The 144,179-nt window shown below is 38.9% G+C and overlaps 5 protein-coding genes across 16 annotated transcripts; 3 read left to right on the top strand and 2 right to left on the bottom strand.

Annotated features, from left to right (window-relative positions):
* Positions 1–45,848: 45,848 nt before the first annotated feature.
* Positions 45,849–52,097, bottom strand: gdf6a (growth differentiation factor 6a). The gene is made up of 2 exons (XM_077598719.1): positions 51,624–52,097; positions 45,849–48,045 (listed from the first exon to the last, which is right to left on the bottom strand). Exons 1-2 carry the CDS (start codon positions 51,982–51,984, stop codon positions 47,087–47,089), a joined length of 1,320 nt encoding a protein of 439 aa, XP_077454845.1. The 5' UTR covers positions 51,985–52,097; the 3' UTR covers positions 45,849–47,086.
* A 3,216-nt stretch (positions 52,098–55,313) lies between these two features.
* Positions 55,314–69,988, top strand: sybu (syntabulin (syntaxin-interacting)). Of its 7 annotated transcripts, XM_077599584.1 has the most exons (9): positions 55,362–55,397; positions 55,940–56,031; positions 61,618–61,665; positions 61,781–61,967; positions 64,028–64,228; positions 65,137–65,233; positions 65,352–65,480; positions 66,992–67,150; positions 68,261–69,988. In XM_077599584.1, exons 3-9 carry the CDS (start codon positions 61,642–61,644, stop codon positions 69,414–69,416), a joined length of 1,953 nt encoding a protein of 650 aa, XP_077455710.1. In that variant the 5' UTR covers positions 55,362–55,397; positions 55,940–56,031; positions 61,618–61,641; the 3' UTR covers positions 69,417–69,988. The 7 variants fall into 7 exon arrangements, with proteins under 7 accessions (XP_077455711.1, XP_077455710.1, XP_077455714.1 ...); XM_077599585.1 differs by lacking the exon at positions 55,940–56,031 and having other exon boundaries at positions 55,314–55,397; XM_077599588.1 differs by lacking the exon at positions 55,362–55,397 and having other exon boundaries at positions 55,864–56,031; positions 64,082–64,228.
* A 2,028-nt stretch (positions 69,989–72,016) lies between these two features.
* ebag9 (estrogen receptor binding site associated antigen 9) lies at positions 72,017–78,152 on the bottom strand. The gene is made up of 7 exons (XM_077599592.1): positions 78,015–78,152; positions 77,509–77,603; positions 77,196–77,277; positions 75,695–75,847; positions 74,730–74,840; positions 73,807–73,898; positions 72,017–72,680 (listed from the first exon to the last, which is right to left on the bottom strand). Exons 2-7 carry the CDS (start codon positions 77,589–77,591, stop codon positions 72,563–72,565), a joined length of 639 nt encoding a protein of 212 aa, XP_077455718.1. The 5' UTR covers positions 77,592–77,603; positions 78,015–78,152; the 3' UTR covers positions 72,017–72,562.
* A 575-nt stretch (positions 78,153–78,727) lies between these two features.
* ttk (ttk protein kinase) lies at positions 78,728–90,672 on the top strand. Of its 2 annotated transcripts, none has more exons than XM_077599582.1 (23): positions 78,728–78,865; positions 80,617–80,704; positions 80,784–81,006; positions 81,136–81,242; positions 81,333–81,476; positions 82,022–82,136; positions 82,884–82,971; positions 83,054–83,162; positions 83,877–84,099; positions 84,238–84,344; positions 84,474–84,617; positions 85,140–85,261; positions 86,098–86,225; positions 86,356–86,485; positions 86,936–87,028; positions 87,139–87,296; positions 87,538–87,689; positions 87,774–87,898; positions 88,023–88,097; positions 88,181–88,357; positions 88,687–88,783; positions 90,316–90,401; positions 90,488–90,672. In XM_077599582.1, exons 2-23 carry the CDS (start codon positions 80,617–80,619, stop codon positions 90,551–90,553), a joined length of 2,757 nt encoding a protein of 918 aa, XP_077455708.1. In that variant the 5' UTR covers positions 78,728–78,865; the 3' UTR covers positions 90,554–90,672. The 2 variants fall into 2 exon arrangements, with proteins under 2 accessions (XP_077455708.1, XP_077455707.1); XM_077599581.1 differs by lacking the exon at positions 78,728–78,865 and adding an exon at positions 79,293–79,444.
* A 1,991-nt stretch (positions 90,673–92,663) lies between these two features.
* bckdhb (branched chain keto acid dehydrogenase E1 subunit beta) lies at positions 92,664–130,819 on the top strand. Of its 5 annotated transcripts, none has more exons than XR_013300125.1 (14): positions 92,664–93,057; positions 94,042–94,119; positions 96,161–96,229; positions 101,958–102,091; positions 104,164–104,319; positions 105,158–105,266; positions 105,934–106,031; positions 107,178–107,288; positions 110,537–110,623; positions 111,638–111,791; positions 117,150–117,351; positions 118,259–119,226; positions 123,405–123,487; positions 123,586–130,819. XR_013300125.1 is itself a non-coding variant. In XM_077599591.1 (11 exons), the coding sequence occupies exons 1-10, from the start codon at positions 92,862–92,864 to the stop codon at positions 111,776–111,778; spliced, it is 1,179 nt and encodes a 392-aa protein (XP_077455717.1). In that variant the 5' UTR covers positions 92,666–92,861; the 3' UTR covers positions 111,779–111,791; positions 115,356–115,656. The 5 variants fall into 5 exon arrangements, 1 of the variants encoding a protein (XP_077455717.1); XR_013300124.1 differs by having other exon boundaries at positions 120,114–123,487; XR_013300126.1 differs by lacking the exon at positions 123,405–123,487 and having other exon boundaries at positions 130,303–130,819.
* Positions 130,820–144,179: the final 13,360 nt, after the last annotated feature.

Genomic DNA, 144,179 nt, shown 5'->3' with positions numbered 1-144,179 from the left:
GGTTAGTAGCTACGATGGAAGAAAAAAAACCTCCATGACATTTTTAAATGAAAAAGAGCTAATGAAAATTGTCCTTCACATAATCTCAATACGATCCTATCATGTATACCACCAATTACCAACTGCCTATCATGTACTAGGTCCCTAGAGTCTTACCACCCTTACCTTACTCACCACTACTGGACCTAAACAAGGAAATAATGGGAGTTTAACGTAAATAAATTAAATGTGGGTTTCCGTGTCTGAGCCCAGCCAAGACAAATAAGGTGTTTGAGATGGCACAGGAACCAAGACTGGAGGGGCCAGCTGAGAGCAGACATAGAGGGTAGATATTTATATTTATCACAAACCTTTATTTAAAGTAATAATATGTACTTTGAGAGCTGAAGATTTACGATCATATTTTTTTGCGGGCGGTTTTGTACTCTATCCTGTAACAACTGTCTCTCTAAGTGGTACGACTTGTGCGCCTGACAAATAGGCTTTTTCTAACATGTAGTGTGCAGCTTGCAGGACGGTAATCTATTCCTTGTGTTTATCGGTCGGGCCGATCCATCACTGAAACATGTATATCTCGCCTTCCTCCTTGAAATAATAAAGGTCACTGTTTTTGTGACTTTGTCTTTGTGTTTCGTCTGCCATTGGTTTGCCCTCGGAACCTTCCCACACCAATTATTAAAGTCCTGCCCTTCTTGTGCAAGTAAATGCATTTGTGCTTGGCACTTGGGTTGCGGTGAGGTCTGTCTTTGGTTGAATTGAATTGAATCACTCGCTGAGTCTATGGACTCAACAACAAACAATGAAACACATAGATAATCAATATATAGTCATGATAAATAAAGAATCAATAAATAGTAATAGATAAATAAGACATGGTTGTCATGAATGGTGTGATTAATGCTAATTGTTTCAAGAGTTTATTTATTTTTTGTTTATATATAGTTGTATGATCAGGTTCAAAATATACAGATCAGCATCAACTGTGCAATATTTGTTGTCAGAATATTCAAGGACATTCATCATCAAGTCATCAATTCTTAAGGACTCTAGGATTCTGTAGGGTCGCTTTGTCTTTTCCTAACTTTGGCGCATGAAAACAGAAGGTCCGGACCTCGGCTCCAACCCTTATTCTCAGAACTGTGAGGCTGGTGATTCATGTTGCTTTACCAAATAATACTTTGATCTCTGTGATGACTGTGAACAACCTGTCTAGACGTAAATTGTAGTGGGGTAAAAATTTTAACCATTCAGCTTGCTGGACGATGATTATTTTTATTATTTTATTTGAATGAGACACACAAGAGAAAATTACAGCATTCACATTCTCTCAGGTGATAATCAAGGAATCACAGGTGTTCACACGCATCATGTAATACACTTCATCAGCCACAAACTCCACTCAGTGTGAAGTCCTTAATAAAAAAACAAACAAACTGCCTGATATCATGGACTGAATCTTTTATCTGCTTTCCATAGATAGATATTAAAACAGCGTAACAGAAATCTGATTACTAACGAACAGTTGTACTGAAATTGAGATCGCTGGTGGAAGATTTACTACATAAAAACATCAAAGTTCAAATGTTCACTTTTTTTTAGAGAAAAGCCGTCAGCCAGTGAGCTCATTCCTCAAATTCCAATAAGGAGAATGACTGAGTCTTGCAAGTGGCTCATTTAACATGACTGACATTATTTGCTACCATTAGCTGGTACCATGCAGTTGACCTATGACCTCTGAGCAACCTTAGGTTGCATGGTTTAATCTACATGGGAAAAAGCATGAAAAGACTGTCTGCCCAGACCTGCTTAGATCAATCAACATTCAGAAGAGAGGTAATAGTGGCTATATCTCCAGCTGTTTTGCAATTGTATCCATGGTAATTAAAAAGTATCACACAAGAGGTAGTGATCTTATCATGTATAGCATTGTGACTGGGATTTAGTCAGGATCATCACAGTTATCATAGTTACAATAGTCTGTGGGGTCTTAAATTCACTAATTTGAATTCCTTAAAATGTTTAAAATTCACCTAAACTCTCATAAATGTCTTAAAAACAACTTTCCAAAGGTCTTAAAAATCTATTGACGTCCCTTGTATTTGAGACATGCATAAACTTCAGTCTGGCTTTTAAATGTTTCGATTTATGAGGACGCTGTAACATAACTACAAAGTCGAACTACCTGTGCTACCCAGTCAGAACCTGTCAGACACCAGCGGCTATTGCTGTGCACATGCAGTTGTGTGTTTACAGCTCTGTTAGCATAGCATCAGAGAACTCAATTACAGTACCTGCATGGGTAAGTTATGATTTATGGCATTGTGATAAAAAGTTCAGTGCATAGTTGAATCCAGTGGAAGGAGATGAATCACACTGCACTTTGTGCAAGAACATTTAAAAATTTGGAACATTGCATATCAAGGCATTGGAATCCCATTGCAAATCGGAAAAGCGCAGTCATAAAATGCCAACAGCAAACATGATCAATCAGCCAACGTCGCTCCACATTAGCAGCCGAAATATCGAGGCTCAGCGTGGTCTGCTGCAAAGAGCTGTGAATATATTCATATACTTTGTAAGTAATTCCAGACCTCTAACTTTCCTTAATCGTTTTTACATTTTTGCCAGTATCTATGTGAAATTGGTTTTAAAATTGTATTCATTATGGTCTTTAAAAGTCTTGAATATCGTGTATTAAAACCTGCAGCGACCCAATTATTTAACAGCAATAAGGCAAAAAGAACTTGCAAATTGACTTTGGCAAAATTAAACACGACATTTATTTTACTGTCTACTAATACCCTAACTTTTTTTTACTGGGCATTAGCATATTGGCCTCACCTTTAACATTTGAGAAAAAACGTCGTTCAAACGTTACTTTGTTTGCTTTTATTTTTGTATGTCATCAAAAATGTTTTCCGTCCTTGTTTTAAAATGCACAGACATTTTAGATAACCATTAAATATTGCTGCAAAACACAAACATCTTGGAATGCCTAGTAGGTCACGCTGCCCGGCAATTAAAAATTTACCTATATGGCCACTATATTACACAGAACAATAGGCAATATCCAATTAAGACCTTTTTCATGGAGCAAGTAACACTACTCATTGGACGCTCACTAATATTGTCGTTTTTTTTAGACACAATCTGTTTCAAGTTTGAAATACTTATTTGATTATTTCTTTCTAAGATACCGTTATCTCATTTTGAAGGGAGTTTGGGTTAACGCCTATAAGCATAACCATAAAATATAATCTGCAATATATTGTAAACTGTAGGATATGGTCGATGTTTCAGACTTGTGTGCAACAGCTCCAGATGCTGCTATATTCTTCCATATGGAACCACTCCACTAAGCAAACTGCAAAGGGACTGAACACCATAGTGGGAAGGGGATGTCCCTCTGAGTAACAATAATGAAAAGAAGGCTAACCATACGTCAATTTTGCCACACTTACAACAGCCTCAATTCCTCAAACACACTCCACATTTATATGGAAACATACCTTTGTTGTGTTCTCTCTCCAGTCCTCGATTATGAAATTCATCACCAGTTCATACAAGTGCACAGATATATGATAGTAACTGGAATTTCAAGTGACTGTTATCACAGGGCTACTACGTCAAGGTAATTCTTGATTTCACATCAAATTCTCTCCGTGCGTGACGCCGACGCGCTATATATATATATATATATATATATATATATATATATATATATATATATATATATATATATATATTCTGTGCTCCTGGGTCATTTCCATCTGTGTCGAGTTTGCATGTTCTCCCCGGGCCTGCGTGGGTTTCCTCTGGGTACTCCGGTTTCCTCCCACATTCCAAAAACATGCATGGTAGGCTGATTGGACACTCTAAATCAGGGGTCACCAAACTACGGCCCGCGGGCCGGATACGGCCCGCCGGCACATTTGGACCGGCCCTCTGAACAATACCAGAGACGCTATCGGATTTTTTTTCCTATTTGGCCTTGAAGACTGGGACATTTTAATCTTGTGTTTGGTTCATTGCACCCCTGCTGAGCCCACAAATCATCCCAGTGAAGCGGGGCTTCGCATTGCTTCTTTGGTGACACGCGCGGGGAGAGTGTTTCCCTTTGATGCATGCGGGCACATCCACCGTTGCATGCACGAGCAGTGTTACCGAGACATCTGGACGATCGCAGGTGAGGGCGGAGCCCTGGGACCATCGCGGACTATTCAAGCATATTAAAACTGCAACCTGTTTGAGAACGGAATAATGGCGAAAAAGTTAGGTGAGAGAAAAATTGATTCAGAATGCAGGATATTTAACCTGGAGTGGACAAACGATTATTTTTTTGTTCAAAGCAAAGAAAAGGCTGTTTGTCTCATTTGTCAAGAGACGGTGGCGGTATTCAAAGAATACAATCTTTGCCGACACTATGAATCCCGTCACAAAGACAAGTACGATAGATTGCAAGGCCAAATACGAGCAGACAAACTCTCAAAGCGAAAAAGTGGACTACTATCTCAGCAGAACCAGGCATCCGTTCGGGCCAGCTTTTGGGTTGCTAAATTGATAGCAAGCAGTGGTAAGCCTTTCACTGACGGAGAGTTTGTTAAGAAATGTATGGATACTGTCGCGGAGGAGGTGTGTCCCGAGAAGAAAGATGCATTTAATGCCGTAAGTCTGTCGGTGAGTACAATGACCAGACGCGTTGAAGAAATCGGGAGTAATGTATATGCCCAGCTGCAGCAGAAGACGAAATAATTTGACTTTTTTTCATTAGCACTGGATGAAAGCACGGACGTGCAAGACACAGCGCAACTGCTCATTTTTATTCGTGGAGTTAGCGCAAACTTTGAGATTTGCGAGGATCTGGCAGCCCTCCAAAGTCTCAAAGGGACTACAACGGGAGAGGATATTTTTGACAAAGTGTGCCAAACCATGGAGAAGTTGGACCTGGACTGGTCAAAGGTAGCTAGCATCACGACTGACGGGGCTCCTAGCATGGTGGCCGAAACTCGCGGTCTAATAATGGGACGCATGAACCGGGAGTTGGAAAAAAGGGGTCTCACCGCCCCGCTACGAGTCCACTGCCAAATTCACCACCAAGCACTGTGCTGCAAAATGTTGACGTGGGATTCTGTAATGACGGTTGTGGTGTCGTGCATAAACTTCAGAGCAAAGGGAGAAGATTGTGCATGGCACAACAGAAAGTTAATGTTCCATGGCTTTTTCTGTTACAAACTGACACCGGCCCCCCATCAGAGAAGGGAAAAGTTATGTGGCCCTCACAAGAAAAAGTTTGGGGACCCCTGCTCTAAATTGACCATAGGTATGGGTGTGAGTATGCATGGTTCTCCATCTCCTTGTGCCCTGCGATCGCCTGGCCACCAATTCAGGGTGTCCCCCGCCCCTGGCCCGGAGAAAGCTCGGATTGGCTCCAGCACCCCTGCGACCCTAATGAGGATAAAGCGGTTCAGAAAATTACCAATGTGTGTACTCTCAGCCACCTCCACATTGGCATTGAGTGGTCCTGACAATTGTGCAATTGTTCTGCTGCATGTTGGTTATTTCTGTGGTTTAATAAATACATGCACAAATGTACTGAATTTTCTTTATCATGACTCATCTGCTTGCTTAGAAGCTGGAGTGTCTAAAATGTGGAACGATCCATAACCGTTAAATCATAAAACAGACATGTTCAAACTAAGTTTCTTCTTGTGTGAGTTTTGTGGATATATGTATTTGTATTTGTATTTATTCATAATGAAAATAGATTTTGGGATTACTTCTGACAAGATTATCATGATTGTGATATTCACACAACTCAGGATACGTGAGATTCCACATGGGTTCTGTTAAACGTCAAAATCATCCAGATTTGTCCCACTCCAATCTCCAATTGTTACTTAGCTTTATCTTTATGACAATCATACACATTTGCTATGCTCCCAGCTGTTCAAAGGACTGTATTATTATACTTTTTGTTTTCAGGGCTAGCCGATTGTCATCAACTCTGAAAAGAAAAGTTTTCCATCAAGACTTGGAAGTAAATTCCTGACCATCCTTTCATCCAGCTAAATTACAAAATATGATTTATAGCTCCTATATACAGCCTTGAGGTGCTTTAATAACACAGGAAGCATGTAAAAGTGGATGTCTGATTAAGGGTAGGTCCCTTATCCTCGTGAATGGAGAAAAAACATACAATGTGGTTGGGTGAAAGGTGTGGGGGTGTTCTGGGATAGATGTCTTGACGATCAGGCTTGAAAATTTTACAGTCTGCCAGACACAATCCAACCGCCGCCCGAGGCCTGCAATCATCCCCTGTTAGGAAAAGATATTACAGAATATATTTGGAATTGTCCTTCATTATATCTGTTGCATGAGTTAAAGAGGTGGTATTTATCTCCGGGAATGATGAAAAGAGACATAGACTAATGCACAGGGTCTGGAATTTTAATGAGACCACTCAAAAATAACTATAGCGATACAGCCATATATGATCGAACTGTTTAGAAAACGACTCTCTAGTGTTAACTCTTACATAATTACAAATTCTTCGTGTGATATGAACCAGAAAATTCTTTGGACTAATTGAACTTTTTAGGAATTTAGTGAAAGTGGGTGTTTTCACAAGCACAATGTTGGCCTGAGTCTACCAACTGTGTCAAACCAGAAGTATCAAATCAATGTAAGAAAGAAAGCAGCACATTTATTACAATTAATCAGGGCCAATAGATAGAAATCCATGGTTGCAGTTAATTGTTAATTGTGGTTGTGTTCATGAATTTAGTGTCTATTATAACAGGGTTGTCCTAATATTTTCTTCTGAAGACCAAAAACAAAAATCAAGGGATACGAGGGCCCTTTTGACTGTGCTCAATGTATCAAACACTTTGATATCGACCCGAAGCAAAAAATAATAATAAAATATTCCACCTACATATTAGCCTGTAAAGCGATTTAAAAAAAAATCTTATGCAGTCCTTATTTAACGCAATTCTTTTTTTTCTATCAGGATGAACGACATTGAACTACTGATTTTTGTGGGTACAAGTGGTTTTGTATTCAACCATAGTTTTACTTAAATTCTACTAACCCTTTTACTCTTCTTTAATGTGAATGTTGGAAAAGAAATATACAATAACAATATAATAAACATTTAAAATACAGGAGCACCAACACATTATGAAATTAAAATTGCTTCCTGCCTTGTTAATGATGATTTGATTTTTTTTACAAAATTAAAAAATAAAGTTTTTCTTCAGTTCGGTTTTAAGGACCAGACCCAATTCAAAGAGATCCAGTATCTAAGGGTCTTGTTCATGAGCGAGGAGGGAGTAGAGTGGGACATCAACAGGTGAATCCCCACAGTGATGCAGACTTTGTTTGGATCTGTCATATTAAAGAAGGAGCTGAGGGGGAAGAAATAGGTCTTGATTCACTAGTTGATCAACGTTCCTACCCTCTGCGAAGTTCTGAACTGTAGGTCATGACCGAAAGAACACAATCCGGTGTTTCCCCACTCCGAGTCGAGCCACAGCCCCTTCACTTTAAGAGGAGCCAGATGAGGTGGTTGGAGCATCTAATATGGATGCCTTTTGGACACCTCTTTGGTGAGGTGTTTTTGTCATGTCCCAATGGGAGGAAGACCCATGAGTGACAAGGGACACATTGGAGATACTATGTCTCCCGAAACACAGTGGGGTTCACCCAAAAGAGGCATACAAATGAACAGAGAGGTCTGGTTTTCCTTGCTGGAATGGCTGTTTATTTTTAGGTTCTGATCAGACCACATTCTATGACTATTTCATGCAGGAATTTTAGAAATTCCTAATGTTTCACATACTCTTTCCACAGACAGTGTGTCACCTATTTGGTGGCTAAATGTCCTTCATTCCCTCATTTTTCATGCCACTTGTCCTTATAAGGGTCGCAGAGGTGCTGGAGCCTATCCCAGCTAACTACAGGCAGTAGAAGGGCTACATCCTGAATTGGTCTCCAACCAATGGGATTAAGTGAGGGGGTGCCACGTCTACTCTATCAAAAGGGGGAAATGGAAATGAATTCTCGCAGGAAAAGAAAATAGATTATCTGAATATTTTTACTGTCAAGGGAAAATGTCTTTCATGAGACAGTCAAGTAATTTCCTCAGCAAATAACTCACAAGGGGTGATAGAACTCACACATCATTTTATTAGTGCAAAGTCTGGTGTCTTGTTGACAAATCCAAGATCTCGCCACCGCCTTGTGACTCCTGAATGAAAGCCTGAAGGCATATTGCCATGAATGGGTTTAAACTGGGGTCATGGAAGGCCAGGTGTGTCACAAGCAGACACCAAAACATACCTGGTGTGTTTGTATCAAATGCCATGGACATGAGAGCATGTCTGTAAAAGTGGTCTGTTATAAATATTCAATAGGCTGTTGGCACCACCTTTGAGGAAAAAATGCAATACAAGGCAGTGTATTCCTTTTTTACGTGTAAACACTCAAATGTCTAATTAATGCCCTAGTTCCCCTTGTGAAGCTGTTTGTTGAATGATTTCATTGTGAAATGCTTCAGTTGATGTTGACGTACTTCTCAAAAATGTAAATGCATTTTGGGGGAATTAAATGGGAAGAATAAGTGATCTAAACTCATCTCATTTTCTGAACCGCTTTATCCTCATTAGGGTCACGGGGGGTGCTGGAGCCAATCTCAGCTGTCTCCAGGCCAGAGGCGGAGGACACCATGAATCAGTGGGCAGACAATCACAGGGCACAAGGGGACGGACAACCATGCACACTCACACCCATACCTAAGGGCAATTTAGAGTGTCCAATCAGCCTACCATGCATGTTTTTGGAATGTGGGAGGAAACCGGAGTACCCGGAGGAAACCCACGCAACCTTGGGGAAAACATGCAAACTCCACACAGGTGGACCAACCTGGACTTGAAGCCAGGACCCCAGAGCTTGGAGGCTGATGCGCCTACCACTCGCTCCACCAGGCTGCCTGATCAAAACTGTGTGTTATATCAAAAAGAGTCACTTGATTGTTGAAATTGTGGCACACATGGTTTGGCTGAAACATGGATTTTCAAAACAAATTTTAGCTCTGTTGTTTGTGTGCCTTTTGTATGATAAATGCTGAAAAATGCAAACACTATACCTTTGAGTCAGTGATGTATGGGAGAGCAATCATGCATCTCCCATTCTGCTTATCCTCAAAATGGTTGTGGGGGTGCTGGAGCCTACCCCAGCTAACAATGGGCAGTAGGTAGCCCTAAATTGGTCACCCGCCAATAGCAGGGCTTAATGAGACAAACAACCATTCACTCACACTCATACCTTGAGCCAATTAGAGTGTTAAACTAGCCTCAAATGCATGTTTTGTGGTTGTGGGAGGAAACCGGACTACCTGGGGAAAACCCGTGCACACAAGGGGAGAACATGCAAACACTCAAGCTAACATAATAAACACTCAGTCTTTGTGCCCCCTTAAAATTGTAACAATATTAATAAATAAAGTATTAAAATTGACAATAAAAACAAGCTATGATGAAAACATTAAAACTATACAGATCCATTGCGTGACAAAGAATTGGATACATTTGTTAAGTACTGGAAGAGTGCCTGACTTCTGCACAGGCTGTGTTTAATTTCTCCTCAGTGAATGTGCAAAGTTTTCTGACATTATGATTGACTGACCATCAATTAAATAAAAAAAAACTCCAATGGGAATGGTATACAGTACTTTACTTTTCATTCTGCCCATTGATATAGTTTTTGTGAAGAATAATTTGATTATTCTCTTTTTTTAATGGCAGCAATATTCTTGTCTTTCCTCATCCTACACTTGACCTGATGGTCATGGTGATTGTCCCATCAGCTCAAGGAGCCACGCTGTCCCACATCTTATTTGTGGCCATGTTCTTAAGCAGGCCAGATCTTATCATCGTCAGCGGCATCATCAGTGCTCTCTCTTGCACTAGCTCTCACTCGCTCTGTGCGGTCTAAAATGTTGACCATCTGGGAGAGATTGTGAGCGAGGACGCGGTCCCAATCCAACTAATTCTGTCAGCAAGGAAGAGAGAAGAGAGAGAGAGAGAGAGAGAGAGAGAGAGAGAGAGAGAGAGAGAGAGAGAGAGAGAGAGAGAGAGAGAGAGAGAGAGAGAGAGAGAGAGAGAGAGAGAGAGAGAGAGAGAGAGAGAGAGAGAGAGAGAGAGAGAGAGAGAGAGAGAGAGAGAGAGAGAGAGAGAGAGAGAGAGAGAGAGAGACAGAGAGAGATGAGGCGCAAAGGGCAGAAAGACTCTGTCCTCACTCCTTCTACAAGTGTCTGCTTACTACTCACCTCCCCAGGTTCCACATTGCCTCATCCTATATGAGCTCAAAATGGGCTGGGACCCATGTGTCAGGGGTCACACTATTGGGATTAGGTTTGGCCTCAAAGTCTGGGAATCGTTCAGATATTTGGCTATATACGTCGAAGCTGTCAAGCTATCCTACATAAAATTGTGCATGTGTAGCCAATGTAGAAAACCACATATTTCTAGCTACTGTTTATATGGGCACTTAAAACACATGGCAACTTAAGTAGGTGTAAAACTGTGAAAGAAAAAAAATGTGGGGTAGACATGTTGAGAGCATCGTTGCTGTACAGAGGGGAAAATCCCCCCTGGAAGCTCACCATCCCCCTGTTGTCCTTCCGACACACACAACTCACAAATCATAGCGGCTTCTCACCTAAGTTCACATTCCTCAAAATTCAAATTCATGAAAAACATATGTCTTAAATGAATAGCATTATTCTTGATTGACTACAAAGCATATAATTAGCATGTTATGTAGTCAATATGTATTCATTATATGCTGTTGTCAACTGCTCTGGGAAAATGAGGTCCCACCACAGATTGTACTCAGGTGACAATTTGCTCTTGAGATCAGATTGGCAAATTTTCCTCCATCCTTGGTTTAACCCCTTGACACATAGTGTCCCCAATTTGTCACAAACTGTTTCCATTCTGAATGCATTGAAATGTAAAGCTCCAATGCATGTTCATGTATATTCATTAAAAGTAAATTAAATCAGCGACAAAGGGGTTAAGGTATGGACATATGATGATTTGAATATTTTGAGAGGCGTATGGAAAATTACCACTTAGTATGTGATTTTGAAATAAATGAGTTAATGAATATTTACTGTAATTGTGACATGCTGCTACAAAACTCTCTGAATTAATATGAGAATTGTTGCTTATATTGCTACTGCATGAACAATTCTCGATCATGCACTGGGGACTGCCTTGTGTCCTCATACACTGGCCCCACTCTAATTGATACCATGCCTCACTGGATTAACTGCCGCTCAACAAACAGACGTCGTCTTTTTTCTAGTAAGCATTTAACATGTAACTTTAGCATTGCAACAACTAGAAAAAAATCTCTTTCAATTAATTAAACATGTATCGTGTAGTACCACCCTATAGTACTATACTTTCATCTGGATTTATCTTCCATACCACGCATCCTCGAAAGTGTAGCGGGGGTTGCTGGAGGCCAACCCAGGTGACTTCGGGCGAAAAGCAAACTACACTCTAGACTGGTCACCAGTCACCCGTAGGGCACACAGGGAGACAAACGACCATCCGCACTTACAATCATACCGCTACCAGTGGGATTCGAGCCCGCGGCTGCCCGTAATGAAGTAGGTCGACTGAACTTCTACACCACGAGGCGGCAGTGTTACACTTAGCCGTGGTACATTTGATAAACTTTAATTAATACTTAACAGTAGTTTAAAGACGACAATGTTTTGCAGGCGCCGACTACGAAGTTGACTGCTGACGTGTTATGAATCATTAAAAAAACATGCTATGACTCCTTTCATTAATCTTAATCAAAATTACCAGTTTACCTATATCTTTATCTCATCAATAGACAAACCCAATATCCTAGAAAAGGAATATCTCAAAGAAAAATCCCCAAACAAGAACGCAATCAACTGTAATGATCTTTGAAACCCACAACCAGTCAATTGCGATCGACGCCTTGGACACTAGTAGTAGTTCAGTAAAATCTCAAATGATTCAAACAAAAATAGTTTCTTGTGTTATTGCTTCAGACATTGTAATTGTTTACAATGAAGTTGATGACGTATTAGTTTTTTTATTTTCTTAGACAGCATTATGTGGACGTATAAAGAAAATCTTGCAACCGCTTGAGTTATGGCCCGATGACATGTTAACGTTGACATCCTCAAGTGATTTGTGGGAAAGAATCCCTGACTGCGTTTTTAATTTCAAAAAGACCAGATGCCATTTATACCTTTACAATCCTATTCCACTCTGCCGTAATGTTTAACACAACATATATCTCAAAAGTACAATAAACTTAAACTCAGCACAAAGGCATACAATAATGGAAACTGTTTATTGGTGAACTTTTATTATCACTGAGTGTGTATTTAGTTCAGATAGGCAGGCATTCTTATCCCAACATAAAGCACCGAGAGCATGAAATGGTCAGTTTTTCAACCTCAACCAATATTTTTACTCAAGAAAATGAAACAGATGTTGGTTTTGAATAATCTGTAAGTTTGTGGGAAATGTCAATGTTCCTTTAAACAGCCAAAATCTTTTTTGTGGCCAAAAGTGCATTAGAAAAAACTACATGTACTCTGCAACACTTCAACCATTCGGAAACCCCTAGTGTCGTTGCAATGTTGTATTCAGTTATTCAGAGCGCCACTCACCTCAAGCACCCTTATACCGTTGCACATTCACATCAACAAAGACACAGCAGCACTTCCAAGCACTAGTTTAATGAACACAGTAGGGTGGAGCGTCATTAGGCGCCTAGATCTTGAGCACGCTTTTCAATCAACTTACACAGACGCCCATGTCTATGCAAACAGCAATGCAAACACATTGCAATATTTTACTAGTGATTTTATTTTATCTCATCTCATCTCATTTTCTGAACTGCTTTATCCTCACTAGGATCGTGGGGGGTGCTGGAGACTATCCCAGCTGACTTTGGGCTAGAGGCTGGGGGCACCCTGAATTGGTGGCCAGCCAATCGCAGGGCACGGTTTTATTTTATTAGTGATTTTATTCATCATGTCTAGATAGATATCAAGCACATAATTTACCGCAGCTCTAATTTTGTCCAAGTAACAATGAAATGCGCCCACTTCTTAAGCTCTGAAAGTATTGGACGGAAAACCAAAAACGCACCACCACTGTCAGATATTTAAAAAAAAAACACAAAATGCCTGAACTGGGAGAATACTGTTGAATATGCAGATGCCACCTTAGTTTACAAAATCTTACATCACAAAGCTCCTCCTCCACTTCAAGATTCTGTACAAAAAAATCCAACATTTCAACAAGGGCTGGCTCTAGAGGTGACTGTGTAGTTCCCTTCAAAAAGAGTGCATTCAGCCAAAGCCCCTTCTCTGTCTGTGCTGCACATACCTTGAACTCAATACCAATTAACATACGTGAACTCCCGTCTCTGAACCTCATCGCCGATTATCTTAAAGCCTGGTTGTTAGACGAACAACTTTGCGATCAAAACGCTGTCTTAAACTCTGTTACTTGTGTGTGTATGTGTATACTAGTATGTGTCATTGTTTATCTTTGACCTACACAAGGGACTAAAGATGGAAATTAGATCTCGGCTACAAACTTACATATGTTCATTAACATGAATATGAATATGTTCATTAATATGTGCTGTCCCTTATTAAATGAATCAAACTCAAAGTCAATTAAATATTTTGTATTAATGTTATACATATCAGATATCAACATCAAAAATCCAAAAATTTACAAGGAAAATTGTTGTATGTTGTAATTTTCACGTACTGTATGTGCATGACCGGCGACCAGTTGCTGGAGAGGTTACCATGTTGGCCACACAGTCCTGGGGTCGAGGGTTCTATCACAGGTGGGTCCTCACTGTGTGCACTTTGCAAGTGTTCCCGGGGCTGGCGTTGGTTTTCTCCGGGTACTCCGCTTTGCTCCCACATCCCAATGACTTTCATGGTAGGAAGGCTCAAAGCTCTAAATTGCCCCAGGTGTGGGTGTGTGTGAATGGTTGTCTGGCTGAGGCAGGACTTCTAAATGACACCTTTTGGTATTAATTACAGCAAAAGAATCCACCCATTACTCATAACACGTCACTCAGTTGTTGGCAGACAAACCAGCTAGTGATTCAGAATAAGGAAGTTAGATAAACTACTCTCGCAAATTACTCATACATGAAACGTGAATGGAAGAAAATATCAGCATTTCAAGGCTTAGCCATAGGAAAATTGTACTCCAACACTGAGCAAAAACATAATTTGTATTCATGCAAACAACTCAGAAACTGAAACAACATTTGTATTTAAAGTGTGACTTTGCTCCCCAGAATCTAAGTTCATAGGAGTAGAGTTGGGCAAACTACATCGAAATTTAGTGAGTTAAGATACAAGCTTTCTACTTTAATATTGCTTGACGGTCTTGTTTAGTCATTTCCATTTCTAATATACATTACATAAATACATTAAATAAAGATAAATGCTTAAAATGTGCAGACCGAGAAGAATTTAATGTAATTATAGTTTTCTCATGGTACTGCGTGTTTCTACATCACAAAAATATATACATTTCTCTGTATTTGTGATTTTGTATGTGAAAGTTTGTTTGTCAATATGTCCCTGCAATTGACTGGCAACCAGTGCCAGGATAGGCACCAGCACCCCGTGTGGATATAAGAACCGTCAGCAACCAAAAACAAAAAAGGAAACAGAAAAATTCATACACTTTTTAATGTTGTTTATTTGTCACATTTAGCAGCTGTCAATTATTATTACTATAGAACATTTGTAGAACATTGTTAATAGAGTAGTTAACACACCGCCTCTGCCTTTTAAGCACAGAGCACAGTGTTAGTCACCACTCACTACCCTGTTTATTTAATAACTCCAGTGACACTTAACCCTGCTAAGAAATCCAGCTTATGCTGTTTTTGTACCATCTGAGCAGTACCAAAACAAAATAAATCTAGCAAGATTCTGCTGGATTTGTTGTCTTTTCAAACCAGTCCAAGTCAGACCAGTGCCTAAACAAAATAAATCCAGCAAGGATCTGCTGGTTTTGTGGTCTTTTGGTACTAGTTTTACTGGTACAGAAATGAACCAATCCTGCATTTCTTAGCAGGCACAGACACCCGTTCTTGTCCCAGAATCCATCAGGTAAACTTCTGGAGCTCACTTCTCACTTTCTCTGACTCTAAACTTGAGATATTTTTAGCTGAGTAAAGATCTCTTGTGAGTTTTCATTTCTTTTTCTCTAAAACTTGGTCCCACCTCATCGCTGCCATACTACCTCCTATACCAGCCTTAATCTATAAAAACATGCAAACATGACACTAAGCCTATGATAAACACCAGGTCTGTATTTGGCGAGGAGAGGAAATCAACTCCAGTTCAGGATGTGACCACTACCTCTGCCCAGATCAATCATACTCTAGCAGTCCTGCAAGTGGGTGGCAACGATATCAGTACGAGGGGGTTGGGAGGTGCACTCACAGAGAAACAAAAGTTCAGATACCCAAGTACCTATGCATTGGAATGCCTCTATGAGCACATCACCCATGGAGCTAACGGATCTCTTAAACAGGCAAATTGAGAATGGGACTTCTTTACTGGACTCTCAAATCGCTGTGTTGGGTTTACACTTTCAATTCCACCTTCCTTATCTCGCAGATTGGCTCGATAAGAGAATTATGAAGCCAGACAGACATCTAAAGCTTCCTGGGGGGTAAATGATGTGATGAGAGACAGCCCAGAAGTGGACCACGTCGCCTCTGAAACATTTAACCAAACACGCACACTCACACACACACACACACACACACATCAATTCTCCTAAGCAAAGAACCCAGCCAGGGACCTCACATATTCCTTGTTCCCTCATCCCTTCTCCCATTAAGCAGAAATAGAAGTAGGAAACAAAGGAACGGGGAAGGAGAGAAGGGGGGATCCTTACAGATATCCACACTCATTTTACTTCCTTCCTGTGCATTCCAGGTTTTGTGACCTGACTTTCAAGGACAAAGAACTGAAACACACTTCCCTCCTCAAAATTCTGAGGTCGGCAAAGAAAGTTTATTTTTCAAGACGCAGGACGTAGAAGGCGATAAATTATCCAGCTGTCAATTTCTCACAAAGGCTACTCAGTGCTGTGAAGGTGCAGGCAAATCTTTTCCCTCCAAGATGTAACCTTAATGATAAAATTTAAAATTCCCATAAAATACATATAATATCCAGATGGCTGATCTCAAACCTAACCAATGGCCATTTGCAAAAAGAAAATATACCTTAAGTGCTACAAACACTTAATCTGTTTTATTATAGGATTATTTAAAGTAATTTATTAATTTGATATTATTCTACCTACACAGGTACCATTACTTTCAGCTATCTCTTTGTCCAACATTTTGCTCTGTGTGTTGATTAGTATGGCAACATTTTCATTACTTACAACTCTCACATACATTTCAGTTTAATTGGAAAGTCACAGTTGCAAGTGTACTTTCAGCCATTTATTGAAAATGACAAGCAGTCAAACACACACAGACTGACTGGGTTTGATCTTAATGTCATACCAGTCCATGCCCATTAATAGCATACAAAACACACTACAGTAGTCTAATATAGGCTTAAAGGCGCAAACAAAATATTTCACATTATATCTTGTTTTTGTGAAGTAAAGCTTCCAGACTGAAAATCGATGTTTTTTGACTGCTTTCTCTTGCCGCACTTGACTATCGCCTCATTTCACACATTGGCTAGCCCCAATTTTAATTTTTTATAATGACCACAAGCGAGTCCTTGAAAAGAGTCAAAATGAAGCAGAAAATGGAACAACTACCAAAACAAAAAGAATTAATCAAATAGGGGGCTTGCCAGGGGGGCACTTTTGTTAGAGAGGATAAATGATTCACCGTCGTACGCAATTCAGGTAGATGATAAGCCAAAAGTTCACCACCACTTAACTGATGTTGACAGCAAGGCAATTTTACTTATTTTTGTGCCATATATCTTCCAAGAGGATGTACATGAGGATTTATTATGGGCATGAATTTTGCCAACCAACACCACAGCTGCTTGTGGCAGGAAAGCAAACCCAGGGTTCCCACTGACTCTATCTAGATCATTGTAAATTCATTCATCCATCTTCTGCACTATCTAACTATGGGCAATTGGTCGTCAGCCATTTGCAGGGCACAAACAATCACCCACACACTCATTCCTATTATATTCCAAAATTGTTTTAATTGCCTAATATAAAGGGCAATAGTTGTATTGAGATGAAATACTATAAACTGACAAAGTTTTATTAATTATCATTATTATTATTTTTTTTATTCTCATCTCATTTTCTGAACCGCTTCATCCTCATTAGGGTCGCGGGGGGGCTGGAGCCAATACCAACTGTCTTCGGGCCAGAGGCGGGGGACACCCTGAATCGGTGACCAGCCGATCTATTTGTATTATTATTATTGGTGTTATTATTGTTATTTATTTATTTATTAAAACACCAGTGCCTCTAAACAGATCACAGGAAACATCATACATAAAACGGGTCCGTGGTGCAAAAACGTTTTGGGAACCCTGGTCTAAGAGACTATTCAAGACAGAGGAGGGATGGATGGATGTAGTTGTTGTGACCCCGCTTGTCCTTCTGTATTTTGATTAAGCATTTAAAGCAAAGCTCTGGTGGCATATATATATATATATATGTATATATATATATATATATATATATATATATATATATATATATATATATATATATATATATATATATATATATATATATATATATATATATATATATAAAATTTGTGCTAAGTCTTGGATTTGATCTATCAGCTCAACAAAACAGTTGTTGCTATTTTTATTGCCGATTTAATTTTATTTTTTTTCTTTTATTCACAGTATGAAAATAATTGAGTCCTCTGTTTCAAACACAACTGGTGCAACTCGTCCAGGGGTTCATTAGGTCAGGTATTATTGTGATATGCAAATCAAAGACACATTGGCTGATTCAGTAATTATTGAAAGAGATGTACGAATATAAATATACATTCAAATGCTGCTATGCATGCATGTAAGATTATGCATACAAACACAAAAATGCAGGCTATCATGCACCTTTCAACGGCCACAGACACATTAGTAATTCTGATTTGGAACCAAACATGAAAGAAAGTGTTGACTTGGGTTTTACAGTACAGTCTCCCCTCACTTTGAAAACCAGGGTCAAAATGAGTAACATAGAGGGAGGAATTTGAGAACATTTCTTGATTAGAGGCTGCTTTCACTTCTAACCTTTGACTGCAAACAGATTCATCGGTGGGCCGCGAGCATGCACAACTTGCGTGGAAGGAAACCCATGAAGCACTCAGCTGCTAAGCATATCTGACTTTGTAGGGATATTTTGTTCAAATGTTAGTAAGTTTGTAGTATGCTTGTGGTGCAGTGCTCATCCTTGACATTCAAAGTGGTTAAGTGGTTTGCTTAAATCAGTTCTATGTATGCTTTGTATCAGGAACTATAAGCAGACATTTTGGCAGTGGTGGACAGTCAGGGCCGGCATGGCCTTCTCTGCTGGCCTAAAAATATATATGAATCACAGACTGATGTTAATTATGTTTTGTCCATGAATCACATTTCAGCTATTTGTCGCCAGGGTCAGAAATCTGCATTGAGGCCTTCACAATCAGTTCTGCAGGCTCTGCTGCATAAAACAAGCATCGATAAAAATGTTGCTTTAACCAATCAGAATTCAATTTGGCGACACCAAGGCCTTCTCGCAGGCATAGGGATACGTCATTGCCTTCTCGCAGGAGTAGGGATACATCATCGCTTTCAACAACTATTTATTGGCTAGTGATAGAGTGGACTAGCCAGAGCTACCAAACAGTATCTGGAGCAAGCTGCACAAGCAAATATATTGTTGTGTTGATTTAATAGGGGTTTTGCCAACCCGCAATGGCTGAAGGAGGAGAAGAAATCGATTTGTTTGCAGATTTACTGTCAAAGCCATTTTGAAGATGGACTTTTCAAGAAAAAAAGCTGGACATCGTTAAGAAAGGTCGGAAAACTCTGAAGCCTGTCACAACCGGGAACGAACATTTTCAGCACTAAATCGAATAAAAACGTATGCCAGAAATACGACAGGACAGGCTCGACTTTCAGCATTAGCTTCGATGGCGATAGAAAAGAAGGAGGAAAGAAAGGACGATGGATATTGTGTACAGGTAAAATGGATTTTTGTTGAGTAAAATATGGCTATATTCCTAAATAATATTTCAATTGTATGAGGTTATTATTGATGCTTTTTTTAAATGTGTCGCAGCTGTAGCTGCAGTAGAGGTTTTATAGCTATAAAATAGTTTTGGAGGGTTGGATTGATTCAGACAGCTGAAGTCGGTAGGAAATTCACGGACCGCCGCTGCATTTTGGGGTACGGTGTACAGTTGATCTTTAGGAGACCCCACGTAGCCCAAATTGGGCATTTGTACACTACCTTCCACCCTCAGTTTGTCTCTGTGTGTGACTCCACAGTCTCTGTGGCCAGGTGAATGACAAAATATAATACAGATTATAATAAAATGAGTTAAAAATGAGTTCCAATGGTTCTGGAAGGTTATAAGAATTGTAATCACATCTCCCTTCTGTAACACACCTGAATCAAATAAACAGGATCCTTATCAGGCTTCCGGAGAGAGTGCTGAGGAGTTGCTCATTCGATTCAGATGAGTTTGAGGAGACAGAATGTATACGTGTCCTCTAGGATCGTAGTTGGTGACAAAAAAGATTGTCAAAAAAATTCATTCATCAAATTGTCACTTGCATAACGTGTCTCATTAAGGAGAAAACAGGGACGTCAATCTTGGCAAATTAAAAAAAAAACATGCACCACACATTGCGCTGACATTTAAAACCCAGTTCACTTTTTTGTTGTTGTTGTTTTTTTCCCAACGACGCACAGCTCTCCAGGTAAAACAGAATAATTTATCTTAATTTATTTGAACCAGAATTATTGTGTCAAACTGGTAAATGTAGTAGCCAACAAAAGAAAAGCAGGTAAATTCTACTCTATTTTTACAATATTTCATTTCTAGAATCGATGGAAAAATGCTGCTCCAACCTAGTTAACTTTGGAAAAAAAATATACCAAGCTACTTCTTCCTCCCATTCAGACAAGACAAGCCTTTGTGTCCCTTGACCTCACATCGCCTTCACCCCCTCCGAGCAGTTTTCTTATCAATTGTCCCTCAGCTCCGTCATCTATCTAGCTGAGAAAATCTGTCTATTCTGCCAGTTGTTTCCTAGACTGCCGGTGTATTTGTTAAGAGCCTGCACCAGCTCTCCCTTTTCCTGCTAGGATTGGTTGAAGGCTAATAAAACTGTCTTGGCCCGTCATAAGACACCCTGGGAGAGAGAAAGAGAGAGAGAGAGGGTGGGGTTGTTGGCGGGGTGGTGTTCAGAGAGCTAACAGGACAGAAAGGTCTCGGTCAGACCTGAGTGAGTCAAATGTGGGGAGGGTCGCATTCTTGGGGCTCCAAACCAGCAACTTGATAAATGAAATTTAAAAGAGACAGTAAAATACTACTATTGCTCAAAGTCATCCGTTAAAGTTAATTACAAAATATATGGGGGGGCTGATTGAATAGGTCCCCAGGGTGTGATCATGGAGAGAACCTGCAGGCGAGCACAAGACAGTCATTCGACGAGGGGCGGTAACTCAAACACATTCCTTGGCCTGAGACCTGGTCTATGTAAAGGACTTCAATGGTAGTGCATGATTCATCCCATGCCTCCACGAAAGCAATAAGCAAATAAATCTGCTCAGCTACCATATCTGAAGCGTGATGATTACTGGATTTATTGCCCTGGAAATATTCAGGAAAAACATCCTTGTTGAGGACATTTAGGTGGGTCCCAGTCAAGATACGTATCATTTCAACTGCCTTTCATAATCAAAGGAGTGAACATTTTAGCTAAGTTGTATTTAGACATTTTCTTTCACGCACCTGTTTTTAATATTGACCTATTGAATATTAACCCCTCAACACAAAGATTAGCACTTTCATACCATATTACCGTAATTACTCGAATATAACACGCAGATTTTTGCTATATAATTAATTCCAATAGTTGGGGGTGCGTGTTATAATCAAGAACTAAAATAAATTACAAATTTTCGATCGAAAAAAGCATTGTCAAACTCACTTTGACGCACGGATTTTACGTCATCTCGTACAGCTGACGCACGGATTTTACGTCATCTCCTAAAGCCGACGCATGGATTTTACGTCATCTCGTAAACCCGATCGAAAAGCGGAAAGCCGAGACCACAACTGCCCCCCTCTAGCCTCGTACTCGTCTCAGTTCACCCTCTCTCAGTTCAGTGTTATAATCAATAACTAAAATAAATTACAAATTTTCGATCGAAAAAAGCATTGTCAAACTCACTTTGACGCACGGATTTTACGTCATCTCGTACAGCCGACGCACGGATTTTACGTCATCTCGTAAAGCCAATCGGATGATGTGTTGTGGGAGGAAGAGGAAGTTGACGCATACCGGCTGTAGCCAATCCATTGTTTGCTTTCGTTTCCTGTATTTAAGTAGCGACGCGTCATCACACGTCGCCGGATCGTTCACTATCGTTGACTATCATTGACTGTTGTTAGCGGTTGCTAGCGGTCGCTAGCTGTCGTTATTCTGTTGCCTCTGTCCGTATGCGCGCCGCATGCGGCCACGTTTGTTTCCACGCCTTGGTTGATTCATTAAAGGACTCCGTATCACGCTGAATGCCTCGTCCTCTCCTGCTTCCTGTATTTGGGTCTACCTACATCCACGGTCGCGTCGCACAACGCGGCGCGACCGTAACAGATGCCCCCGATCGCGCTGCGATGACCCAGCGACGCGGCGCGATCATAACAAGAGGACAGACAAAGAGAGAGAGGAACTCTTCATTTGAAGGATTCTAATGAATAAATTTGTTTGAACAAAACAATCGTGAAACGAAGAAAAAAAGGTAAGATTTCTGATTTTCGTCAGCGGGAAATGTTAGGTGCGCACTATATTCGAGTACTGCGTTTTTCCAGATATTTTTGGCCCAAAATTACCTGCGTGTTATTTTCGAGTGTGTGTTATATTCGAGTAATTACGGTAATTAATTCATTCATTATCTGCACCCCCACCATTATTTATATAGTACAGTCATACCTCTACTTACGAATGCCTCTAGGTACGAAATTTTCAGGTTACGAAAGCTTTTTATATGCAAATGAGTGCCTTGAGATACGAAAAATATTCAAGTTACGAACTCCCCCAAAAAGTAAATTCATTTCTTTATACGTTATTTTATTTTGAAAATATTGTTGCAGAAGCATCGATTCTCCCTTTAGAACCTCGCTACCCTCTACGCCGTAGAATCTACAGGGTTCTCATTGGCTGTCTCAAAACAACCCTGCATGTTTCTTTGACTGCCGTTGTGTGCTTAAACTTATACTTAGAAGAAGCTGTGGCCGAGTGCCTTTGACGTACTCGCAGTCGACAACAACTCTTCATGTTTCAAGATTCTCTTATGTTTTTTTGTTGTGGGCTTGAAGTTTTGCTTGGAGGAAGGTGTGGCCGCCGAGTGCCTTTGAAAACCTCACAGTCGAGCCTCAACCCGAACCCCAGCCTGCGGTGGGCAAAATTGTGTCACGGGGGGCAGGCAATGGGGCTTGTGGTCAGTAAGGAGGACGTTGACGAGTTGGTCAAGAGGACCAAAACGAACTCTCAACGGAACAGGAGTTAATGCAACGCTCGGCATTACACGAGGAATTCAAAGAGAAGACAGCTGAGGAGGAAGCAGCCACCATTCCAACAGCACAAATCACAAAGAAAAAGTGTTCAGGAGTCATGTGATCGCCCACTTTAACGATGTGCATTTTGGAAACATTATTAAAAGTCGTCACAGGCAATTGCCTTTAGATCAATTTTTCTCAAACAACAAGGACCTGACACACGAATAGATTTTGCACGTCTATTCATTTTAATGGCTTATTAAATAATTTTATTATCATTTTCTCTCGTTATTGTGTCTTCACACTTTTCCTACAAAACTGGGACACTTTGATGAATTTTTAAGGGTTCATTTGATAGTTTTGTGGGATCGTGGAATGAATTAGAGTATTTACATATAAAGTACTGCTCTACTTACGAAAATTGAACATACAATAAAATTTCTGGAACCAATTAATTTCCTAAGTAGTGGTAAGACTGTATATATACATAAGAAATTGTTTTAATGAAATATTTCTTTTTTAATTTGTAGAAACTATATTTTTCGAATAACTATTTGCAATACATTAAATCCAATCATTATAAAGTAAATGACTCAAGTCAAGTATAATTGTAGAATGAAGAGGTTTTTTTTCATAAACGATTCCTGAATTAATGGAAAAAAATAGTCTGGACTTAATCATGTAAATATTCACTGAGGTGTGTTAAAACATGGCTCTGGTGGTCAGATGTAAAAAATATATGTCTCTTAGTATTGTATAATTCAACCATGTTTGTCCTTTATTATTACATTTTTTTATTGAGCAGGCATTTAGAGATTGTACTTGCGCATAACAGTGTTACCATAATTATCATCTTTGGACACTAAAAACTGTTCAATGAGGTTGATGTTTACATGGCTGTTTGTGGAAATAAGTATGTTTTAGAAAATGTGTTCATTACTACCTCTCAGTGTTGGCAGCGATGCATATAATCAGTCTGTTTCTTTATCATGTCTCTGGCTTACTATAACTCAGCGCCAACACAATCACACATTCCCAGACTCACACATGCAAACATTGACACTGATATCGGAAGAAAGTTTGTACTTTCAGCCAAAGGATTTAGGCTACTTCCAGGAGACGCCATGTGTTTTCTTGTATTGCTTGTGAGCTCATCATTTTTTTATACAAGTTAAAGGGACAGGAAGTGTAATCTCTGGTTATCAAGTTATTACGTAAAATAAAGTGCTTAGTACTGAGTATGTTCGTAAAAAAAATCACATTCTACATACAAGGAAGTTCTTTTGTTGAGAAACAAGGGACATGAAAAGGTCAAACCACCAGGAAACCGCTATAGTCTTGCATGATTTTATAGGGATCTTGGCCATGGCCTTCACTTTAATTAGGGTGTGGAGTGGTGAGGTATGTTTTTTACAGGAAACAAAGTATGGAAGCCCTGCTGTCTACCTCTGGGCTCCAACTGCCAAGTCAAAAAATCCAAAAATTAGAAGACTGTAGCCAAAGTATAGCAAGATAACAAAGCTCAGACTTATACTAACCAAAGCACAAAATCACATGCAAAGACTCACTACATGTCATATCAACATTTGGTCACAAAAAAATGAAAATATAATAATTTAGGTGTCACCTTTAATGAACATTTACTTTTTGTGACATTATTTACACTGGATTTGAAAGAAGTGTTTCCTCATCACACCGAACGGACCATCACATTGTTTTTAATATCATTGTACGTCACCATTCAATTTATTAAGTGTTGCTGACTCGACATTTATTGATGCCTGGCCATCTCACATGTATGGCCCTTCTCAAGATTTCCAATTTTCCCCTTTGGAGTTGTTTTTCCTTGTCCTTTTAGGGCTTCAAAACAGAGGATGTCGAAATTGTTTGTCAGCAGTGGGCCGTTGAAGCCCTTTGAGACTTTTTTGTGATTAAGGGCTATATAAATACATGCGGCTTTACTTTGCGCCTTGTTATTTATAAAAAAAATAAAAAATAAACACCTCTACTCTTCTTATTACTGTGACTTAAGCACAGAGGAACTTTTCAATGCTCCACTTGTTAAAAACTGATGATGACCTGTTTAAATAAGGTCAATTAATAATAAAGAAATTATAATATAACATCAGAAATATACTGTAGGTTTATACAGAATATAACTCTCTCTCATTTTCTGAACCGCTCTATCCTCACTAGGGTCGCGGTGAGTGCTGGAGCCTATCCCAGCAGACTTTGGGCCAGAGGCGGGGGACACCCTGAATCGGTGACCAGCCGATCGCAGGGAACAAGGAGACGGACAACCATGCACACACACCCATACCTAGAGGCAATTCTGAGTGTCCAATCAGCCAACCATGCATGTTTTTGGAATGTGGGGCGAAAACAGAGTACCCGGAGGAAACCCACACAGGCCCAGCGAGAACATGCAAACTCCACACAAACCCTGACATGACCTGGATTTGAACTCAGGACCCAGAGCTGTGAGGGCGATGCGGAAACCACTCGCCCCATCGGGTCATCAGAATATAACTATCACTTATAATTTAATGATAACATCATATGAAGTTGACTTGCAAAAGCATTAGATTAAGTTAAATTGCAATAAAGAATACATTTACTTAGTTTGGAGGGCTCTTATGTGACCCACTTCACAACCTCAACCCAGCTACTGCTCAGACAACACAAAGTGGGGCTTTGCTAGTGTGTTGCTAAGGAGTCCACGCTATTATTAGTGGGGTGAAAGAAGAAAAAGAAAGCCCAAACGGCTTGAGGAGAGCTCATAAAAGTATTTCTTGGTTGTTTAATTTCAAACTTGATCAATGGCCACGCACTCCAGGGACCCAAGTGTTTTTTATACAAGTACAAGCACTAAACCCATTATAGATGAACAACATACAATAAGCATTTGACTCTGTATGGCAAAACTATTTTCTATTCTTGTTTAATGTAAACGTTCAGTTGCGCTATGGGCCAGGTCTCCTTTGTTATATTTTGTGCTTGATAATGCGACACACATTTTCAATAGCATACAAGTCTAGTACTTTCACTCTGTTGCCACAAAGTTATGGTATTGTAACACCCACAGAATGTGGCTTGACATTTTCCTGGTGAAATAAGCAGAGAAATCCATGAAAAACTCCCATTAACCTGGTTTTTGGGATTTACATCAAGCAGAGACGAACTATTTTCACTGTGAGTAAAGTATTTAAAGTATGTAAATTTTTATATATATACATTATATTTAGATATCAATACATTACAGTCTTTTGATATGCTTATAGCTGTAACATTTAATAAATATACACTTTTTGACAATTGTAATTGTGTACTTGTATTTATGTATTGGCGCGAAAACATGTATTGTGATAGTAATAATGGGGGTGATCCTACTTCGCGTTTTTTTGTTTATGGGCCATGTCTGGTCTACATTAACCGCGATATTCGAGGGATTACTGTAATGCAAAGTATGTCAAAGTTGTAATGACTTGTTTTGAAGTGAAAGTCACCAAAACTTTAAGAAAGAAACCCAAAAATGTTGCTTTAACTCCTGAGTCAGTGTACGTACTCCTCACAGGGAGAAATATGAGTGCACAATTTACATTTAGAAGGATGGAAGAGTTTGTTTTTTGGCGAGTGTAACATGGTGACATGACAAGCTAGGCAGAAACGTCTCAGTGTATGTTTACACAATCTAAGGCAAAAGTTCAAAGGTGAAGGGGAAAGGGGATTTTAATGTTTCCGGGTTTATTTATTTAGCCTTGTATCTGGCTAAGGACTAATTCCCAACTCCCCCATGAGTCGCTACCCTCCCCTCGCCCCTCCCAAACTAACTTCTTGCCCTCCTGTAGGGTTTCCCACCTCAAATGACATTGCCCAGGGTATGATTGTTGAGGAGCACAATGTGGGCTGTGTACAAAAAAAGAGTGAACGGAGCTGTATATTCTAGTCACATGTTTTCTGGGACAACTTAAGTATACACAGTAGTATATAAGGATAATAAATCAGCCAACAACCTGCCACTAATTTCTGTTCGGCGGAGAGGGGGGTCTGTTATTGATTTCAAATAGCGTAGATCACCTTCTTTTGAAGCAGAGGTTGCAAGACTTAATGATTACTTGTTTCATTTTTAAGGCAGAATAAGAAGCGGCTGTGGGAGTTTTTGCATTACTTGGAGTATGTTGAAAAATGTAAGATCTCATTCTAAGCAGATGTTCAATACATGTTTGAAAGTACACAGAGACAGGTGATAAAATCTCTTTAGGATGGCAGACACAGCATGCCAAACTTTAATGGTTGTTCCTATGAGGCTAGTGAATCATAAATTGTTGGGCCATTTTATTTGGCCAACTTGCTGTTATTGGATAATGTTGGCATTCTGGCCAGAGCCTCATAAATTTGATGTCTGTAAATTCATGGATTTATCGACATAGATGAATGGGGGCAATGCCCCGTTCTGCTATCTCCTTCTGAACAGTTCTGCGAACAACTCAAGTGTGCAATTTTTAGACAAGCTTCAGATTCTGAAGGATGTCATGTTGTTTTATTAACGGGCAAATTTCAAAATGTCCCAGTCCAGTGGAATGTTGCATCCAGACTAAACAGAAAAGTCTCCAGCACAGATGCACTGAAGTTGAGTTTGAGTCCAAGGTCTGAAGCCAAAATGTCATGACAGTCTGTATATAATGACTATCAAGGGGCTTTCCTCTTTAGACAGGAACAAACCATTGCTTCATGCAAGGGAAATCCTACTGAGTTTGAAGAGGCCTAGTGAAGTTAAAACACTGGTACATTTTGTGTGGTTTGTGCAGGTGTGGCATCTGCTAAACTTTTATTCGGGTGCATGCCACAGGAAATTCTGATGAAGTTTGTCCAGACTATATTCCACCAAATTCACACCAGATTCCTTTTTTTGGTCTGTAATTGGAAAAAAAACAATCTTTCTAAATTGTTTTTTAATCATCTGATCAACCTGTTTTTCTAATCAAATATCTATTGGTAGTTTTGGTATTTTGAAACATTAACAAAAACCCTGACTAAATACATTATGTACCTGGCAAAGGCTTTGTACTTTAAAAACAAGAATAGTCATTTATTTTACATTCATTTTGTGTCTTTATGACTTAAAATGCTTTATTAATAGATTTGAGGGCTGATAAAAGCAGCAGTAAAAATGGCCTACATCCAATTTTTTCTTTTTCTCAATTTCACCCTTGAATTTTCCCACTAAACAAGAAGTGCCAGTTAGAGAACAGCCTGCTGACTGCGCAAAGTATAACCTTGGTGTGAAGAGGAAGAGGAACAGGCTTCTGACTATCAGCATGGCTGTAAATCACGAATGGTCAACCTTTCCACAAATTCATGATCATCCACCATTGGCTCCGCAAACTCGGTCCTTACGAATCATAACAGACATGCCAGGTGATTTATACTTTTTCTGTATTAGAAATGAAACTTTCCCATTTTAAAAAAAAAATAATCATTTGAGATTGTTTACTGAGATCTTTCACTGTGAGCTCATCCCAATTCCAAATGCATTGGACGTCTATCTCCACCAATGGCTCAGAAGCATAATCATTCAAGCTCATATTTCAATTGGATCGGACATCTATTGCGGTCAATGGCCTCCAATGAGTAATACATTTTCAAGCGTTTCAAATTTGAATGAATTTAAGTAGCACATTCATCAACTTCTAATGTTGTCATTTGGCCTCTGCTCTTGGCTGCAAAAAGGACATTGTCAATCATATAAAAGAGAATGAGAGGAGAAGACTGGAAGCACGTCACGTGCTATGAAAGAAGACCAAAGAGAGCACAGGTGTGTTTTGTTTCATATAACTGCAGCTTCAACATTTTGATGGTTATCAGCCTATACGAGGAGAACATTGATGGCCCAAGTCTACATCTTCCTAAATATTCCTCCTCCTGATCCCTGCATTCATTAAAGATTACTCTGTATCTATAAAGATCATGATCCGTAGAGATTCCAGTATAAAATCATCTGGCATCTTATCTATCAGTATCGCAAAAAGTAAAGACGTCAGAATTGATCCTTAACACAGTCCCACCTCTGTAAACAAGAAACACCTCTTGTAAACAAGAAACACCTCTGCTACACTCTGCACATCTCTGCCACACCCACTGCACATCCCACCACTGTCCTGTGGCACTGTTACAACTCCTACACTCTTCTGACATACTTTAATAGCCAGTTAATCACTCCAGACTCGTTAACGCTTCAAGATGGCTCTTCGGTGGATAGCCTGCCTTCTCCAGAGTGAAACAGCACCATGCAATACCTTCTAACATTTTACAAATAATACATTTTACAAATAATACCTCTGCAATACTCTCCCTAGATAAGAAACCATATATTACTTCTGATCTGCATTTTTCCATAACTTTACCGGATAGCGCATCAACTTTAATTCACCTTAGTTCCCATTGCCATGCACATATCATTAACCTAACTCATTGCCTGCCATTGACAAGGATAGACATCCAAATCATTTAAACCAGAAGGTCTTGCTGTGAATCCTCATGATGCTCATGCCATTGATGGCGTAAGACGTTTAATCCATTTTGACTGGCAGAGCTGCCAGTGATCTTTCATCTTTTGCTGTCAGAGGCAGCCTATTAATTTTTAAAAATGAAGGAAGGAGGTGGAAATTGGGGGTTACGAGCATACCAATTTTCCAACTTCTTGTCAATCCATTACTTTATATCTCTATCTTAAATCTCCCTAACCTGTAGCATACCTTCTTTATATCTGTCTTGGCATCTTGCAAAGATCTTATGCTCCTTTATTGACCAACCTGGCATGTCGTCATATGCATCTTCTTCGTTCTTTTCCACTGTCATATAACTCAGCTTTTTTTGACAGTTTTTTTAATTTTGCTTTCAATTTCATTGCTCAATGAGAATAAATGAATGTCCATAATGAGGGTAAGCATTAACAAATAGTCGATGTTTGTTGTTATCATTATTGGTGTTGACTCCAAAACAACAGTTGGCCCTTAAGTAGCAAGCCAACCATGTTGGCTATTTTTCATTCATTTTCCGTACCGCTTATCCTCACAAGGGTCGCAGGGGGTGCTGCTGCCTTTCTCATCCAATATAGTAGGCACGAGGTGGGGGGCACCTTGAATTGGTAGCTAACCATCGCCGGGCACAAGGAAACGGACAACCATTCACGCTCACACTCATACCTAGGGGCAATTTAGAGTGTTCAACAAGATATGAGAGGAAACTGGACTACCCAGAGAAAACCCACTCTATTTCAGGGAGAACATGCAAACTCCGCACAGGAAGGACCAAATGTGGATTTGAACCCTCGATCTCTGAACTGTGATTCCAACACGCAAAGCACTCATCCACCGGGCTGCCCCATATAACCCTGAGAATTATCATTTGTACTTTAATTAAGGCGGCCTGGGAGCCAAGTGTTCAGCACACCGGCCTAACATTTCTGGCGTCCAGGATTCGATCTCAGGTTGGTCCTCACGATGTGGAGTTTGCATTCTTGCGTGGGTTTTATCCGGGTACACCAGGTTCCTCCCAAATCCCAAAAATATGCATGGTAGGCTGGTTAAACACTCTAGATTGCCCTTAACATGAATGGTTGTTCATCTCTTTGTGCCCTGCGATTGGCTGGCTACCGATTCAGGATGTCCCCCACCTGGTGCCCGTAGTTAGCTGGTATAGTCTTCAGGACCCCCCGCAACCCTTGTGAGGACAAGCAGCCCAGAAATTGAATGAATATGAGTTACCGTTTACAACCACCCCATCACAAAACTGTACCTTTAGAAGTACTTTCAGATCTTAAATATTCAAATAGGGATAATGTTCATAACAAAAGACACCATAGAATTTCCCAGGAAGGCACTTTGATTTTAAAGAGGAAATGCGGTGGTAAATGTACCTGCTGCGTCCAGCTCCGCTCTGATCCAACGTGATGAGCAACATCTCGCTCACTTAATAGTTCACAGCAGCTCTACAGCATCTGTTTAATATCTTTCTAAGAGTGGGTGTGTGTTTCAAGGGCCAATATGCGCAGAATCAATGGAAGCGGATGCACTACTTTGCCCGAGATTAATGAGATTCAGGGCTTTAACCTTGCAATCTTGGATGTCTGAAGGATCTTGATTTCATGTTGTACTTTAAACTACCCAGAGTTAGTAAGAAGGAAAGTCATTTGTGAAAGTATCTGGATTCATCGGCCAACTGGTCGGAGTGGTGGAGTCTGTTCCATCAGCAGGCTTTTGCCAAGCCCCTCCACCCCAACCCCTTTCCTCTCCAACTTCAACCATCGTCTCTTTATCATCGGATCTCTAACGCATTTTCAAACATCAAAGGATGAGCGCCTGCAAGCGGCTTTTTAGATTTTGTGGAAATGTGACATTTCTGGAAACATTTAGCCTGTCATAGCTGCTGCTACTCTTTAAAGAACACCAAGAGGAATGGATTAATGTTACTTCTTTAAAAAACATTCTTCCGGTATGTCCTCTCTTCCTTCCAAACATGGTGGCTCCCTAAATCTCCTGTGATCACACACACAGATTACTCACTGTATAGTGCAGCATTAGGTCAGCTAATCAGTTAAAGATGTTAGGTAATGTGTATGTATTGACAAATTCCCACAATTTCTGTTTTAGAAGGATTTTCCCAAGATTTTTTTAAGACCCTTTAGCACATTCCATCTTGGATAGCATCTAACGACTCTAAAAGATTATTTTGACAGATTATCCTTTGGTTAAAGTGTGTTAAAAGAGCAATTACTTTCCCAGATCAGCTTGGAAAAGGATCAGGTTGGACAATGGTCAATTGTGAATGTTAAATTATTTCTAACTAAGACTGAGACAAAGATGAGTGGGGTCAACAATTAAGACATCTAAGATGCAGAGCCACTGTCACAATGAACAAAACTATAACCAATCAGGAGGCGACATTGGAGATATATATATATATATATATATATATATATATATATATATATATATATATATATATATATATATATATATATATATATATATATATATATATATATATATATAAAACAAAGACAAGATGAATAATATTTTTTAAAAAATCCTACACTATTAGAAACTGGCAACTTTGCAAATCTCAACTTCACATAAACACTTACAGGTCCAAACCCAAATGTTGTGGTTTATGTGCATCTTCCAAGTTTCACCACAATAAAAATGACAAGAAGAAGAGCTGACAAGAAGTTATTACCAAAATCAAGGCTTAACGTACATATAGCATAACTTTTTATTTTTGTTTCTGAACTGTCCATGGATGGATAGACGTACGGATAGATTGATGGATGGCCGCAGCTGTCAGGGATTCACTCCTTCACTTTTACTTTTTGTGCACTGGGTGTTAACTATAGGAGACAATGAAAAGCACGTAGGTCATTGTACAATGCATGATTGGGATTTGCCTCTTTGAGAATATTCATTATGCTTTTGGCAGTGCCATCATTCAAGAGTTATCTGTAAAGAACCCATACAATTCATAAAGACTAATGCTAGTCAATTAAATGTTAATAAAAATATTTTAGACCTCATAAAATAGCATTCATTCATTCATTTTCTGTACTGCCTATCCTCACAAGTGCCACAGGGGTGCTGGAGCCTATCCGAGATCAGGCAGGGGACACCCTGAGTTGGTGGCCAGCCAATTACAGCATAGAATAGCAGTCATTTTTTAAAAGAATGATGACTGAGCAGTTGGTTCAAATTAAGCAATGCAAACAGCAACAAGAAATAAATTGACACACATCCCTCGAGTGAGTCACTAACCAAATTGAATATTAGTAGTGACATATCATAAAAATATTTCTTGGAAAAAACTTTGATTTCAGTTCAAACTAAAACCATTCCAATATATTTATTGTGGCACATATTTCAACATTTTATAAACCGTTCTCCGCAAATTAACAGATGGTTTGAAAATTAGAAACGGATTTTCTCGAAGTGATTTATTTGAAAACAACCATCTGACTAACAGCTGAATAACACAAATTTTCCATTCCCAAGTCCACGATATTTCCAAACTATGATGAGTAAAATTGAATTGACAAGGGCTTTAATAATATTCTCATGTATACTATATCTACTTTTATTATAGTCACTAAGTAAATTCCACAATAAATACAACATGTGCGTGAAGAATGAGAAAGATGAGGGATAAATGTAGTGAGGCTTGAATTTAATGGAGTTTTATTGTGTTTATTTGGTTGCTTTGGCTCTTCACATGCCCACAAAGCTTGCTATTGTTTTCATGAAGACCTTTTTTAAGGACATTCGAATGCCTTTGTAACACATTGGCTCTGTTTATAATTGTTTAATATTCAGTTTAAGGGTAGGGTAAAGAGGGCACAATTCTGTCATTTTTAAACATTTGAAACTACCAATTCACATTTCTTAGTACACAGCGTTACACTCTTGTATATGTGGGAACATCATTGAATTGGGATATTCCAATGTGAACATCGTCAAAAAGACTTGTCCAACCACAGAGAATGTCACAATATACTCTAATATATCATTTCAGTTTTTTTTTATATCTACAAAGACAATAACAACTAAAAAACATTCAATTAATTAGCCATTCATGATCTGTTTCTCATATCCGTATGATTGATTATGGATGCTGTATAGTCTCAGCTGACTATGGGCCAGAGTTGTAAAGCATGCACGGGATACCACCCAACCACAGGGCACAAATTGACAAAAGAAAAAAGAAAACAACATTAAAAAAGAAAAGAAATTTACTTCTATTACAATTCATCAGCAATTTCCAATGTTCGCTTGGCCTACCAGTTTGGGGATGTGAACAGAAACCAAAGTACTACCCAATCTCCACGGATACGCCTCGGGCTGTCGTCAATGATAACAGCATTTACATCTTCATTTTTACTTCTGCCGAGCCATAAGTGACTATGCAAGGCTGATTGAGACGAGCAATTCTGTAATTCTAATAAAATTGTATAGTTGTCATAACACAAATTTGTTTAAGTCATAATGTCTACTTTGCATTCAACCCAATACAGAAGTGAACACAGCAAGCAGCCACATATGAAGAGAGTGAGTTATAGCACTCAGGGAAAAGTTCAGGGTTAATCCCGCTCTGCCGGGGTTGCCCATCTATGGTGCTGCTTCTTGGAGGCAGTTCTCTTGTAATTGAGTTCTCAGGTCATATAATAAAAAAATGGATGTTTTCTATTTGTTGTGTAATTCATAACATTTCCATAACAAGAGAAATCGGAAAGGGCGACCTGATGGCTCCAGTGGTTAGCACGTCAGCCCCATTGACAGTTGAGAGAAGTATGCTAAACTTCCACAGCTGGTGGAATTGTTCAGATGTGATACTGAAGATGAAGACTAATGGATTTGGTAGTGGTTACAATGAGATCAAGTGTTTGGTAAACAAGTCCCTGTTTGTTGTTTTGGCTATGCCTATCTGAAGAATGTTAATATTTTACATGAACAAATCCCTACTCAGTCTGATGTTCTTCATGTTAGTATTATAATAATGTATAAGGTAGGAATGCACTGATATGAAATTTCTTGGTCAAAACTGATAACCGAATATGAGGGGAAGAGAGATGGTTGAGTTTAGGATTGGGGTAGGGTAAGGTTTAGGGTATGGAAGTCGAGTACTGCAGGCCAGAGTTGGACCCTTCTCCCTTATGATTGTGGTCGCACCAATGCAACTACCAATTTCGTTAATGTTATCTCAGTGACAAAGGTGATTCAGATGTAAACTAAAACATCTCTCGTCACATTTCAGCCTTCAAGTTTGTTCTTGGTCTCTGATCTAATAAAATTCCCGCCAAGATCTGATAGTGTAGTAGTTCACTGCCTGACTTCGGTGCAGGCAAGTGTGAAATCAATTGCGCTGTGATTGGGAGTACAAATGGTTGTCTGCCTCTCTGTTTTCCCTACAGCTGACTGGCGACCAGTCAAGGGTGTAGTACACCTTTCTCCCAAAGTCAGCTGGGATAGGCTCTATGGATTCCAGTGGGACTAATTTGCGGGGTTTCCCCTCATCTTACTTTTTTCCATGAAATTTATATTCTGACAAATATGTTACTTTTTAATTGTTAAAGGGAGTCCATCACCCGAAAGGAAAGGTGTTAGGATAGGGAAAAAAGAGCACCTTAAGCCTTAGCCACAGGTCTGTTGGTGTTCTTTCTCCTCTATAGACAAGGCTAGTCCAGGAAAAACTGAAATGGGAGACAAAGAGAGACAGACAGAAAAAAAGGAATGTTGTTTACTCATTGCACTCATCCGTAAGGGGCTTCCATCTTAGCAGTCAGTCAGCCGAATGTTGGGTACAACATCCAGCAAACCGCCCTTTTCTTCTTTCCCAAACCTGCGACCCTTAACCGCCACCACTTTACCAACACAAAAAGATGGAGCATGGCACTTTCCTTTTCACCCTAGCATGCAATAACCCCCCTCACCCCCACCTCCACCCTACCCAAACCTCACGCTCCCCAGCCTCCCCCTTTTCCCACCTTTGTATCAGTAGAAAGGCATATGGTTACTGCCATCTGATTCTCCCCCAGCTGAAAGTGCCTTTCACTTTACTGCAGTTCACAAAGAGGTCAGACTACAGCAAACATAAAAATTGTGTGAGAGCACTGTTTTGTTTTGTTTTTTTGTTTAATTTTTAAAAGCTGATAGAAACAGAAGAATTGCAGTTGGGGTGGTGGACATATGATGAAGTTTCAGCTTTTTAAAAAGCATGCCTCAGCACTATAATGAAGAGAAGTACGTATTGGAAATAGGTTGCGCTGAATATTTAAAGTTGATTGACATAAACCAAAATAGTCAGGAATCCAGCAATTATTCTGTGAATATTTGATTTGGTTAAATGGACTCACAAGTGTTAAGCCATAGTGGAAGAAGATTCAATAATGAGTTGATTGTTACAATGAGAAAATCAATCAGTGTTGGACAAGTCAGAATGATAGGTGCAAGGTGTTGGATGTGTCACAGTGGTAGGTTTGTGTAACATGATTCAGAGCACAAACACAAGGGGTTTCTCTCGTTGGCTGACCCCAGTAAATGATTAATTTTTTTAAAAAAAAGTGTTACTCAGCTTCCCTTGTTTGTAAAAGACTTATACCTGACAAATAGAGTTCCAGCATTTCAGAATCAAATCAGTCATCAAATATATTACCTCATGCAGGTAGGCTGAAGGTTCTTTTTTTTTCCTTTTCCATACCGCTTTATCCTCATTAGGGTTGCTGGGTGTGCTGGAGCCTATACCAGCTGACTCCGGGCCAGAGGCGGGGGACACCCACCAGCCGATCACAGAGCACAAGGAGACAGACAACCATTGATACTCACACTCGTACCTAGAGCCAATTTAGAGTGTCCAATTGAGAGAACATGCAAACTCCACACAGGTGGACTGACCTGGATTTGTACCCAGGACCCCAAAGCCGAGAGACCAACGCGCTAACCACTCAACCACCGGGCAACCCTCATTATTGTTAAATTTCATTATTAATCATGGGCTTAAGGCCGCCTCGTGGTGTAGAGGTTCACTCGCCTGACTTCGATGCGGGCAGGCGTGGGCTCAATTCTCACTGGTGGGGGTATGATTAGGAGTGCGGATGGTGGTGTGTGTGTGCCCTACGACTGACTGGTGACCAGTCTAGGGTATAGTCTGCCGTTCGCCCGAAGACAGCTTGGTTAGGCTCCAGCAACCCCCGCAACCCTTTCGAGAATGGGCGGTATGGAAGAATGAATGAATCATTCACTGTGTATTTGATTTTCCAATGTTGGCAGAAAATTAATAAATAACCAATATTTGTCTTGCTATTTAATCCAATAAACTGATGGCAAATTGAACAAACCACACTTCCAAATTTTTACACATATAAAATGTCAATGCAAGAAAAAACATTTGTAAATGCTGAAAATTCTTACTGATGTTTACTTTGTGTTATGAGGTTACTCTTGTTTGAAAAAGTTAGATAAATCTTTCAGTTATGCGCACAATTTCATTAAATTAAATGTAGCATATCTGGTGTGTGTGAGGGGGACGGGGGTGTAAACACAGCAGAAGTGTTTGTGCAGCAAAGGACGAAAGACTCAGTGAACAGAGAACTGCCTTGAGCCATAAATCTATCCCTTATTTGTAAGACAAAATGAATATGGCCCTATCATAAACCATCTGAAATTGCTTCATCTGGCACCAATGTATAATGAGGCAATTACAAAGAAGGGGCCTCACAGTTCTGAGATGGAGGGTTAAATCCCAGTTTCAGACCTACCTATGTGGAGTTTGCGTGGGTTTTCTCCGGGTACTCCGGTTTCATCCCATATCCCCAAAATATGCATGGACACGCTAAGTTTCTACTAGGTATAAGTGTGTGCGTGAATGGTTGTCTGTCTCCTTGTGCCCGGTGTCCATAGTTAGCTGGGATGCGCTCCAGCACTCCCGAACCTGATCGAACCCTCGATCTCAGAATTTTGGGAAGTACACACTAACCACTCTCCACCTGGCCGCCGGTTGTCTACATGTGTCCACATGGTCAACAATCATCTCTTTATGTAATTTGCCTTTCGCCCAAAGTCACCATGGGAATAGGGTCCGGCTCACAATATTGATGAATTTGAAATCAGTAAAGCGAATGGATGGATCAGTATTGCATTAATTAAAGTAGTAATAAGTTGCAGAAAACGCGTATATATAAATGGTCGTTCATCTGCATTTTTTTGCTTTCAAAAAGCAGGCACTCGCATCTTATTCTTCTAGTGTGAAAACCTTTCTCTCAAAATTGCTTTGAAAAGTAGTTTTTTCATTCATCCATTCATCTTCCATACCGCCCATCCTCGAAAGAGTTGCGGGGGTTGCTGGAATCTAACCCAGCTGTTGTCGGGCGAAAGGCAGACTACACCCTAGACTGGTCGCCAGTCAGTCGTAGGGCACACAGAGAGACAAACCACCATCCACACTCCCAAGCATACCGCCACCAGCGAGAACTAAGCCCACGCCTGCCCGATCAATGCTTTTAGTAGAAGTGGTCTCAGTGGTGCAAATAACGATAGTACTATTCATAATTTAGATTTTTATACAGATTGTTTCTATATACCCAGACAACTTTCAGATACTGATAAAGTGATGTCTGATAAAAGATGGAAGTCATGACTTTGAATTGTTTTTGTACAGCTCAGTAGAGTGGAAAAAAGTTTAAATTAATGTACATACTTGTGGTTTTATCTATACAGTGGTACCTCGAGATACGAGCTTAATTCGTTCCGGGACTGACCTCGTATTTCGATTTTCTCGTAACTCAAACGAACATTTCCCATTGAAATGATCTAAAAACAAATTAATTAGTTCCAACCCTCTGAAAAAACACCAAAAACAGGATATTGGATTGGAAAAAATGTTTAATTTGTTCTAATTCACCATCTATTAACAAAGTATCAAATAACTAGTGGTTATAGGTTAATGTGTTTAATAGAACTAAAATTAGACGGATTTCGCGGAGGGTAGAGAGTGAGGGACAGAGGGGGGATTCTTTTTGTACGGCAACGCTCGTAAGATTACATAAAAACATTTAAATGAACTTGGATTACGATGCAGACACACTCAAAAATAAGTTTAATCTAACCTTACACTAAAATTAATTCTAATTTTGTTTTACATTTTTATACCTTTCTTCTCTGTTTGCCCCGCCTCCACCCTGAGTTTCAGATGCAACCTATCGATGATAGTTTGCGTTTGTATTCCCTTCAAAATATCCTGAAAATTATGCACACAAATTTCCTGACAATAGGGTAACGCACGACCACTCGCCAACGAGTAGTATATATAACTCTCGTATTAACGATCGCCTCGCCATTCGCAATGACTAACGGGAAAAAAAACACTGAAAAAATGCAACGCTCCGCCCAGTGCTCGCAGAGACATTACAAGAGGGAGTTGCGACCAGAGATACATTACACGAGGGAGTTGCGGGGAGAGAGACAGTGTCCATGATGTTCTTATAAATATTTGCCCGAAATTTTACTCGTATCTCAAATTTCTCGTATGTCGAGGTACCACTGTATTTAATCTATCCATGCTCACTTTTTATTTTCCAGACAATGCACGCAAATACTGCATCTCAATATTTAGATCTTTGCGAATCGATTTATAAACCAATGAAATCCTCAAACTTGTAAATCCTACCCAAAATGTTACTTTTTTAATTTGGTTGACAGTGTTTTTATCAATGTCCAGTCATTTGCATGGCTCAGACTCTAAATCTTCCACACCGTCTAATCAGCCATAATTAAGGTTAACTGTACGGCACAGCTGAAACACTAGAAAGGTAAGCCACAGCTTCTCGTGATTAATGTAGTGTGCTCGTGTTCTGGGCTCTGACCTTTTGAGATAGGCCAGGCACCATTTTTAAGTGAAAGCTCTGCTTTTGCTGAGTTGTTGAGTTGTCCATCAAGTCCATATGCAACCCTCCACCATTCACCTTCCACCGTATAGTCATCTGCCTTTCAAGATTGGATTCTTCTCTTGCTGCTTCATTAGCCCTGACCTGTTTGTGTTTTATAATTAAATAAAATGTTTGTTTTTTACAGCAACATTTCATTCTAAATCAGCCATGTGCTTAGCTATGCAATGCCATTCTATGATGGCTACTGTATTAGTTAAAATGAAAAGAAAATTGAAGTGAACTAGTAAATTAAAGAACTTTAAGATTTCTTCTTGCATGTTTCACTCACGCTTCACGACAATACATCACAAAGAAGGCTTTATTTGCCCTCCCATGAGCTGAGTGTCCAGACCTGAAAATCCCATTGTTGGTAAATGACCCTCTCTCACTGTCCACTCCACAAGTTGTGGATGTGAATTGGCACTGAGGTCATGTCCTTGGCTTGCTCCCAAACATCACTATTGTCACACTTGACAGATCAAATTTACCTTTGACTGAAGCTCATTCAGAACCTCACAAGAGTTCACAGCGACGCCCAATAACAACCAAATAAGATGGACTGTGAGAGAGGCTGAGATTTGCTGGAGAATCTGTAAGTGTACTTGTTAATCAGGGAGGACAAGAATAGGGTCACCATCTGTAACTTAGGCAAGGTTAGTAAATTGATGAAGCAAGGTGAAAGGGCACCCTCAAAATTCTTTTCGAAAATAAACATGCTTCTCTGGACAAGCCAAGCAGCTCTTGCAGGTAACTTTTGGCTCCTAAAAATAGAGCTTCCAAACAATTGCTGCCCTTATCTACAATATTCTATCAAAAACTCCATGAATGACTTTTAATCAAAAAAATATCTATGATGAATTGGAAGCGCTTGATCATTTTCCTGATGTTGTACGACTTGACAGGAGGAAGAATGTAAGACAAATTGGCAAAAAATGGGACTTAGCCAGTGAAATACAGCAAGTAAAATCTTGACATATGAGTGTCCCGACAAATGAGAAATTTGAGATACAAGGAAAATTTCGAGCAAATTTTTGCCTTGAGATACGAGACAAATTTGAGATACGAGCATACCAGATGTTCCCGATGCGGCCGTCAGGGTGGCCGGGTATACGAAAGGCTGCTTATGAGAACAACATCGCTGTGTCTTTCTCGCCACATCTCCCTCGCGCAGAGGTATCTACGAGCACCGGGTTCAGGTTGCATTTTTTACTGGAGATAGTGTGACCGAGTCAATAAACTGCAAAAAAGCCAGCGAAATCTAAATGGCAATCTAAAAAGCAAGCATATGAAAAAGACACCAGTGAAACCTTTCAAGTTCGAGTCGTGGCTAGTTCGATAATTTCAAAAAACGAACACTCGGTTCAGAGGCATGGAGAAGCCAGGAAGTTCCGACTCGTAAACCGCGGTGAAATACATTAACATATTTGCCCCGGTTATCGCACAAGAAGGTTTAAATTTAGTGTAACGTAAGATTAAAACTTGTTTTTAAGTGTGTATATAGTAATCTAAGTTCATTTAAATTAAATATTCATGTTATGTTACGAGTCCGTTGCTGTCTCTCCTCTTCTTTCTCTCTCTCTCTCTCTCTCTCTCTCTCTCTCTCTCTCTCTCTCTCTCTCTCTCTCTCTTTCTCTCTTTCTCTCTCCTTCTCTCTCTCTCTCTCTCTCTCTCTCTCTCTCTTTCTCTCTCTCTCCACGCACTCCGCAGTAAATGCTACCGTCTCTCTGTATTGAATAATGTCACATTTTAGTATTGAAGATCATAACCACTAGATAAGTATTTTTTACTTAGTAAGTGGTGAACTAGAACAAATAAAAATATGTTTTTCCATTGTAATATCCTGTTTTTGGTGTTTTTTTCAGTGGGTAAGAACAGATTAATTTGTATTTAGTTCAGTTCTATAGGAGAAATTGATTTGAGATACGAGTAAATTGACATACGAGCTCGGTCCCGGAACGCATTTAGCTCGTATCCCAAGGTATCACTGTACTTTTTTTTTAAATGCATACTTGTGTAAGCCATGACTGCTTATCGGACTACCTTTCTTTTAAGAGTATCCGCCTCCTTTTAAAATCAGTTTTTTTTTTCAGTGTTCTGTTCAAATAACTTTAGAAAAGGTGGTAACTTTGGATATCTTGTTGTTGTTAAATAGGTTCACGAGGATAAACAAAAGTGGGGGACAACGTGACCTTTGACATTCAAGCAAAAGCAAGTGTATTTAATGTTTAGGGCCACTCCAGCTTTTTTGTCAAAGCCAGTGGTCTCAATGAAAGGCAGCAGTTGGGGTCACTTTTGGCATCTGCTGCACTGCTGAATCCATCATTTGTCCATCTGTGTGTACTGTCACCCTTCTGTCCACTTATTCTACATATCTAGATACTAAATGCACCCACACAAAAGCACTACACATCTGCCCCATCCAGTGTTAACATTTTCATCCCTCCAAAACACAATTATTCCTGCAGTAACCATATGATGCTCACAAAAAGAAAACTGAAAATGAAATTTAAAAAAAAATCTTTGACAAACTACAAAGAAGAAGACATTTTAACTAATGTTCAGGCTCAGTAAATCAATGGGTATAACTAGAATATACCTACTAAATATTCCAATTTTTGACAAACATGGAGGAACAGCAGTTTAACTCCTCAATAAAAAGAACGCGGACAAAATGAGCATGCCTTTTAAACTCACCCTCTATTGTCTAAAATTGTTTGTTGACTAATTTGACATGGAGAATCGTTGACTGTCTTGGCCAATACGTTGAAATGAGGGATACCAACAGCCAATATGACACATCATCACCACGTCACAGGAAGTTTGGTGTATTAGAATTTCTGCTTGTCGTGCTGCAGTGTGACATGCCAATCATGTTCCGACTATACATTGATGAACATTGGCCATTATAGTGTAACTTTGGAGGCATAAAGCCAGCTTACCCAATTTCTCAGCATAGAAGGCCAGCCAGATTTACATTGTCTTGGGTTGTGTCAGAATATCTTACATTTAAAGGACAATGGAGGAGAAAAAATACATATATTAGTCGCAGGCCCAGCCAAAGTGTGACTTACAGACTAAAAAATACGGTACGTCATTTGAATGTCGTTATCTCATCTATAATTTACACGCTTTGACAATATTCATTTCTTCCATTCATTTTCTGTACCGCTTATCCTCACAAGGTTCGTTGGGGGTGCCGGAGCCTATCCCATCTGAATTCGTGGACATCCTGAATTGGTGGCCAGCCAATCAAAGGGCACAGGGAGACAAACAACCATTCATGCTCACACTCGTACCTAGGGGCAATTTAGAGTGTTCAACCAGCCTACCATGTAGTACCAGGAGAAGACCCAAGCAAGCCCAGGGAGAACATGCCATCTCCGCACAGGAAGGTCCAGACCTGGAATCGAACCCTTTATCTCAGAAATGTGAGACTGACGTGCTAACCACTCTGCTCTTGACAATATTATAAGATTAAAATCTTTATTTCAACATATTAGACGTTTCCGTCACAATCTGGTGACATAAAATAGTGCTGTCCTAAATATATTACGAATTAAAAAAATAATACATTCCATTCAAGCCGGGAGTATAAACAATTGCATTAATCACATTACAACTGGAGAGTATTCTAACAGCCAGAGGACAGTGGCGACTCATTAAAAATAAAATGATGAATTTATTGTTATGTTGCTTCAACTTTATTCTGCTAAGTGCTATTCTGATCAAGGTGCTGCACATGCATTTTTGTAAGTTTATCTATGTCTTTGTCTAGAGTCAGGCATGTTACGTGGTTACGTTATCTTTATTAATCGTATTTAATACTATTTAATGTTAGCCATGCTTTCCTGTGTGAACTTGTGTAATCTATGCGGAAAGTGCTTATAATCTTTGTTTTAAGTCAAAAAGTGGAAAAAGTCGAGCTCTGTGGGATTTGTTGACTGGCGAGGCGCTTCTAGACACGACCCCTTTGGGGCATTTATGTCTGTGTTGGCGTTGATCAACATTGACCTCAGAACACACTATCAAACATACTTAACCAACTTAACATTCCTTTGGCATATTCCCCACAGTTCGATTTTTACTTCTGTCTTGCTTGTTTTCATTTTGACTCAAGCTGTAAAGGCTGTATGGTTGGTAGATCATCACTACAGTCCGCCGCAACAACAAAGGGTGACTCACATAGAAATAAAGTTATTAAAAAAATATTCATTATTTTATCATTCGTTTTCTGTACCACTGATCCTTGCAATGGTCACGGTGGGTGCTAAAGCCTATCCCAGTCAAGTATGGGCAGCAGGCAGGGAACACCCTGAATTGGTGGACACAGCCAATCGCAGTAATAATATTTCAAATGGTATTTTTAAAGGCTGTATATAAGAAGTGTGTTATTAACGTTAACACATAGCGCAAACATGTCATTTGACTCTCATTTCGCTTTAAGGGTGTTAAATGTCAAATAAATAAATTACCAAAAATAGTCACTCGGTCTTAACAGATGTCCACTGTAGCGACCACTGTCTGAAAGGACTTTTTTTTTTTTTTTTAATTTGACTGTCAGTCTACTATATTTTGAGCATCATTTTAAAATTATTTCTAACCATAATATACAATGTGGCGAATTGAAGCATGGTAAATACTTTCCGGATGCAGTACAATAAATGGACAATCATGGTGAACTTTGTATTGGCCTTTGTCAAGAGGAAGGTGTCAAACCTGTATCAGCTAACTCTAACAACAGGATCTACATAACACTGGAGAAAATGAAATCCCACTGGAGCCCAGAGCCCCTCTAATGAGAAACATCATGACAGAAAATATGTCTGCACTGCATTTTATCAATGTAAAATCCCTAGCTGTAGCCAAGCCCGTTTCCCACATTTCTACCATTAAGATATGTTCTGTGATATTCAGTTAACATATTTCCCTTTGCCTTACTTGTCTCGGAATCTAGGTTATCAGTAAGATGTACCGTATGCCTGTCCTGATGAGAACATCGCTGATAAAAGGAAGGTTAAGAATGAGGAGCATTCACATTCTGAATGAGCCAAGATGAATTTTATACCTTGGACAGGCTCCCCGGCTTCCCACTCACATCATCACAATGCCGATCTTGACTTTTTTTTCGCTTCGGAGCTTACCATTGCCCTAAAGAGGAGCCATCACACACAGATGTGGGGTGTCAAGACTATTTGTGTTATACATTCTCCACATTTCTTATGAAAAGGGCCCGTTTCGTTGCCAATTTTGGTTTGCTTGGACTAATACACTTGAAGCAAGTTTCAAATAAACACAACTCTTTTTTCGCTCACTCTGCTTCGGCGCGTAGTGGGGGGACAATACGCCGGTTGTCATGAAGAAGTTTTATTGGAACATTTAACTTAAGGAGAGGGAGACTGAGCGGATAAACAAAGCATTCCTTTCCCTTTCATCACCATTTAACTGTTCCCTTCACATTCAGTCTCACCTTCTGGCCAGTGCACACCAAACCAGAAAACTTGTCAAATAAATATAAATCAAAAAGAAAAGGTTTATCCAAAACTCTAGGCTCAAGCGCTTCATTTGTCTTTGTTACTTTGTCTCATTTCTAACCTTGATGGTCCCTGCTATCTCCCAGAATGCTCACGGGGGAACACAGCAAGTTTCAAGTAGCACCATGGCTGTGGTGTTCCAGACTTATAGCCTGGAGGGCCATTTGGTTATTCTCAAGGGGATGGTTGTTGTGTCAGTCATTTGCTGCGCCTACTAAAGAGTGCACTTAGCATCCTCTGTTTCCCCCTCACAAGCATGTGAAGAGTGACATGATACTGTACAAGAGTCTGGACAGCATATAACATTTCAAAGCAATTTCCTAATTGTTTCCAGGCCAAGGTCGATAGCCTATATGGGAGCAATCCTTTTCTCTCCAACTTTTTTCATCCACAGATTGGAAAACATTAAAGTGTTAAGTAAACTTGACCTAGGCAGGGTAATTCATTGGGAAATAGCTGGGCTTTTCGTATATTCAGTGTTATATCAGTGACAGTCAGGTTACCTTCTTTGGACGGTCCCCATCTGTCTGATGCTATTTACGCAAAAAGGCTTTTGTGCAAAGCTGCGACTGGGCATTTGTGGCATTATTAGCTTTTGAATATTTCTAATTACAAAGATTAGATTAGCCCAAATACCTAAGAATACTCCAAGACACTTGGTATATTGTTAAATACTCCAATAGTTGTTACAAATTAGGTGGTTATAACTGGTTGTTTTTTTCATTCAGCATGAGCTTGAATGACATATTTTATCCATAATATTCAATTAGTGTTTCTTCTTGCTTATACTTGGACTTGATTACATCTTTCATTTTCTAAAACTAGATGACTTAGTGTATCATAAAACATGCATGTAGCACATTACCTTATAGATTATTAAACTTAAAATTAAAATAATTCAACAGTGGACTTTCCCAATTTGACTGTGTTACAGACGTCCAGCAATGTTTTATTGGATTTGATGCATAAAACAAAAGGAGGGTGGAATCAATCCAAATAAAAGACTTGTTGACTTGGTTTTGAATTTTATTTATAAAGTAATGGAGTGAAATAGTATCCATTAATATATGAATATAAATGATTTTATAGATACTGTAAAAGCTCTTTACACTGAATGCACCTCAAAACTCAGGTCCAATACGCAATGATGAGGTAGACACTTAACAATGGTATTTTCCACCCTCTGCAAAAAAAAATGGACTACGCCATAAATTACTCTTATCAATGTAAGAAATATATGATTATCATGAAACTCTGTACATCACAAATAATAAAATAATTATAGAATAGAAATTATACCGATTTGAGTGCATTTTGTATATTTACAAAGAAATGCAGTTCTCTCATTTCTTCATTGGGAGCACTTTGTAAAGTTATCGACTATACAAAATATTTACAGCTCAAAAAATAATGAACAGCAGTGCATTCAAAGCTAATGTGCATTTAAATATCGCTTCATTTGCGAGTTCTTGTTTGACATTTTCCTCATCAGAGCAGACAAACTGTCGGCATCTCCTTAGCGCAGTAAGCTGCGGAAGTGCATTTCGTAAAGATGCAGACTTTTGAGCAAAGAAAAGTTTGTCTCACGTGTGTGCTTTTAAAAACATCTTTCTTCAAAAACAGCGGGCCGACAAGTCCGTTTTTGTCCCATTCTGTCCGGAAAGCACACGGTGACCCTAACACAGCGCCTCCCGACTGCTCTGCTGTCAGGCAAAAATCTCTTGAAGGCATGGTCTCCTCATTTCTGACAATGTGTGTGCGTGTGTTGTTCTCTCCCCTCTCAATTCTTCTTGTTCTTTTTTTTTCTCTCCTTTTTGCAAAAGTTGCACGGGCCTTTAATGACTCCAGTCGGACAGAGGCAATTATGAGCCGGATGCACAGACCCAAAAGAGTCCGTCCTACAGACGAGATTGCACAACAAGAGCTTGCAAGTCCAAACGCTGACTGGCAAAAAGCCTCTATGCTCTACAGCCACAGCACGAACAGGTGCACAGTGGCACCCAATGGAATTCCATAACACAATGAACACATCTCTGGGGAACAAGGGTCTGTTCTATGACCTGTAACTTTTGCATGGTTGGGAAATAACACTTTAAGGCAGAGAGAGTGCATTTTGGAAAGCGGTGACTTGGAATAAATAGAAAATATCGCATCTAGCATCCCATGTGGATGGCACGAGTCGAGGTATCCCGTAAGGACTCTACCACCCATCAATCTCCTAGAAAAGCGTTATTGTTTTGCTGAATGGCCGCTACCTACACCCACACTGCTCCACCACCATGTCCTCGTACTGTTTGTACACTACATTGTTGCCGGCGTCTATGTAAAGGATACTGATTGGACTCAGTTTGGTGGGGACGCAGCAACTGGGAGGGGTGCCGGTGGGGTCCATGGAGTTCATGAGAGTCTGTATGATGGCATGGTTGGTGGGTTCCAGGTGAGATCGCAGTGGGAAATCGCACACCCCTTCGCAGTGGTATGCCTCGTAGTCCAGGGGCGCGATGATCCAGTCATCCCACCCCAGCTCTTTAAAATTCACATGCAAGGCCTTTTTGCTGCACCTGGACTTGGATTTCTTCCCATGTCTTTTCCCATGTCGGCTGCTCAGCGCTGTCCTCCTCCGCCTCCTGGGCCCCTCTCCCCTGACCCCCCTGTGGGGCATGCCTTCCTCCTGCTCCTCCTGTGAAGTTCTCCGCACCTCTATCTCCCTGATAGACCTTCGTGACTTGATCTTTTCTTTCATCTCGTTGAAGAGGTTCTCCCTTTTCTTGGAGCGGGTGTAGGCCACCAAAATAGCTTTTTCCTGCTGGGATCGCCCGCTCCTGTCCAGGCCCAGCGTTCTCAGGTCCAACTCAATATCAGAATTACCCAGGGTGACTCTGAGCTGGAAGCAGAGCAGCGTTCCTGGATATTCAAGATGATGATGCTGTGAATGCCGCTGATGTTGTTGATGAGATTTAAACATCTCCCGCACGTCTAGAACCTCCCATCTGGACTTGGTAGCATCCAAAGGGTCCAGCAGTCTGGAGTCGAGCAGCATATCAGAGCTGCAGGGGTAAAGTTGGATGCGGTAGAGGCCTGTCGTCTGGAAGTCTCCTAACGCTCTCCTAAATATCCTTAATTCCACCCCAACCAGCTCCTCTTTGTCTGAAAGGGTTGAGACATCAAACAGATACTTTTGTCTTCGCAGAGGAGGGTGCAAAAGATCATCTGCAAGGATAAAAGAAGAAAATAATTGCAGTCAGATTCACTTAGGGTGTACAGTGTTCAGATGGGGGAGGAGGGAGGCTCCCAGAGGCCTTGCACCCCCTACCCTGAAACCACACCAAAACAGACAACTATCATTTTACCCCTTTTCTGTTAAAAATCTCCCCTCTATTTTTAAATGAAAAATGTCCTTGACTCCTAACTATTACATATCGTAGACTGCTTTAACTGCATTTTATTATCAGCGTCCTTACTGAGACACAAATTCAGTCAGATATACTATTTACTCGCATAACATTCACACTCACAATATCAACAATAATTATTACAATAAAAATGATTTCTTGATCAACTTTGCAACTGTTTATTAAAAAATGTAAAAGTCGTCTTTACAAAATGTATGTATATCATTCCTAATTTTTGCATGAATCCTATTCACGCCACCTTCTTTCCGCACGTATGGGAAAAAAAAAGTTAAAGATAATTCTTGAATTGCAAAGTAAACATCCAGGAAATTTTCAGGAGGGTGTTATCCTGCTTAATGTCATTTGCTATTGATTTAACGATGCCTAACTCAAGGATATGTCGAATACATTCACACTATATTTTGTATGGAAGTATGTTTAATTACGGCCGTTTGTGCTTTTATGTGTTGACGGATGCAATTACTTGCATTGTTTTTTCACTTTAACACATCCACTGTATTTGGACAACTATTGGCAACTTATTCCATACAAGAACGATGTGTCAAATTGGTGCTGTGCGCCAGACATAACACGGCAAAGGCCTATAAACTCAACTGAACAATGCACAATTAATGCATTATACTCTGCAGAAGAGGGGGCGGGGCTGTTCAAATATTCCATCAATGCGAACTTGTGGGAAAAAATCACAACAGTTTGCAATAAAACAAATGGATGAACTTCGTTCGTGCGAATTTACAACTGCAGACATGCAATAAAAATTTTGCAATTTGAATATAAGTTTATAAACAGAAGCTGAACGCATGTTGTTTTCTTTTTAAAGTACCTTTTTCTAATTTTTAAGTCCCCAAAAATTTACTTTTTGAATAGGCATTCATCGCGGAGTAAATTGCAAATAGGGACAATAATGATTCCGTTTAAGTATTGCATTTTTCGGGCTGATTTGACGAGCATAATATCAAAATATAAAACATTGTGAACCAATCAGAGGGCTTCGTGCGCACACTCACGTCAATTGAACAAACTATTCTAAATAGATATTTTATTCTTCTTGTCAGTTTCCCTCGGTGCACCCTGCCGAGTGAAACCGTAAAAGGAAAGAAAAAAACAGATTAAAACCTTGTGCTCGTTTCTTTGACTTGCGCGTATGGTCTGCATTATGTTCCTTTTTTACCTTTTTTAAGACCTTAAACAAAATCGAATACATGTTCGCCAAATAATTAACAGCCCGAATTCCCATCTTTCTCATTAAAGCCCTTCCCCTATATATTTCACTCCATCTTGCCAACGACAACATCCCCCTTAAAATGCCCCTGACCGGACTGGGTGAACAGCCTGTTGAAATTACTGACATATTCGTGTTGACAGACAAGAATGTACCAGGTTTCCTTAATACCGTGATTCCGTTAGATTACTTACGACCTTATTTTTGGCTAACAACAATATATATATATATATATATATATATATATATATATATATATATATATATACATATATATATATATATATATATATATATATATATATATATATATATATATAACGGCAAATTTAAACTTGTCAATTAACTTTATTACAATATTAAGACGGTAAATTAACAATAGGCAAAAGAAAGCCTCACTTGGTAATTCATTTGTATTTCATATTGATTTAATGTTACTTGATATTTAACAAAATGCATCACATTAAGGGGTTTTAAGAGGTAAGTGAAAGGCGACGCCAGAAAGAAAGAAAAAAACATTGAGATCGCTTATTTGGGGAAGTATCATTGATCGTGGCCTTCATTACGGGAGAAGACGGTGTTTGATATGTTTTGACATGAACACTCAATTAGATCACTGAGTTCAAATTCAGAGGGTCTCAGTTCGGGGTCAGAGCAGTGACACACCACATCAAAATCACAGGATTAAAAAAGTGCGGCTTTTTCCCCCCATCGAATCAATTCACACCTCAAAAAACACACATAATACTGAGCTCGTAAACGTGTTGTCTTTGTTTTCTGCCTTCACATTGGAACTGGAATGAATGGTATATAGTATATCATTTTTCTTTATGAGTCAGCTATTGAAAGGCAATCGTTATGATGGGATTTTATTTTTGACTGAATGACTTTTGAATAATATTGATGAATGAAATTATTCCATTCACTGGAAATAACCTACGGGTTTTTGATTTAATAATAGTAATATTATTATTAATAATAATAATAATGATAATTACGATAATAATAATAATGATAATAAAATAATAATAATAATGATAATAATAATAATAATAATGATAATAATAATGAAAATAATAATACATAAATGATAATAATAAGGCACTTTTCAAGTCGAATGAATACTTGCTGCTGTACTTGAATTGCATTATTGCACGAGAGAGCCAAATCACAACGTCGAAGCACTTGCTTTCACACTACTAATGTCTCAAACACCTGCTCCTTATACACCCCATGCCAATTTCGGGATGTTGTGCACCGAAACCACAAGCGTTGGAGAAAAGGTAAAAGTTTCCCATATGTGGCTTTTTTTCTTTTCATTTTTTTTAAACCTGCACTGACATTGATTTACAGCCTTCCTTTCGCAAGCGTCTCAATTAGTGTTTTACTGTCGTGTTACCCAAAGGTTAACCCTTTATAGGGGACTTATTTAACTCATTCGCTGCTATGACGCCGTTAGACGTCCAATCAATTAAGATTGAGGTTGGCAACCGGTCAAATGGATTGAACGTCTCATGCAGTCAATGGGATTGAAAGATGAGCATTAACAGCTGATTCTCTCTATTTATTGAAGGCCAGTCGTTGTCGATGGCATGCAATAAGTGAAATACTAATGTGAAATTTTAAAAAAGACAGATATTGAGTTTTATTGGGGGGCATAATCAGAGAGTATATCTGCTTTTTTTCATTTTTACTTAATCAATTTATGAGAAAAAATAATCTGTTGTCCTATAAAGTCAAGCGTGTGCGTTTTATTTAGCATTGTTGTTTAATTCGTCTTTTTTTGTTCAATACTTAACGCAGGGGCGGTGAACACGTGGCTCTCGAGCCGCATGAGGCTCCCGGCTTCTTATCATATTTTGTATATTCTGTGGCTCTTTGCCTCGTTTCATGTTTCTCATATTTTTATTGTTTCTTAAAACACACTCAAATTCATAAAACATTTTTACAAAATTATATTTAAAAAAATTGAGTGCTTTGGTTAATAATAAGGTTGTTATTGTGTGTTTGTCTGTTTTGGCAGGTCACTGCGTGGTGTGGCTCTTTGACACTTATAGATTAAAATTGTTGCTCTTTGTGTCTAATTTGTTAGCCCAAAAGAAAGGTTGGCAAGACGGATGTGACTTGTGAGTTGGCCGCGGGTCCGAACCAACCTGTTCCTCTGTCCACGAAACTCGTGATGGTGTTGGCAGATTTGGAGGAGCGGAAAAAGCTGGAGTTAAGTCCGAGTTTCTCCGCTGCCGAGTAGGTCCTGTAAATGGAGAGCATGTACTCGTGCGGCACCACGTCGTCCTTCAGATCGTCTTTGCGCGGACTCATCGCGTGATGGGAGGAAGCGAAGATGTCTTTGAGAAGTTTGCTTGACCTTTGTCCGCCCTGATGAGGGAGCTTGGCTCCCCGGCTCCTCTTCGGGGCGGAGGGCGAGATGATAGCAGCAGACTGGAAGCATGGTATATTCCAAAGGAAAACAAGGAGCAAGCCCACGTAAAGCGTGACGAGTCGGCATGCAAACATGGCTGGAGGGTGAGTGAGGAATGGTCGTGGAGAGACTCGTGGGTTTCCTTCCCTCGCCTGAGCCGGAGATGGTCTGCGCGTCAGGGTGGGAGATTGCTTTTGCGCCCTCGAGAAGTGCGTTTTGCGCTCTGGACTGCGCACAAGAGCGGAGGCTGTTTGGCCGATAGGAACACGCCCACGCGGGCGCCCACTGCTTCCCAATTTCATGACACCCACTTGCGAACACCCAGCCAAATGCCATTAAAGCAGCGACCCGGGAATCCATGTGGGAAAGTTTTGGTTGCGCTTTCGCAGCACATGGATGGAGTGTTTTTACGAATACATCCTGAAGTGTGCGACAACAACAAAATAAATAAATCAAAACAATGAATAAGTACTCAGATGACCTTATACTAATTAAAAACGAATGTGCATAATAGTTCGAAGTTAACATAAATAAAGAATAATCTCTTTAACCCTTTATAAAGCTCATGACCATTTTTGCTCATTAAAAAAAATCTGAAAACATTTTGTGTATAAGTGTGATGAAACCCAAACTGTAATAATGCATATTTGGATGCTAAAGGTATATTACGTTATGTTAATACCAACTCTTGTATTATTACCATATATTTTCATGAATGAACACATTTATCAATGAATAAAATGTTAATAACAACAAAAGTAATACAAATTGAAATGAATAAAGTAAGAAATGCACTCTGGTTTGGGGACCCAATAACAAGAGTTGGGGTTTGTGTGTGTGTGTGTGTGTGTGTGTGTGTGTGTGCGCGTGTGTGTGTGTGCGTGTGTGTGTGTGTGTGTGTGTGTGTGTGTGTGTGTGTGTGTGTGTCTGTGTGTCTGTCTGTCTGTCTGTGTGTGTGTGTGTGTGTGTGTGTGTGTGTGTGTGTGTGTGTGTGTGTGTGTGTCTTTATGTCCCATTCAATTAAAATTAGAGGACTATCGATGCTCATGTTTCAGTGCCATTGACTGCGCAAGACCTCTAATCCATTCTGACTCGCACGATGCCAGCCTCCCCCAGGCAAAATTGATTGGACGTCTAGCGCCGTCTTTGGCAGCCACCAGTCAAATGAGTGTCCTATTATGGGTAAAGACGGAAATGTAGATAGTGTAGTATAATGCTTTTTATCAAGTCTGAGACTAAAGCCCCAAGGACACATCCGATCAAAATAGATAAGATTTTACGTCTTGATTGTTGAAAAAGTGATCATAAAATGGTGTCAAAATAACGAATACTGATAATGCAACCAGGGCACGATTTCTTTGCACAAATTTTACATTTAATTGATCGCATGACATCTGGATTATAGGAGAATGGCTCTAGCACTCTACTAATTAATAGAATTGAATATATTGCACAGTCCTTTGTAAACCAAAACACGAACGGGATAGAAAGAGGACCAGACATTTATAATGCGTTTACTGACCTCTAGTGTTCATCACCTAGGCCTACTATGTATGTCTAATTTTCACAAATGTAATGTAAAGCTTTTTAATCTAGTACAGTATTGGAATATTCTGGCCAAATCCCTTCAAAATTCCAAATCCTAATGTATAATCCTCACCTATGAAAAATCAGCTTTGAGTTGGTTCTATTTCTTCATGTTACTCCATCCAGTGTTGATGACAGCAAATCATATGGGATTTCACTTGCAGTGGTGAGATGCTTGAAAGCTGACTGGGAGGTGTTTGCAGACTTTGGTTCTGAAATATGCTGAAACCGCCTGTAAGGAAACTGGAGGCCTGTCTCCTGTCCATATGCTCCAGCAGTGGTTGGAAAGTGGCTCGTGCATTCCAAAGTTCAACGCTCACTGTCTCCATCAGGACCTCGAGATAAGTGGCCTATTTTAGAACTGCACAGATCTGTTCCCATCCTCTGCAGGCAATGAAGAGACTTGAACCGGACTTAAAGTTCCGGATTAGGGTGACCTTCACCTCCTGGCGTCTGGGAAAACCTGCAAAACTTGACTATGGCAACATTTGTTACATGGTGGAGTTACAAAACATCTTCGAGGGAAACCATTCAGTCCACATAGGTTTCACATCTGCGCGATCTCTCAACTGTTTTTTTTTCTTTTTTCCCCAGACTGGCAGATGGGCATAGGGGTCTTGCAAACAAGCGTACAATTTCAACAGTAAGAAATGCCACTTGTTTGTTATGTTATTATATGTTATGTTATTTGATTTGGTGATTCTTAATTCCCATATACTTTGATTTGCTTTGTACTTTGTGCTTTTGCTTTGTTGTTCTGTCTAATCACCCTCTTGCTACAGCCTCAATGAAATTTCCCGAATACGGGATGAATAAAGTTATCCAATCCCATCCACTCCAATGTTACATTATACAATTCATTCATTCATTCATTTTCCGAACAGCTTATTCTCACAAGGGTTGCGAGGGTGCAGCCTGAATTTGTGGCCAGCCAATCAGAGGCCACAACAAGAGAAACGTACTACATAGGGTCAATTCAGAGTGTTCAACCAGTGTACAAAGCATGTTTTTGGGATGTGGGAGGAAACCGGAGTACCTGGAGAAAACCCACGAAACCCAGGGGTGAACATAAAAAAACTCCATACAGAGGACAGACCGGTATTGACCCCCTCGACCCCACAACTGTGATGCCAACAGGCTATTATTATATTATATTATGTTATGTTATGTTATGTTATGTTATGTTGTGTTGTGTTGTGTTGTGTTGTGTTGTGTTGTGTTGTGTTGTGTTGTGCTGTGTTGTGTTGAGTTGTGTTATCTTATTTTATTATATTTTTAAAACTGAGTTTTGTTAACGTTTCACCTGTGATTATACTATGGTTCATATTTATTTCTGAGTAAGTTGGAGTGATGATTTTGGCACCCGATGGTGCAGTGGTTCTTTCGCCTGACTTTGGAGCGGGCCGTGTGTGATTGTACGTGTGAATCGGTGTCTGACTCTTTAGCACTAACCCACTTAACTGTCCATTCATTTTCCGTACATCTTATCCTCACAAGGGTCGCGGGGGGCGGTGACAGCTATCCCAGCCAATTATGGGCAGCAGGTGGGGGTCACACCCTGAAGTGGTCGGAACCCACCGGGGAATCTGATTGAAATTATGAACTCGAAATATTTTTTATGATACCTCTTCGATTAAAGTATCTCTCCTGACAAGCAATAAGAAAATACTGTTGAAATGGCTATGTGCAGAATTCCCAGTTCATGCAAAACTGAATGAAGACTGGAGATTTCAAATTTAGAAACTGTAATTACAAACCATTACCGACAGATGACGCTAGTGACCATTTAACCGTATTTTTGGGAGGCGGGTGGGTGGGGGGTGCGGGGCTCACGTGTTAAATTATCCCTTGGCTCCACCCAACGACTGAGCCTCAGAAATCCAGACCATAAAGATGGTCCACTTGGACTAACTGGCAAATGGTAAGCAGAATGAAATAGCAATTTATTGTAATTATTGCATAGCATGACCATTTATCTTCGCTATAAAAAACTACTAAACTAAAGAACTACTCGTTAAAGCGTCGTCGGCGTATTTACAATTTGCGAGTTTAGAACATGTGAAAAAGCGGGTGTGGTTTGTTAAAAGGTAAAATACATGCATAAAGAAATAAAGAAAGCAAAAAGTAAACATCGAAAGACACATCACGCACTTTGCCCCGCCCACCGTTGTCATTCAGTACCATGGAGAGCAATCATGGTGAAATTTCGCTCATCCTGGATTTTGGTAAAAGAAAAAAATGCATATTCTTAAATTGGTATGTTTATTACAGCTCTAATGCATGATTGCATGTGCAGTTCCACATTGCTAATCCTTGGCCGTATGCAGTCTTGCACTGTCGTGTGCGACTCAAAGAGTTAATGCGTTATGTAACACTCCAAGGATGGTCGTCGTCATACTGTGCGTGTACTGTCAGAGAGATCCAATGGTGTGTGTCCTCACTCTGGGTCCATCTGCTCTGTAGAACACAAGCTGGTACTGCCAGCATCCGGGCGTGTATTTGTGTTACGCAGCTAGAGAAGCAATCATCTTTAGGGGCTAACTGCAAAACATCAGGTGAGACTTTTGGTGGCATTCGTATGGTGATTTTAATTGAGAAACAATATGTTAATAGTGTTTCTAAATAAATAAATTGCGCACGTAAAAAAGTGTATGGGGAAAGAGGTACCTCTGGTTATGTGTTATGATATTGTTGTTTGTGGTTTGCATGATGATGCAATGTTATTTGGTGAACTGACTAAATCTGGCCATGCACGTGGATATTTTGTAGACAAAACACCTTTTGTTGTTGTCGATGTGAACACAATTAAAAACCTCAAAAGGGGGAAAACATTGATGTGGGGAATAGAGTGAAATTTGAACAAATGAATAGTGTTTTCTAGTGATATTGTGGGATGACTCAGAAGCATGACTCAGTAAGACAGCATTGTGTGATCATGGCACCTGTTTAAAGTGCCACCGTTTTAGAAATACGTATCAGGAATTAAGTGGTGATTCTGGAACGCCCGAGGAAGCGCTCAAAAATGTAGGTGGTCTTTTTTTGTTTTGGGGGAGGACAGGGTCTAAAATTACTGCTTTTCCTTTATTCGTGGACAAATCAGAATGAAATTTGGTAGGTATATTCTCGGCATGTATACGCATTGATCTTCTGAGCCCTATTTCAGATTTCTTTCCCTTGTCTCAGGCTTGATCAATTATAGTAATTAGTTGCAGAGTTATTGTTGCCTGTAGGTTCCGAGAAGTAGTCATTCTGCTTTATTTTTTGCTCTACAATACATGACATGTTTGACATGACATGACCTGACACATCAACTCCAGGCATACGGAGTTGGAGTTATATATAAATCTACACTATCTTTATCAAACTATGGCGGTATCAGTTAAGTTTCTTGTTTGACAAACTACGAAGGCATCGAACCAACTGCTTTAATGGAATAAAGTGGTAAACAGCTTGACATGAGCTCCTGTGAGGATCATCATTTGAAAGCAGTTGGATTTACGTGGATTAAGAGATTTTATATATCTAAACTGTTTAAAGTATTGGCCATCTGGTTATAGGGAAAAATGAGTTAGCATACTTGGTCAGTAGTGCAAACATTTTCTGTGCATTACTGGGATAATGTTGCTTTTCCACAGTGCCTCATTCCTAATGTCACTCTTCAGTGGAGATTTGTTGGTTCCAGGGCTTTGGATCAAGAAACTGGGATGACACTCACTGCGAAGAAAGTTGAAGATGCTGTCCTTGACAATAGCATGACACAAGACAATTTATGAATATTGCCTGGTACTGCCAGTCATGGGTTTAGTTTAATGATGATTGAATTGGGGAATTTAGCTTAATTTAGAAGCATCCATAAAATGCTAAGGCAGTGCCCATAGTTGGCTGAGATAGTCCACATGAGAATAAGCAGTTAAGAAAATGAAAGAATGAATGAATAGTACAATTCAAGAGTAAAGGAAAAGATCCAACATATTCTCATTCAGAGAATGAATGAATGTTATAATTGCTTTTTCTATGTATATGCTATTACTGTTATGCTATATTCTCATTTACCATTATTTATTATTTAGATTAATGTATGTGAATCTAAAGTGGAGGCTTTTAAGTAACACTAATAGACAACTGCACTATAGTGTTCAAATGCAAATCCATTTGCACACAGACGCAGGAGCAGGTAAACAGAATCAGAAACCCTCTTTAATCGGCCAATAAAACTATAATAATAATACTGAAGAATATTCATGATGGGCAAAGTCTTTTAATATATCCAGAATGATGCAGAAGATGTCAAATTTTACAGACTTAAACGTACAAAATTGTTCTTCAGCATCTTATTTTTTGCTAAAAGTTGCGGGGCCAGACGGTTGATGATTTTCTCACATTCTGTCAGATTCTGCTGTGCCAGTTTATAGAATCTGCTCATGTAGCATGGCACTGTAGTTTAGGAGGATAATTAATGTAAAATATAAAATGGAGGCGACCTAGATCTTAGTTCTACTTTAGTATCTGACAATGGAAAATTGAGTGTTATTCCCACGGTGTTTTGATCTATATTTATCGCCCTTTGTGGTTTGAAGAAAAAGGATGTCATAATCCAGAGCTGCTTTCACAAAATCCTGTGCAGAGCCTTCAGATTATACCGTTTTTCCCAGTCTTTGGACCCCAATCAAGTGCCGTTTATGTGTGAAGTTTTAACACGCAATATGCAGCTCATTGTTTGTAAATATCCCATAATACTATATGGAAACCGCCAGTTCATAGTCTGCTGTGGATTTACATGAACAAATAACCAATATTAAGGACTATAAACCTTTATTAGACTGCCCCGAGTTGGGCCTCAAGTTCATGCTGACTTTGTTGTTTTTAAAGAGAGAGCACTTTAACTATTTCACTCTTCTGTTATTCTATGACGGATATATTACATTTTAGTGGAATTAGTAGATATAATATTCTATAGACCTTCAGGCATTGTTATTGGTGGTTGATTTGTATTTTTTTTTGGTCTCAGAGCTGATAAATTACATTATTTAACTGTGGTCTTATTGTTGCCTGTAGGTTCTGAGTTAGCCAGGAGAGGGCCTGTGTGCTCTTCTGTCATGCTATTTATTTCTCTGAGCTGATGAGATTTTTTGGGAGTAAACCAGTTTATATATATAATCTAGTGCACTTTATGTATCAATTCTGGTTGTCCTCAAACCTATTTTTTGGGACATGAATAGATTATTCTTCTTCAGTTAAGTGCTCATGACATATTTTCATCACTCCACTTGAACAAAACTATCAAAGGTTAAAGCCATATAAGAGGGTTATTAGCTAAAAGAAAATGTCTTGCAAATCATTTGTGCAGCACAAATTAAGGTTACGATGAAATTACATTTAAATATTTGATTTTTACGAATGAACATATTAAAATAGTTCAATGTGATGGTGAGCTTTTTTGGTTGTGATTTTTTTACTTCTTTTTTTGTTAGTATTTTGTTTCAGTAGTGTAAATAAAATTATATAGTATAGTACTGTTTATGTATTTTTGCAAAATACCTCAGGATTATTTTGTTATTTGTAGCCTTTAACTCTTTAACAATGTCATTAAAAAAATCTAAAAGTTAATTAAATTAAAGTTAATTGTAAAAGCAGTTATTGAGTGATCATGTTTCACTGCCATTGATGTTGATATAAATCCAATTAATTTTTCCTGGAAGGACCGAAAGCGATAGAATGATTGCTGGCAACCCTCTCAGTCAACATAGATTGGATGGGCTTGTGGGAGTTTTCTCTGGGTACTCCGGTTTCCTACCATATCACAAACACATGCATGGTAGGCTGATTGGACACTCTAAATTGCCCCTAGTTATGGGTGTGAGTGTGCATGGTTGTCTGTTGCCTGGTGCCCTTAAATTTGCTAGCCAGCAATTCAGGGTGTCCTGGTGCCCATTGTTGGCTGTGATAGGCTACCCATGACCCTAGTGATCAACAGTACAGAAAATGAATGAACAATCATAAATTAAGTTACCAAATGAGTACATTTTCTACTAACGTTATGTCATTGTCAACCAGAAAGTAAAACTAAACAAAAAAAAAAACATTTTCAATACAGTGTGGTGTTGAGGAAGGAAATCAATTTTACATGAATTAATGTTTGCCGTGCATGTTTTGCAAAGAACAAACATTTTTTATTAATGTTTTAGAAATAAATAATGCAGCTTTCCTGCTTGAATAAAAGCCACATTCCCATCACGTCTTCTGGTTTGTTAACTGCACTGCCTCTTTGCACTCTCACTTACTGGGTCAGTTACATAAGTGCAGATGTGCTGTATTTATTTGATGTTTGTGACCCTGAGCTTTTTCTTCTGCTTTGCTCTTGTTAGACGCATCGCGCTTGTGCCAATACACACATTTAATTTGAGGTCATGTGGATCTTTTTGGCAGAAATCATTTTACTGTATATTTTGGAGTATCACTGACTATAAACTGCCACAAAACATTTTACTAGAAAACTGTAAGTCATTTGATTTTTTTTTTAAAGATTATTAAATCTATACATTGGTACCTCTTCTTACAAATTTAATTATTTGTATATATAAAGTGTATAAGTGTTTTTTTTATCTTGAAATTTTTCGTTTCAAGGTTCCCAAAACTACCCCTACAATTTTTAAAATTATAAAACTATACAATTTTTATATGAAATTATTAACCCATTAAAATGAAGATAAGATTTAGACATGCAAAGACATTTTCCAGTGAGGTGTAAGGGTGAGTGCATAGCAAAGAGAAGTTCGTAGTGGGTGAACGATGAGGAGGCAAACATTTGGCAGCTGAGAAAATATACGTCCAAGTGCATGTGCACACAGAAATTAACACTTAAAATTATGTTACGTTTGGTTAAATATCGATCAAATGACGATTGTCTTTGGCAACTTTTGTAATTTTCCAAAAACACACAAGGCACACATTGTCAGACTCGTGAACATTGATAACAGAGCCTATTTCTTCTTTTCAGTTGCAACAGGAAAAGTTTTGTCGGCCTATGATGAAAAATAAAGAATAAAGTTGCATTAACCACACTCAGAAAAACCGCTTAAAATTTTTTTTTAGAGCTCCTTGACAAACAAGGGTTTAAGGCACATGAAAAGCATCATAGAGTCGCATAGCCAATGGGAGCCCAGCAGGGTGTTGGGAGATAGCTCAAGAGAGAGCAACTCTATCATACCAATTTCAAAATAAAATACAGGATGTTTCAGTGTTTTTATGTTTTGGTGGATGTTTGAATTTTTGAAACTTTGGGTCTTGTAACTTGAATTTCATAAGTATCCTGAGACAAAATTTTTACAATTTAAGACATTCCGTAAACGGAATACTTCGTACGTATAGACATTCATAAGTGGTGGTACCACTGTAATACACGATGCATGTTTTGGGGGTGTGGGAGGAAACTGTACCCGGAGAAAACAGAGAGCATGCCAACTCCAACCATTGAGGTGGGAAGCCATCAGGGATTGAACCCTCAATCTCAGAACTGACACGTACATGTTAACCACTTGCCCACTGCATCCAACCAAATTAATTTGATGAATTGGCATGTCGCGGCCATGCACCCCCCGCGAGGATGAAACGGTTCAGAAAATGAATGAATGAATTGCCATGTTTGTTTTTACACACACTGCTTGCTGAACACATACCTTTAGCCAGGTGAGTGACATGGTCAATACTGGCAAATCAGCGACATTCTTTTAGCGAAAGTTTTAATTACATGCATACAGCTTTTTTTAAAATACCTAATACCAGTCAAATTTTGTTATCAGAATACACACACACACACAAAAACAATGGAAGGGCCTTATGCGAGGTAGTATTGCTTTTCACATCCTGGAATTACAATATGTATTGCATAGCTATGGTTTGGTTTTATAAAACGGTTTGACTGTGTTGGCCCTATACTTTCAGTACAATCAGTGTCAAGCTGCATGTCTATTGTGTGTGTGCATGCATGCAGGTTATTGTAGTGGGTTGGTATGGTGATGCAACCAAAATAGGGTCTTTGTTCTTTGTTTGCTAATTGTTTCATGCCACCAAAAAATGCTGTCGCAGGAAATAGATCTCAATAATCTAACTCACCCCCCCCCCCTTTTTGTATTGTTTATCAGTGAGAATACGCTACATGAAAAACAATGGGACCATTCCAAGAATATGAGGTTAGTCTTTATAAGGGTAGTATTTGATAGGTCCTATATAAATAATTGATTCAATGTATTCTCATTGAATGTTAAACTTATTTTATACACCGATTATTATCCTCCCACAAAACAGGAAAAGAAGTCTCCACAGAAAGGCAGCCCTCGGAGTCGCATCCCACGTTTAGTCCTCCATCCCTTTCATCCAAAGGGTGCCAATTCCCCTCTTTCTGACTCTCCTTACTCAGAGGAGGATGGCAAAGAGTATGAAGTCAGCTCAGATCACTCCAAGAGGACCATCAGCTCCAACAGCTTTTACTCAGGTAAGAACCTCAACTCGCAATAATGCATCTTTCATTATTATTATTATTATGATTATCATGACCAATAAAATACATGCGGATGCTGAAACCTTGCAGCACATCAATCAACATTATGTAATACATTCCACCAAACTCAGACACTTGGTTCAATAAGACTTTTAAACTGTCTTCATTGTGCTTTTGATTCACTTTTTCAATTCGCCTGAAGCTTCGAAGATGATAAGTTTTAGTAAGTAGAAATCCAATTTGATCTGCTTAAAATTTGAGGAAAATATGAGAAAATGGCATATTTGTCTTCCATAAGTCATCCTATGGACTGAAATGTGTGATTTTGAATAGTTGAATTGGAATTATATTACATATAATTTCATATTGTAGTGTTTAATTTCATGCCACCTGATAATACAGTGGTTCTTTCACCTAACTTTGGTGCAGGCTGCATGGGTTCGATTCCCACTCAGGGGTGGTGTGATGGGGAGTGTGAATGGTTGCCTGTCTCTGTGTGCCCTACAACTGACTGATGACCACTTTAGGGTTTAGTCCACCTTTCACCCAAAGTCAACTGGGAGGGGCTCCAGCACTCCCACAACCTTGACGAGGATAAGCGGAGTGGAAAATGAATGAGTGAATTTGTGTCGTTGCATTGAAAAACGAAATCTGAATAGTTCATTCAATCATCTTCCATACCGTGCATCCTCGAAAGGGTTTCAGGGGTTGCTGGAGCCTCACCCAGCTGACTTCGGGCAAAGGGCAGACTACACCCTAACTGGTTGCCAGTCAGCCGTTGTTACGGGATTTGGACCCAGTAGCGGGGAAGCAGAATGAGGCAAGGCGAACTGAGCTCATGATAGTAACTTTAATGACCCAAAAGCTTTACAAAATAACAAGGACCTGTACATCCCAAAACGAAACAAAACCGGAGCAGGGAGAACTGCAGCTTGCGGCGATGTATGCAGTGTCACGCAGGACGATCCGAGAATGACTAACCACTTCCGTGGTGCTTAAATACACACATCAGGAAGTTATCAAGGATCACTTGCAGCTGGTCTAACCTAACGGCAAGCCAGGAGGGACAAACGAGCCACTCCTGACAGCTGTTGGGTACACAGAGACAAATGACCAGCCGCACTCACAATCATACCGCCACCAGGCGAAACCGAGGCCACGCCTGCCCGCACCAGTCAGGCGAGTGAACCTCTACACCACGAGGCGGCAAACCTGAATAGTGTAATTTGAAATTATATTTCCTAGTTTAAAAGGGGAATTCCAATAAATGTGAAAGGTCAGGCTAATCTATTTTCACATTCAGGATTAAGCTAAATTCAATTTCAATCTTGCACACATCCATGTTCGTAAGGACTAGAACTTGATTGCTGATAGCAAAAATTGCCTTTTGGCCAACCAGCACATTTCTTTTAAGACGTGAAACTTGCCAATCGCGACACACAATTTGGGAAATATTGAGCAGGAAAGCATGTTTTTCACACAATGAAGTGTGTCAAATGATAAGAAAGACATGGAAATGTTACAAAGCTTGGCGGAGTTGAGGTCTTGCTCCATTGCATCACGGGGACAGCTGTGGTCATTGGGCCAATGCCAGTCGAATAATCTTCTTCATTCTGTCTGCCGATTTGTCTCTCAGATTACGAATTCAAATTATATCATTTTTAAATCTAACTCCTCAACTTTAGCAAATAATATTCACTTTCAGTTTTTAGATACATATAACATTCAGACATTTTTTTTCTAATAAACAGACCTCTGACCCTCATTTTTAAAATTTATCCATTTTCAAATTTCTTTGTTCACAATACAAACAAAGGCACACAAAAACAATTTTATAATAAAAACTTCAAGTCAAAGTTCCTGATCTGAGATTTTATTAGAAATTAGGAAATATAATTAGAAATATCTTTAGAAGAAATAGTAGCTGGGTTTGGTGGAACGGTTCACATACAATATCTTGATAAAATGATATATTTTAGGCATAACCAAGCTGCACCCCAGACTCGGGTGTCTGGTTTTGGTTATTACTGTCTGTGTGCCTATCTACAATATAGATGACACCGGCTGCCCCACTAGTCAGTCTGTGTCCCCCTCCAAAACTCCGTCAGGCTCAGAGGAGAGTACCCATAGGTCACCAACACTACCCGAGCGAAAGGCCAGAGTGAAGAGGGTTCGAGTCATAGCGGAGACCAGTCATGAACCACAGAGTGCTCCGAGGCAGAAGAAGAAGCTGAGGTCAGCCATGAAAGTCAAAGGTAAAGAAACAGCGGAAGAGGGTGAATCCCACAGTTTAAAAAAATCTTCTCTAATCCTTATATAAGGATTTAAATTGCCAGAATGACAACAGGTTCCCTGGTTTAGCTATTGATGTCACAACAATAATAAGAATAAGATTTTTTGACCTAAGAAAAAATGTTGCAAATTGAAAAAAATAACATTAAAAAATACAGATACCATAATTTGGCCTGTGGCAAAAAAAGAGGATCCTTATATCAGTATTAAGTTCCTTCATTTTAAGAAAACTGCAAATGTCTTTTAGGACACTAAATAATTTTAATGAGGCAAAACGGGGAATAAATTGACTGGTTAAGGGAGAAAGTTTGGGGCTTAGCCAATTAGGCTGATTAGTGGGAGGTTACTTAACTAAGTAGTGTGCATAGACCTTGTCTACACTTAGAATGTGATGGAGAATCACAAAGATTATACCTAATTTTGTTTGACACAATCATCACTAGACATAATACTATGGTTTTGCTTGAAGGCAAGAACAGTCTCTCAGGTATGGACTTGACATTTTATTCTACTCAAACCCTAAGCACATTGCACATTTCTTTTTCAGTACAGTTGTCACATGGTGAATTCACCAGTGTTGTCTTTAAGAATTGCCCATTTCAAGTGTCAAACCTGAAAGCCACATGCAGTATTTGTAATGTCATGAGCCTTAAAGCTTACATTTAATGAGACTTACAGTACGTGACAACATTTTATTTTGAATTGGCAGTGGCAGATCCATTTTAATCCCAAATAAATCTGAATTTACGATCTTGACATTTTGTAATACTTGGGACTCTGACATGAGAATTAAAACAAACATTATTTGAAGTCATTGTAGTCGTGACAGTGTGTGGTCATCTAACATAGTTTACTATTACTCCCCACACAGGAAGTGAGGCAAATTTTAGCTCCTCCAGTAGCACAGGGAGCTTTAAGAACAAAGAGCGTATCACCAAATTTTCTGGAAAGAAGACTCCATGTCAAAGGTATCTATTTTTTAACTTTATTTTGCAACAGAAAGTTGTTTTTTAATTACTTAATGTGAATATTTTTGAAATTACATAATTTTGCTTCAGTATAACAAAATTGCAATACCCATTTCAGCTTGCTCCCAGTCTTCAAACCGGCAGGGAGTCTTTCTACCAACCGGGATGCAGAACTATATGCTCCCTACAGGACTCCACCCAGAGCTGCATTCTCAAGTAGCAGCTCCAACTCTAGTCCTACTTCCAGGTACCTGTATCGATTTGATTTTTTTGTTTTGTTTTTGTTCATGTTTTTCATCTGCTTTTATTCATATCTTAGCAAAGTTGCAGCTAAGTCATTGTATTTAGAGTTAAGTGGGAAAAGTTTATTCCTAGTCAATCCACAAGGTTAATAGCCAGTCCAGTCACCAGAAGTTAACGGCATATGAAATTGCAATGTGACAAATTGAGCTCTCTTGATTGGGATTTTTGTAACCTATATATTGTTGCTGGACACATTCTTTTTCTTGATAGTTACTATTTTCTAAAATTAACTATATTTAGTATAGTACTGTATTTTTGCAATATACCTCAGGATTATTTTGTTGTTTGTAGCCCTTAAGTCTTTCACTGCCATTGATAGATACAGACCTCAAATACATTGTAAAGCCTAGTATTGAGTGATCATGTTTCACTGCCATTGATGGTGAGAGAAGTCAAATCTATTTTGACTGCGAGTGCTGGCTGAGACAATGATTGGATGTGGATGGATGCATATCAAATGCATGGGAGGGAAGAGTAATTATTGCCCTATCACTTTATTCTGAATAAGACTACATACAACTCTATTCATGCAGCTCGTAAGCACTACCTTATTCATCATGCCCAAAGAAGAATGTTTTACAATGTGTATTGATGCATTGCGTTTTTGAGATTTATCATCATGATAGATCATTGAAGGGGGCATAAGAAACTGACTGAGTTGTTAGAATCACAAAAGTCACTACAGACATGACACAAATTTCTATATATAGTTATATTTTTCAGATAGTTTGTCATTTGACTTTTTGGAACAAGTCAAGACAACATCTTCCTTAGCTTTTATACCCCTTTAGTTTCATTTTCACTTCCAGTAAAAGGCATACACGAATCATTGGTTGAAATACATTAAAACGAATGAGTTGTTTTTTATTTTTTTATTACCATATTTTTAAAGATACTGGTAGTTGCTCCTTTTTCCATCTTTTATTCGGTATCAGATGAGAGCACACGCATCAAATGCTTGAGTGGTTACCATAGAAAATAGTGGAGTCCCAGAAGAAAAGCTTCCTGACTACTCAGCAATGCTGTTCAATTCCACCCACACATCCTCTCCAGGAAAAAAAGAAACGAAGTACCAGTATGATGCCATGCAGACATGATATGAATGTCAATATAATTTGTGTTTAAATGGTTGCGATCAGTAATGAGATTTCTGCCTTATTTTGATCATGCATTTAGAATAGGTATTATCCAGTCTCTTGTCTGCATGCCAGTAATCCTGCATCAGACAGTAAATCTAGGCTCCAGAAAACATCTGTCCCTTCATCACTCTATCGCAGAACCTGCATATTGCAATCAGTGACTTTTAATCGGATCAGCTTTATTTGCATGACTAGTGCCCGGTAATTTCATGACGTAGAAAGTAACTAAAATGTAGCAGTCTTGTTTTTTTACTGTACATGTCAGATTGAGGTGTTTACTTGTGATAATGAATGAATAAATTATCCCTTTGCTCAGCAGGAGAGCGAACTTGAGCCGCTATCATTCGTGCAGCGATAACCATGGAATCAGGCCCCCTAACCCTGAGCAGTACCTCACTCCTCTGCAGCAGAAGGAAGTGACCATCAGACACCTGAAAACAAAACTACTGGAGTCTGACAACCGGGTGTATGACAGGTCAGTTCGCTCTAGTCTTACTGGGGATGTTACTTTTTTTGTTTGTTTTTTAAGTAAGGATGGTGGTGGTCGTAGATGTGATGTAATATCAACATCCGAACACTCTGCTCAACTGATATTTGTTCTGACAGCCACTGGTTAATTACATAAGACAAGGGTGTCAGACTCGGGTTGGTTCGTGGGCCGCTTTAACGTCAACTTGATTCCACGTGGGCCGGACCATTTTAGATATAATATTTAGATTTTTTTAAATAAATGGATTAAAACAGTGGTTCCCAAACTGGGGGGCGCGCCCCCCTAGGGAGGCGTAAAGAGAATTCAAGGGGGGCATGAAGTCATTTGCTAAAAAAAATGTTTAAATAGATTATAAGAATAATAAAATCAAAGAACAAATATCTGCCATTAAATACATGCAAAATATGATTATAGCGAAAGAGTGGCTTTCATTATTAAAATTTAATACAAACAGAGATCTGTTTTCCTGAACAATGCTAAGAAATAAATGCAATAAAATAAGTTCACATGAGCAAAAGAGAAAGTGGGAGGGGGGTCGTGCGGGTCTACTGGAAGCAAGAAGGGGGCGTCAGGTAAAATAGTTTGGGAACCACTGGATTAAAAGAACTGGATTAAAATCCCTGAATATTCAGGTTTTTTTTTTAATAGATCTAAAACAATGTTTATTTTAGCTTTTTTATTAGATTTTACAAAATAAATTTTGACCTAAAAACACGGAAAAAATTGATTAAAAAACTAAAAATATTGATTTAAAAGGGGGAAAATCAGGAAATGTAATACACATCTATACTCCATTTTAATTTGATCCTAAAACTGAAAGTCGGCACTCATGATTTACTTTCCCGGGCCACACAAAATGATGCGGCGGGCCAGATTTGGCCCCCAGTCCACCACTTTGACATGTGTGACATAAGATAACCAAAAAATGTAGCACTTGAGTTTAATCGTGCGTGAAACCTTCTACCGGGTTGAGCTAGAGTATGAATTTTTCATGATCACTTAGCAGCAGAAAACTTTTTTTCTTGGTAATTGCCTTTTCGGCTCGTGAAGTGATTGTTTGTCCGTTAGGTGAAAGGGAAAGTTTTTGTTTTTCAGAGAGGCAGAAATTGAGGATCTCAAAGGTCAACTCAGCAGAATGAGGGAAGACTGGATTGAGGAGGAGTGTCACCGAGTAGAGGCCCAACTGTCCCTCAAAGAAGCTCGTAAAGAAATCAAGCAGCTGCGTCAGGTGGTGGAGACCATGAAGACCAGCCTAATGGAAAAAGATAAGGGAATACAGAAGTACTTCATAGACATAAATATCCAAAACAGGAAGCTGGAGTTACTGCTACAAAGCATGGAACTTGCTCAGAGTGGTGTCAGCCTTCAAGATGAAAACACACAAGACTTCTTCTTTGAGAGCCCCAAGAGGGGCAGGCAGAAGATGGCAGCAGAGGAAGAAGGTGCCATGGATTTAGGAGATCACGGAGTAGAGGCATTGGCTGATAGTGGGCTGCTAATAAATGATGAGATGGCCAACAGATCTGACATTCTGGAGCAGGTCTTAATGTCCACGGCAGGAGATTTCAATTTGGACACGCTCGACAAGGCAAAACCTGGGATGGACTTGGGCCCTGGAGTGTCCATAATCTCTGAAATATCCAATCCACAGCCACTAGTAGTTATAAAAGCTCCTGCTTCCAGCCACATTTCCCACTCTCTGAAGAAGAAAGAAGATAAAGGCACCCAGACTGACACAATGTCCATGTCACAAGAGCTTCAGGCTTTCCTTTATCAGCTTCTTCGACTCGAAGGGAACAGAGGACCAACATTGTCTGTCTCCAGCGCTCTTCTGGATCTCCCAAAGCTGCCCACTTTCACTTGCATGCATGCCCCTTACTTGATGGCTCCCATACCCTCCTACATCCTGCCACCTGCACCCCTTGACAGCACAGTCCTTGCTACTGATGCTGACTTCGGTTGCTCAGATCTGGCAGAGATGGCAATCATGGATGAGCTGGATTTTGAATCAAATACAGAAAAACAGCTTCTATCTCTAGAGCTGGGTGCTTTCAACCAGCGTTACTGGAGCAACAGTTTTCTGGTGGATCTCATTGCCATTGCAGCACCTGTACTACCTACATTGGTCTGGCTTTACTCACAGCACGGTGTGGACAAAAGCACTCCGGTCAACATCGCTACTCTCATCAGGGGTTGTTGCATCATGGGATTATACTCTCTTCGTCGCATTGCTCCCAAGCCAGATCTGTAATGGCTGTCAATGTAAAAACACTTATTCTCACTTTGAATTAAAAGCACTTAAGCATTTTTGAGAGTATTTTTGTTCCTGAACAACTAATTGATGTCGCTCCTTGGGGTCTAGCTTTGTAGGCTTAGGGAACATTTATTAAGGGGGTGATAGTTATATTTTATTTAATGTTGATTATTGAGGAAGGATATATTTATATTCTCAATGTTTTGTACTGTCCCAAATCATCCTTGTTAAAAATAAAAGCACTTGTTCAAATGAGTTTACTGAGATTAAAATGAAATATGTTTTGTTTTTTTTGTTTTTTTTAAGGTTTTGAGATGTTTAAGTCATTGTTTAAAAAGTAACTTTAAACCTTCAGCCAAAGCTTTAATGTGAACTCAGTCCTGTTTTTTAGTGTGACTTATATTTCTGTCCAAAAAGTAAAACTTAACTAGCTTTAATTGAACCTCGGTATTGTAAAACACAAAGCTGATGCTTGACAGCAAATCACTGTTATGTGCCTGAGCTATGTGCAATACCTGCAGTTTGCATCAGTTGTCTGTGTATACTTATTAAAGCATGATATCACAATACTTGAATGAGCAATGTTTTTTTTTGTCTGGTTCTAGTAGAAATCACAAAAACGTATTTATAATATAATATAATTGGACATAGGCCCTGTCGTCATCAACAACAACAAAAGCCTACTTGTCATCACACCCAGAAACTGTGCATGACGACATTGGTAGTGCTTCTCCATAAGGTGTGTTTACTCGGCAAAAGATCTAAATAAGTGATAGTTACGGACTCGTAATTTGGCATTCTGCTGTTATGGATACCTCGCGTCACCCCTTAAGCCTATTTGTCCGTACTTTGTGGGACCTATAGCGTCTGCCAGAGGGCAGCAGCTGGAACAGATTGTGACCAGGGTGGTATGGGTCCCCTATGATGTTCCTGGCTCTGCTGAGGTAACGAGGGCTGGCAATGTCTTCCAGTGAGGGCAGAGAGCAGCCAACAATCCTCTGGGCATTTACATTTATTTCAAGTATAATTTTAAATACCAATCTTTCCGAATAAAATGAGACTTCTATCTCATTCATCACTTTGCCACTTTCATGCAAGAGACCCATAAAACATGACAAACATCTTAATTTATTCATTGTCGACCAATAACGACCACACAGAGACCAGCACCAAATGCAAATTTAACCTGTCAACCCTCTGTTACTTTGAAGCCATACAAATCAAGTTGAATTATACACTCAAGGGTGTGGGGTGAGTGTGTGTGTGCATGTGTGTGATTTAATAAAGTTCTATGAAGCTCAGAACTTGCATTATTTTTTTACACTTTTACTGCAAATGAATATCTGCTCGTAATATTGGTTATCTGCCTCCTCCAACTACTAATAATTGTTATTGGTATTAGTCCTGAAAAACCCATATCAGTCAGTCACTATTCATTGTGTTCACATGATTAAATAACGGAGGTTCCTATACTTTAGCCAGACAGCATTTGCCTGACTGTCCTTTATAAAAGCTTTATTGAGCTGCATTTTCACATCTCTTAGGTCAAAGGAGTTACCTGGTAAGGGTAGCCTTTGAAGATTTAAATTTTCAACCACTACAGTTCAAACATGTTTATTTCACAGCCTTTTCAAAGTCAAGTAAGACCAAATCAAACCTGGGGAAGAAATTTAAAAGAACCAAGACTTATTTAATCACATTGATGAGGACAATCCTCTCTGTTACATAACGATCTTGGCTCCGTAAGCATCAAAGGTCTGAGCCATAGGATTCTATAACACCCTCGATGGCGAGCTTGTCTTGCAATTTGAGAAATTTTCCCCTTCAGGATATAGAAATGCTGGCAGACCCAAGTCATTTAGCGCATTAACAGGATTTTTTTTATTATCACAGGCCAGTGTAGCTGGCATGTGGTGGGGTCAAGGCTGTTCGTGACGGCATAGGCGGTGTCGGGGCAAGGTTTGCATCTATATTGAGTCTAGGATCCAGAGGAAAGGGAATCTCAGTTTAAAGTGAAGCGGTTGAAATTGGTACTGGAGAATTTACACATTCTCTCAGTATATTAAATGCAAGTGTGCAACAAGACATTTCCAAGAACAGCTCACTTAACTTCCCAACAAATGGAAGGCCATGTGACCAACAAAAGGATACAATCAGTGGCTCCTCAAAAGAAATCTGACCAGGGAGTACTCAACAAGCCAAGGACCACCCTTGAAGTACTCTGGAAAGACTTGGACACAGCAGGTACAATTGTTAAAGGGAAAACTTTTGGTTGTGCACTCCACGACTTCGGCTTCGAGGGACACTCAGGCCGTATGACTTCATTCTTCAGGAAAAAGCATTTTGAAGCTCGTTTGAAGTATCCTAAACAGCATTTTCATTTGAATTGCATCTTTGTGAATAACTGTAGTGGGAAACCATTTTATGCATTCAATAGTTATTTCCCATGTGCATACACACACTAGCACACAAACACAGACTTCATGGTAATACTATTGCGGACATTCTCAAGGGTTCAGTTCTCCTTTTGTCGTGAATGGCATAGATATTTTAGCAGCGATCAAAGATCAATTTCAAAAAAAAAGTAACATACCATCCAGTCTTTAGCTCGTAGCCACAGACTACATAGCGTTTTATATTTTAATTGTCAAATTTGGAGGTTCAGTGTACAGGATCATCGGAGAAAATGCTTTTTGAACAATGATAAATCATAAATATAAAAACAATTATTCACCTGACCAATGTCACTCACAAACAGTGATTCTTAAAAAAAATACACCACTTCGTCCTTCCCATTAGAAATAAGAAAAAAAGAAAATGAATTGTACGATGACCAGGACTAACAGTATAAGTTTAAATTTATTTACACACCTTGAATAAGGGCCTGTGCTGACTAGCACATACACCAAAACTATACTGGGAGCATATAATTTCTGGTTCTTCCTTAAGGCCAAAATGTCCAAAACATGGGATGAATTACAGTTGTTCCCCCAAAACTGAGAGAAATGGCTGCTGGATGAAGACATATTACTGAAAATGTAGCACAGCAGCGTGAGAACTTCAAATGGTTTGATGAAACTCGTAACTGATTCAATGTCTTTCCCTTGTATTCCTCTGGCTCAAAACTGAGCATTACCAAAATGTTAAGAAAGTTTAACAGCCATTTTCTGCTCTTTCTTCATCATCCTCTGAGCATCTTTCTCCATCTTCTTCCTTTGCTGTTCCATGGAGCGCTTTTCTCTGTCAGCCAGCTTCTGTTGTCTGTTTCAAGAAGAACAAATTGCGATGCCTTTATGCTGGCTGTATGATCAACTAACTATTTACCCACTGAGAAAGTACAGTGGTACCTCGACCTACGATCAGCTCTACCTACGACATGCTTGAGGTACGATGAAAATTTCGATCGAATAATTCGCCCTAGATACGATCAAAGTTTCGAGATGCGACCAAGCCAGGTGGCCATGACATGAGAGGCTGTTTATCATTGTAGCGCAGTCTTTTGCCACATCTCTTTCGTGTATAACAGACATCTACGAGCACTGAACGATTTATTCAGACGAGTTTCCGCTACACATGGACCAGGCGCAGGCAAAAAGAGGGCCTTCTGGGTAATGAAGTATACTCGTGCACCCTTTCTCAGAATAAAACTTCATTACCCACAATCAATACGTGGGTAAGCTCAGCTGTTGCATTTCCTGTTATTCCTTCCTTAGCCTGTTAGCTCCCGCGATCGCTCATTCAAGACTACTTCTCGTTGCCAAGTGGTCGAAGGGAATACAACAGCAAACAGCCCATCGATAGCGAATGTGAGGGTGGAGGTGTGGCAAACAGCTAACCCGCTCAGAACGAAGGTAAAAAAAATTCAGACAGAATTAGAATTCAGTTTTGTGTAAAGTTACATTAAACGTATGTTTGAGTGTGTCTGTATATATTAATCCAAGTTAATTTAAATTTGTTTGTTCGTTTACGAGTGCGTTGTTGCCGTGTATAAAGTCCCCCCGAACACCCCCCGCCTCCGTATATGTCGCTGTCTCTACCCTCCGCAAAATGTGTCTAATTTTACTTCTAATAAACACATTATATTACTATTAAACCACTAGTTATGTGTTACTTTTTTAATAGATGCCGAATTAGAAGAAATAAAACATTTTTTCCAATCCAATATCCTGTTTTTGGCGTTTTTTCAGAGGGTTGGAACGAATTAATCTGTTTTTAGTTAATTTCAATGGGAAACGTCCGCTCAAGTTACGAAAAGATCGACATACGATCTCAGTCCCGGAACGGATTAAGATCGTATGTCGAGGTAACAATGTACTGTAGTGTTCATCGCTGACATCTGCTGGTCAACATGAGCCTGTGCGCCATCAGCTGTGTGAAGGACTTTTACCTTAACACCTCTTCTGCTTCCCAAGTGGCATCGGATTCCTCCTCCCAGGCATTGGTGTCCCCCTGCCAGTTGTCCATTTCACCAAGCTCCGCCTGTTAAAAAAAAAAAAAAAAAACTTCATCAATGTGAATTTGACGGCAAAGAAATCAGGATATTTTGAAAATATATTTATTAATTTATGTTTGAAACCAGACAGGTATAAGGATTCCAATAATATGTTTACTAGCTCTCTTTCTCCAACTCGCCAGCACAAAGTGAAAACGAATAAATGGCAATGCCTTCTGCTGGCGGGCTGGAATGAAGTACTGACGTAACGTGTCTGTGGCCTACAAGACGGGGCGGGAGCGAAATTTGCACAGAGACGTAATGTGGGGTTACCTAACCTCAATCACGCCCCCGTCGCTCATGCAATAAAGAGACATGCCTGGAGTGCACTTCCAGTTTTGACTTGATCTAATCCTGGTGGTCTTGGAATGGTATAGAGCGCCATCGGCTGGTATGGACAGGAATTCATGGCAAAGGCACTTGACTTGAAATTTTCCATGTCATTGAGTTAGATAAAAATGTTCTATGATATGCAAGGAAATGCAAATGGTTTGAATGGAAATTCTAATCAATGTGTAAGCATCTGCAAAACGATCTGTAATTCAGATTGCATTCTTTTTTTCAATCTTTTTTTTTTTATTTGTAGACCACACTTCTGTTTTTGAATGATGTTTCATTTGCAAATCAAACTTTTTTTTCTTAGTTTGGGCGTGATTCTACTACTATAGATTTGCCCTGACATACAATAGTATAATTAACATGTTTGATCAAGATTCAAATAAGGATAAAATTAACATTAATGGCACTCAATAACAAAACTTGAACTTGAATATAGACAATGATGCCTGAAGCTTCGGAGATGATAAAAGATAGCTCACTGAAGGTGGACTGAAGGTCATCATATCCTGAGAGGCTGCCAGTCTGCTGGAGAAACCTGCTGAGCCATCAGGCACCAGGAAGTTCAGTGGTTCCCTTTTCTTGAGCACAATCTGCAACATAGAAAACAGGGAAAATTGTAAAATTGCATTCTTAAATGTATTAAAAGGCTGAGGAAGATTTGAAAACATCAGAATTGGACTATTCCTACTGCATGAAAATGTGAAGGTAGGGGGCAAAGAATTGAATTGGCCGATTCTATACGGGAAAAATAATTACCCTTTGCTTGCGTATATTTTTTTTAGGCAGCCAGTATCACATATAACCCGGTAGCGGAAATGTAGCGAGAGTTAGCATTAGCACAGGGGTCTCCGAACTATTCCAGAAAGGGCCACATTGGGTGCGGGTTTTCATTCCAACCTATAACAGGAAACCTTTCCACCAATCTGGTATCTTAGAAGTGCAATCAGTGGATTGCAGGAAGGTGCTTCTTGTTTCAGCAGAAACCTCATTGCTTAAACTGTTTTTGTTGGATCGGTTGGAAAAAAAAAACAGCACCCACAGAGGCCTCTGAGTACCGTTTTGCAGACCCCTGATTTAGCATAATAGCTTTTAGAATGCGAATGAAAAATGGGACGTCAAAAAAATATATAGTTCTTCAACTTTCCAGTGCCTGATAGGTGCAAAACGACAAATGATTGAGTTTTACTCCACCAGTATCTAAAAAAGAAAAGCGGGATGAACTGGCGTGACTAATCTCTTCAGTTGAAATATAGTATGAAAAAAAGCCCTTGCTAGCACATGAGAAGCGTTTTGTTTTTGTTGAAAAGCATGTAGGGAAGACAAACAAATCAGTTCAGTTGAGTTATTGAACAACAAAGCAGTTACAATTTTGTACATCAATAACCAATATAAAATGGGAAGATTACATGATATAGTGGATTCTGCGCGACAACTGTGTGTATACCTTCTGGGTTTTCCTGATGGTTGGTGTCATGTCTTTAAAATAGTCAGGCTCTTCTATATCAGTGGGTTGAGGGGGAACATTTCCATTTCCATCTTCAATTTTAATACTCGTTGGAGCTTCTTCATCCCATGAACTCCATTCTTCAACATCTGGCTGTGAAGAATTAACAGCACAAAATACTACTTAAAACACAAAGACAATCAGGCTTAAAATGCCAAAATGCCAGACTACTTTATGTTTGATAATATTATGTTTATTTGTCCCAATAATAGGGTCCAAAATGGGGTGGAACCACCGATCTCAAACTCTATAAATAGACAATTAAATACAATACAAAATAATTGAAGAGGAAAAAAACTGATTTTAATTTTCCTCGTGGTTAATAATGGAGACAAATAAAAGCCAGTACTGGCAGGAAGTAGATGATATTCCTGTTAGCAGAGTATTTTTTTTTTTTTTTTATTTCCTCAGCTGTTTTTGTATTTCAGATAGTCTGTCATTACTCGTGATGCCACTTATACATACACAAACTAATTCTTACTTAGGTAAATGCGATGACAATGTTGCCTAAATACGAGTAGTCATTTAAATTTGAAAACTCATTATAGTTGTGTAATCACAACAAAAGCATTTATTTCAATTCAAATAGTCATATATTGACAGATTTTATGAGAGAACAAAGATATAAAGATGAAAAGAGAGTTGTTTACTTTGTCCTACTCAAGTTGCAGTAGTTTGGTTGGTTGTGTCGTAACTGCTGCTTTCAATTTTACAAAAATAAATAAACTAAATACGCATAAAGAAAAGAGAAATGCCGTGACATTACGCCAGTGTTCACTTTTTAGCTGTACGAACAGGACGGGTGGGTAAATACGATATTACATTGGATGTTTCCTTTGCAAATCAGGGACGATTGCTTGTTAAAGAAATGCCTACATGCAACATGACACCAGAAGCGGTAAAGCAACTGTATATAGCGCGTGCCTATTTTTTTTTATTTCTTTATTAATCCATCAGTGTTTACATGCTGTGCAGTAACGTAATGGACTATCGCAAAAAGTGTGTAGTCTCGTGTGTTTAGCTTGTCAAAGGACACCAGACACACAATGTAACCAAACCTGTTAAATGCGGAATTTGAATTTTATTTAGATTAGATTAGATAACTTTATTCATCCCGTATTCGGGAAATTTCATTGTCACAGTAGCAAGAGGGTGAGAATACAGACACAGGAAAATACATTTTAGACGTAAATAAATAGGTAATAAATAAGTTACTAAATACATTTAAAAAATGATTTTATTTTATTTATTTTAAACTGTATACATGGTTTCTCTCCCAGATGATATACAAAAGAAAAAAATGTGCGTGAAATGATGCAGATTATTTTCAACGTATGTCGACTTGATCATTTTGATTACGATTTTAAACATACAGCAAGTCACCTGTTCTTGAATGTTCTAATCAGAATAGTGTTTGGTTAATTTACAAATGACAACAAACCTGTTTGGGTATGGATGATGAGAAATCCACAGTTGTCGGGAGGGTTATTTGATCTCCACTGAGCTTCCGGCCCCTTCCACTCCTTTATTGCCAATTAATAAGAAAAACAATTAATTAAAAATAGGAAAAAAATAAGGCTACAAATGAATTTGAGCCTTAACTTTTTGTCCAGACAATAAGTATTTCAATTAAAACCAATTAAACTGTACAAGAAATTGATAGATGGATTAACTAGGAGTAAATATATTGAATTTGACGACCAACACCTACAGTTATCATATTAAAATATTGATTGACTTTACATTACACTTACCTGCATATTAATCTCTTGAGGAAAGACAGCAAACTGGCTAGGCATGTGCAGATCTTAAACAGGCGGAATTGAGTGATGGCCATGTTGAAATTGACCTAGGTGGGTGGGGGGTTTGGGGTTAAATTTATAACTTATAACTTACAAACCTTATGAAAAATACGCTATTGTTGGGGGGAAAACAGAATACAAATATACAGTGAAGGACCGAATGTGGCAAATGTAATAGTAACCAAAGTTTGTGTCCTTCAAGCATGTACAGTAAACAATTATTTTATCAACACTCGTTGATAATAACACAGAAACGGGCAAAAATGACCGTATTTAAAGGTGATGGTTCCTTTATGTTGCTGACGAGACATGTTCATTTATTTGCCGAGCGCTGCTTGCTAGCTTAGCCTGCAGAAAAGCATGTCCTTTCAAAATTCAATAGTGTTGATGAGTGTGAGGCAATTTGCAAGGTACTATTATACCGACAAGTCAAAACAAAGATCGTAAGAGCTACATACTCTAATGTTGCTTCATGATAGAACTCTGATGTGTCGCGGCTCATCGCCCTCACGTAGCTGCCATCTTGGTTCTCAGCTGGGAGGAGCAGGAACAAGGAAATAAAGAAATTGCGCTGCGTTTATGGCTAAAAAAAATGTCGGAGTTTATACCTGTGATTGGGGTTTATTATAATGAACATGAAAACTTGACAAATATAGTCTGATTTGCATCGTTTAGTCGCCCTGTAAAAAAAAAACATTTTTTTATCTATAAGTTTTTACTTGTGTATTTCAATTCTGACGTGCCTAGTCACACTCATTTCTTCAAATAATACCTGTCACGTATTGAGATAATTCAATAAAAAAAATTAAAAAAACAATAAACAAATAAAACATAAATAAAATAAATAAAATAATAATAAAAATTAAATGAAACATGACACATCACATTAACTTAACATACCTTCAATGCTATTTTCCAAAATCCCGATATTTGTACCTGCTTAAATTATGTGATTGAATAATTTTAGTGTTGAGTATATATTGAAGCATGGTTTGATGTGATGATTTGAAATAAAAATATAATAGTCTCTCCAGAATATATTGGATCCGTGCTTCAAGAGGACAACTGTAGTGACACTGTTGCACGGCCAGGAGGAAAACAGCACCGTTCCACCTGAATCTCAAATTCCAATTTTCCCTGAATAGACTTCACCCGGGAAGTCGATGAATTGTATATGATAGACCACCCCGCGCATTTATTTATTTATTTGTATTTGTTTTTTGCTCTGTAGGTTTTTAAGATAAGCGGAGAAAACAAAGAAACGGACTGTCTTAGGGAGCGTTCAATCACTCAGCAAGGCTTTGGTCCAGTACGTACATAATAATTACTCGTGCCTGTAGGGACTTTAATGTCCAGCAGGTGTCACTATTTTTGACAAAGTACCCAGTCAGACCCTTTTCAAACGTGCAGCTATTTTCCTGTTCGTTATCATTATACTACTTTACTATACTTTACATTATGTACTTGTTTTTACAAGTATATGCGGGGGGAAACACAAGTGTGTAACCAACGAATCACCTCGAAAAACTGAGAACGGTGTTCCGTGAGAAACTAAAATGCATGCCAACGTGGCAAGCACCCGTGCTAATTAAATAGCTCGCTGTCACGTTAATTACATTTTCAAATGTTATCCAGCAAAGTTGCAAATAAGCTTTGTGTTTTATGCGTTCTGCTCTTGACGATAACAGCGAAAAAAAGACATCGATTAAAATTACATTGCGCCGGAAGAAAGATTTATACAGTGTGACGTATTTTCTGTTATTATGTGAAATGAGCCTATCAACACGCGACTCAGACGGAAGTGGTATATTTGAAAACTCAGTTGACGGCGACCGTATTGTGGGACTAGTATCAATACGGGTTTAATGTTCTTGGAACCATAAACAAGGTGAGGTAGAATCGAGTATATTTTGGTTAACCATGCTTGAACGATGCAGGAATAGAAACAAAATAGCGTGATAAATTGTGGAATAGTAATGAAGGTCTATGACGGTAAGACATGCTAACCCACGTTAGGTGAGCTAGCGTCTCTGAGACGGAAAACATTTGAGAAATAAGCATTTGCTTATCATCTTTTGTGATAGTTGCTGAAGTTGGCTGTCTCCTTTGCAATTTGCCATTGCTAAGTGTTAATTGTAAGTAGAACATATTGACAATACTACGTTTTGCTGGAACGTAGTATCTGATTCTGATGCGAAAACTTGTTTTTTTACGTGTTGCGGCAAAGTCAAATCAATTCAAAAGCCTTTATTGTCATTATACAACAGTGTGTATAACGAAATTAGTGGTGCTACTCCACAAAGTGCATGTTTCTCAGTAAAAAGTTAAATAAGTAATATAAAAAGTCACGTCCGGGCAAGGTAAATTCTAAGATATTGCACATTGTTATCTCACACCCTGATGTTATTGCACCGAAGGGATTGTGTGTCGTGCTAAGGCAAGTTCAGAGCCCTGATGGCTCTGGGGAAAAACTGTCCCTAAGTCTATTTGTCCGTGTTTTGTGAGACCTGTAGCGTCTGCCAGAGGGCAGCAGCTGGAACAAGTTGTGACCAGGGTCGATGGGGTCCCTAACAATGTTCTGCTGAGGTAGCGAGGGCTGGCAATGTCATCCAGTGAGGGCAGAAAGCAGCCGATGTTCTTCTGGGCGGTGTTGATCACTCTCTGCATGGCTTTTCTGTCAGCTCCCATGCTTCCGGCGTACCACACTGTAATGGAGTATGCCAGGATGCTCTCCACGTTGGCTCTATAGAAGGTTACCAGAAGCTTAATGTCCAAGTTGTTCCTCCTGAGTACCCTCAGATGGAGTCGCTTCTGGGCCTTCTTCACCACTGCCGTGGTGTTGGTAGACCAGGAGAGCTTGTCCGTGACGTGGACCCTGTCTACGCATACTCCATTTATCCATCTGAGAACAGATTTTCTTTTGCAATGCTGGCCTGGTTGCAGACTGCAGAGTGAAATAAATCTAAATACAGACCAAATAGCTACATATTCAACAACATTCCCATTGCGATATTGTTTATGACAGACTGTTGTATGTAAACTCAACATTTTTTCTTTCAGATGGGTGAAAAAGAGCAAAATGACACAATGCAGACCCTTGCCAAGGTTTGTCAAAGGCTTAGCAAGATAAGAAAACATCTCAATGAAGGTACTTTTGATGTCTTGTTGTTATATCGCTTGCAGGAAAAAGGCACACATTTAACCAGCTGTGTGGATTTTTCTTTCAGATGACACTGACAATATTAACCAGATCATCAGCTCTAAGTCATCTGAAGCTTGTCTTTCATATATGATAGAACTGGAGAGGAAAGGGGACCCTCATTTAGATCCTAACCATTTTGCTCGACTCATTAGTTTTTATTCCAGAGTGTTTTCAAATATGCCACTTGGATTACACTGTCAAAATGAGAGCTATGCCAGGATGTTGGTCAGATTTGCAGAGTTGAAAGCGTGAGTGACTTTGTCATAGTCATGTGCAAGTGCTTGCTTCTGGAAACAGTATTTAAAGTATTGCTGTAAACAAAAGTTCAGTGCTGTTTTCAGTTGACTGGAGTTTTTTTCCCCTTTAAAATAAAATAGAATTCAAGATGTCAATGAGGCCGAAGCCAACTTCAACTTTGCAAGATCTTATAGCCAGAACTTTGCATTTGTCCACATCGCTCATGCAGAGTTTGCACATTCTCAAGGTACTACTGCTACAATTTTCATTTTATAATAAATAATCACATTTATTATTGGTGAAATTTATATTTCTTTTTTAAAATCATAATTATCAGGCAACACAAAGAGAAGTATTGATATACTCCATAATGCAATTGAACTGGAGGCTAAACCAAAAGGACTACTCGAGGATGCCTTGCAAAGGTTGGAGGCAGAAAAAACACACACTTTTCCTACAGACGACAAGGAAAACGACCCATGTAAGAATCTTATTTTTAATGTAAAAAATGTTTGTTCAATGCGCTACACATGCAGATATTTTTGCATAGCATCTGCTATAGAAGAAAATGTAGTACTATGTGGTTGATTCTGATCACTGGTACTAGTTGCAGTGCATCCATTTTGTGTATATGTAGTATTTATAGATTATGTCACCCATATCACATTTCACTCTTGTACAAGGTCAGTGTGGCATTCTTTTTCTTGAATTGATCATTCTGAGTCGTTTGTATTAGGGGTTCTTTCATTAAGCACAATACTAGAAATCGACCGATTTCAAACATTTCAAAATGTTTTCCTAAAAATTATCCCTTGCTAATCCAACAGCCATCTCATTTGTTGTTTTGACCTTTTCAAGTTTTAATAATAATAATAATAATCGGACATAGGCCCTGTCGTCATTATCACAACACAAAAAGCCTACTTGTCATCACACGCAGAAACTGCGTGTGACGAAATTGATGGTGCTTCTCCATAAGCTACGTTTACTCTGCAGTTCTTTATTGTTCTTTATCATTTCTGACAGCATTTTTAAACACCCCTGCACATGGCATTGTTAAAAAAGACTATGATTTCCAGAAATTAAGCAGGATCTCTGATGAAATGAGTGAATTCAATCTGTCAAGCAATTTCAGTTCACGGTAAGGAAAGCAACCTCTAACTTTCAATTTTTTTCATTTTTATTATAGTTGACTTTGCATGGAATCTTTTCCATTTTTATATTATGCAACTGAGTTGAAATTTGTCAAGAGCGTAGTTGGTATTTTGAATGTAATCACTTTTGTAAATCAAACCGCTCTGCAAATAAGCAAATTATTTTGCAAATATTTTCCCACTTTGTCCGTCCTACACATTCAATTGTCAATATCAATTGTGAGGTCTTGAGATTGACACTTACAGGACAGGCAAAGTGAAGAGTTGAAATTTAAACATTAAATATTCAAATTCGACCCACTCAACCACAATCCTGAAGTTTGCAGAAGACTAACAAAAGTATTTTTTTTAAAGACACTCTAGGCATTTTCATTACAATTTGTCTTTCAAACTTGTTTAAATGTAAGATCACTTTTAAAGTTCGGTATATGAACATTCCTCTTGTAACAGAAAAGCTACACATTACTTAAGCAACACTTAGTATGTAACCACAAATTTAAGATAGTTGGAGAGCTGCAACACATGTTTCTCTGTTTCTTCATAATAAAATAAATGGAAATGTAGAAAGTATTTTTTACACCTAAAGGAAAACATGGTATGGTACTGGTATCTGGTACCTGAATGCGTATGTTTTAACATTTTTCCAATAATAATAGTTTGCATTCAGAAAGCAGTTAACTTGGAGTCCTGCAATAATTGATGGGTGTAAGTTGGTGTGTATGTTTTTCTTTCAGGCAAACGTCTATTTCAAACAAAAGCTCAATGCTTGGGCGAGCCTCGTCCAATAAAGCAACGGTTGATGACTATAATGTCAACTTTCCGGTTAGCATTTTGTATTCTATATTTTTGTATTCAGAGGCATTTTTGTGTTTTTCATTGAGAATACATTTTCCATTACTTGCAGTTACCATCTGTTAGTCCAGAAACTGACCTTTGGAGAGATCAGGCCTCTGCAGAGTCAACAACCAGTTCCCTTTATACATTTGATACAAAGAACACCTTGAAATTAGACGGTATTGAAACGCTTAAATATTTGTCATCATACTACCGTAATTACTCGAATATAACGCGCACTCGAAAATAACACGCAGGTATAACTTTGGGCCAAAAAAATCTGGAAAAACGCAGTACTCGAATATAGTGCGCACCTAAAATTTCCCGCTGACGAAAATCAGAAATCTTACCTTTTTTTCTTCGTTTCACGATTGTTTTGTTCAAACAAATTTATTCATTAGAATCCTTCAAATGAAGAGTTCCTCTCTCTCTTTGTCTGTCCTCTCATACATCTCTTCGTTGAGAATCCTATCAACGTCCACGCTTCCTTCATCCACTTCCTCTTCCTCCCACAACACATCATCCGATTGGCTTTACGAGATGACGTAAAATCCGTGCGTCAAAGTGAGTTTGACAATGCTTTTTTCGATCGAAAATTTGTAATTTATTTTATTCAATTCAATTTCAATTCAATTTATTTGGCAAGAAAAAGCACCAGGCTAAGGGCCATGTAACAAGACAAAAAAAAAAAAAAATTAAAAAAAAAAAAAAAAACAAAAAAAAACAATTAGTTCTTGATTATAACACGCACCCCCAACTATTGGAATTAATTATATAGCAAAAATATGCGTGTTATATTCGAGTAATTACGGTAATTTATTGACCAAAATGTAAAAAATCCTAGGTTGTTTATTATTACTCTTGATTTGCTGATTTGATATTTTCCTTTGCAGATGTAACATTCAATTTTGAACAACTCATTCTTTCAAACTCCCCTGAGTCATGTTGGGCTTACCTGATGAATCTTGAAAAAAGAGGCAACCCTCATACAGACATCAATCTTCTTAATAAACTCAAGGACTGTTATTTTAAATTCTTTTCACGCCTGCCTTTAAGAAATTTCAGCAAGAACGAGAGCTATGCAAAAATTATGATAAGATATGCAGAAATCAAGGGGTAAGTATAAGTTCACTACAGACTAAGGCCTTTACCTTAGTCTTTTTGACATAAATTATATAAATTAGTAAAGCCTTAGTCCAATTATGATGCTGATAATACAGTATAATGTAATTCATGTTTTTTTTTTCTTAAAAGCATTGACGACTCTGATGAAGCTGAAGACCATTTCATAGTTGCGAGAACCAACTGCAAGTCCTTTGCATTTGTCCATGTAGCGCATGCTCAGTTCTTGGCTTCCCAAGGTATAGCAGCTCAATGAGATATTTACTTAGTGAATGAAGTCACTTCAATTCTTTTTTTTTTTAATTCTTTTTTTTAAGCCGACCGAATTTAAATTTAATTTAGGGCGCTATTTGTACTCCTTTATGAAGGAAATGTGATGAAGGCAACTTCAATACTGCTCAAAGCCCAATCGTTAAATGCCAAGCCAGCCAAGCTGCTGGAGGATGCCCTGCAGAACTTGAAATCTGGAGAGAAACAGCTTGTTTCCACCAAAAAGGAGTACTCCTTCACAGGTATTTTCAATGCCAAAGATACACACATCTGCACAGAAACATACTTAGGCACCACATTATCTATTTTGAAGTAACGTTACAACAAAATAGACTATTTCACAAGATGACCACCAGTATGATAAATGTATAAAAAGGCCTATTTATGACTAAATGTGTCTGTGCAAAAGACAACACTTTTTATCAACCCATACACACTAAATCACAACGTTTGGTTAAAGAAAAGAACCATTCCAATATTGTCCTAAATCAGTAACCCTCATCCTTATTGACTCAGTATTTTCATTTATTCATTTATATTATCAAAATAATTTATGATCAGTTATATTAGTTTCAGTTTATTTTGACATACTGATAAAATCATATTTCAAGCAAATCACCAATACAACCTCTGTAGTACTACAGTACAGTTCATGTCTGTAAAATTTGTGTGTGTATATACATATACATATATTCATTTAGTTACTGTGCCTCGGATATGGATATATTTTTGAAATTAATATCTACATTTGGGGTCAACTCAAGAACCCCAGTTATCTGCTAGGGTTCCAGTGAATGAAACAGTGGAAAACCCCAAACCAGGTAGCAAGGAGAGTGTATCGATTGGAGAGTGGAAGATGCCAACACTGAAGGATATTTCTCCAGAGGTCTGTCATTTTTTATACTTTTTCCCCCCCAAAATCCTTTTGTGATTCACAAATTTTATAGCAGTCCTACACCAGTATCACTGATGTAGGGGTGAAAACTTCACTCATCTAAAATCATCACTTTTCAAAAAATCTATGAAAAATGTTTCATGTTTATTTAAACCATTAACATTTGACTAGACATCTTCCAGCCTTTTTTTGTCAAGTGAAAGGTGTGATTACAAAAGTGAAATGATACTATGTATCGCTTTGACATTAATAAAATTGACTCACACATTTTCAGCATAACACTATTGCAGTTGAAATTTCAATCAGCTCGTGCAATGCTGAACAGTTTTAAAAAAGGTTTTCATTGTGTCAGATTATTTTAGAACAAGAGGCAGTCGGCTCTGACTTGTATATCGATTGGAAAACTTCATCTCATCTCATTTTCTGAACTGGTTTATCCTCATTAGGGTCGCGGGGGCTGCTAGAGCATATCTCAGCTGACTCCGGGCCAGAGGCAGGGGACACCCTGAATCGGTGGCTAGCTGATCGCAGGGCACAAGGAGACGGACAACCATGCACACTCACACCCATACCTAGGGGCAATTTAGAGTGTCTAATCAGCCTACCATGCATGTCTTTGGAATGTGGGAGGAAACCCACGCTGGCCAAGGGAGAACATGCAAACTCGACACAGATGTACATGACCTTGATTTGAACCCAGGATCGCAGAGCTATGAGGCCGACACGCTAACCACTCGCGCCACCGGACCGGCCGACTGGAAAACCTTTTACACAAAATGTATTAATTATGACAGCTTCCTTTTTGTATGCACTTCTCTTGTTTTCAGGTGAAACGTGAAACACCACCTGATGCCAAACTGGCTCCTCGTGTGTTGAAATCTGTCCCGACTCCATCTCTGCTACCAAAATTAGATCCACAGACACCAGACAATTACAGAAATCCTTATGCTAATAGGTAACACGTTTGGAGGTCTCTTTTTGTGTGCTTTCATTTAATGCAATCAAACTGTACATTCAAATCAAAATTGGATTTAGAAGTGTGTGAATGAATCTCTTAACTGTCTTTCTATTCATCTCCTCTTCAGCTTAATTACCCCTATTGTAAAGAGAGACCCTGCAGTGTTGTATTCATCCTCAGTATCAGCACACAGACGAGGACCTGTTCAGACGCCACACACACCTCTGAACCAATTAGCGAGCTCTCACAATTCACAGGTACATACAGCGTATTGCATATATTGTTAAATATTCTCATTTCCAGTTTTGCAAAGTTATCTTTACATTTACATAGTTTTGTCTGGTTAAGTATAACAGTATTTATGAGTTAAATCACATAATTCAAACTTACCAGTTGAAAAAAATGGCAATCGAATTTGGTTTTTGTCTCATCTCATTTTCTGAACCACTTTATCGTGGGGGGTGCTGGATCCGATACCAGCTGACTTTGGGCCAGAGGCGGGGGACACCCTAAACTGGTGGCCAGCCAATCGCAGGGCACAAGGAGACAAACAACCATTCACGCTCACACTCATACCTAGGGGCAATTTAGAGTGTCCAATCAGCCTACCATGCATGTCAAATAGCTAACTGCCCAAATCCGTGTTGAACTGCTTTTCTCAATTATTTAAAACTGTATAAAAATGTTTTATTATATCTTACCCACAGGCTTCCATCAATTCACTGTCAAATGAGTCTATTACCATCAAAGACAAACAGTTCTTCATTCTTAAAATGATTGGACAAGGTGGATCCAGCAAGGTAAATAATGACCCTAAGGAAATATAAGATGTACATGTGTTGATTACCCAAGATTCTGGTAGTGATGGTATTGGTCATCAGTTTTACTTGATTTGTTTTTTCCTCCCAAGGTGTACCAGGTCTTGGATCACAAAAAACAGTTGTTTGCGGTGAAATATGTAAACCTGCAGGATGCTGATGCTCAGACAGTAGAAAGTTACAAAAATGAGATAGAACATCTAAACCACTTGCAGCAATACAGCGATCAGATTATAAAGCTCTATGAATTGTAAGTACTGTTCATAGACTGGTTAAAAAAAAAATAATTCTCAACGTGCTAGGGATAGCTTGATTACTGAATCATGAATGAGGAAGTTCCGCTTGGTCCTTGTATTGTGGTAGGGGTAGGGCTAGACGTTGACGTAATGTGGAAAATACAGTACTTGATGTGGAAATAATTGATAATGAGTTTATAAGACCTTTAATGGGAATTATATAGAAACTATGTTTCTGTGGTCCTGTTTCTGCAGTGAAATAACAGACAGTTACATTTATATGCTGATGGAGTGTGGCAACTTAGATCTTAACACTTGGTTACGGAAACGAACTACTGTCAACCCACTTGAGCGGAAGTTCTACTGGAAGAACATGCTTGAGGCAGTTCACACTATCCACAAACATGGTATGTTTTCTTTGAATGCCCCTAAATAGAGTTACTGATATTTATTTCAAACCAAACCTGTGGTTTCTTTGACTTTTTATGCAGGTATAGTCCACAGTGATTTGAAGCCGGCCAATTTTGTCATTGTCAATGCATCACTGAAGTTAATTGACTTTGGCATTGCAAACCGTATCCAACCCGATGTGACAAGCATTATGAAGGATTCCCAAGTAAGAGCTGTAAATGTTTGGAATGCACACAGAAAAAATGTTTGGCTTAAGTGAATTGGAGTTTCTCCGGATATAATAAGTTATTTTACTATGTAATATGTATGTATTTTTTTGTCATTTACAGGTTGGAACCTTGAACTATATGCCGCCCGAGGCAATTAAATACACTTCATCCCAGCATGGAAAAGCATGCTCAAAAGTACTGTTCCTTTTGTTTATATAACAATTAATATTTTCTCCTTGATTGAAGAGTGTCTGCTGACTTTCTGTTTTGTTTCTTAGATTAGTCCAAAAGGTGATGTTTGGTCTCTTGGGTGTATTCTGTACTGTATGACGTACAAAAAGACTCCATTCCAAAGCATCACCAATCAAATTGCCAAGCTGCACGCCATCACTGATACCAGCCATCATATTGAATTTCCTGATATCCCGGAGAAGGATTTGCTGGATGTGTTGAAGGTAAGAGGCCAAAAATGCCAATGCTTCTATTTCTAATGTCAGGTGTGCTATATTTAACGGTTGAAACGTGGCTTTAAAATTTATGAACGTACAGCACAGTATATACTTCTGAAAACTAAAATGGCTCTTATCAAGAAGCTATGATTTTGTTGTTTTTACATTTTACAATCATATGGGCCATGAATTAGTCCAACTGAAGTGAAATGGTTGTTTTGTGAAAACAACCTAACAATGAAGTACAAGTAGAGTTGCATACATCAGTGATACTTTGTTGTGTCATAAACAGTGAATACGGTGGTTAAAAACTACTATATCATCTTGTTGAACAGAGATGCTTGGTTCGAAATCCCAGAGAACGAATATCTATTGGAGAACTCCTGGAGCATCCATACCTGCAACTAAATCCCCACAAGTCACCACAACCAGGTATACTTGTCAAATTCAATCACACAAATGCAAGCCGTATGCCCCAAATGAATTAATAAGCATGTAAGATTTATGATTGTTTTGCGTTGTAGCATTTCTGTTCTTCGTCCACTCAAAAAAAAAAAAACAATTTTAATATCAATTCCCTATCTTGGCCTAATTAAAATGAGTATTTTTAAACTGCTGTGTCCAAATTAATAAAAATGTTATCTAGTATTAATACAAAGGGATCTTTTAATGAATGCTGAAACATAAAGGCCCTGTAATAAGAGCACATTTACTAAACATATAAAGAAAATTTGAGATTGTCTTGTAACAAAAAAAAGTATTTAGGCATAATAAAAGATATTCTAGGGAGAAAGCGAAAGCTGGGAATTTCCAACCACCCCCTCAAAACCGCCAGGGTGAGGAGATCCTCTGGAGAAATGGATTAAAAGTAGTCCTAATATGTGTGCCAACCTGGCAAACGACTACAAAAAATGCCGGATTGCTTTTCTTGCGAACAAGGACTTGCCAAGTATTAAATCATGTTTTTCCAGGAGGTGGTGCTCATTACGTCAATCGCGATCTATCAGTTTTTTGCAAAGCTACTGATCAGTAGATCGCATGACAGTAAAATTTGATCCAGTTTTTTGGTGTCCTTTTGGGTTTGAACAATGCCTCATTTGTACCGCGACATCGACGTGTAATACTTTTATTTGAACACGGATATCTGGCTTTTTTGACAATAAGCAGGCTCTTATCTCATGTGTAGTACTGACAGTCACCTAATATAAACCAGCTGCTCGTGAAGCGATACATTGATCTTCGAATCTTCAAACCTCCGTCCCAACTATCTCCTCTCCTTTGGTGGTATTGAGCCCTCTCAGCTGCCTTTCCTCAGAACTGCAGAGAGAAAAACAGATAAACCCGGTCACTTTTCTTTTGAAATACAGTAATTACATATAATTAAAACTACGATTACTGACAATATTTTAAAAATCAATTTTTCATATTGAGAAGTTATAACTCCACTGTCTTGGGAAAAAAATCACTTAAAAATACTGAGAAACAAGTTATTTTTCTTTTTCTTGATCAGTAACGATGACTAATTAGCTAAGACATTTTAAGAATGAAGTTAGAGGATATTCACATTGTCCTAAAAATTTCACCAGTAAATATTAGGATACAAAATTTTTGACAATCTGGCGCATCATTCATTAGCAACTGGACCTGTAAGCAGTAAACCCTGTATACATGAACAATAACTAATCGGATCATTTTGGGGAAATGGTAAAACTAGACACAAATATTTATCAAACTACAATTTTCTCCATAAACCATATTTCTTTTTCAGATGATCACCTGTGGTATGATTCAAATTCCATACATTTTAAACTGTGCTTAGAAATTTTAGGAGTTATAGAATTTTTTTCTTGAGATTGGCTGGGAAATTTCTAAATTTCTTGCGTTAAATTCTGTTCTAAGTGGTCTTGAAAAGCCTTAAATTTCACATGTTGAGACTTGCATGACCATGTTTTCCCTTTTTTCAGAACGTCGATGCAACAGGGATCTCCAGAAGATCCTTATGGACCTTGCAGCCCTTAATTCTCCCAACACCATTATCCGTGCTGCCAATGTGAGACTTGCCTTGAAAAATTCATTAATTTTCTCCAACCATTTTGTATTTTTTTTTCTTACATGGTGTTTTTTTCCTCCTAACAGAATCTTGCCAAAATGTGCAACAGTGGCAAGAAGCTGGATGTAGCTGAGTGTGCAAAGTCAACTTAACATCGCAAAAAAAAACAGAAATGTAAATATATTGTTTTATATACTTATACAGACACCTTGCTAGAGTAAAAAAATAACTGCATTTCCCTTTTTTTTAATAAATTGTTCTCAGCAGTCTTTTCATCTTTGCTTGTCCTGTAAATTTATACACCAATAATAAAGACGCAGTATCCTCAGAAATTATTGTCAATCTCTACCTGTAATTTCTAGTATTGCATTCCCAAATCAAAAAAATATAAAACATCACAAATAAGAGAACTATTAGCGTTAAAATAGAACGTAAGGACATGTTGCACAAGGTAGTAATTAAGAACTCCCCAACTGATATTTCATAAATTGTTTGAGAAACATTTTGAACAGCAAACTGTACTGTAAAATAATGCCACAAACATGGCCTAGTCATTGTCAATGGAATTTTCTGGATTGTGATCAATGATCCCTCTAATTTTTTGTTTGTCTGGGCAGAGAGACAACCTCCCTGAGCACTGAGTACTGGTGTGAGCAACATCATCATTGCTCACTATGGGCACACACCAGTATCACACCTGCCATTAGCAGGTGCATGTCTACTACACATAAATTATTTAGTAATAATAAAATGTAATGATTAATATCTATGAATGGGCGGCCCGGCGGATGAGTGGTTCGCGAGTCGGCCTCACAGCTAAAAAAAAAGGGATTTTATTTTTTGCGCTCCATATGATTTGCTGTGCGCAGAGAAGACGAGAGTAGTGCGCAATTGCGCATGCGTGCAGTTTAGAGGGAACATTGATTGTGATTCATATTTGACTGCAGCGGCGCCCGTCATGAGGATAAGCGGTGCAGAAGATGAATGAATGCCACATTGACCTAAAGAAAACACCTGCTTTCACTCCATAAATGTATTCTGTCTGTACTGTATGATTGTACATGTGATGCATAGAATTTACGGCAAAGATTGTGAGACAAAATGTGTAGTAAATAATTTTGTGTATTGTAGTCTATTCACGGGCAGCCTGGCGCCACAAGTGGTTAGCACGTCAGCCTCACAGCTTTGGGGTCCTGGGCTCAAATCCAGGTCGGTCCACCTGTGTGGAATTTGCATGATCTCCCTGGGCCTGTGTGGGTTTTCTTCAGGTACTCTGGTTTCCTCCCACATTCCAAAAACATGCATGGTAGGCTGATTGGACACTCTAAATTACCCCTAGTTATGAGTGTGTGCGTGGTTGTCTGTGTCGTATATTATATAAATTCAGCTGCCAATGGGAGTTAGGATGGTTTACTTTTTCACTTTGACATGTTTCAGTGTAGTACATAGAAGTCACCACCACCACAAGATCACCCCTAAGATTTGTTCTACTTTGGCAGCAGAGTGGGTTAACCTTATGATTACTATAGACAAAACAACAGGTTACAGATATTCTTTTGAACATGCAAGGCTAGATGTCTATTGTGCATGGTAAACTAATGGGGAAAGGCATCACCACTTGCCAGTCATTTTGTGTCAGAGCCAATTGATAAGACTATGGGCACTGGTGCGTATCAACATATACTTTAGTAGCAGGTTTCTCAATTGTCAAATTATTTTACAACAATTTGGCTTGTCATATGAGCCATAGATGCAGTAATATCTCATCCCATCTAATTTTCTGAACTGCTTTATCCTCGTTAAGGTTGCGGGGGGTGCTGGAGCCTATCCCAGCTGACTCCAGGCCAGAGGCGGGAGACACCCTGAATCAGTGGCCAGCCAATCGCAGGGCACAAGGAGACAGATAAACCATTCACACTCGCACCCACACCTAGGGGCAATTTAGAGTGTCCAATCAGCCTACCATGCATGTTTTTGCAATGTGGGAGGTAACCCACGCAGGCCCGGGGAGTACATGCAAACTCCACACAGGTGGACCGATCCTGGATTTGAACCCAGGACCCCAGAGCTGTGAGGCCGACGCACTAACCACTCGCTCCACCGGGTCGCCGCAGTAATATCTCGTCATAAAATTATTTCAATATTATTTTCCAAATGTTATTGTCCAGCCTGAATCATAGCTACGCAAATGCGTTTTGTTGGAATCCAAATCTATCAGTAATTCAGATATTTAAGGGTATTACAGTCACTCACTTGAGTTCCACTTCAGTAAAGTCTGCCTGAGAAGTGTCCCGACATATGATGGCTGCGAAATCCTTACGCCACTGACACTGCAATTAGATATCTAACATTATATATGTGATATCTGCTATGAAATACCAACATCTTTTTCTAGACATCGATGTCCTAAATATACGATCTTTGTAGTCTGGTTCCGTCTGATCCCCGGTCACAACAAAAATGGCGGCTGTAGCACGGCTTTTGCTTCGAGGTGTACACTCAAAACTTTCTGTCTCCGGTGTATCCACCGTACCACAGAACACTTTTGGGCCAACGTTGCTTAAACTGTCATCGAGCTGTGACCCCCACGCGAAAACACAACGCAGACATGCTGCACATTTTACCTTTCAGTCCGACCTCGCTCCAACACAATATGGTAAGTAGCTAGCTCGTCAAGTTTATCCACTTTGGGTCGGAGCAGCAAAATAAAACATCCATACAAGTTATTTTTTATTTGTCAGCATGGTGTAAATATTGTACAGCAATTTTTCATTTAATTTATATATATGTAAATTAAGACAAAACTGGTCCATACTTTTTTGTGTTAGAGTATTGGATTTTCAGGTTACGTGGTATATTAACTCCAATTTTAGGATAAATAACATTTGCATGAAAAATATCACATTTAAAAAAATATTTTGGCTCATCGTGGGTCAAACGTCATGACTTCTATTAGCTGGATCGATTATATATGGTTGTTACTTATACATGACTAGGTATGAATAAAATGATTGATTGGTTGATTGAAAGTAGTACTTTTTAAAAATTATTTTTCCAAGACAAAGATCTGTTAAGTCTCCACACAGTTTATTGTTGTTCTTGTGGATACTTGAAGAGAATTATCCTACTTATTTGAAAACATTTAAAGAATACATGATTTTAATAAATAATTATCTTCAATGGTGAACAAGTCATCCAAATTTTCAACAGAAATATTTACCAAGATGTGTGTTGTTGAAGTAAATAATGGTGGTATTAACATATTTCTTCTGTAAGAATTAGTTATTAAGTAATCATTGATTAATTTTGCATACCCCTTATCCTCAAGTGTTGCAGCTGGAATGGAAGCTCAATTGGTTCCCAGCTAATCGCAGCGCACAACTAGACAGACAACCGTTTGCATTCACGCGCATACCCAAAGAGAATTTATGTGGGAGAAAACCGGAGTGCCCGGGAAAACCCACGCAGGTCTGGGGAGAACATGCTAAGTCCACACAGGAAGTCCATGGGTGGGCTCAATTTCAGGGTTGAACCCTCAATCTCAGAACTGTGAGGCAGATGTGCTAAACACAAATCCACTGGGTTGCCATAATATTGAGTATTGTTTCCTCAACTTATTTGTATTTGTACTTCTTTATAGGACCCACCGAGAAGATGAATTTGTTTCAGTCAATTACAAGTGCCTTGGACAACACTCTTTCGAGTGACCCAACAGCAGGTATGTGTTTATCTTAAAATTAGGTGTTAATTCTCTTGTTTTGATATTATTACCGTTGATTCCTTTTCCCAATAAAGTCGTTTATTGACTTATGATCGTATGTACATATGAAATATTCAGTTTATGCAACACCTCAATGGGAAAAATTCATCTCCTGCTACGAAAAAAAATCAGGTTACAAAACGCAAAGTTTCAAAAATTCAAACATCGCCTGAAACGTAAATAAACTTGTAGAATCCTGTATTTTATTTTGATTTTTGCATGATAGAGTTGCTATTCCCTAAAGCCTCGTTTGCCTCCCACTGGCTACCTCCCAACGCTCCACAGGGCTCCCAATGGCATGGAGGGAGATGCGTTTCTATGATGCTTTTTGTGTATTCTGTCAGTGATCAGAATTTATAGGCGTGTCTGTGTCGACTGTCAGTCCTCCTGTCGTCACTTGCTAGTGTTGATGCTTTTGCGCTTAGCATGAACCATCCGAACCAAAGTACAATTTTGAAGGAAAAGCCAACGTTTCTCTTAGTCTGCAGCAGAATAGTGCAGTATTTCTTTTTGAAAAAAATTCCATACGCATGAGTTTGTCTGTTTTCAACACTTTTTCAAACAGATTTCAGGTACGTATTGATAAGAACATCATCAAAATGACTTTACGACACCTTTCAAGTATTCTATTGCTACTTGTTCATTCTGAAAGTTGAAAATAATATTCACCCAGCTTCCAACGTAATGGTGTGCAAATTTTATAGTAGTTGTCGGATACTCGTATACAGACGCTCCCCTACTTACGAACATTCGAGTTACGAACAACGGTACATACGAACATGTCTGCAAATTGCGTTTATGTCGAAAAATGTTCGTAAGTTCGATTTTGTATTGCGCGCCTTTTTCCGAGTAGTACTTCTTTCCGCTGCTAATACCGACGCCTGGCGCTGTGAGAGCTCAGCTCAGCCAGCATCTACCTTCTTCTGCCCACTTCGTTGCAATCCGGAAGTGCGTGAATGTATCTCCAGTGCGCAAAGAACCTTTTTCATTTTTATCATTAAATATCTCGTGCATCCATTATTCAATATGGTTGGTGAAAAGCGAAAGACTTCTATTGAGGGAGGTGCAAGGAAGAGGCAAGCCATTTCATTTGAAATGAGTGGCAATAATAACGAAGCTTGATGCGCGTTGCACGGGAATACAACTTGAATCTTTCGCCCGTCAGTACCATTTATAAACATAAAGATCGAGCAGCAGGACCCAAATATTGAACGTTGCACAAAGTGTGCAAATCGATTGAATGATGCCATACAGTGCTACCGCATCATTTATGATGAAAAAAAGAAAACTGCAATCGTCATTAGATAGCTTCTTTCGGCCAGTTTCTAGTAAATCTATCTCTCTCTAATATATGTATACAGTACTGTATGTATTCTCTCCATTGTATTAAATATTTTTTTCAGTACAAACCAATGCGTGTTACTTATACAAGCCTTAAACATACAAATGCACTTATATAAACCTTCAATATACTTATATAGGCCTTAAATATAAATTATAATACAAAATATAGCACTGAGCAACTTACAAACAAATTCAACTTATGAACAATCGCTCGGAACCTAACTCGTTCGTAAGTAGGGGAGCGTCTGTACTGCAGTTACAAAAAATTGTACAACTTGTTAGACCTAAATATGCTGCCAATTAGTCATGGAGAATTTATGTATACACATTTCTCACCATGTACTCCACACACTTGAAATAAGCTCCGAGCACATATCTTTTGATTCTTTTAAACATTAGCTGCATCAGTGAAGTCAATGTAAAAAAAAATGATTGGAATGCTACAGATTTCTTGTTTTACATCTTTTGTTTATTTTTCCATGCTTTTTTTGTGTGGACCTTTTTTACAAAAGCGATGTATCATGCTCAAGGTTTCTGAACGACTTCTATTTCTTAAATTTGGCCACATCTCTCTTGGTCAAAGTAGGCAGACCCCATGTTGTCACTATTTTCCCTTGTGTAACGCCTAATGTAACTGTAATGTATTTTTTCGCAGTTATCTTTGGGGAAGATGTGGCTTTTGGAGGAGTATTTCGATGTACAGTGGGCCTAAGAGACAAATATGGTAAGATGATGCCTGCACAATACTTTTTTTTTCTTTATCATCGAAAAGCCCCTTTGTTACTCTACCACAAGATGGCAGCAGAGTTTTAAACCCCAACAAACTCAATTTTTGCGGCTCTTGAAACTGTTCACTGTTCACCTAGAGGACCAAAAGGACCCTTTTGAAACAGACAAACAGAAAGCTGATATATGCTTTATGGACAATACCAATGTAATTACATACTTTCAGTTCCTACTCACTCTGATGATACTTGAATGAACCTTGTTTACTGTACAGCTGGTATTTCATAAGCAAAAGAACTAGCGCATGTACAATGTAGTTAATCATAGCAATGACTAAAACACAAAGCTTAAGCACACTATCAGCACTGTGATTTCAAATAATGTTGGAAATTAGAACATTAAAAAGGGGAAACTAAAGTGTTTTGTTGAGTCCATTTATATTTGTCAGTCAAGTGTGGATTGTACAAGAGGACTACATATTATTAACGAATGAGCCGATTTAAGTGTTTTATTTATTGTTTGTATCACCATACACCAAAAATGGATACCAGTGTGAAACGGTAACCCATACCAATTGTCCAGTTCTAATATACAGTATTCTCCTACAATTCGTCTATGCATTGGAAATTGTATAAGGCCCATGACAGATGTGTAAAGACGCAGCAGTTGCTATGCCTGTGAATGGACTTTTCACCAGACTGTTGCATTGCAGGTTTCCATGGCAACTGTTGAAACAAGCGTAAGGCACGTCTATCAACAATTTATGAAGTTTCTGTAGATTTAACATGACAAAGTTGAATGTTTCATTTGTGTATGTTTGACTAGAGTCCATAGGGGGTCAGTTCAACAGTTGTTTATGTCTTCTGAATTATGAGTGTGCCACTAAAAGAGGCATTTGATTATTTGTCATAGTATTGAGAAACTTTCAAATAAAGTATGATACTGAAATAATATAAATGTAACACTTAATTTGGCTGCTATTGTTTTGTGAAATGAAGTCAGAGATCTAAAACTTGTACATAAACAATGAAGAATTTTCCTCAAATGTTGTTCATTCAATGAGTGGCTAGTAGTGGTGCCTAATAGTTAGTTAGCAGGCCCGCCTACCAGTTTAACCCTCATCTCTGTCCTTCCTATGTGCAGTTTAGATGTTCTGGCTGTGCCTGCGTGGGCTTTCTCTGGGTTTACTCATACATCCTAAAAACATGCATGGTGCAGTTGAACACTCCAAATTAGTCCTAGGAATGAGATTGTTGATTAATGGTTGCGTGTCTCCTTGTGTCTTACGATTCAGTGACAAACGATTTAGAGTGTCTCTTGCATACTGGCCAGTGTTGATTTAGGGTTACATGGGCTAGGCTCAAGCACCCTGTGACCTTCATAAGGGATAAGTGGTACAGATGATGAATGATGAATTGTTCATCCTAAAATGTACAGTTTTATCACAGCACAATGCCACATATGAGTTTTAATGTCGCATGAGAATGCCTTGCTGACTGCATGAATGTCTGTCAGCGTTCTTGCCTTTGAATTGATGGTCATATCCCTACTATAAGCTGTATCCAAAGGCATTTCAAACAATTTGGCAGTTATCCAACTGGCCTCACAACTTCAGACCACAGGTGACCACATGAATCCAGAACCTCCAGATCCACCATGTTTTCCGCCAAGATAGTTTCAGACCAGCCACCTGGACAGTTCTTTCGAAAAGATTTTTGCAAAACTAAAAAACACCTGCATCAACTGTCATTGAAGCTCATGTGAATTCTTGCTGTCTTCATGGGTATCTCGATCTGACTGCATTTCATCGTTGTGACCAAGTTGAGTGGGGAAATGCTTATGTCTGTTATGGTCTGGCACAGTTTCCATTTCACTGATGAATCCGAATTAGGGCAGATTGATAAACGTTGTGTGCAACGTCATTTAGGTGAGAGATTTACCAGCTCCATGATTGTTTACTTCCATTATCAACGTTGTGGATCAAGCGGCAATATCTTATGTGCAAACAAAAACAGGTGTATTTTATTGATGCTATTTTGAGTGCACGGTGTCATGACGAGACCCTCCCGACCTATTTTTGTTGAATTCATCCACAACCGTCACCTGCATGATAATGCATGGCTCAATGATGCAAAGATCTTTTCACAAATCCTAGAATTTAAGGCGTATTCATACCTGCCCTATTTGGTCTGGAAAAAAACTAAAACATCTGCGGAGCGGACCATTTGGTGTGAATACAAACCAGTGAACTCTGGTGCAGACCAAACAGCCGGTTTGAGACCAATACCCTTCCAAGCGGAACGTGGTGCGGTTCACTTCATGAGTGAAAACGACCACACCGTGTATCGAACCTAAGTTGAAATCACACGCCTATTTGCACATAACAGGCTCCCATAGCCACAGGTGCAGGGCTGCAAGCAGAAGCTCCACGATTGTTTACTTCCGTATTTTCACCCAAACGGTTTTGTCCAAAGATTGAACGATATTTGCACATGCATAGGTTATTGTCTAATCCTGGATTGCTAGCAAAAATTGCACTCTGTAGAGTAACTGCACCAAAAGAGTTCTGGACCAAATGTATTTTGGTCTGGGCCAAAGAAAGCAAACTTCAGACTTTCCTGGATTGAATAGACTTTGAAAAACATCGCAGTTCCTGCGTTGCCATCATACTAACGGACATGTCCCCAATTGAGCATGTTTGCGATGTTCTTGACTGGTCAATACGACAGCCTGATCCACTTTCTGAAAACTGGCAGCATTTTTGCACATATATTAAAGAGGTGTGGTTGCCCTATGTGAGGCAAATGGTGGTAGAAGCACTCTTACATTTAAGAGTGGTCTTTTATTGTTGCGAGGCTAAAGCACACCTGTGCAACAATCAATCTATATAATCAGTATCTTGATATGCCACTCCTGTGAATGGGAAGAATGTAGTTGACTAACCAGAAAAGCTCCTACACAGATTTGTGAACAATATTTGAGGGAATTGGCCAACAGCGTTTTAGGAAATTTTACATCTATCAGTCCACCTCACAAAAATGGGAGCACAAACAAATGTTGTGTTTCTGTCTTTGTTCAGTGTAGTATGTTCACTTTCAGTTGTAAAATGCAGTTAAGTATTTCTTTTAAATATTAAGCTTAGTAAAAAACATTAAAGTAATAGTGTTGTGGATCCTTTCAGCTCTAATTGGATAAACAAACAACTTTTTGGGTATTTTTGTATTACAAAACAGAAATTTCCTTTCCAAATAGAAACACTTGATTTATACCTATATCTCATGATGACATTCATTGAAAAATAGTCTTAAATTATACCCTCTTTGCCTAATGTATTTTCAGTTTATTATCGGGCAGTTGGATTGTTTTTTATCCCCTCATTTTTTGCTTTTTATAATGTGGAGCCTCAAATCAATTGGGCAGTAGGCTTTGCCTTTTGTTTTCATTGACGTCAGAAATGTTGACCTTTTGGAGAGGGATCATTATTTTCCATCCCGTCCTTGTGTACAGTGACGAGCACAAAGCTGTTTTTATCCCCTCTCACTAGTGAAAGGAAAGAAAAGGAGTACACCTCTGACACCTGCAGCAAGTATACAAAAAAGAGGTTAATGCAGGGTAAGGACTATATAAATGGTTTTCATGGTGTATCGGTCACAGCTTCTTTACACTGCCTTTTTAAATTGCTGACAACTGCAAAGAATAAGCATTTTTAATGCTACTGCATACTACTGTTAATATTCTTTTACAACCCTAAATCAACATGTACAATTATAGAAGATAAATCAAACATTTTTGCCTTATCATGCTGACAATTTTTCTTGGAATGGAGGAATAAGCCAAAGCACCCTAAAACAGAGCCTGGTTGAGCACAGTGAGAACATAGTTTTATTATACACATTAAGACTTTTCATCCATTTTGTCAAGCTTATCTACGCTTGGATCACGGCAGCAGCAGCTTCAGTAGCAAAGCCCAGACTTCCCTCTCCTCCACCACTTAGTCCAGCTTTTCTAGAAGGATCCCGAGGCGTTCCTCTGTTTTCAGTGTGTGCTGCGTCAACCCCAAGATCGCCTTCCTTTGGGATGTGCCCGGAACACTTCAACAGGGAGGCATCCAGGAAGAATCCTAAGCAGATGTCCAAGTCACGTCATCTGGCTCTCGTGTGGTGGAGCAGCGTCTCTATTCCGGCCCTCTCCCGGAAGACTAAGCTTCTCTATTTATACTATTTAACACTAGAAAGTCTAAAGCAGCTTGACCCATAGCTCGTAACCATAGGTGAGAATAGGAGAATACATATACTAGCAAATAGAGAGCTTCGTCTTTCGGCTAAGTTCCATCTTTACCACGACAAACCGATGTGGATGCGTCACCATCACTGCAGAAGGCGTACCGATCCGCCTGTCGATCCCCTGTTGCATTTTCCTTCACACATGTATAAGATCAAAGAAATGTATACGTCTACTAGGGGTAATTCACCCAATACTCCTGGTACCGAGAGTCCCCGAGGGATATGGTCGAAAGTCTACTCTGAGTCTACGAAACGCATGTAGACCGAATGAGCGATCTCTCACAGTGGCCCGCTTCTTCCTATAGTTTGAATTTGCTCCATCACCAATAATATAAAATAATTATTATTATTATAAATAATAGAAAATGGATGGATTTTTAAATACAGACGCTCCCCAACTTACGAACGAGTTAGGTTCCGAGCGATTGTTCATAAGTTGAATTTGTTTGTAAGTTGATTTAGTGCTATATTTTGTATTATAATTTATGTTTAAGGCCTATATAAGTATATTGAAGGTTTATATAAGTGCATTTGTATGTTTAAGGCTTGTATAAGTAACACACATTGGTTTGTACTGAAAAAACATTTAATAAAATGGAGAGAATATGTACAGTACTGTATAGAGAGAGAGAGAGATTTATGTATTAGAAACTGGCCGAAAGAAGCGATCTAACGACGATTGCACAGTTTTCTTCTTTTTTTTCATCATAAATGATGCGGTAGCACTGTATGGCATCATTCAATTGATTTGCAAACTTTGTGCAACGTTCAATATTTGGGTCCTGCTGCTCGATCTTTCTGTTTATAAATGGTACTGACAAGTTGTATACCCGTGAAACGCTCACCACTCTCACGAGCATCAACCTTCGTTATTATTGCCACTCGTTTCAAATGAAATGGCTTGCCTCTTCCTTGCAACTCCCTCAATAGAAGCATTTTGCTTTTTACCAACCATATTAAATAATGGATGCACGAGATATTTAATGATACAAATGAAAAAGGTTTTTTTGCCCACTGGAGATACGTTCACGCACTTCCGCATTGCAACGAAGAAGGTAGATGCTGGGTGAGCTGAGCGGTCACAGCGCCAGGCGTCGGTATTAACGGCGGAAAGAAGCACTACTCGGGGAAAAAAAATAATAATAATTGGACTTGCGAACATTTTTCGACTTAAACGCAATTTGCAGACATGTTCGTATGTACCGTTGTTCGTAAGTTGAATGTTCGTAAGTAGGGGAGCGTCGGTAATACATAAACAATGGAAATAAACACAGACCCGTCAGTCGGGTCCAGGAAAAGAGGGAAAACACTATGCCGAGTCTGGCATGTGTCGAATAGCCAAGTATGAGTATGTACTTCCTTATGTAGCTTGATAAATGCTGTTTTTGAAGATATCCATAAATGTACCATTTAGGTATATTTTTCTCTTACTGTCACCACTAGGGAAAGATCGAGTCTTCAACACTCCACTTTGTGAGCAGGGGATTGTGGGATTTGGTATTGGTGTAGCAGTTGCGGGAGCTACAGCTATTGCTGAGATCCAGTTTGCTGACTACATCTATCCTGCTTTTGACCAGGTATGGATAAAACAGAAGAAGAAATGATAAAGAAAGTATACATTTTGAGGACAATCCCTCAGGATTTTTTTAGGCACCGCTCCGCTCCAAAATAGAATATTTTCCTCAAAATTCTGCAGAAAACACCTCTGAAAAAGTAAAATTATGAATTAAATGTTTTAATCGTGATTCAGTCCACAGTTAATTTGCGATAAATCAATTTTTTAAATTGATTTTTTTATATGTATACATTACAGTGGTACCTCTACATACGAGCTTAATTCGTTCCGGGACTGAGCTCGTATGTCGGTCTTCTCGTAGCTCGAACGAACGTTTCCCATTGAAATGAACTAAAAACAACACACTCGTAACCGAACAAACACATTTTTATTAACTTGGATTAATATATACAGACACACTCAAACATAAGTTTAATGTAACTTTACACAAAACTGAATTCTAATTTTGTTTTAATTTTTTTTACCTTCGTTCCCCAGGTTAGCTGTTTGCCACGCCTCCACCCTCACGTTCGCTATCGATTGGCTGTTTGCTGTTGTATTCCCTTCAAAATATTCCGAAAATGATGCACACAAATGTCCTCACAATAGGATAACGCACGACCACTTGCCAACGCGAAGTAGTCTTGAATGAGCGATCGCGGGAGCTAACAGGCTAAGGAAGGAAAAACAGGAAATGCAACAGCTCAGCCTACCCACATATTGATTGTGGGTAATGAAGTTTTATTCTGAGAAAGGGTGCCATTGGCTATCGGTGTTGTGTGCACGAGTATACTTTATTACCCAGAAAGCCCTCTTTTTTCCCCGCGCATGCGCGTTGTGCGTTTTCTGGTCCATGTGTAGGAGAAACTCGTGTGAAGAAATCGTTCAGTGCTCGTAGATATCTATTATACACAAAAGAGATGTGTCAAAAAAGACAGTGCGCTACAATGATAAACAGCCTCTCATGTCATGGCTACCTGGCTTTCTCGCATGTCGAAATTTTTCTCGTATCTAGAGCTAATTATTTGCTTGAAATTTTCCTCGTATCTCGAGCATCTCGTAGGTAGAGCTGCTCGTATGTAGAGGTACCACTGTATAACTTTTAAATCCACTTATTAAATCAGGAGTCAATTACCTTCCATAATTCAAAATTAAGCCCCATAAGAAAAAGTGTTGGTCAAATTTACTGTAGTAAGTATGGTAAGTCCTTAGCACGTCCACCTCACTCTTCTGGGATCAAGGGTTCAAACCCGGGCTCCAGCCTTGCCATGTGGAATTTTCACTGTGCCGCCGCAGGTTTTCTCTGCAATTTTCTCTGCCTATAATGTACAAGTAAATGAGTAGTAATATGTTACAGACAGAGCTGTCAGATACTATAAATCTTCCGTAGATTACTACGCCATGTTTTACCCAACTAATAGATACGCATTTTGTATCAAAACGCCAAAAAAAAAAAAAAAAATAATCGACCTTTTTTTCAGCAATTTAAATGAAAAAAAAATTAAAATGTTGTAAGTTATTGTTTTTACCTCACCATTTTAACTTGCCATGACGATTAGTTTTGAAACGCAACAACATATTTAAATAAGTTTTTATAATAATAATTCAAAGAAGTTTTGACTTTTGCACGTTGTCCAGAATCAAGATTTTTCATTACGCAGTTGTCGTAGAGAATCGTGTTGAGAAATCGATGATTGAGTTTGGCATTAACCTTCAAAATAATTGCTCAGCCACCATTATTTTGAACATTAAGTACTACCGTGCTGACTTCCTTTTCAAGGACACGTGTGCAATCTAATCTCATCACTAGGAAAAAATGTCACAAAATCTATAAATTTTCAATACCCACTATGAAATATGCTTTTTGATGTTTGGCAGCTCTTATCTGATTTATACAGCCTGCTTAAAACTGCTACCTCAAGAGTAGGGGGAAAAATCGGCACTCCTTTCACTCAACTTTCTATTCAGAGATGCTGTGCACTGTCTAAAGTAAAACCTAGTATTTTTCTTTTGCAACAACCTTTTGTGTTATTTGTCTATTATATCTGACATGGAACATTTTTTGTTGAAACTAATTTAACTGGTCTCTTGTAGATTGTCAATGAAGCTGCCAAGTACCGCTATCGCTCTGGCAACTTGTTTGACTGTGGAAACCTCACGATTCGTGCTCCCTGGGGATGTGTTGGCCATGGATCACTTTATCACTCCCAAAGCCCTGAGGCATTCTTTGCCCATTGCCCTGGCATTAAGGTGAGCCTTTCATCACCTTAGTATGTACTTATTATATCTCTTTAAATGTTACAGTAGATTAGTAATAGATCTGAATCATATATCACTAGTTAATAAATATCAGCGACTCAGTATTTGATTGATTAGCACGTTCGCCTCACAGTTCTGAGACGAGGGTTAATCCCGGTGGGTTCTGACCTTCCTTTTTCGGAGTTTGCTTATTCTCCATCTGCCTGCGTGGGTTTTCATGTGTGGGTGGTATTTCGGCTACTGTCGGTGCTTAGCGTTTGCCACAAAATGCTCACAGCTGCTGTAAAATGACCCTTCAATAAAACATTTAATTATGAAAATGCCCAAGGGAACATTGGTGGTCATAAATGGTACTGCAAGCAGTTTAAAAATATTGACGAATGCACTCTTTGGGCTGCTAGATAAGTGCTTCACAAAAACATAAATGGTATGTTTATTAAACACATCAAATTGTCCATAGGTATGGTTAGGTGTGTGAGGGCTTGGTTGACTTATTGTGCCGTGTGATTGGTTAGCAATCAATTTAGCGTGTACCACGCCTACTTCCCATATGGTCATTAGTGATTAGATACGTGTCAAGTAACATAAATGAATGAATTCACTGTGTCCTTTATAATCCAGTGCTCCCCCTGTATGATTTCTGGTTGTTCTCAGTCCTCTAAAGTATTTTGTTTTATCATAAATGTATTCATCACAGTCTAGAGAAGTTATATGGCCCTCGTGAAAAATGTTTGGTTACCCCTGAACACAGAAGCTCCTTTGAACATACTGTTTATTACTATTTTGATGTGTTAGACGTGGATTTTGAAAATGGAATTTGTGTGCCCAGGTTGTTGTACCCCGTAGCCCCGTCCAGGCCAAGGGGCTGCTTCTCTCCTGCATCGCGGATAACAACCCCTGCATTTTCTTTGAACCCAAAATTCTTTACAGAGCAGCAGGTAAGTTGGGTTCTTTTGAAGGGAACACTGAATGCTTCAGTATTTTGGACTCTAGTTCTGCAACTTTGTGGGAACAGTTTGTTGATAGCCTATTCCCGCTCGAACATCACTTTAATGTAGATTTCCATAAAGAAATGGATTAAAAGAAATTGTGTGGATGAAAATAATTGGGCTGCAGAATCCTGAAGTCAATCTGTAAGTACAATATGTATCTTCACAAATTGCTTGTAAAAGAATGATTAGACAATTCACATAAGCACACTCAAGCCTTACCAGAATTCCTGAAGGTGTTGTTGCTACTTTGAACGGGCCAAAATTCTTCCTTGTAAAGTCTATCTAAATTAGAAACAAGATAGTTAATTTCATGAGCGAATCAAGGCAATTGGGAAATTACATGTGGCAATACGCCTGCGTGATATGACAAAAATTGTTATCACGATAGAATTTTTTTTTTTTTTTCAAATTTGAAAATTCTAACTTCTGTGAGTAATTACATTACTTTCCTTGTTATTCAATTATGAAACTAACTATGTTACCTTAATTTAAAAGAAAGGGGATATAAAATGAGTTTTTGTTGTCTGTTATCGTTTTATCGCCTAGGTCTATGTGGCAATATAGTTTATGTATGGAATCGGCCTCATGCTAAACATTTCAATTGTGTTTCCAGTGGAGCAGGTTCCCACAGAACCCTACACTATTCCACTATCAGAGGCTGAGGTTGTCGAGGAAGGAAGTGATGTTACGTTGATTGCCTGGGGGACACAGGTAGGTAATCCTGCACATCATTGACAACATCTCAGTGGGTGTGCCGAATAGTTTATTTATCGTCTATCTTTGGAACCCTGAAAAAAATGAAAGGGAGTCACCTGAACAATATGTAATGTCCAAAGCTCTCGGATTAATTTTAAATCCATTACGAGCCCTCTGTGTCACTGTAGGGTCTCTCAGCTGGCATGCTTGGACTATTTCTTCCCACACACCTCAGCACCAAGGCTGTGCTTGGCTTTCAGTCTATTAACTGCACATGTCCACAGCACACTTTCCATTGATGATGGTCTTTTCATCAGTGGGCTTTGATTTCTACGGCTTGGTATCACAGCCTACCTCACTAGGAATCAGATTCAATTTGATTGTTCCCAGCCACTTTATCTGGCTTATCCGGGGCCTAATGTACCTGGAAGTGATAAATGGGACAATGAAAGAAAGTTTCTCTATCATAGCTAGTATCAGGCCATGTTAACACGACAGCAATCCTGGGCAAAAACTCAAAAGTAGCTTTTTGCTATAACTTTAATTCCACATTTACAATAAGCTTTAGTGTTGGCAAATCTGCACGGACATGGAGACGCAAAAGTGCATGATACCTCTGATAGTGAGGTCCTCCCAGGTCTGTCCACACTTATCTTTCTCCCTACTGCGTCTCAGGTGAACCAAATATATTTTATAGATATGCGGAATAGTTTTTCTGTTCTCTAAATGACTCTTTGTAACGAGTACAGTCAAAAGTTGATATGGCTCTTGTTTGGCATTAACTGTGGTTAGACCAGGTAGAAGTTTTTTTCATGAAAACATTGTTTTCGTGCACTGTGTGCGAACACTGACATCATCAGTATCTTCGTCCCCTTTACTGGCAATTCGTGTCAGGCGAAACGTAACTGTTTTTTGAGCCCAGAATGTGGCAGTCTGAGGCATTAGTAATTGTCATTTATTGAACTGCAATGCGCAGATACAATTTGAAGGGCTGAACTTTCAACGATGTAAGATAAGCTCATTGGTCAACTCCTGTGCTAATACACCTATTTCAAACTCAAAATGCTAGTCACTCTGTTATCTATTAATGTAAATGCAGCACTAGCAATTGTAAAAACTAAAAATGAACCATCAGGATTGTTTTTTTCTTCTTTACGTTAGGTACACGTGATGAAGGAAGTGGCCCAAATGGCACAGGAAAAACTAGGTGTGTCCTGTGAGGTCATTGACCTTCGCACTATCCTGCCGTGGGATGTTGAAACTGTTTGCAAGGTAAATCAGCTCACTCTTTGTAGGCTGTGAAGGCTTAAAAACTATTACATTGTGAAAAAGAATTAAATGTAAAAACCTCTGAGTTAGTAATAGACAAGCTTTTTGAAAGCACGTCTTTACTGCTTGTCAGTTGCTAGTGTCATTCGCCTTAGTACTTCCTTCAACTACAAGTTACTTTGAGTTCATGTTAATAACAGTGATTGGAAGAGAAAATGTGGTGACACCTTCCATGGATACCATTAATCCTATGGTCACATTACCATTATCAATCAAGAGGTACACGGTTGATTGGTCGCTGGTCTTTTGGTCGCCCGGAAGGTAAGTGATAATTACCATTTAAATCGTTGCTCAAATTCCCTAAATACAAACTGCGAATTACTATTTAGTCATACTTAATGCCCTAGTAATTATTAGGCTAAAGAAAAGCTCCAAATTTCCCGGACTTTTATTGTTTTTTGTTGGAGAACTTGTTAAGACCCTGACTGACGTAGCTTCTTAAAGGGACAACGCATGTACATACAAACTCTTATACACTCACACGTCGGGTCAGTGTAACTGCTTATGGTCATTGTTGGCTTTTGTTGATGCGTAGACCGTATTGTTTTACCTTGTTTTGTCGCCGGTCTTTTGGTCGCCCGTTGTCGCGGTCGGGGCAACCAAAAGACGGCGACCAAAAGACGGCGACCAAAAGACCGGCGACCAATCGACCGCACACGCAATCACGATCCATCTTTAAGGGATCATAAAAAAAACTGTTTCCCATTTATAGTGCTGTTGTCAACATTGTGAAAAAGTGCTGGTTTCAAACTCTGTTTTCATTGAGCTGATAGTCCGTGGGAAAACTAGAGAAATTGTACTTTTGCTAGGGTGATAAAACACCACATTGGCTTAATCATGAATACACGAGTTTCCCACTTACAATAGACAAAAGATTATAATTCTCCTCCACATTTAAGACACAAGGGAGTCTAATGATTTTTTTTTTTAAAGAAATAAATGATTTAACCCTTAGATTGAGAGTTGAAGATCATGGGCTAATGAAACAAGCAAGATTACATAATCTGCAAAAAGCAAAGATAAAATACGGAGTACACCAAACTTAATCCCTACAACGCATCTGTTGTGCCTATATATCCTATCCATAAAATTTCTAATCAGAATCAATGATTAAAGAGCACCTTCTGCTGAGTCCAAACCTTCCTGGAAATCCAACTGACTCCTGGCAATGCGGACAGAAACTCGGTGCAGTTAACATCCAACGCCAGTACCTTGCCACCGAGGAGCTTTTTAATCACCGCAGTGATTTTGCCCCTTATTGTATGAAATTAGTCCTTGAGTTACAAGTATGGAAAGGGTCCTGCCTCTTTGTACCAGACATTAGTTATTTTCCACTGAAGAGAACAAAACCTTGGCCTGGGTAGTGGACTGGTTGAGATCATTGGGGTCATCTTGTTCAGCACTGCCTGAAAAAGGCAAATCCCGTGATTATGAAAACAGCATATCAGATTGCCAAAAGATCCTCCAGATCTTCTCTAATTTATAAACTATTAGGTCAGTTACATAATCTAGGTCAAGAGACGTCATATTCAGAGAATCTTTTTTTTATTGTTAGTTTCATGACAGTGTTTCCCAACGATTTTTGAGCTGAGGCACACTTAAAATTTCAAAGTGTCACCTATATTGACAATATAAAGTAATTGTCATCAAACCTTTATTATCAGGAATCAAATTCCACAAACTATTTCAATCAATATCACATTTTTCACACCAGCCTTACGTCATGTAACTAGTGTATATGACTTGCATGATGGCTATGTTTTTCTCCATTATAACAAATCATGAAAATGAAATTCATTGGGTATTTTTTTTCTCCCCTACTCCCCAAACTGTTAAACATGATTCTTTTCGTTTGGATTCACATGCACAGTATGTTGTCTGTCTCTTTAAGCTGGTTTTGTGCTTTTACAAAGGAAAAAATCCTACAGTCAGGACTGCCCAAACCATAATACATTTGGTACCCTCTACATACTCTTGGATACTTAAGACTGCAGGAACTAAGGCAAGGTTTGGCTAGCAAGCTCTTCTCAGGCTAACCACAAATCACCTTTTTAGCGCCCTCCATGTGGTAGGCTCTATCAACGTCTATCTATTCATTTTAATATAGTGCTTATCCACAGAAGTCATGGTCTATCACACAACTTTAGTTCCAAGTTCCATCTTAGCTAAGAGACATGATTCAACTTGTGGTTATGCGTATGGTATCTGAGTTATAAAACTGTAAAGAAATCTTTAAAAGAAAAAAAAAGCCATATATTTTATTCAACACTAACTCTCTGCTCTTGGCTCTTACTAAGAGTGTTTTTATCATGCACTACTATTTAAATACTGTATATACTACCAATGGGGGGGGGGTGGTTGGGGATCCTTGCCAGCATGGCGTCCCAAGTTTTAAATTTATGTACTATTCTTGGTCCTATCCTCAGTCTGTAGGTTGAATGTTCCCCTTCTGAAACCATCAAACTGTAAATTTTGTCTCCAGACATTTTCCTACTGCTTCATCTTCAAAATGTCTTGTCTTAGTTTCCATTATTCCCTAAATAACATATGTTTAAGATGGATAAAGAGGCAGTCTATTTTTTTAGAGAAACTGTTAGAGGGAAATCGTAGTTTACTTGTAGGATCCATGAATGCTTCCGTTCTTGAATATACACACCCAGCTATTGGGTCAAAGGCAATTTCCATATTTACTATGTTGCCATTATATAATCTTTGGACAGAACTTCTGTCAGTTGAAAGTCTTTCAGCAGTTTTTAATCACATAATTCTGAACAAATGAGAATCTTCCCCTGCTGATTCAATTTGATTCAAATTTTTGTGCTCATGTTTCTATTTTGAATCAACAGTAAATTGTGAATCTATTTTCTATTCGAACATTTTTTTGCTTAAAATTTATTGTGCTTGAATTTATTATGATATTTCATATCATATATATTTTTATACCAGTTTTTATCTATTAAAAATAGAATTGTCAGACGTATACCAAAATAGAGGATGTAGTTGGGTGCCTTCGAGTACTTTTTATGAAAATAAAATTGTCCGCCATGTTAACAGTCCTTGGTAAAGTCTTTTTGTTTGGCTTTTAATGAGTTAAATAAATGATCAAGAATGTGCAAAAGCTTTAAATGCAATCCCAACAATGCTACATTGTGCAAAATCTTAGTAGTCCGTTTTCATGTCGTGTTTTGCAGTCGGTGGTGAAAACTGGACGTTTGCTAATTAGTCACGAGGCCCCAATAACTGGAGGGTTTGCTGCAGAAATCAGCTCTACAGTACAGGTGAATGATTTTTTCAATATTTATACAGTACTTTTAACCATAGATGTTTCCATATATACAATTTTGAGGATATGGAAGGCCTCGACAGGAAAATTGTGTCTTTAGATACGAAACAAATTACAAGTTATGAAAAAAATCTGAAAAATTCAAAAATCCTCTTGTAGCATCCTGTTATGATTGTTGGTTATGAGATGCAGGACAACACCGAGCCGACCCACTAAAAGATCCAAGTGAAGTATCCCTGTTGTTTTCTTTTTTTAATAAATGCCTCTTAAATAACTGTGCGCAAACAGTGTTGAATATGTCCTTAACCCATTTTAACCTACTTTCCTATTTGAGGACAGCCTGTAATTATTTTCTTACTTAATATCAAGGAGTTTAAAAACATTGCAAAAATCTAAAACATGTTAATTTGGATTAAAATGGTATAAGCTCATCCATCTTTAAAAAGTGAGGTAAATTTACATAGTTTCTTTTTGTGAGGCGGAAAATAGTCTGCTTGCCAATGGTGATGATAATAGGATTTTTTTTTCAATTCCTGCTGAGTATTCCGGATGGGTAGTAATTACAGTATATTTTTATAGTTATTTCAGTATAATCCAGTACTCTATAGCCAGAGGCTGAGCTGTGCTGTATTTGTTTACAGGATAGCCTGGGGTTACAGTCTCGGCTATTAAACTTCCTGTCTCTTATGTAATATGTTCTGTGTGGTAATGGTTTTCCAATGTCATGTTTGTCTGATCCCAAAGGGATTTGAGTCATTAAGTCGACAGACAACAGGTAACAGTGAACATCTCGAGATAAAATGTAAAATGTTCAAATGAATCCCGTCGAGTCAAGTTGAAAATAACAAGAATATCACCCAGCAGTAACTATTTGGATAAGTGTCTAAACACTGAAAGAGCAGGCGTCATTTTATCATACCAGTTTTTTCTTGTTTGCATGCATAATTGTAAATCGAATTCTGGCAATTTTTTTATAATGTTTCAAATCTTTTTAATGTTCACATTTTAGGAGGAGTGTTTTCTTAATTTGGAGGCTCCCATTGGTAGAGTGTGTGGTTATGACACCCCCTTTCCACATATTTTTGAACCATTCTACATCCCAGATAAGTGGAAGTGCTTTGAAGGAATCAAGAAGATGATCAACTACTGAAGGTGAATACACGGTAAGGATGACCTCATATTCCTCCTCAATAAAAAAAATCCACTTTTTATCCCTTTGATCTATATTAATGTAATCATGCAGCTTTGTGCCAGAGCCTTAAATACCATCTCCATTACAGTACCCTAATAGAAATCATCAATTTGAGAAGTCCCATAGAGGGGTAAAAACTTGTAGATGTGTTTAAAAAGAGAAGTAAAAATTCAGATGTCGAAATCAAATTTGAGCATTTTAATGATTGATTAAATGGAAAATGAGATGAACAGTTTTGGAATTCTGGAACTACTTTGTGAAGTAACACCTGTACAGTACAATTGAAAAATAATCAAAAAGAGAGGGCACGTTATACAGTGGTACCTCGACATACGAGCTTAATTCGTTCCGGGACTGAGGTTGTATGTCGATATTCTCGTAACTCGAACGAAGGTTTCCCATTGAAATGAACTAAAAACAAATTAATCCGTTCCATCCCTCCACGGCAATGCACTCGTAACAGAACAAACAGATTTAAATTAACTTGGATTAATATACAGACGCTCCCCTACTTACGAACATTCAACTTACGAACAACGGTACATACGAACATGTCTGCAAATTGCGTTTAAGTCGAAAAATGTTCGTAAGTCCAATTTTGTATTTTTTTCCGAGTAGTGCTTCTTTCCGCCACTAATACGCCTGGCGCTGTGAGGGCTCAGCTCACCCAGCATCTATCTTCTTCGTTGCAATGCGGAAGTGCGTGAACGTATCTCCAGTGGGCAAAGAACCTTTTTCATTTGTATCATTAAATATCTCGTGCATCCTTTATTAAATATGGTTGGTAAAAAGCGAAAGTCTTCTATTGAGGGAGTTGCAAGGAAGAGGCAAGCCATTTCATTTGAAACGAGTGGCAATAATAACGAAGCTTGATGCTCGTGAGAGTGGTGAGCGTTTCACGGGCATACAACTTGTCAGTACCATTTATAAACAGAAAGATCGAGCAGCAGGACCCAAATATTGAACGTTGCACAAAGTTTGCAAATCAATTGAATGATGCCATACAGTGCTACCGCATCATTTATGATGAAAAAAAGAAGAAAACTGTGCAATCGTCGTTAGATCGCTTCTTTCGGCCAGTTTCTAATACATAAATCTCTCTCTCTATATATATATATATACAGTACTGTACATATTCTCTCCATTTTATTAAATGTTTTTTTCAGTACAAACCAATGCGTGTTACTTATACAAGCCTTAAACATACAAATGCACTTATATAAACCTTCAATATACTTATATAGGCCTTAAACATAAATTATAATACAAAATATAGCACTGAATCAACTTACAAACAAATTCAACTTATGAACAATCGCTCGGAACCTAACTCGTTCGTAAGTAGGGGAGCGTCTGTATACAGACACACTCAAACATACGTTTAATGTAACTTTACACAAAACTGAATTGTAATTTTGTTTTAATTTGTTTTTTACCTTTGTTCTCCGGGTGGACTCCACCCGGATGTTCAGCGGGAGTTTTTAAAAGGAACGCATCAAGGGTTGTTTGTACAGTGGTACCTTGTCATACGACCGCTCGTCATACAAAATTCTCGTCTTACGGCGGAAATTTCGATCGAATAATTCGCCCGTCATGCGATCAAAATTTCGTGATGCGACCAAGCCAGGTCTTTTTTGCATATCTTTCGTGTATAACAATATCTACGAGCACGGAGCGATTAATTCAGACTAGTTTCTCATACGACCAGGAAACGCACAACGCGCGGGCAAAAAGAGGGCTTTCTGGGTAATGAAGTATACTTGTGCACACAACACCCATAGGCAATGGCAACCTTTCTCAGAATAAAACTTCATTACCCACAATCAATACGTGGGTAAGCTCATATTGTATTTCCTGTTATTCTTTCTAAGGAAAGAAGCTCCCGCGATCGTTCTTTAAAGACTATTTCTCGTTGGCAAGTGGTCGTGCGTTATCCTATTGTGAGGACATTTGTGTGCATCATTTTGGGAATATTTTGAAGGCAATACAACAGCAAACAGTCCATCGGTAGCGAACGTGAGGGTGGAGGCATGGCAAACAACTAACCCGAAGAGAACGAAGGTAAAAAAAAAATTACAACAAAATTAGAATTCAGTTTTGTGTAAAGTTACATTAAACGTATGTTTGAGTGTGTCTGTATATATTAATCCAAGTTAATTTAAATTTGTTTGTTCCGTTTACGAGTGCGTTGTCGTGGAAAAAAAACAAACCCCACCCCCCCACGCCCCCAAACGTCTCTGTCTCCCGTCGGTGAAATCTGCCCAATTTTAGTTAGATTAAACACATTTTATTACTATTAAACCACTAGTTATGTGTTACTTTGTTAATAGATGGCGAATTTGAAGAAATAAAACATTTTTTCCAATCCAATATCCTGTTTTTGGTGTTTTTTCAGAGGGCTGGAACGAATTAATTTGTTTTCCATTCATTTCAATGGAAAACGTCCGCTCGAGTTACGAGAATCTCGTCATACGAGCTCAGTTCCGGAACGGATTAAGTTCGTATCTCGAGGTACCACTGTATTTGCCTTCCCTTCAAAATATTTCGAAAATGACGTGCACAAATGTACTCACAATACGATAACGCGCGACCACTTGCCAGCTTGTCAGGGTGCGTCTTTTCTACAAAATCCGAAAACTCTTGCCACTTCGCTAGCATGTCTTTGATATCCTTATTAGCCATGCGGTGCCCCTCTTCCACCTCCTCCTCGCTACTGAGCGCCCGCTACAAATGTTCACTCTCCTGCCTGGAGCTCAATTTGAAACAAAACCTCAAAATCCATTTATTTCTTCAACTGCATTTTTGTTGCTGAGAGAGGCATTCAATATGTCATTTATTCCCAAATAAAGTGAATTTGAGCCTTAAGGTGAGACTGAACTTGACCCTTACTGGGCTTGCATTCACATTTGCACCTTTTAGCTTCACATAAGTGTTTATAGAGCACTGTTATGTTTGTTGGCTGAACTTGACTGTGAGGCATGAGGTTTTCCTTGTGTTTAACAAATTTTCCTAATAGCAGATTGCAGACTGCTCGTTCAGTCACAAATGTGTGCACAGGTTCAAAACATGGACATCTCTCACAGTGCATATACATGAGATTTTAACATGTATATTTGTCATGTGCAATAAAGCATTTTTAACATAAGGCTAGACTTTAGCGGACCACTGGCAAGATTACTGAACTGGATTATTTATGCCATGTAGGTTTTGTCCCCAATTCATCACTATTTAAGTTCACTGCTAATGATTGATTAACAAAACAATTATTTTCCTGGATGGCTCAATAATCCTGTGAACTGGGATGATTTGAATCAACCACACTTTAATTATCCCTTTTTCATTGCCATTTTGATTTTTAGTTACTCAGGCGCTGGGCCGATGGCCACAAAGCCATTAATAATTCTCTCAATCAAATCCAACAGACGTCAGTGTTCATCTTTGCTGTTCACCATCTCCTTCCAGCATGACTTTTCCACCTCATCTGCCATCATCACCACGTGATTCACTTTAACTTTCTCAACCTCTCTTGTTCCAGAGCCTGCTCCTGATAGCCCCAACAATGTGCTCCCTATTTTCCTACTCGTGTATCCAGTCAATGGAGAGCAGCCAGAAAAAGACACTTTGTTGGCTATTCAGAAGGGAAGCCCATGTCCAGATGACTCCTCGTCCCCGTATCCCCTCACAACTAATACTAATACTTTTACATTACGTACCGCAGAATTATGGAGCCTTATTCTCTGATGGCAACAGTGTTTGTGATGTGATCGATAGTCTATTGTTATATTTAGTTTCTTTTGCCTTTGGCTTCAGCAATAAAATCCCGTTTTGTCATTTAATTACCTCATTCTTGTTACTGCTCCCAGCGGCTGTTCCTGCGCACACAAACACACACACACACACACACACGCATACACGCATACACATGAGCGCACGCGCGCACACACACACACACACATTACAATTTTATTTTCAAGGAAAAAACAACAAATGTTAAACCGTGAAAATGTTAGTTTTATATAATCACCTTTTTATTCACTTTTTGTGCTGGAGGACTTAAACGTGACCACAGTGTCAGGAAAATCTCAAAAATAGCAGTAATGTGTTTAAAAATAACAAACCTTTTTATTGCCTTGGATTGTGTTTCCAGTATTAAGTACATATAGAATTTTCCAAAAATAAACTATTTTTGGAAAAGATGTGTTTAAATTTGATAGATGCATAAACAGCATTCACTTTTATTTGGGTTTTTTTTATATTCACTATATATATTGGCCATTGACAATAACCTAAAGCAGCAATAGGTACAGTGGGGCAATTAAGTATTTAGTCAATCACCAATTTTGCAAGTTCTCCTACTTGAAAAGATTAGACCGGTCTGGAATTGTCAACATGGGTAAACCTCAATCATGAGAGGCAGAATGTGGAAAAAAATCACTGTTTGATTTTTAAAGACTGTATATCCAAATTAGAGTCAAAGTATTTGGTCACTTACAAACAAACAAGATTTCTGGCTGTCAAAGAGGTCTAACTTCTTCTAAAGAGGTCTCCACTCGTTGCCTGTATTAATAGAATCTGTTTTAACTCATTATCGGTATAAAAGACACCTGTCCACAACCTCAGTCTCTCACACTCCAAACACCACTACTATTTCCAAGACCAAAGAGCTGTAGAAGGACACCAGAGACAACATTGTAGACCTGCACCAGGCTGGGAAGAGTGAACCTGCAATAAGTAAAACGGTTGGTGTAAAGAAATCAACTGTGGGAGCAATTATTAGAAAATGGAAGACATACAAGACCACTGGTAATCTCCCTTGATCTGGGGCTCCATGTAAGATCTCACCCTGTGACGTCAAAATGATAACAAGAACGGTGAGCGAAAATCCCAGAACCACACGGGGACCTAGTGAATGACTTACAGAGAGCTGGGACCACAGTTACACAGGCTACTATCAGTAACACAATGCGCCACCAGGGACAAATCCTGCACTGCCAGACGTGTCCCCCTGCTGAAGCCAGTACACATCCATTGTCAGTCTCCCGTTCTCGTGCCCTGCGATTGGCTGGCCACCAATTCAGGGTGTCCCTGCCTCTGGCCCCAGAGACAGCTGGGATTGGCCAACAGGAGGCTAATAGCGGTTCGGAAAATGAGATGAGATGTAGTATATTGATATACCGACGTCACTCTCCAGACAGAACACAATCTAGTCAAGTTTGAAGTTAGTATGATACTGTTCAATGCGTAGGTTTCATTTAAAAACTAAACAGAATCAAAATAGCTTAGACTCAAGTCCATAAGCAATGTTCTTGAAGTAGACATTTATTTATAGGGCGAGAAGCTCACTCATCTGCGAGAAGACAGGTGAGGTGGCTCAGGCATCTGATTAGGATGCCTCCCTGGTGAGGTGTCCCAGGCCCGTTCCACTGGGAGGAAATCATGTGGCAAACACTGTAGACGCTGAGGAGACTGTCTCTTGGCTGGTCTGGGAAAGCCTTGGGATCCTCCTAAAAGAGCTGGATGAAGTGGCTGGGGTGAGTGAAGTCTGTGCTTCTTTGTCATTTGTTGGATAGGTTTTCGTTTTTTATGGTTTAGCTTTACACACAGAAGTAATAAATGACTGTTTATTATCATTCATCGGGCATGAACTTTCACGCCTTTACTGCATATCTTATGTAGAGACCACAACAGAAGACATTGCAGCATGTGTGCTTCCATCTGGTACAGTGCATCCAAAAAGTAATCATAGTGCTTCACTTTTGTTTTTTTGTTTTTTTATTTAATTCACAGACTATTTTGGAAAAAGTGTTTTATTCATCAGTACGCCACACAAAATATTATGAATTGCAGAGTGAAAGCGTGTTTTTTTCTAATTTGTGTAAAATGGGTAGAATGACAAATGATCAAAAATAGCCAAAACGCAACTTTATTTTCAGCGTCATCTTTATAAGGGGCAAAGGCGGACAAAACAATTTGATTACTATCTGGAATTTTGTGTCAGTTACTCAAAACATAAATTTAAAAGTGAGCATTAAAATCTTAACTGGTTAGTGAACTGGCTCGAGCATTGCCTCACAGTTCTGGGATTTTTCACACTAATGGTCGGAGCATACTGTTTTCCGTGTGAAAACCTATTCATTGAGTGTGTGTAGACATTTGCTACCTTTGCTGGAAAACTTAAAAGTGATACTGTTTGACCACTGATCAGTAGACATCAGCTCTATTTTGAGCTACTAAGGTAAGGGACTATCCCCCAGACTAGTAATTTATCTTATTGAGTAAAAAAAACTTATTTTTAATTCCAATTTTGATTAAGTGTAAATCATAAAATATCGGTGGGGGATTGAATATTTTACACTTTAACTGTCAATTTAACTGCTTTAATTTAATTTAACTAGTGACATTATCATCTCATCTCTTTCTGAACCATTTTATCCTCAGGATCGCGGGGGGTGCTGGAGCCAATCACAGCTGTCTACAGGCCAGATGCGTGGGACACCCTGAATCGGTGGCCAGCCGATTGTAGAGCACAAAGAGACAAACAACCATTCACGCTCACACTCATACCTAGGGGCAATATAGATTGTCCAATCAGCCTAACATGCCTGTCTTTGTAATGTGGGAGGAAACCAGAGAAACCCACGCAGGAGAACATGCAAACTCCACACAGGTGGACGTGACCTGCATTTGAACCCAGGACCCCAGAGCTGTGAGGCTGACGAGCTCCACTGGGCTGCTTTATTCATTTCATTCATTCATTTAAAAAGTGAAAGTGGGTCCTTTGCACAAAACTGTAATGGACCTTTTTGGGCTGGGTGGCAACGATGACCTAAGCTTGAAATTAAGTCCATATTACCATCTGTGCTCTTGAAGTGTATCATTACATACTATATTTATATAAAACACACAAACTGGAGGGGGTAGGTCTAACCATGAAGCTCCTGGAGGTAAAGATGAAGCTGTATACACTGCACAACCAGAGATTACTGAAATGGGGGAACCGCTTATCCTGTGGTGTGGCCTCTTGTGAATTTTAATGATTGACTAGGTCATGTTTTACAGCATCAGTACAAAATCATGGCATGGCTAGGATCATGTTTTTCAACATCCACTGTATGTAGTATTAATATTTCATTACAAAAGCTCCTACCTGGAATGGTCTGTCCTGTGCTTCAAGTTGAATATGATAATGAACTGAATGTTGTTGTTTTTTAGAGTGTCCAATCAGCCTTCCATGCATGTTTTTGGAATGTGGGAGGAAACCAGAGTACCCAGAGGAAACCCACGCAGGCCCAGAAGAACATGCAAACTCCACACGGGAAATAAATCTGGATTTGAACCCAGGACCCCAGATATTTGAGGCAGACACGATAACCACTCATCCGTCGGGCCGCCTGTTTATTTATCAGGTAATGAAATTAGGCTTTTGTTCTATGTAGCCACTTAGTTGTCTTGATGAGCAAAACAGTTCAAATGAAAAGAGCAGTAAATCATTCATTTCAGCGTTTGATCCACTTGATGGATTAATTATTGCCGGTGCTTTAACTGTCGACAATTTGATATTACCATGCACATGAATTCCTCTTAAATCAATTTTTTCACAATTAAATCTGAAAAAATTGATTTAGTAGCCAGGGCCTCTATAAAACTTACCTATTGGCCCGTAACAACCATTAATACGTTCATAATCATGACACCCAAGAGAAATACGTTTAGCTTGGCAGAAAGCTCAAGAACTTGCTACATCAATTTCCACTTCTTTAAACTATAATTTAAAACAAAAAACACAGTTTTTAATGTCTTTGTTGAACTGTCATAAAAAGCGATTTAAGAAGATCCGGATGATCTCCTCAATTTGTAGTAATCCTTGCTTACTTTTTCTCCAAATGTTTTTTTTTAATCTAATCTCTATGGAATGTTTTTCACCAAGTCAGACCAGACACCTCGCAAACTATGGAAAGTACAATAATAGTGCAAGATCAGCTACAACACATGCAAAATGTGTCAAAATCACCATAGCCGCAGATTTTCTCGAAGAACTGACGCATACGATCAACCAAATCGGTACCATGGGACAATAAATTGGAATATTTTTTCCATATTATATCGGCTTTATTGTTGTTAATTGTCATAACACACAGAGGAAAAACTCCCATTTTAACACTACCAATTAAGTCTTCTAAATGAAACAGTGAGAAATAAAATGCCTTCTTGAACAGCGATTCCTCATAAACATCTAAAGGCAACACTTAACATGTTTTTGAAAAAATAATAAATGTCTGACTTTGTGTTTTAGACCAAAACCTCTGTGCTTTGGAGCCATCTGAATACATGTGTGGCATCCCGCATGGATATGTTTGTATGGATTTTAAGACTGTGGTCAACAGCACAAATTCTTTTATGTTTCTGAATGTCTTTGACATGCAGTTCGTTCCATCTGTATGATTTATCACACCTTTTTTTATTAAGTTTTATCTTCAAACAAAAGTTTTTTGCTGTATTTTGGGTTTCAGAGAGGACAAGCTTTGGTCAAAACCACTTGCAGTTCTCAAATTGTTTTGAACGAGGTTTGGGGTAAACCTTAACATTTTTTATTTGTTACATTTTTTTTATACATACATACGCTACGTTAGCATGCATAGTTGTCATGTGGCACACAGCTTGCAGAGGCTTATTAAATGCATATTGAATTTTGACTCGGATCAATCTGCATCTAATTTATTGAGTAGCAAGTTCATCAAAATAGCTGATTCTGTGAATTGAGGATTTATTCAAAGTTAGCAGAAACTGTCTACATCAGGGATGGCCAAACCGGTCCTCGAGGGCCGCTGTGGGTGCTGGTTTTTGTTCCAACCGATCCAGCACAGACATTTTGACCAATGAGATTTCTGAAGAAAACAAGAAGCACCTGACTGCAATCCACTGATTGCACTTGTACGACACCCGATTGGTGAAAAGGTGTCATCTTGATGGGTTGGAATGAAAACCCGCACCCACTGCGGCCCTTTGTGGAATAGTTTGGACACCCCTGGTCTACATGTTAGGAAATTTGTCCTCAAATGGATGTGTTGGATTGGATTGCTGATGAGAAATGATTCATACTGACCAGGTTCCTATTTAATTTTGAAACACAATACCTTATTGGGACATGTATAAAAGGCATTTTAGTGTCCTTCTTTAAAGCTGTGGCAGATAATGCTTCTTTTAGTAGCAAAATTAATGAAGTGTTACTCATAGAAATCTTACCTCAGTGACAGAAAACAAACTTTTCCAAACCTCAAGAGCTGTCTCATATTCAAATTGAAACAGTGAGCAAAATTCCTTATCCGTACACTTTTTATTCTTTCAGTAAATGGTGTGTTCATACACAAACCATCATTTCACCAAGTTACAAAAATGTAAATGTAAAAAAAGCAATTCTGCAAATGCTGCTATGAGGTTGATTGGATTGGTGGGTGAATTGATGTATTTTTGCTTTTCTTTACGTTTGCGCATCACTGACACACTATTAGGCGCAGAGTGTAATTTCATCCCATCTGATGCGTACAGCACTAATTTGTGTATAAAAAGAATTAATCCCCGACACTAATGAAGGATCACCACACGTGACACTCACATGTGTACGGCCTTCAGATTTGCAGGGGGTCTTTTAGTCGTGATGACTACCTTGACAAAGAAATTGCAACTCCTTGGGAGAAACTTCTGATTGACTGTGAAAGACGATGATATGTAAAATAACTCAATAAAATTAATCCATTGCCACCCTCTGAAAAAACACCAGAAGCAGGATATTACTGTTACGTCTTGTGCGGCATGGTACGTAGAGTAGGACCCAAATGCAAGGACGAGTGCGTGCAGTGCTCTAACGAAAACATTAATGACTGGGGCAGGAGGGGATTCAAGAAAATAAAAAGGACTTGGAAATAAATAACAAAACCAAACCTGACGTGGAAGACATGGGGAAAAGAGTAACTTGAAACATGACATGGCAACTTAGCATGACGCGAACAAAGCAGACGATCGGACAAGAACTCACAAACACACAGGGTTTAAATAGATAGACAGGGGTTGATTGCAAAATACACAGTCCTGATCACGCGAGGGAAGGGAAATCATGAGGGACACAATAGGCAAAATGCATACTATAATCACACGGACAGCACATGCAGGTAATTTGCTCAAAATTTTCCTCCCATTATAAATTTTTCATATGTTGGGACACTCGTATGTCAAGGTATTACTGTATACAGAAATTATGGACCTGAGCAAATGTCAGTGCTCCAGCAAGACTGATTGTTTAAATGATCAACTCCGTAAAGGCTGATAATACTTTAAATTTGATTGAATCTTCCTGCTTGAGAACTGTTGTCTTTATTTGTCTTTACAGTTTTAAATGTACTGTGGCATGTTTTGCTAGCTGATTATAACCAGATGTCTGAAGGAAAGTTCAAGTAGACCGCCGTTCAACTCGATTGATCTTAATCCAAAGTTTGACTGTCCATGTGGTATTGTTCACATGCAAAAACCTGAAAGCAAATTGATTCATGGCATGTAAACTCTTACCACAAAGGGTTTTAATTATTGAATGTGTTTCCAAGATATGTATATTCAAAGGATGGTCCAATTAAGTCTGTATAAGGCTTTCTGTTTGGAAGCAACAGGAGAAATCAAACATCTTGGAGAAGTTGTATTCATGTAAAAGAATACAGATGGTGTAGGGGTAAAAAAAAAATAAAAAAAAATATGTTGCAAAATATTTTAGCCCAAACATACCATACCTTTTATTGGTATTCAAAAATGAATGGAAAACAGTTGAGTTTAAAAGTTCACTTCTTTACTTTTTCCTTAACACTCCACTGCTTGTGTCCAACCAGACAAGCCTACATGTTTTTTGAATGTGGGAGGAAACTGGAGTACCCTGAGAAAACCCATACAACACTGGGGACAACATGCAAACTCCACACAGGAGGACCAAATTGGGTTCAAACCTAGGACTCCAGAACTGTGAGGCAGTAAATATAAAATCCACTTTCACTGCTATGCAGATGACACCCAGCTCGACATTTGCTCAAAACCACACTTCCCTTTACCCTCAGCTTAAAAGACTTGAATTAATATCTCCTCTCACACTTCCTAATATTCAATAGCTCAACATCAGTGGTCCTTCTACTAAGCACCATGTTCACGAAATACATTTACTACTTTACTATTTCCATCAACAAATAAACAATATCCAGGATGAAATCACCCAAAATGAGTTGTCCAGTAAGGTGTCCAGGCCCTCCATAAGGGGAGAAAATTGGCCTTTCGAGAGTGGAGTGGAGAGGAGCAGGATGGCATCGAAATAGGATGCCTCCATGACACCACCTTGATAAGTGTGTCCCATGGTATGGAGTCACCAGGGTCAACCCACGACATGCGTGGCTGACGATGTCCCCTGCCTCGCCTGGAACTCAGGATCCTTCTTGAAGAGTTGGACAAACCATACATTATTTAAAAATAATCTTATCATTTCATCTCATATTTGTGTGTTTCTTACATCTTTTGTGCAAAATTGAGAGAGGTTTATTTGATACTTTTTTTTCAGGACCATGGAACGAACTAGTATATAAAATGCTGCTCTTTTAACAAAAAATCAAAGTTATGAAAGTTCTGGAACCAAATAATTTCGTAAGTACTGGTTGCATGGTTGCCTGCATGGGTTTCCTCCCGCATTCCAAAAACATGCATCTCTCATCCCTTTTTCTTAACCGCTTTATCCTCATTAGGGTCACGGGGGGTGCTAGAGCCTATCCCAGCTGACTTCGGGCCAGAGGCGGGGGACCCCCTGAAATGATGGCCAGCCGATCGCATGGCACAAGGAGACAAACAACCATGCACGCTCACACTCATACCTAGTGGCAATTTAGAGTGTCAAATCAGTCTACAATGCATGTCCTTGGAAGGTGGGAGAAAACCGGAGCACCCGGAGAAAACACACGCAGGTCTCGGAAGAACATGCAAACTCCACACATTTGAACCGAGCTGGATTTGAACCCAAGTCCCCCACTGTGAGGCCACTAACCACTCATCCGCAGGGCCACCCTGGTTATTATTGATGCTTTTTTTGTGTCGCAGCTTTAGCTGTAGTAAATTTTATAGCCATAAAATAATTAATTGAATTGAATGCTTTTATTGTCATTATACAAGTATAATGAGATTTAGAGCCTCACCACAAAGTGCACAATAACAAATGAACAGATAAATAATTTGTAAATAAATAAGTAGCCACCTATGTATATGTGTATACACACATACACATCATTAAGTTTCAACAGCTTGACAATCCTTAATATACAAAGTTATATGATTATTTCAGTTCTTTTGCCGTTTTTGGAACTCTTGATATTTCTACATGGTGCTGGGTTACCTTTGAATATTGCTCATGAACAATGTTCCCTCTAATTTTTCGTTGGTCTGGGCAGAAAGACAGCCTCCCTGAGCGCACTGAGTACCAGTGTGAGCGACATCGTCGGTACTCGGATGATTCGCCTAAAGACGTTTCGCCGACGGACATTTGACAGACGGGCAGGTCGTCGAATGGACGTTCCGCCGAACGGAGGTTTTGTCGAAAACGGAATTTGCGCGCTCGCCCCGCCCCCGGATCGTGTGTGTACAAGTTTTTCAACCTCGGCCCGCGGGCCATATACGGCCCGTTAGGATTTTTAATCCGGCCCGCCACCGCCGTTGTCCAAATTATAGTAAAAATCAATGTTAGTCTACCATCAATGGCAGCCCGGGAATAAGCTCTCTTGGGCGGGCATGGCAGCCCGGGAATAAGCACTCTTGGGCGGGCATGGCAGCCCGGGAATAAGCACTCTTGGGCGGGCAGATGTAGCAGAACCGAGCCGTAAAATGACAGCAATCGGGTCAAATCCATCCTAAAACAGCGTTTACTGATTAAATACAAATACTGGAGCTCTTTGGACATTAGAACCGAGCCCAGGGAAGTGAATTCCTCGGTAAAATGTCGCGATGATGTCGCGATGGAGGCAAAAAAACGTCCATATACGTCCATTCGCCAAACGGCTCAAAATGCTCTCAAATTCGGTCAAATCCAGCTGAATACTAGTATTTGTATTTAATCATTAAACTAACAAATACTAGTATTTGTATTTAATCATTAAACGCTGTTTGAACGAACGTTCATTCGGCGACCTGTCCGTCTGTCAGACGTCCGTCGGCAAAACGTCTTTAGGCGAATCATCCGGTCACAACATCTTCATTGCTCGCTATGGGCACACCAGTATCACACCTGCCACAAGCAGGTGCATGTCAATGTTCCCTCTAATTTTTCATGTAAAACATGCTGTAAAATACGAAAAACATAAGAGTGGACAGAGCTACTGCCACTGGCTGCCGCTTAAACGGCGCCATCATGGGGAAAGGGGTAAAAAAAAAATACTGCGCGCCATATGATTGCTGCTGCGCAGAGAAGACGAGAGTAGTGCGCAATTGCGCACGCGCGCAGCTTAGAGGGAACATTGCTCATAAACACATTTTGATGCCCCAGTATTTTTTGCTGTTCGCATTTTTCCAAAGTTTGACCAATCTGCTCAATGCTTGCGTCATGGCTTCCATCCTGCAACCCTTTGACGCCTTCTCGTTTTTCAAAAACACATTTAAACACAGAGCACTTAATCCTCTGGGTTCCCAGATGTGTCAGATGTGCTGCTGAGTGGCGGTGCGGAAGGATCACAAGGAGCGCTGTTTTGCAGGGAGGGAAGAGAAAACTCTTTTGAGGTTAGCAAGACAGAAACGTGTGAACAGTAAAACCTTCCAGGCTGACTAAAGACGCTTATATCTGCTGGAAGGGAGACAGGAAGGAGGGTATCAGCAGACCCCTAACACTCCCTAGATCACACTTTTCAAGGAACACACATTGAACTGGAGAAAAATGCCCAACAAATTCATATTTAATTTATATTATTACTTTGTGTGTAATGTTTCATTTTGCAACCACATTTTTTTTCTTTGAGACACTTGTTTGATTGAGCACAATCACATTCTCTTCATTTTTGTATCACTCTTTCATAACATAAATAGTCTTCTTTGCCACCATATGCTTAATCATTTACATGACCACAATATGAGGAAAAGAGACAAGCGAGAGTGGTGTTTTATGAGCGGCTTTTAAAAGTGGCTTTTACTTGCGGAAGTGGAGCTCTGAGAGTGGAAAACAAATGGAGCACCATTTAAAGGATTTGCAATTGTGGAAGCAGCTTAGGGTAGCCAGCTTGTGTAGCCTATATCTGATCCATACTCTGTTTTTTTTACTTGAAAGTAGCTTAGAAAAAAAGCAAACATTGAAAGGCTGTCCTGTAGAGGTTAAGAAGAGTACCCACTAAAAAGCAGCACTGTTTTTACTGATGCAACAAAAAGCAAGTCAGAATTACCAGATGTCTGGAAATAAATGTTGCTTGGCAATTTCCGTCTAAAATAGGATGGGATATTAAGGAGTATTAAAAATGGAAGTACAAAAATAACTTTAGTGTCCACACTCACCAACTTTTGCCACAGGTGGCCAAGTTTAATTAGAAGTGTCGTCACAGGTTGAAGTACAAACAGAAATACATGTTATGTTAAAAATTCTTAGCATGTCGTGAGAGCTTGGCACTTAAACCTAAACAAGGACCTAATGTGGTTATTATGATGAGGAACCAGCCATTCTCCCCTAGGTTTAACCACTGTAAAGCAGCGTACATACAGTATTTAGTCGTAAATAAGCTGCCCCTGCGTATATGCCAAATCCTTAGAATTGCCTTAAAATCGTTGAATTTTACAATTTGAAGGGAAAATCACGTCAGAGGGTACCCGAACGTTTGGTCGAAAGACGTTTGGTCGACAGACTCGCCCCCGGACATTTCGTCGAACGGATGTTTCGTCGGCGACGAATAACATGTACACACACGCCAATAATACGCAACTTATTGATAATTTTGATATTAGATATTTAGATAGTAATGCTCTTACATTGTCAATGCAATTACAAACTCACTCTTTCTCTCATGATTATAATTTTGAAAGCGAGAGATTACCTGGTTGATCGCTTTCAACAGTAAACTTTCTGTCTCTCTCATGATTATAATTTTGAGAGCGAGCGAACCTGGCGACGACGAAACGTCCGTTCGACGGAATGTCCGGCAGCGAATCCGTCAACCAAACTTCCGTTCGACGAAACGTCCGTTCGACGAACTGTCCGTCGACCAAACGTCCGTCGACCAAACGTCCGTCGACCAAACGTCCGTCGACCAAACGTCCGTCGACCAAACGTCCGTCGACCAAACGTCCGTCGACCAAACGTCCGGTCACGTCAGAGATATTGTCTGAATCAAAAGCATATTATTAGGGTGAATGTCATAAGGAATCAATTCATCCAGTAATGGTTGTTTTCTTACTGCAAAACAGAAAATAACCAACGAATAGTAAATGTTACTTTGCCGGCATCTTTTGCAAGTCTTTTGCGCATATAAGCCATACCCTTGATTCAGTCATCATTTTTTTTGTTACAAATACGGCTTATATGCGGGAAAATAAGGTAATTGTCACAAATTTATTGCATCTGTTCTATAAATTCCCATCAGCTCCTCCTTCACATTTTTAAAGTACGGTACGTGACCAAATAGCGCCTCATGCCGGTGCAGTGCTACTAGTTCAATAGAAGTAACTCATACAAAAACTCACCTTTCCAAGAAAGTTTGATTACTGCATGACTCTGACATATTGTCAAACTGTTTTCAGTGTGGAAGCTTTGTTTTTGTTTTCTTATATTTAGCCAAACCTTGTCCTGGGCTCAGTGCCCGCTTAACATGCAGTCTCTAATTAGTGCTGCAGAAATACATATTTAAAGTCGTGTGGCTTTCGAGACCTGCTATATTTAAGTCACCAGGGACAATAATGAAGGACACAATAGCTAGTCCTCACATCACTGATTTTCAATGTTGCACAAACCGAGCCATTTACAATCCTATTTTTTTGCAATTAATTAGAACAGCTCTTAGTGCCTGCTTAAATAAGGTTGACGCAGATGACAAGACCAAATAATGGACCATGTGAGAGAAAACATTTTGATTCACAATTTGCTAGTACTATTAAGTACTATTTGGTTTATAGTAGTTGAGACAGTTGACAGTGGAAGCCAACAGGAAGCCAGACAGACATTTCTCAACACTTTCCACTAAAACGCCTTCAAATGTTTAACTTGACCAAACTCTGACACTTGTTTGCTCAGTCCAAATGAAGGCAAGAAGCTCCAATTGGTCATAATTATCATTGGTATTAATCCTGATTTTAATGGATCAGTCACACGGGCAAAAAAAATGCCATGAAATTTAGTCGCTGAAACAGTTAACTCTGGACATCCCAGCTATGTGAATTCACAATAAGTGAGAGGTGGTAAAGTGTAAAGATCTTACAATTGTTTACATTCATTCATTCATTCATTTTCTGATCGGCTTAATCCTCACAAGGGTTGCTGGAAGCTATCCCAGCTGACTTGGGGCCGGAATGGGTGGCCAGCTGATCGCACCCATACTCACCCACATACCTAGGGGCAATTTAGTGTCTAATCTGCCTACATTTTTGGAATGTGGAAGGAAACCAGAGTATACTGAGAAAACCCACACACGCTCAGGGAGAACATGCAAACTCTACACAAGAGGACCGACCTGGATTTGAACCCATGACCCCAGAACTGTGAGGCCGACGCACTAACCACTCATCCGCTGGGCTGCTTAATTATCTACATTTGTACATATTTTTGTTGTGATTGCTACAAGCGTTGAAAAAAAAAATCTAAAATCACACCAAAACCCGCAACTCTAAATGTTTGACAATGCTCTGTAATTGATATACCGATTGATACTAAAAAGGAATGAATTTACAAGGCGGCTTCATTAAGTAAACCAAGGTTTACAATGTCAAATATTTTTTGAAGAAAGAGGTGACGGGCTGTTGTGTGCAGAAACTAAGATTTTGCAGTCAGATGAAGATGCTGCAGAAGAGTTTGGTCCAGTCATCTCTTTGCCGCATACCAAATAAACCCAAAGTGATTCCCTTTGCTGAAATAAAACTATTTTGACACTGGCATTTGGGATATTGCCTTAAGTAACAGAAAAGGGCTTATGACTAACAGAGGCCCTAAAAATACAGCGGTATTGGAGGGAGGAGCTATTTTCAGGTATTTTCAGCCCTAAATCCCTGGCACCACCCCTGGTATTTATAACTGGCGTGTGTTTGTGGGATCATGTCCATCATTGTCCATTCATCTATAAAATCTTTTGGGGAGGTTAAAGCAAAGATGATTTATGGAGTTAGTGTGAGAGCTTGTTAAGTTCTTACACAACCAAACAAATTTAACGATAGAACTTAGAATTTGCAAGGATAACATTGTATATCACCGCTGATTTTTTTTTTGTGATTTGATTCGTCCTGACCCAATGACATCTCGTACCTCCACGTTAGCTCTCAGCAGAACGCATGCAACCCAGATGTCTGGAGATAAACATCTTGGTAATTAGGTCAGCAGGTTCTCTGATCTCCTTTCAAAGACAGCTTCTTGGTCCGGACAAACTCTCTTCGCTGGCCAGGCCAGTGACCAGCCAAACACCCAAGACAAATACTTAGGGAAAAAGCGATGAACCCTGCAATTTAAACCATAAATACATACATGCTTGCATTTGTCTCTCCACACTTGTGAGAAAGTTCCACTACTGACTCCCAGATCACATACTCGTGAACCATGTTAGCTGTGAATTCACAAACTCTTCCCCGTTTTACAAAATCGTTGTTGATTCTTTGATTCCCAAATAACTCCAGAAAAGAGCCCAATCACTCATATCTAATGTTTGATGAGTCCTCACAGATGTTTCCAATAACAAAAACACCACACAGTACCATGTTGGAGTTCAGTTTAGTTTGGAATCTTGCTTTCCATTTGGATGGATTGGAATTGTTCCACGAGAACGAGTGTGAGTTTGCAAAGCGTAAGCTGGCTCATCCAGTAAGAGCTGGGTTGAAAGTGTTGAAGAGATCTGAAGAAGAAACAGATGGAGATATGTTAGTGTGGTTTTAATATTAGTCACAGCTCTGCAATTTGTTATACTGTAATCAAATATATTCCTACTTATCGCTCATTCTTTTCCTCATCTGGTAATGCAAATATAAAGTAAGTTACCGACAGTCAGCTCATAAATCTGGTTATGACACAACTTTGGTTTTCTTTCAAAGCAGATACTTAGGATCTAACGAGCACCATTACATAAATAACAAAAAACAAGACATCACGTATTTGCTCTTTGGTTTTTATGGATTTGGACAGTGAAAAGCATGTTGACAAATGCTGAGCATACAGAAGGAGCTCAAGGGTATTATACACGATTATTACTTCTGTGCACATCTCCATGAATATTCATTCATTCATTTTTGGATCCGCTTATCCTCACAAGAGTTGCATGGGGCACTGCAGCTTATCCCAGTCAACTACGGGCACCAGGCGGGGAACACCTTGAATCAGTGGACAGCCGATCGCAGGGCACAAGAAGACAGACAACCCGGGAAAACCTCGCAAGCCCTGGGAGAACGTGCAAACTCTACACAGTGAGGACTGACCTAGGATTGAACCCTCATCCCCAAAACTGTGCGGCCGCCGCGCCCTCCATGAATATAACTATTATATAATGTCATCTAATATTTCCTTCCTGTGATCTTGCCCAATAGTATATGTTTTGACGAAAGTTTGGCGACACTCTTTTTCCTTGTCGACGATAATGTCAAATATTTATTCATCTTATTAGACGTGCTTCATAACTGAGCAAAGAATACCCCGAGATTTGGTACAAACGTAAAGCTGGCATGCAAAATGACTTGAATGGCTGGACATCGTAAGGCTTTTTCTTTAAAAAAAAGTGGTCTATGTAAAGTAAAGCTTTTATTTGTTTAAAAAATAAATACTATGTATATATAGTCAGGCTTTTTTCTTTAAAAATGACCATGTATATTAAGGGTTTTTATTAAAAAATGACCCTGTGTAGTAAGGCTTTTTTATTTAAAACAAAACGACCATGTACAGTAAAGCGTATTTCTTAAAAGACGACATAGTATAGTAAGGCTTTTTTTCTTAAAAAATGACATAGTATTGTAAGGCTTTTTTCTTAAAAAACAACATAGTATAGGCTTTTTTCTTTAAAGACGACATAGTATAGTAAGGCTTATTTTCTTTAAAAACGACACAGTATAGTAAGGCTTTTTTGTCTTTAAAAACGACATAGTATAGTAAGGCTTTTTATTTACAAAAAAGACCATGTATAGTAAGGCTTTTTTCTTAAAAAATGACCATGTATAGTAAGGCTTTTTTGTTTAAAAAAGACCATGTATAGTAAGGCTTTTTTTCTTAAAAAACGACATAGTATAGTAAGGCTTTTTTTCCTAAAAAAACGACATAGTATAGTATGGCTTTTCCCCCTAAAAAACGACATAGTATAGTATGGCTTTTTTCCTTTAAAAAAACGACATGGTATAGTATGGCTTTTTTTCTTAAAAAACGACATAGTATAGTAAGGCTTTTTTTCTTAAAAAACGACATAGTATAGTATGGCTTTCCCCCCCTAAAAAACGACATAGTATAGCATGGCTTTTTTTCTTGAAAAACGACATAGTAGAGGAAGGCTTTTTCCCTAAAAAACGACATAGTATAGTATGGCTTTCCCCCCTAAAAAACGACATAGTATAGTATGGCTTTTTTCCTTTAAAAAACGACATAGTATAGTAAGGCTTTTTTTCCTAAAAAACAACATAGTATAGTATGGCTTTTTTTCTTGAAAAACGACATAGTATAGGAAGCCTTTTTTTCTTAAAAAACGATATTGTATAGTAAGGCTTCTTTTCTTAAAAAACGACATAGTATAGTAAGGCTTTTTTTCTTTAAAAAATGACAGCAAGTAAGGCTAAGAGAGTCGGAGAATAAATCTGACTTCTGATTCTACAGCTTCTAGTTGTTGCTGTGGTCCACTGGCAAAATCATTGGGTCAGAACATGAGGCGGGAATCAGGAGTGAGTTCAATTCCACTCGTTGCAATTCTCAAATTGTTTATTGAGGTAATGAAAAGGATAAATACAACTTCCAACTTTACTGTGGTGCAGTGGCAAAGACAATGGGTCAGAATTTCAGGTGGACTCAAGTTCAAATCAGAAGTGAGTTTGATTCCACTCTTTGCAATTCTCAAATTGTTTATTGAGGTAATGAAAAGGATAAATATAACTTCCAATCACATCATTTTAGAAGACACTGTTGTCCAGTGGCAAGAACAATGGGTTGAAATTGAAGTTGGACACAAGTTCAAATCTGGAGTGAGTTCAAGTCCACTCTTTGCAAATCTCAAATTGTTTATTGAGGTGATGAAAATGATAAATATAACTTCCAATCACCTCATTTCAGAAGTCACTGTGGTCCAGTGGCAAAGACAATGGGTCAGACAGACCTCAAGTTAGTGGATTTGACTGCCACGTGGGAAATGGGGTTCGAATCCCGCTCTTGTTTGACTAATCACTACACTAGTAGTTCAATAAATGGGTAATACTTTTTTCATTCAAATAAAGACTTAGTCATTTTTTTCAGCAAAACAATATTTCCGGTCAGCCTCCGGCTGACCGGAAGACAGTTGGGAGGGGGGGGGTTCCTGGTGGTGTTCGACAGTCAGCCTTCGGCTGACTGCCGACACCATACAGTTGTTGACTGGCGACACCGGGACGTGAACCCTCGACACCCATGTCGCAGGCAGGTGACTGACCCACTACACCACGAGGCGGCCCGCCTATACATGATTGGAAGTTATATTTATCCTTTTCATTACCTAAATAAACAATTTGAGAATTGCAAAGAGAGGAATTGAACTCATTCCTGATTTGAACTTGAGTCCACCTGAAGTTCTGACCCATTGTCTTTGCCACTGGACCACAGTGACTTCTGAAATGATGTGATTGGAAGTTATATCTATCCTTTTCATTACCTCAATAAACAATTTGAGAATTGCAGAGTGGAATTGAACTCATTCCTGATTTGAACTTGAGTCCACCTGAAGTTCTGACCCATTGTCTTTGCCACTGGACCACAGTGACTTCTGAAATGATGTGATTGGAAGTTATATCTATCCATTTCATTACCTCAATAAACAATTTGAGAATTGCAAAGAATGGAATTGAACTCACTCCTGATTTGAACTTGAGTCCACCAGAAGTTCTGACCATTTGTCTTTGCAACTGGACCACAGTGACTTCTGAAATGAAGTGATTGGAAGTTATATTTATCCTTTTCATTACCTCAATAAACAATTTGTGAATTGCAAAGAGTGGAATTGAACTCACTGCTGATTCCCACCTCAAGTTCTGAACCAATATTTTTGCCACTGGACCACAGCAATAACTAGGAGAAGAATCAGAAGTCAGATTTATTCTCCGACTTTCTTAGCCTTACTATACTATGTCGATTTTTTAAAGAAAAAAGCCTTACTATATATGTAATTACTGATATGATGGCCTTTGGGTTCTAACAAAGAGTTTTCTCGCCAGTAAATGGCTATCTGCTAGCCTTTTTATGTATACATTTTCCACACTGAATGTCCTTTTCAAGGATGAGGAGGGTTGGTTCCCTAATACCACAGTGCATAACTTGCCATGTATTCAAAGATATGGTGAATATTTTTTCATGAAACCTTGATTAAACTTTTTGACCTAAATTTTAACAAGTTTTCTGTAAGCATTCTGCACCGGTCTCTCGGAAAATAGCAACCTAATGTACTTTCTGGTGGTGATGTGCTATTGGAGTTTGCAAATCCCCTTTCATCACAGTCTACACAAGCAAACTTAAGGAGTAGATTTCATTTGAACTTTATGCATAAACATATTTGGCAAGTGCGTGTTTTGAACTAACTTTTCTCTTTTTGGTCCCTGCAAATGTGACAATGTCTTCTGAAGAGCGCTCGCTTCATTCTTGACACATTGTTGAATAAGGCTGCGCCCCTGCATTGTTTATTTATTTGATATTCTCACAATCTTTTGCTCACTCTAAAGGTTTCTCAGTATTTCGGGACTGCCATGATCAAAAAGGAATCATGGGGAGTCAAACACATGCACGGTTGTTTAAGTTCTAACATATGCCTAAACTTGAACTTTGTTGTTTTTCTTATGTGTGTCAGTGTTTTACTCACGTGTTTTACATTCCGTCACTGTGACTCCTCAGTTCAAATTGTAGATTTTTAAGGTTTTTTTCCACATGTGGCAGCTAATACTGTATCTTTTTATGCTGTGGGACTTTCTCATAAGCAAGATATTTTCATATTCATTCTTTTGTACTCGCTTTTTCCATCACTGAGCAAACATAAAGAAAACTATCATTTATTTTCACTATGTTCAAGAAAAGAATGACGTGTGAGACTTCATCAGAAACATGCAGGTGGTCTACTACTATTTCATCAGCCACTTGTGAATAAACAATAAATAAGGGCAACCTTTGTTTTTTGATGTTTTATTACGACTCGCATGATTACATTTAAATCAGAGTATAAGCTTGTCTTTTTCTCTACATGAGGACATTACAAGCTCATAAAATAGAACATGTCTGAGAAGATTACTTATTGATATGCATCTGGCAGTGTTATGACATTTTATAGTGCAGTGACAGTATTTATTTGAGTCTAGTGCAATTCTCGAGTTGATTATGGTGACGGTTCTTGGGGAGAAACTGTCTTTGAAAGGAAATCGGATGTGTAGTGCCAATAAGTTTACTGTTTGGGCCAAAAATTAACTGGAATGGGCCACAAGTTCTAGTTGGCAGGAATGTGGCCGGTAGGTTTTTGCATGTATGGGCCACTTATAAAGCCTTTGGACAATATTTTAATCTTAAGTATTCATTAATGTACTTTTTATTCCTTAATTGACTCAAATATGCTTTGGAGGAGTGTCTTTCAGAAAATTCCAAGCTTGTCTGTAGGTGCACATTAGATCTTTTCAATAATAATTTTCCATTGTTGCAATCACATGAAGAATTGACTTGAGATAAGATGGATGATATTAGTACATAAAATACCTTTTGCTTTTATCAAATTGGATCATATATGATATTATGAAGTCACCTTCCAACTTTCAAGGTTTATATTCATACTTTACTATGCACAGCAGGACAAGATTGGTTATGCTAAGAAAAGCACAGTAGATCTTAGCCATTTTTCTTTTTCCACATAAATTAGGAAAAAAAGTGCTTTCCAAAAGTTTATCCTGCTTCTTTTCTAAAGTAAGCTGGGCCTTGCTCCAGTTTGGCCACGACCTTAAGGACAACCACAAGAGAAAATTGAAGGATAAGTTAAATAAAATGAGTAAATGTGTGTAACCTTTGTAATAGTTGTTCAAAAAGTAAAAAATATTATTTTTTCAAGTTGGCTTGGTTATGCAATGTAGTGTTTTCTCATGAATTTTAGTTATGTTACAGATAAAGTTAGATATTCTCTTCCAGTTTACATGGAGATGTTGTACATTCATTTGATATGTAACAAAGCAATATTTGAGGTTTAAGAGCAGACAGAGTGAAAAGAGACATGAGCGCAAAGACAGCCAACATAATACAGCAACGTTAGCAGAATGCAGTTTTAAAGGTTAAAAGAAAAAATCTGTTTCATTAATGTACAGGATACACAAAGAATCAAAACTGGTCCAGCAGTTTTTTAAAATACTGAACCTATCTTCACCTAATGTGGGCTTGATGATATTATAGAACATTTGCAATATTTTGAATTCTAACAATGCATCTAAGCCAGGGGTGACTAAAGTATTCCACACAGGGTAGGAGTGGGTGCAGGTTTTTGTTCCAACTGATCCAGCACAGACAGTTTAACCAATGAGACTTCTGAAACCAGTAGCACCTGATGGCAATAAACTATTTACACTTAAAAATGTATCCTTTTCTTCGGTTATAAAGAAAATCTGCACCCACTGCGGCCCTTGAAGACCAGTTTGGACACCTGTCACGTAGTCGTGAACATATAAATAGCATAAATTGGTGAAAAAGTCATGAGACACCGCTGCCCTTGGCACCATGCCATTGGTCGCTCCGGACATTTGTATTGGTTTGGTGGAGCCTCTGCCACTGAGGTCAAGTCACATTGACTCATCATGTCTATAAACGATAACATGCCCCGCTTGACCATCACTGGCTAAAGAGAATCACATGACATTTTTTGGCCAATCAGTGCTGCAAGGAATTTATATACTGTATTTTTACGACTATAAGGCGCACATAAAAGTCTTAAATTTTCTCCAAAATAGACAGTCCGCCTTATAATCCAGTGCGCTTTATATATGGACCAATCTAAAATTGTTATCACGATAGAATAAAATAAACCAGTCGATAGGGTACACCATCCTCTACAGCTCTCACAACTACGGCAAGCAGCCCCCGACACTACTATTTTCGCCGTAGAAAAAGTACTGCGCAGTGACTGCTGGGATATATAGTTATTTTGTCAATACACCCAATGGATTGTGGCCTGGACATCGACATCAACACAGCTTTACAAAGCATGGAAGGCAGCGTTGGAATAGTTACGCTAGCTACTAGCTAGCTAATGGATTGTGGCCTGGACATTGACATCAACACAGCTTTACGAAGCATGGAAGGCAGCGTTGGAATTGTTACGCTAGCTACTAGCTAGCTACCAATTGCGAATGGATTGTGGACGCCTGGACGAACGTATAAAACTCAGCGTTTTTGATGACTCATTCGGACAATTGTTCAATTCGGACACAGAAAATGAGGACTTTGATGGATATGTGGGTGATGACGTGAGTACATTGTAAAATGGCTAAATAAAGTACAACCGAACTAGGTTTTGCTTGTTTTTAGCGTGTGTCCGTATGTTTAAGCTGGTGTATGTTTTGCCATGCCTGGCTGCGTCTATAAAAACGGTGCGTCCTTTGTGTGTAAAATACAGAAATAGCACTCATTACTGACACTGCGGCTAAAAATACGATGCACCGTATAGTCGTGAAAATACGGTATCTTGAATTTGAAAAAAAAAATCATATTTTATTTTACACTAAAGTAGGATTCAGTAAATGTACATAAGAAACTGATGGAGTTTGGTAGCTCCAACAAGATTAAGAATTACTGATGTAGACAAATCTCACATAACAAGAAAAGGCATATATACATCCGTGAAATTATGTATGAGGGTGATCTGTGGCTGTAACTTTGCTTTGTCCGCCTTATATAGTGTCAAGGGCAAGACAGAACGAAAAAGTTCTAATTGATGTCACCTGTCCATCCTTTAAGAGCCGCCCAAAAATTCCTGGCGGGATAGCAAACGTAAAAGTTTTTATTGCTTTAAATCAGGAGATTCAGCACTGAATTTTCCTTTGCTGATGTTTAGTGTTAGGATAGTAAATTCTTCACCAACAAGCTTACTTAATGCGTGTTTTCTCAAGAAAATTGAAAGTGGCGTTTATTTCCTAAAATATCAATGCACTCTGTCTATATAACTAGTTGCCTGTGGAATTCCTCTTTCAAATTTCCAATACTGACAATGTAATCTATCTTAAGACTTAATATCAAGGGTAACTCAGAGGGTTTTAAAAAAAATGTTATTTAGAACACCATTCATGTCAGGCATAAAGCATAAAGTTGTACACTCACATGAACAAAGACGCAGCAGCACCACAAAATTATCTTCAATTGCTACATCAGTTAATAAAATACAATAGAATACATCTGGTTTTCGGCCCTACCGAAATTCCCACCGGTTTTCTTGGCTCTTTTAACGACATCAAATCTTTTAAAATCCTCGAATTCCATGCAATTTTATGTTGAGAAATATTATTCATGTGTCATGGACAAGCACTTGTTCACAAACAAAATGAATCAGTTGAATACTTTTAATGTCTTTCTACTAGAAATGAACAATGAGCATCCAACTAAGTATGACCATACTTGAAATTTTTCCAACGGCAAAAGTGACCAAACAGTATTCTAATGATTATACTAGAAAGTTTCTAGTATGACATACATGAAATGTTTCCCAGGGCAAAAGTGACCAAACAGTATTCTAATGATTATACTACAAAGTTTCTAGTATAATCATTAGAATACTGTTTGGTCACTTTTGCCCTGGGAAACATTTCATGTATGGTCATACTTAGTTGGATGCTCATTGTTCATTATTTTTATGCCTATGGATCTCTCTCTTAAAATGGCTGCTAAATATATTGCCCAGGCTCAGCTCTGCTGCAGATGTAAAGAGTGCACTGCATTGGTTTGTGGACACCATGTTGTTGACTTGTCCCACACAAAATGATTGTGTTGTTCCCGTCAGGCCATGAATAGTTTCATGCCGTGCTTCTAGTTGTACAGTAGGCGTCCTTATGTGATCTCAGATGTCCATGCCAGGAAGGCCTCAAAAAGTAAGGCACTGATATAATTACACAACGGTTAGATTTTGGGCTTTGTGTCATCCCTCGTTTGCCTTTGCCATCTAAAATATTTATTTGGGACAGTTATAATCACAGTGTTTCTGCTTCTGCCGTTGCACCAATCCATACACGGACTAGCTGACCCCCAAGAAGTAAAGAGACAGTAGTCTCTGTTCTTTGGCTCTTAATGATGGCCGAGCACGTGGAAACTTCAGTGCTTGTCATGAGAAGATTTACTTTGTTCGACTTCTTTTGCAAATGTCATCCTGCCACCAAAATATAGTATTGTATATAAACGACTTTTTTTTGCTCTGCATGGACCATATATAAAAAGATATATGCAACATATCCTCTGTATATTGGTATGTTCTAGTTCATACAGGTTCATTGAGAAGAAAGCACTCATTTGCTCACAGTTTGAACCTTAGCGGAACCTACAGTAGCTTCCCCCACACACGTTGTTGAAAATGGACCTTGAAGGGCTCGATCCTTTGAGTAGCAGAAAGTATGTAGGCAGCGGTTCAAGACAACAGTAAAACCTCAAGCAGCGTGCTGCCGCCCTGCACAGTCCACGTCCCGTCAAAATCCTCCCTGTCTGAATGAGAATGACAGCTTCCACTTCTCTGTGATTTCCATCATAAGTTTGGTTCCCATGTGAAGAAGAGAAAAAACAACTATGTCGTTCTCATGTAACCTCTAATTACAATCGATGTTTTTCCATGGATTCAGACTAAATTGTTGCAGAGCAGTCTGTACATAGGATAGACAGTAGGCGGAAATCAGTAGCAATTTTTGTCTCCACTTGCAGTGGCATTTTCATGATAATCTGAATCTTTCAGTGTAGAGGTTTATATTATTTCTGATCTTTGCCACTGTAAATTGGTTATATATTTGATTGTAAGTGTGATAAATTGTTTGTTGATGTCTTTTGTGCAGAGTGATTAGCTGGCAACTAGTCCAGTGTGTATTCAAAGTTAGCTGGAATACCAACTGTGTGACCCTATTGAGGACATAGGGCTAAAAATGGATGGATGGAATGAGTACTAACCACACTTTTCCTTAGACATCCTAGGAACTTCAAACAGTGTCTGCCTGAGACTGAAAATGTTGTGGGATTTTGTCACTTCAATAGGCAGAATATTCCTTTTGTGGAAAAAGCACAATTACATGCACTTTTCGGTTAAGTTCAACAAATTTTCCAATCCCCCCTTTTCTCCCTGAACTTACAAATGTAATGTTGGACTTAACACAATGTTAACTACGAAGCTGTAACACAAAAAAAATCTGAAACTGTAGTGCATAAAGTGCATCTAGTAAGAACAAGATAATGACCTACATACCTTCATTCATTCATTTATTTTCAACACTGCTTATCTTGCTCAAGGGTGCTGGAGCCTATCCCAGTTGACACCAAGTGAAAGGTGAACAAGCCCCTAAACTGGTTGCCACCCAGTCATAGGTGACAGACAGAGACAAATAACCATTTGCACTCATAATCACAACGCAACTGAACGGGAATCGATCATAGGCACCAAAGTCAGGTGAATGAACCATTACACCATTAGGTGGCATGGCCAACATGTGATTTAACTTCCCTTGAGTGTTATCTAATTTGTCTTATTCAGGCTACTGTAAAACAATGTTATATAGCATAGCATTGTGGGATATCTAATGTAATAGACAAATAATACTGTATCATGTTCAAGACTGTCTGACTAGTAGTGTGAGGGACTTGCTGGGAGAAATATTGTATCATTTGCCACTGTGCTGATAAAGAGTTTACACAAATAGTAATTTCATTATCTGTCATTCCCAATGCAATTACATTTGTTAATGATTTTTCTCATGGCACTTTGCCCAGGAAAGACCATCATTACTATTAATAGATGTTTCTCTGGAATGATGCTTCTCACATGTGGGATGGAAATAAATAAAAAAGGGAGTGTTCAGATTAAACTGACTGCCTTTCTCTACCCTTTGAACAGTGTAGTTTCCATCTTGTTTTTATTTATTACTATTAATGTAAAATGAACTTACCTATAATGTGTACTTTTCGGTAGCACATTTTCTGAATTGAAGGAAATTATAAAAATTGACACGGAAGGGACAGTTCTTAAACATTTGCTCCGCAGCTGTCTGTGATTCATGGCCACGAGAAGACGTCAGCAGACTGATCTTTAGTTGCATATGTGACACAAATCAGTACCTATTACATTTTGTCCCTTGACATTTGACTCCAGGTGATGTCTTAAGTCACCATAGGTCACCATTTGCTCTCCAGTGTTGACTAATGCCATTGATGTCTTTAATTCGTAATCAAGGAAGTGATTCACTGGAGCAGGAATATTTGTGACATTGGATTGGATTGGATAACTTTATTCATCCCGTATTCGGGAAATTTCATTGTGACAGTAGCAAGAGGGTGAGAATGCAGAAACATTACTTGCATTTGAATATCAGGTGATGTTGTGCCAAAGAAAAATGATTTTTCAGTATATAGTACAAGTGACCCTCAAACCTTGCGCTTGATCATCACTTGCCACTTCATGCTGATTGAATGAAATAAAATGATTGTATTTTTAGTCATGTCTCCATTTATTTTACACCTCTCATTCCTCTGTTCCATTTACGGCATGTGGGATTTTTATTACTAACCACATCTAAAAATGTAATGTTCTCTGATTAAATCATAACAGGCAAACCTAACGTTTTCCATTTAAAAAATAAAATGCTTCATGGTGCATATAAATTTTCACAATGTCAGTTGTGACCACATGGATCTAATACTGAAGTTGTCCAACCCTAAAGCTTCTATGTTATTTTAACCACTTCACCCTTTTCAGTAATAAAAATGTTCCTTGACTTGAACAAATACACTGTCCTCATGTCATTCAGATAAACTTATTTTCTTCCTTTTTTCAAGGTTTGTTGACATTCAAGTTTGTAGTGACCTCCACACGGAGTGATATTGTTGTATAGTATTAATTGACTTTGCAGTCTGATATCAGGAGGCTTACATTTCTTAGCTCCGTAGGGGTGAAGGTGCTTAGACCTTGCATCAGATGCATCGGATGTTAACTTAAAACTTACCGAGATGACAGGAATGGAATCCTGAAAGGAATCTGTCTCTGCTGTGAAAGAAACACACATGTGACAGGGCCAACTTCCAACCAAAATAATAATGGCTTGGCGTGGTCAAAGCCAATGGAAAACAGCTTGATTCGGTTATATGCTCTCAGTGTGGCTCTCGCAATGAAGGAGATTAGTAAAAAGCTGCTCAAAATGTGGATACAAATGAATTATCTTTCCAATCTACAAAGTGCCAAAGTAACAACCAAGCCAACTAGAAAAATAAATCAAGTGTAAATAGTTCTGAGCATGGCAAGAACTGGAATAATAAGATGGAACAACATCAACAATGCGACAATGACACAAACTTTATGACTTGAAGGTTTTCGTTTGCCATTATCTCCAACCTCACTTCAGAGATCAAAATCTAAGATGTGACTGGTAACGTATTATGCATGTTTTGTGAATCTGGACCCTTTCAATCACTCTTCAGAAAAGGGAAAACAGACAGGACCCATATGGGTCATGTACTGTGTCTCAGGACTTTCTACTGCAATCATAATGAACATTGACCAAAGATAATCAAAGCCATGAGTGAAGCGTATAAGTTTAAAATCACACTTTTACTTCGTGTTAACAGAGAATTGATGAAGTAACAGACAGGCTGTGACAACAATTCATTAAGTATGCCATTAAGAATAAATTATGGCAAGAAACACCTCTCATCCCTCACACATTTGGGTTGACCACGGTGGACAATCAGGTTGCATCCCTCCACCTTCGAGTGGGGGTTGATGGGTCGTGACTGTTGTTTGTGCTCAGACACCAAACGGCAGTTCAGATTACCCTACCTGTTCTAGGGGAGAGGATACTCATGGGGTCATGGGATACAACCAGTTGACGAGTGTTTTGTGGACTTGGAAAAGGCGTCCAACCGTGTCTGCCGGGCAGTCCTGCGGAGGTACGCCAGGAGTATGGAGCAATGGACTCTGGGATGTGGGCCTCTATGATCAGTGTCAGAGTTGGATCCACATTTCTGGCAGTAATTTGGATTTGTTCCAATTTAGGGTTAATCTCTGCCAAGGCTGCCCTTTTCAATAATTCTGTCCATAATTTTCATGAACAGAAGATCAAGTGCAGCCATGGGATTGAGGGAATCTGATTTAGTTCCCCCAATACTGCACAGTGACTATAAATAGTTGTGCATGAGGCTATCTTGTATAGGTTTTGCTAAATGTAGGGTCTTAACAAGTGAGCCTGTCTTGGGTGCTTACTCTGAAGAGTGAACTCTGCAGTCAGGCATGGTGAGAACATGCAAACTCTACACAGGAATACGTATTGGAACTGTGTATAAACCCTTAATCTCAAAACTTTGAGGCAGATGTACCATCTTCTCGATCGCCGTACCACCCCCAATTCTGCCCACCGGGCTGGTCAATGATTATCGCGTTTGACCAGCCTGGTGCCCTAAGTTAGCTGGGATAGGCTCCGTCACCCCCGGAGACCTATATGAGGAATTGATTGCCAGCCAATCGCAGGCTCTATTTTACTTTCACCTAGCCAAATTCTTTAACCAGGAGCTAAGACTGAACCCCGAATCAGTGGCCAGCCAATCACAGGTAATTATTTTCACTGAGAAATACTGTATCTCTCGTTCAGTCTTTTCACCAATCCCCCCATACATTTTTTTTCACTGTGTCTTCGTCTTGGTGAGTTGGAGTTATCACATTTGATATAGGCAAGAGACATGCTGCACATTGGATTGAATGAACTTGAAAGCCTTATCATCATGTCTTGTAGTATTTGTGGTATGATTTGAAAAAGTTACCATTTCCTACATGATCAATGAAACATCTGGATTCTGACTCCCCATCACTCGTCATGACAGTAAAAAATTATGTTCTACCATGTGTTTGTTTGAAATGTTTTCCCTTTATCTTGTTTCTAAAGCAATAAAGGAAGACAATACAAAAGAGGTTGTCAAATATATCACAATTTTTGCTGACAGTAAAACTTTGGAACTTTAGAAAAAGATGACTTGACATGCCAACATTGCCTCGTCTGCTCCTACTGTCTGCGTGGCTTTCTGTTGACTTGTATCTACACATGTCACAAAATGTGCAATGCCTCAGACAAAATTAGTCTGCGCAATCGGCGACAAGTGCAGCATTGGGTGGTCACTTTGGGGTCTTTTAGTTTGTTAGGAGCCCTACATTGTGGCTTTAATTTTGAATCATGGCACCAAGCTTCTTCTTCCACGATAACAGGAAGAATCATTTTGGGGAATTGTTTGTGTTCTACTCACATGCTGAAAAGATCACGGTGGAAGTTAGTCAATGTAAATTTTATTGTTACATTTGGAGGCTTGGATTGCAAAGAGAATTTTTTGCACCAGTTGAGCAAGTGAAAACAGCATCTCTTGTTTTCTCTCTCTTGCTCTCCAACTCTCTCCTTTCTTTTTCTTCTATTACTTACTCACCAAAGCTGATGCCCGGCCTACATTGACTCTGTGCTCTGCTCAAGCCATCTTTCCAGAAGGATTTTTTCTTTGCCTCCCTCACTAATGCTGTCTTATGTGGTTCAGCTAGTTTATGAAATTGATAGATGATGTGTGGTCTTAGCCTGCCCAAACTTCGAAGTTTCCTAAAACACCGTCTGTTCTAATTTTGCACAATTCAAATAACATTAAACTGAAAGTAAATTAATTACAGATAGCTTCGGTAATACAACATTTTAAGTAGCTAAATTTTAAAGTAAATAAATAAATATGGGTGGCCCAGCAGATGAGTGGTTAATGCGTCGT

Source organism: Stigmatopora argus, chromosome 4, assembly GCF_051989625.1.
Source record: "Stigmatopora argus isolate UIUO_Sarg chromosome 4, RoL_Sarg_1.0, whole genome shotgun sequence".
Classification (NCBI taxonomy): Eukaryota; Metazoa; Chordata; class Actinopteri; order Syngnathiformes; family Syngnathidae; genus Stigmatopora; species Stigmatopora argus.
The sequence above is the reverse complement of the archived record's forward strand: the minus strand, read 5'-3'. Positions and strand labels throughout refer to the sequence as shown.

What these genes read in the sequence shown, in the direction of transcription:
- gdf6a (XM_077598719.1), bottom strand. Translation starts at nt 51,984, where the DNA reads ATGTTTGCATGCCGACTCGTCACGCTTTACGTGGGCTTGCTCCTTGTT. An exon ending in TTTCGTGGACAGAGGAACAG is followed by an intron (nt 48,046 to 51,623) that starts GTTGGTTCGGAC and finishes TTATCCTTGCAG; the next exon opens with ATGATCTTTTGCACCCTCCT.
- sybu (XM_077599585.1), top strand. Translation starts at nt 61,642, where the DNA reads ATGGGACCATTCCAAGAATATGAG. An exon ending in CTCCAACAGCTTTTACTCAG is followed by an intron (nt 61,968 to 64,027) that starts GTAAGAACCTCA and finishes TCTACAATATAG; the next exon opens with ATGACACCGGCTGCCCCACT. An exon ending in AAGAAGACTCCATGTCAAAG is followed by an intron (nt 65,234 to 65,351) that starts GTATCTATTTTT and finishes TACCCATTTCAG; the next exon opens with CTTGCTCCCAGTCTTCAAAC.
- ebag9 (XM_077599592.1), bottom strand. Translation starts at nt 77,591, where the DNA reads ATGGCCATCACTCAATTCCGCCTGTTTAAGATCTGCACATGCCTAGCC. An exon ending in CTCAAGAGATTAATATGCAG is followed by an intron (nt 77,278 to 77,508) that starts GTAAGTGTAATG and finishes TTGGCAATAAAG; the next exon opens with GAGTGGAAGGGGCCGGAAGC. An exon ending in GAAGCAGAAGAGGTGTTAAG is followed by an intron (nt 72,681 to 73,806) that starts GTAAAAGTCCTT and finishes TTCTTGAAACAG; the next exon opens with ACAACAGAAGCTGGCTGACA.
- ttk (XM_077599582.1), top strand. Translation starts at nt 80,617, where the DNA reads ATGGGTGAAAAAGAGCAAAATGACACAATGCAGACCCTTGCCAAGGTT. An exon ending in ATGGAAAAGCATGCTCAAAA is followed by an intron (nt 88,098 to 88,180) that starts GTACTGTTCCTT and finishes TTTGTTTCTTAG; the next exon opens with ATTAGTCCAAAAGGTGATGT. An exon ending in CCACAAGTCACCACAACCAG is followed by an intron (nt 88,784 to 90,315) that starts GTATACTTGTCA and finishes CCCTTTTTTCAG; the next exon opens with AACGTCGATGCAACAGGGAT.
- bckdhb (XM_077599591.1), top strand. Translation starts at nt 92,862, where the DNA reads ATGGCGGCTGTAGCACGGCTTTTGCTTCGAGGTGTACACTCAAAACTT. An exon ending in AATTCTTTACAGAGCAGCAG is followed by an intron (nt 105,267 to 105,933) that starts GTAAGTTGGGTT and finishes TTGTGTTTCCAG; the next exon opens with TGGAGCAGGTTCCCACAGAA. An exon ending in TGATTGCCTGGGGGACACAG is followed by an intron (nt 106,032 to 107,177) that starts GTAGGTAATCCT and finishes TCTTTACGTTAG; the next exon opens with GTACACGTGATGAAGGAAGT.